The 134,477-nt window shown below is 53.4% G+C and overlaps 1 protein-coding gene across 1 annotated transcript; it reads right to left on the minus strand.

Annotated features, from left to right (window-relative positions):
• Positions 1–30,402: 30,402 nt before the first annotated feature.
• Positions 30,403–73,903, minus strand: KCNJ12 (potassium inwardly rectifying channel subfamily J member 12). The gene is made up of 3 exons (XM_034942236.3): positions 73,133–73,903; positions 41,632–41,753; positions 30,403–34,986 (listed from the first exon to the last, which is right to left on the minus strand). The coding sequence occupies exon 3, from the start codon at positions 34,928–34,930 to the stop codon at positions 33,629–33,631; it is 1,302 nt and encodes a 433-aa protein (XP_034798127.2). The 5' UTR covers positions 34,931–34,986; positions 41,632–41,753; positions 73,133–73,903; the 3' UTR covers positions 30,403–33,628.
• Positions 73,904–134,477: the final 60,574 nt, after the last annotated feature.

The following is a 134,477-nucleotide window of genomic DNA, read 5'->3' on the forward strand; positions in this document are numbered from 1 at the left end:
AGACTTTAGTAGGAATACTGACATTTAAAAACTTATCAGAGATGTGAAAAATCAACTACATGAAGTACGGCGGTATATTAAGGCTTTGTGAATAAAAACACAATAAAGGGTGGGTGTGTAAAGCTATTTTCCAATCATCCTTCCAAACCAAGGCTTTTGAGGGAACAAGGCCTCCCAGCAGATGGCAGGATGGGCCCAGCAGTGTCTTCAGCCCATTGCTGTCCTGAGTTAGGAAAGGCTGAATTCTATTTTACATGCAAAAGAAAACATTTATTTAATTAAAGATTCAAGCTACATACAGTTCTTCATAAAACACTAAAATATTTTTATTATCGATATTTTTCTGTTGCTTTTTCTCATGAAACACGATTTGCCTTTGTGAAACCTGAAGTCTCCTATTCTATCAATGAGAAGGTATATCAAATGGATAGTCCATCCAGTGTATCCAACATCAACTACAAAATGTCTCCCTTTTTCCTAATTTTGCCTTTTTTTCCCTTTGTCATTCTTGAGTCTCTGTTAGTGCACTGCAGAAGTGAAGACGTGCACTTAAAGAAATGCCAACATCTGCTGAAGATCAGATTAGATTCCATATTTTGTATTTTAGTTGATGTAATGATTTTAGTTATGATGACTTTAGTTGATGTAACGATTCTAATGAACAGGAAATATTTTGTTTCCTATTTTAAAAGATACCATTAAATCATGATGAATATTTTTCAATTTATTACGGATGTGTATTCAAGGGGTTGCCATTTCACCTGCTTCAGTCTTCCCTCTAAACCAATCCTAAGACATACCTAGGCTGAATTCATATCACATGAAAATTCATCACCTGATGTCCTACTAGGTCAAAAAGTATAAAAACTGACATTATGGAGAAAGACTTCATTGCAACCAGGACACAAAGACACTAAGGCACACAGTGCTCAGAGCGGCGTGCTGACAAGATCTCTGGTGGGAGGCCATTGTCTGGACACCTGCTGGGCTTTGTCCTGGACACTATTCATTCACTTGAGCATGTTTGGTACCCAGGGTTCCTTCAGGTACATCAGTATTCAGTGGCGTGCCCAGAAGTCAGATGATTCTCATGTCAGCGGTGCGAAGTCAGACTCAACTTGCTTTGGGAAGTCCACTGGGGTGCAGGCTGTGTCAGGAAGCTTCCTGGCAGGGAAAAATCAACAGCATCAGCTAGGATGGAAGTACATCAACTGATGATGACCCTGCACATGTGGCTTTATCAACGACGGATCTGCCAGTCTCCAAAACAGTGCAGATTCAATGCAGTCCAGGAGGAAATTCACTCACGTGACCAGGCAAAATGCAACTAACAATTCACGGTGCTTTTTGGTTGTGGAGACCTTTCTCTGGGCTACTGTTTCCCAAAGGAAAGCTGTGTCTTCAGAAACAAATAAACTGATCAAAAGATACTTTCAAATGTTTCATGTAGAATTGTTTCTAATCTTCTAGCTATAGGATACTTCGTTACCCAGAGAATGCGCCACTCTCCCGCCTGTGCATGGGGCTCATCCGCTCCCAAGACATCCAGGGCCTCTGGGTGCTATAATTCAGAGGGTCTCTGAAAGAGCACGAGGGAGACTGTTGACATGAATGGTTTTCTCTTTTGGCTACACCTGTCTTACACGGAGTTCTATGTGTCATTCAAATACCTTCATATATTAAACTTCAGGACATTCCAAGTCTCATGCAAATCTCGCAGAGGAAATTTTCCAAGGGTTTTAGGCCCTCCTCTCCCATTTGGGAGGTTTTGTTGATTTCTAACTGCAGAATGAGGTGCTGGAACATGCCAGGTTCTGGTTCCCATGGCCATAACGGAGCTGGACGACAGGGGTGACCACAGAGGCATAGTCCTGAAAGCATTGCACAGTAAAAATGCAGAGTATCTACTCAGGGTAGAGGATGGCTACAGAAACATGCTCAGCTTGTCATGGTGGGTACAGTGGGCATGGGAAGGGGGCACAGGAAGCTCAGGGGCACCCCCAACCTCCACCATGATACCAAAAGATGTAACTGACCACTGGGAGGAGGGCCCCACATGGTCCTGCTGTGTCCTCTTCGATCTGCTTGGCACTTTTGCTGTTGCAGAGCTCCTCTGAAGCAGGGTCCCATGCAGCAGCAGCACTGAGGACTGAGTCCACAGTAACAGCCTCTCAGATGTGTGTGAGGCATCTCGTGCAAGGTCAATGGCAGGCCCAGTGCTGTTACGTGAGCAACTACTTTTTACAATTATTTTAAAACAACATATGGCAACATTGGGAAGCTGCTTTCCTTTAAAATGGTTCAATGTTTTTAGTTTGGACAAGATATGACTAAATTAATTTTCACATCATTGTGCTCAGGCACAAGCTCATGCATGAGGCATGACCAAAAATAGTTCTGGAAAGATCAGGCCAGTCTACAAGCCAAGGGCACATGTATGATGGAGGGCACCTATAGACGGTGGGGACACAGGAGGAGCATGCCGAGAAACCCTGTGAACTGACCTTCCCGCTGCCAAGGTTGCAGCCTCCACCACTGCAGCTCTGACTCACAGTTTACATTGCTGAAGTCAAATAAAATATAGAGATGACTCTCTAAACTTAACACTGATTATTTAGGAGGCAAGAATGGCAAAGTGGGGCATACTCACAGATCGGGTGGTCTTCAGTATGTTCCAAGAACAAAGAGAAAGTTGAGAGTTTTTATTTTAAAATTCATATGGAACCAGAATAGCCCAGGGGCAATCCTAAGCAGAAAGAACAAAGCTGGAGGCATCACGCTACCTGACTTCAAACTGTATTACAGGGCTACAGTAATCAAAACAGCATGGTACCGGGACAAAAACAGGCATATAGACCAATGGAACAGAATAGAGAACCCAGAAATAAGGCTGCGTACTTACAAGTATCTGATCTTTGACAAACCTGACAAAAACAAGCACTGGGGAAAGGATTCTCTATTCAATAAATGGTGCTGGGATAGCTGGCTAGCCATATGCAGAAGATTGAAACTGGACCCCTTCCTCTCACCATATACAAAAATTAACTCAAGATGGATTAAAGCAGAGGTCCCCAACCCCTGGGCAATGGACTGGTACCAGTCTGTGGCTTGTTAGGGACCAGGCCGCACAGCAGGAGGTGAGTGGCTGGTAAGCAAGCATTACCACCTGAGCTCCACCTCCCATCAGATCAGCAGCAGCATTAGATTCTCATAAGAGCGCGAACCCTATCGTGAAATGCACGTGTGAGGGATCTAGGTTGTGCACTCCTTTTGAGAATCTAACTAATACCTGATGATCTGAAGTGGAACAGTTTCATCCCGAAACCATCCCCCTGCCTACTGCTCTCTGGGGGAACATTGTCTTCCACAGAGTCAGTCCCTGGTGCCAAAAAGGTTGTGGACTGCTGGATTAAAGACTAAAATGCAAAACCCAAAACTGTAAAAACCCTGGAAGACAACCTAGGCAATACCATCCTGGACATAGAAACGGACAAAAATTTCATGATGAAGACACCAAAAGCAATTGCAACAAAAGCAAAATTTGACAGATGGAATCTAATTAAACTTAAGAGCCTCTGCAGAGCAAAAGAAGCCATCAACAAAGTAAACAGAAAACCTACAGAATAGGAGAAAATATTTGCAAACTATGCATCTGACAAAGACATAATATTCAGCATCTCTACGGAACTTAAAGAAATTTACAAGAGAAAAACAACCCCATTAAAAACTGGGCAAAGGACATGAAGAGACACTTTTCAAAAGAAGACATACATATGACCAACAAGCATATGAAAAAAAAGCTCAATATCACTGATCATTAGAGAAACGCAAAACAAAACCACAATGAGATATCTTCTCACACAAGTCAGAATGGTTATTATTAAAAAGTCACAAAATGACAGATGCTGGAGGAAAGGGAACGCTTATACACTGTTGGTGGGAGTGCAAATTAGTTCAACCATCGAAGAAAGCAGTGTGGCAATTCCTCAAAGAGCTAAAAACAGAACTACCATTTGACTCAGCAATCCCATTTGGAATTTATATACCCAGAGGAATATAAATCATTGTACTGTAAAAACACATGCACACAAATATTCATTGCAGCACTGTTCACAATAGCAAAGACATGGAATCAACTTAAATGACCATCAATGACAGATTAGATAAAGAACATGTGGCATATATACACCATGGAACACTATGCAGCCATAAAAAATGAGATCATCTTTTTCAGGAACATGGATGGAGTGGGAGGCCATTATCCTTAGCAAACTAGGCAGAAACAGAAAACCAGATACTACATGTTCTCACTTATAAGTGGGAGCTAAATGGTCACAACACATGGACACATAGAGGGGAACAACACACAATGGGGCTTACTTGAGGGTGGAGGGTGGGAGGAGGGAGAGGAGCAGAAAAGATAACTAGTGGGTACTGGGGTTTAATACCTGGGTGATGAAAAAATTCTGTACAACAAATGCCCATGACACGAGTTCACCTACGTAAACTGATAACAAACCTGAACATGCACCTTCAAACCTAAAATAAAAGTTTTTTTTTTAAAAAAAGGTGAGAGTTTTATTAGAGAAATGTTAGGTATTGTTTGGAAAGAAAGCACATTGGCTCTGGAGAAGCTTCTGGGAGCTGGCGAGCTCTGACTGGTGAGTGACAGCTGGAGGTAAGGTTGGTCTTCGAGTCAGGGCAGTGTGTTTGAGAAAATATGAGCTTAAACTGGTCCTCAGGTTACAGCGGGCCTTTTCAGCAGCTAGGCTTGTGGAAAATTCAATTTTCAGAGCAGGTTCTCTTGGTATGACCAGTGCTCTTGTCCTGCAAGCCTGTCCCCATGCCACGATCACCCAGTAGACAGTCCCTCAGGGCCCGGGACCATGGGGCTTCTGCATCATGGGGAGCAAGGACTTCAAGCATCCTCTCCATTTCCAGGTCACCCCCAGAAGCAAGGCTGCTGTAGCTAATTTGTGTATCGGAGATGTAATCACAGCCATGGACTGGGGAAACACCAGCCATAGGGCACAGTGGGAAGCTCAGAACAAAATCAAAAACAGCGCAGATGACATGACTCCTATGGGAGCCAGATCTGAAGATAAAATCTGGTCTCTGGTGACGGAGGAAGAGGAACATCATCCATACAAGACGAAATTAGCCTCTGCACCCCAGGAAGTCCTGCACGTAGGAAGGGCCCATGTCCGAAGCGCCATGCCCTTCACCACCTCACCGGCCTCCAGCACTGCCACCAGGGTTATCACGAGTCAGTGCAACCACCCGGCTGGCCTCTGCTCCATCGAAAAATCTCCAGCTTTATCCACGCCTTGCAGTCAAAGACACTGCCAGGGGCAGGGTAGCTGCAGCCCCTCAGAGCAGGCTTAGCCTCCAAGCAGTCTCTCATTGACAAAGAACCTGAAGTTTACAAGACTATTCCAGAGAAACAGGAGTTAACGCAGATATTGTGCTTTCTACAAATTGAAGGTTTGTGGTAATCATGCATCAAGCAAATCTGTCGTTGTTTTTCCAACAGCATGTGCTCACTTCCTGCCTCTGTGTCACACTCTGGTAATTTTCACAATATTTAAAACTTTTTCATTATTGTTATTTCTGTTATGGCGATCTGTGATCAGTGATCTTTCATGTTCCTATTGTAACTGAGGCATGAACCAAGTCCATATAAGATGGCAAATGTAATCAATAAATGTTGTGTGTTGACTGCTCCATCAATCGCCATTCCCCATCTCTCTCCCTGTCCTCAGGCCTCCCTATTCCCTGAGATGCAGCAATATTGAAATTAGGCCAGTTAATAACCCTACAATGGCCTCTAAGCGATCAGGGGAAAGGAAGAGTCACACAGCTCTCACTTTAAATCAAAAGCTAGGAATGATTAAGCTTAGTGAGGAAGGCATGTTGGAAGCCAAGATAGGCCAAAAGTTTGACCTCTTGTGCTAAACATTTAGCCAAGTTGTGAATGCAAAAAAAAAAGTTTTTGAAAGAAATGAGAAGTGCTACTCAGTGAACACAAGAATGATAAGAAAGCAAAACAACCTTATTGCTGAGCTGGAGAAAGTTTTAGGGGTGTGGAACCAGCTGTGGGTCAAAGCCTCATCCAGAGCAAGACCCTAACTCTCTTCAATTCCATGAACCCTGAGAGATGAGGAAGCTGCAGAAGAGAAGTTGAAGTCTAACAGAGGTTGTTCATGAGACTGAAAGAAAGAAGCTGTCTCCATAACATAAAAGTGCCAGGTAAAGCAGCAAGTGCCGATGTAGAAGTTGCAGCAAGTTCTCCAGAAGATCTAGATAACATCATTGATAAAGGTGGCTACACTGAACAACACATTTTCAATTTAGATGAAGCAGCCTTCTACTGAAACAAGATGCTACCTAGGACTTTCATAGCTAGAAAGGACAAGTCAATGCCTGGCTTCCAAGTTTCAAAGGACAAGCTGACTCTCTTGTTAGGGGCTAATGCAGCTGGTGACCTTATGTTGAAGCCAGTGCTCATTTACCATTGTGAAAATCCTAGCGCCCTTAAGAATTAAGCTAAATTAACTCTGCCTGTGCTTTATGAATGCGTCAGGGCCTGGATGACAGCTCATCTGTTTACAGTATGGTTTACTGAACACTTTAAGCCTGTGATTGAGACCTATTGCTCAGAAAAAAAAGATTCTTTTCAAAATATTGCTGCTTATTGACAATGCACATAGTCACTCAGAAGCTCTGATGGAGATATACAAGGAGATTAATGTTGTTTTCATGCCTGCTAACACACATCCATTCTGCAGCCCGTGGATCAAGGGGTAGTTTTAGATTTTCAGGCCTTATCATTTAAGAAATATATTTCATAAGGCTATAGCTGCTATAGATAGTGATTCCTCTAATGGATCCGGGCAAAGTAAATTGAAAACCTACTGGAAAGGAGTCTCTGTTCTAGATTTTGTTAAAAACATTCATGATTCATGGAAGAAGGTCAAAATGTCAACATTAACAGGAGTTTGGAAGAAGTGGATTCCATCCCGCATGGATGACTTTGAAGGGTTCAAGACTTCAGTGGAGGTTACTTCTGATGTAGTGGAAATTGCAAGAGAACTTAGAATTAAAAGCGGAGCCTGAAGATAAGACTGAATTGCTGCAATCTCATGATTAACTGATGAAGAGTTGCTTCTGATGGATGAGCAAAGGCAGTGGTTTCTTGTGATAGAATCTGCTTCTGCTGAAGATGCTGTGAACATTTTGAAATGACAACAAAGGATTTGGAATATTACATAAACTTTGTTGATAAAGCAGCAGCAGGATTTAAGAGGATTGACTCAAATTTTGAAAGAAGATCTTCTGTGGGTCAAATGCTATCACACAGCATCGCATACTACAGAGAAATCTTTAGTGAGAGGAAGGGTCAATCAATGTGGCAAATTTCATCATTGTCTTATTTTAAGAAATTGCCACAGGCTGGGAACAGTGGCTACACCTGTAATCCCAGCACTTCAGGTAATGGGAGGATCATTTGAGGCCAGGAGTTCAAGACCAGCTTGGGCAACATAGAAGGATAGAAGGACCACATCTCTACAAAAAAAAAAAAAAAAAAATTTAAAAATTAGCCAGGACTGATGGCATGTACCTGTGGTCCCAGCTACTCGGGAGGCTAAGGCAGGAGGATCGCTTGAGCCTGGGAGTTTGAGGCTGCAGTGAGCTGTCATCGCACCACTGCACTCCAGCTGGGGTGACAGAGCCAGACCCTGTCTCTAAAAAAAAAAAAAAAAAAGAAAAGAAAAAAGAAATTGCCACAGCCACCCCAACCTTCAGAACCACCACCCTGATCAGTAAGTAGCCATCAACACTGAGGCAAGGCTCTGCAGCCAAAAGATTACAACTTGCTAATGGCTCAGAGGGTTGTTAGCATTTTTTAGCACTGAAGTATTTTTAACTAAGGTGTGTACACTGTTTTAGACATATGCTATTGCACACTTCATAGACTACCATATAATGTAAACATAATTTTATATGCACTGGGAGACCAAAAAATTTGTGTGACTCTCTTAATTGTGGTGGCCTGGAACCAAACCTGCAATATCTCCAAGATATGCCTATAGATTTTTGTTTGTTTGTTTTAGCTTTCTCATGGTGCTGAGTGTGTCTGTAGTTAAACAGCCCCTTGTCTTCATTCCCAGGAGCCAGCTGAGGAGGTGTGTCATGCAACTTGCTGCCCCAGCCCTCCCCTTCTAAGGAACCCCCACACCTGCTCTGTCTTCCTGCTACAGTCTCTGAGAAAAGCCCTTTCATCTGTCAAGAACTACAAAAGTCATTCTTTAAGGTAAGAAAATGTGAGGAAGCGATCCATATAGGAAGTTAGAAATACGTACATCAATCAATTCCTATAAGAAAAATGTATAAAATGCCATTTAGTAATGAAAATCTCCTACATTTGCTACCACAAAAGAGATAATTGTATCTTTTTAAAATGTGGGTGAAAATAAAATAGAAGTATTCGTTAGTGAATATTTTATCCCTGTGAAATATATGCTCCTAAATATAGATAACAACTGAGGAAGAAGACCAGGCAAAGTCAAAAACAACTAAGACAAACAAAACCAGGAAAACAAGTGTCTCAATGGTTGTGACAAATGGAGGAAGGGAGCTTGTCTTGGTCTGTTTCGTGTAGCTATAAAGGAACACCTGAGAGTGGGTAATTTATAAAGAAAAGAGGTCTGTTTGGTTCACGGTCTGCAGGCTGCACTGAAAGCATGATGCTGGCATCTGCTCTGCTTCTGGTGAGACCTCAAGTGGCTTCTTCTTGTGGTGGAAGGGGAAGGGAAGCTGGCCTGTGCAGTGTTTACATGCTGAGACAGGAGGCAAGAGAGACAGGGGATGTTCAGGCTCTTTTTAACAACCAGTTCTCCCTGAGATTAATAGAGCTCAAGAGCTCACTCACCCCTGAGGGAGGGCATTAAATCCATTCACGAAGGATCTGCCCCCGTTAGGCCCCACCTCCAACACTGAGGATAAATTTCAACATACGATTTGGAGGAAACAAATATCCAAACTATAATAGAACTACCCAGGAATGAACTTGGGCAGAAATAGGATTAAAGATTCCCCATTCTGGAAACATCTGCACAAGGTGGCCAGAAGTGAAAAAATTGAGAAAGTCCAAGCTGCCAGGGAAATGGAGTGAGGCTCTAAACGCATTAATATAAAGGGCAGGATAGGAGCTTTGCTATTGAGGAGACCTCCAGACAGATGCCTGCAAGCACCTTTGTAGTCGTAAGCACTGCTTTGCTGTGTAAACCATTCTTGGTCAACATCCTAACTTGATCTCACTCCCACCTGCCTTACCTGTGGAAAGCCCTTTTCTCCTTCAAGACTCAAAAAACTGTGCTTTCCTTGAAATGGTATTTGTAATCAATAAAGGGCAAAAATTAAATACTGCATAACTAGATTCATGAAAGCAGAATACATAGAACAAGAGCATATTAATACAGGCAAAGCATCTGTTCACAGATTTGCTACTGTGAATGGAGAAAAATGAAATATAATTTTTTAATTGGCAGTAAAATCAAAAGTTTATTATAATTAGTACTAGTACAAAAAAAATTCTTAACCTATGATTCTCAGAGTGAGCTTAGAGAAATAGAAAAGAACAGTAAGGGCTCATCTTTGGTGTCAAAGGGACAGCCCCAGAAAATCAAACTGCTTGGGGAGTGGACACTCTTTCCCTCCCAAAATGCCACCTTCCTCCCAGCTCACCCTCACCTACCACCAGCTGTCCCTGAAGAACACCAGTGAGGATCAATTGCTCTTCTGTGTTTGTACCAGCAGTGCTAAATAAACAATGAAATAGACACAAAGTTAAAGTTACCTGATCCAAAAAGGAGTGAAGCCTAGACCCCAGACCACTGACTCAGTCTCTAAGACCCCTCACTCAAATCTTCAATCAACAGTGGAGATGGCTGTGAGCTCTTCTGATTCCAGATGACAATACTCCTCCCTTTAATTCCTTGATATGTTTAATTATGTAAGTAAATTTAATATAAAAATCATTGCATTAGAGTTCATTGTTTTTATACAAGATTCAGTGTGAGATCAATGTTATACTTCCAATTTGTCACACTTAGAGAGAACTGAGAAGAATCACATTATTTAAAATCTTAGCAAATGTGCATAATTCCTTTTGATAATTTTAAAGTGATAGGATTGGATCACATATGATGCAATTGCCTGGGTCTGTTTTGTTTTTAGTTGTATTTGTCTCTCATATTGTGAATCTCATATTTATGTGACTAATTATCAGAAGATTTTATTTTTATTATGCATATTTAGTATAAAATGATCATACAGTGAAGAGTGTGTAAAATCAAAATAAAATGCCATTCATCACCTCTGGCTCTCATTCCAAGAGATAGTCATTGGCCATTTCTCATGCAAATTTCCTGAAGAGTTCTAAGTAAATAGAAGATCTATGTACACACACTTAACCTAAACAGGAGTTTGGTCCTCAGTCTTCGCTCATATCCTTTAATGAGATTTATAATTAGTCCCACTGTTTCCATGGAACAAACTCAACCATTATAATACCTGTGTGTCTTTCTATGGTCTTGTATGACCGTCATACCAAGAATACTTCTAGGAATCCTAAGTCCTTCCTGTAAGATTCTTCTGCTCTATGTGGTCTCCACCTGGGACGCATGATGGTTTTCAGTGGTGTCTGGGCTGGTTTCAGACCTGGATGGCCGCACTTGTGCCTTGGAAGGGTTGCTTCCAGAGAACCTGCACCTGGCCTCCAGCCTGCTGGTCTCAGGTGGTTGGACTTCTTCCATGGAGGCTCAGGGATCATGAAAAGAAAGTCCCAAGAGACAGGCAGGGAAAGGTGCCAGTGTCCTCAGTCCTGGGCCAGAAACCAGCAGGTGAATCTTTCCCCGCCCTTCAGTGGGCACAGCTGTCTCAGAGCCCGCCCTGTTTCCAGTTGAGGGGACGTGATCCCCACCCACCAGCAAGAGGATTGGACACTCAACTCATTCAGCCTTGACTCATCCTGGGTCACACTAACTCAGCCAAGGCTCCTGTTTGCCCAGCCTGGGCTCCAGTTTGCCACCTGCTGCTCCCCGACTGAGGCGAGGCCTCCCTGGCCTTGGTTGAATCACTGAGGGTAGTCATTTGCATCCTTGGACACAGGCCCAGGCAGAGTCATCCAAACACCCACCATGGTTTCCTCAGCCACCAAGTGCCTAGGTTGGGATCCCAGCCCTCAGGGTGGGCCACATCTGGTGGACTTGAATGTTCTGTGGACCCTCGCTGCCCCCTCCTGCCCTCGCCAGGCTTCTTCTACACACCTGGGGTGTGGGTTGGGTTTGAATCTGAACAGGCCATGTCCAAGGAGAACTGTAGGGGTCACCCCGCAGTCCTGAGCAGTCTCATTTTCGTTTCCTCCTGCAGGTGGCCAACAGCAGGATTCCCTAGGGTCTCTGCATCTGAGCTGCAAATATTCAAAGATGCTTTGAGGACCATTTGTATTCACATTTTTCTTTTTTCCTGTCAATTTCAAGACTTTTTAAATATTAGCTAGATTAACCTTCTATCTGCTGCAAACATTGTCTCCCAATTTTTTACTTGTATTTTGCTGTCATTTATGGTGTTTTTGGCCATGTAAAAAGGTTTCATTTAATATTTATGTATTAATTTGCTAGTTCATTCTGTGAGTGCATCAGATTCTTTGAAGCATAATGATAAAAGCCTTCTCTACACCCAGGTTTTCATAGAATTACTCATGTTCACTTCTGGTTCTTACATGGTTTCAGTTTCCACATTTAAATCTCCAGTCGATTGGAGTTTGATCTTGTGTGACATGTGAGATGTGTACCCAATCTCATTGTTTTCAGGATGGCCATCTAGTTTTCCCAGCACCATTTATTTAAAAGTCCATCTTTTCCTCAGTGATTTGACATGATGCCTTTATCATATATCAAATTCCCACACATAGCTGGGATATTTCCAGACTTTGTAGTCTTCATGGGTCAGCTGGTCTATTGCTGTGCTGTATATTATGGCTTTAGTAGAGGCACTTTGTAGTATATTTTAGATCTGGCAAAATGTGTGTGTGTGTGTGTGTGTGTGTGTGTGTGTGTAGATATAGATATATGTAATTGAGTCAGCTGCCTTCAACCCCAGTTCATTTTTTTCAAGGTGTTCCTAGCTCCAGTGGAAGGGAGCAACTTAGTCTTTTTGTATATACTAATTTGTTCTGGGGACCCTCACAGCCCTGTTGCTTTGTGATAGCTTTATGCCTAGCAATAGAAAGGCTTTCTTTGCACCCTCTGGAACCTTTGTACATGCTTTGCGCTTCTTTTCTTTGAATATTTGGCAAAAGGATCATTCCGATGACTGCTTTGTAGTCAGTGTGATGTTTGAAAGGTTTATGTGCTGTAGATCCAGGAAACCCTGATAGCGAGGCTGTGACAGAGTGTACTTAATTTGCATTCAACTTTCTTTTCTTTCCATTCCTTTGTGAGAAAGGGTCTAAAATGGATCTGTGATATCAAAGCCTGTGGGTGGGCCATTGGGTGCAATTGCAGCATATGCGGCGGACTGTGCCCAGAGGAAATGTTTCCTAGGAACTAGCACAGTATTCCCTGTTCGATGCTCTAATTATATGCTAAATTGTGTGCCTCTGAGCAGCGGGAACCCTTGGAAGGTCAAGCACCCTCTCCGGGGCAACAGCACCTCTGCCTAGAGACCCAGAGGCAGAATCTGAGGGCAGAGGCAGCAGCAGGAGCAGGGTTGAGGCCGAGGCTGCTTACCTAACCCCATCATGAGATTAGGAAGAAAACGCCCTAGGAATCTCTCAAACCCACTATTCATTATGACCCTCCCTCCCTCCCAAACCTGCAGTGGCTCCCTGCTGCCTGCAGAGACGAGTTATTCAGGGCCTCACCAGGAGTGGACTTGGAACCCCTGGGGTCCTGCTGAGCCAGGCCATTTAAACCACATACATTGAAACTTCCTGCTTTTCATCCTCTGCTCCCGGCTCCTCTCCATGACCCCACTTGTCCTGAGCCTCTCTCCATGGGCCACAGAGACTGGTTTACTCCCTCCCATCTATGAGTTCTCTTAGAATATTTTTGTGTAAACAAGGTCTCAGTAACTAAATCCTATTTCCATCTCCCTGCATCAGTGTTCTCTGGCTGAGTGGACGGCACTCCTTTGGATCGGTCCTGCTGATGTCCTTAAAGGCCTCAGCCCATGGAGTCAAAGCCTGGGGCCAGCGGCTGCAGGATTCTAAACACTGTGGGCGCTCAGTTTTGGGGCTGGCTGTGGGACTGTGTGAGGGCAAGAAGCATCCAGGGGTGGATGTGGCCAGGGATGGGAGGAGCCATCCGAGAGGTGGGCAGGACAGCCACCAGTTCCCCGGGAGAGGGGAGTCTTAGGAATTCAGAAATTCAGCCCCCATGACTGTGGTGAGTGACGAGGAAGAATGTGAAATTGAGAGATGGAAGCTGAGGAAGGAATTGGCCCCAGCCCTGGAAAGCCATCCCTCCTCTTGTCCTGAAAGCCCATTTCTCCCACCTGGACGTGCACCCCATCTCCCGGGGAGGCCCCGGAGCATGGCTGCACTCTGGCCTGCAACCTGCCCCATACAGCATGTCCCTCTTGTCCTTGCCATAGTCTCTCTGTTGTTGGGCAGTGGCTTGTGATGTGTCTTATGCAATAGATGCCCATTCCATTAGGACGAGTACAGTGTCTGTAAATTCCTGCCTGGGTTCCCCTTCCTGTCATACATGCAGGAAGGAAAGTCACTCCAGGGACCCCGAAAGATTCTCTAATTCCAAGAGGGCGCCCAGGAGCCTGGGAACTTCTAGGCAGGGAGGGGAGGCCAGGAGGCTGATCATGGCCCAATCAAGTTATTGAAGAGTTTTGAGGGTTCTTTATATGTTCTGGATGTGAGTCCTGGATCAGACTCCCAGTCTGTGTTTAGTCATTTCATCCTCTTACGAGGGTCTTTCATAGAGCATGAGTTATTTTGATGACTTCCAATTTATCCACTTCTCTTTACAGATCGTGTTTTTGCGGTCAAGCCTTCAAAGATCTTTACCTAGCCCTAGGTACCTAACTTTTCTCTTAGAATCCTTTTCCCTAAAGTTTTCCAGTTTTGCGTTTCACATTGAAGTGTGTGATCCACCTCGAGTGAATGTTTGTACACGGTGAGGCTTCAGAGTCTAGGTCAAGAGCTCTCTCTCTGCCTGCCTGCTTGCTGTGCCTGTGATGTGCGATTTCCCTACTTCCATGTGACAGAGCGGCCATCTTTCCCCCCATGAATTGCTTGAGCACATTTGTCAAAAATCACTTGGGCACTTTAATTTGGGTCTCCATTCTGTCCTGTTGATCGAAGTGTCTGTCCCTCTGCCTATGGGCACAGTCTTTATTCACTGTGTAATAAGTGTTGAAATAGGGGCAACTTTATTCTTGTTTTCTTTCTTTTTTTTCTTTTCTTTTTTTTTTTTTTTTTGAGTCAGAGTCACGCTCTGTTGCCCAGGCTGGAGCACATAATCTTGGCTCGCTGCAATCTCTGCCTCCTGGGGTCAAGCGATTCAGCCTCCCGGGTAGCTGTGATTACAGGTGTGTGCCACCAGGCCCAGCTAATTTTTGTGTTTTTAGTAGAGACAGGGCTTCGCCATGTTGGCCAGGCCAGTCTCCAATAGCTGGCCTCAAGTGATCTGTCCACCTCACCCTTCCAAAGTGCTGGGATTACAGGCATGAGCCACCTCCCCTGGCCTTGTTTTTCAAAATTGCATTAGCTTTGCCAGTTCCTTTGCCTGTCCATATGAGCTTTTTTTTTAAGGTAAGTATGCCTACTTTCAGGCAGGGCTGTCTTGTGGTGGGGGAAAGGTGGTGGGCTGTGAGTTAATTTCCATGTCTCTAGCATGGCACCAGCTCCTTCCAGTGGCTGGAGAGCAAGCGAGTGCTACTTGAAGACCTGTGGGGCTCCCTGTGCTCTTTGCCCTGCCTGGTAACAGCTTCTCCTTCCACTGCCAGGTGTGCCAGGGCTCTGTCCTTCCTGCCTGCCCCTCAGCCTCCCTCCCCACTGTCAAGACACAGGCTGGGCCAGGAGTGCTAGGTTCCCATACAGGGAGGGGCAGGGGAAGCTCGGGGTCAGCTGAGGCTAAGCTAAGAGTCAGGGAGCAGTGCTGGTGTCCCCAGCTTCCAACTGGGGTGGATGGGATCTCTGGGGACACATGAAAGCAATTCTCCTCCCAAGTATTCAGTCATGGCCATTGTTCCTCACCCTTCTGAACTTAGAGCCTCAAGACTCCCAAATCTTAGTTCCATGTTCAGGATATGTAAAGTTCTGGTCTCTTTTTGCCCTGGAGACTGAACAGTAGAACTGTGACTGTCTGGTTCCCGTGCAGCCCCGGCACCCTGGTGGCTATGCAGTTCAGTAGAACGAGGGCACGGAAGGACTGACAAGACCAGGTCCTGACGCTTGTTCTTTGATGAGTCTTCTCACTTTCTAAGTCCCTGAGTGCTTGGGTTTGTTTTTTGTTTTTTTGTTTGTTTGTTTGTTTTTTGTTTTTTGTATTGGTTTTCTAAAGGTAGTATTCACAGAAACAAGTGAAGAAACCTGGGATGACCATGGGTGTCCCACATGGCTTCAAACCTCCTGCCAGGTGCTGGTCAGTTTCCAGAAGTCCAAGCCGGCTCTCTGAAAGAGCTGAAGCCAACCTTTTCCCTCAGCTCCAGTTCCTGGGATATTCTAAACTTCCCCCAAACTCAGCACAGAGAGGAAAAAACACTGTCCTTCCTTGGTAAATAAATGTATCCATTCAGGAAGATTCAGCGTGGCTGGTAGTGAGAAGTAAGGCCATCATGTTGCTGGGATTGAGGATGGAGGAGGACTTTCTGGGTGACTCAAGGAAACTGCCATGTGTGAGCATGGCCCATGGCCCTGCTGCTCTGTTCCGGGCTGTCAGGATCTGGCTGGGAAAACATTCCCTAGAAGCCTGGGAGTGGGTTACTGCAAGGTTGCTTGGTTTCTCGGACGCCGCCTGTGACCTTCTTATTGTGTGGAGCTCTCTGACACTCAGGCGCACAGAGCTGCAGCCCTCCTCTCTCTGCTGTGCTCTCAGAAGTGGGTGCCTTGCAATCACAGGGTGGCTCTGCCTGGGCCTTGAGCACCCCCTTGGGTGGACTTCTTTTCCTTGTGTTGGCTCCAGGCACGAGCCTGCCATCCTCTGGAGGCTCCAGGCAATGGCTCACTTGTCTCTTGGTGTCCATATGCCCTTTACCCAAGAGATGGCTCTGCTGCTCAGTGTGCCTGGGCTCTGCCCAAGGCTTCATGCCATGGCTAGGTTTACCCTTCCCTCTCTTCAGAAGAAGAAATCACTGACACTAAGTTCCTCTTATTGGACCCCATGGCAGGAACTGGGGTGCAGGACCTGCTCATCTTCCTGGGCGAGGGGTCTTGAGTCCTGTACACCTATTTCTCCCCCCACTGCTAAGGGTCTCTGGCTGCTCTTGAGTCGAAGACAGATTCTTGTCCTGTTTGCTGCCCTCTGTAGCCTGTGAGCAGAACCAGAAGGGACACTCTCACAGCCTGTTCGCCACGGAATCCAGGAGGCAGGTCCATTTTGGTGAGTTTGAGATCCTGAGAGAGCGTGATTAAGAATCATGTGCTCAATAATCTTACATGGGTTTCATTGAGATCTGTCTCGTTTCCGTGTTATTCATTTTTAAAATTGATTGATCCTGTGTATAGTGTAGGTGCAAAACTAAGTAAAAAATAAATACATACTACATATATATACATTGATTTTAAAAACATGGTCTTCTGATCCTTCTCCACCAATCTCAAATAAAGAATTCTTTTCTACGTGGATTTCTAAATTGTGGGGCATGGAATCTCAGCTGTTCAGGCACATGCAGGCTGCATTCTGCAGGGTCCAGCCCCTGAGACAGCTCCTGTGGGTCCCACCAGTCTGCCAGAGGCTAGCAGCACTATCCAGCCCAGCCCACCAAAAGGGAATGGCATGGCCCAGAGACTCCTGCATTGGGCAGGTGGCAGGGGGCAGGGAAACTGGTCCACAACCTGCACTGCGGTGTGGGGCTTAGCCCTGGAAGCCTGCCCCATGCCTAGCAGGGGGTCCCTGCTCAACCTATTCTAGACTACTGATGTTTAAATCTCCCAAGAGTCCCAATCCCTAGGTCTTTCCATCCCAATAATAGATTTAGAAAAATGGGAGTTGGGAAGGGAAGATGAAAGCCTACTGCTTCAGTGGGCAGCCCTTGGGTTTCATTACCTGATTTGGGTACATGTTTTTTCCAAACTGGCAAATATGGACACCACCGAATGCAGTCAGATGGCAGAAAGATGATCCCAACTCCATACAAATGAAAAAATGGAACCAAAGTTCCAGGGCTCACTAAAATGCAGAAGAAACCAAACAAAATTCTTCATCATCTGAAGCTCACAGCCACCTCAAGCACCTGAGCAGAGAATGTGCTCTCCTGGCTAGAGTTTAGGCCCACATCACAAAGCATCCTGAGCTCTGGGAGGGGACGAAGGAGGCAGGTGAACCCTCCCCACCATCCAGCCCAGCGGATCGCCCAGCCCACTGGGCCACCAGATTCTCACATCATTTGTCACTGGGGAAATGAAACTCAAAACCATAATGAGATAGCACTTCACACCTACTAGGATGCCTGTAATGTTTTTAATGGAAAATAACAAGTGTTGGCAAGGATGTGGAGAAATTGGAATTCTTGTATATTGCTGGTGGGAATGGAAAATGGTGCAGCCACTGTGGCAAATGGCATGGAGTTTCCTCAAAAAGTTAAACATAGAATTACCATATGGCCCTGCATTTCCACGCCTAGGTATAATCCCGAAAGCATTGAAAATAGGGACTCAAACAGATACTTGCATGCCAGTGTTAATAGCAGTATTATTCATAACAGCCAAAAGGGGTAAACAACCCAAGTGTCCAGCAACAGATGAAGGAGTGCGGAGTGCATCAAATGTGTATACATACAATGGATTGTTATTCAGCCATAAAAAGAATGAAGTCCTGATACACACAACCACATGGATGAATGCTGAAAAAATGATGCTAAGTGAAACAAGCCAGTCACAAAAGGCCACATGTTGTGTGATTCCATTTATACAAAACAGCAAATGCCTTAGTCTGTTACGTGTTGCTATAAAGGAATCCCTGAGGCTAGGTAATTTATAAAGAAAAGAGATTTGTTTGGCTCACAGTTCTGCAGCCTGTATAGGAAGCATGACACCAACATCTGCTTCTGGTGAGGCCTCAAGGAGCGTCCACTCGTGGCAGAAGGGGAAGGGGAGCCAGTGTTCACAGAGGTCACAGGGCGAGACCGGAGGCAAGAGAGAGAGGGAGGAGGTGCCAGGCTCTTTTTAACAACCAGCTCTCCCAGGAACTAGTAGAACAAGAGCTCACTCACCCTGAGGAAAAGCATTAATCTATTCATGAGGAATCCACCCCCATAACCCAGATGCCTCCCATTAGGCCCCATCGCCAACATTGGGGATAAATTTCGATGTGAGATTTTTAAGGGGTCAAACATGCAAACTACAGCATTCTCCCCTATTGAATGCTACCAAACATTTAAAGAAGGATTAAAGCCTATCCATTCCCTGCCAGGTGGCTGTCTCCACAACATGGCTTTTTCCGCTTGAAGACCATCAGAAGAGCCTGTATCTCTGCATCTGCGGAAATCGTCTTTGCCATGTAATGTGCCATAATCAGAGGAGTGACATCGCATCACATCCCAGGGCCACTGCTAAGGAGGAGGGTGAGGATTTGGACCCTCATCTTAGAATTCTGCCCTGCCTGGCTTCCACTTGTCCTCTTCTAAATCTATCTTAACTCGTTCCTTTGGTGCCTGTTTTTACTGCCTTAATTTTGGCAATAAAGGGAGGAATAAAAACACATCTTTTTTTTCTTTTTTTGAATTCTCATTACATCCACACACAAGAAATGTGTCACATGAAGGAAGTGTATTTAGAATACCAGTTTTCCTATTTGGTTCATGATATTTTTCCAGGGTAAAATTGCCAACAGAATTTGGAAGCCCAAAGCAGGACATGATATAAATTAATGCTGGTGATCTGTAAATTATATTTTATTTCATAAAATGGTAAATTTTCCCCTTTAGTCTGGTCAATTTTATGCAATTTGGCATCACATTTTATAAACGTATTACCCTTTTGAACATTTACTGAACTGAATGCACAAAGAGAATTATAAAAGAAAATCTGGAAGCACTTGTTGGTTTTATTTTAAGGTTGGAAAAGAATATAAAATGGAATGCATGTATTAATTTTGGCATGGATATATTCATTTCCTGTGGCTGCTGTAACAAATTAGCACAAACTTGGTGGCTGAAGACAACAAATATTTATTCTGTCACAGTTCAGAGGCCAGGAGTCCTAAACCTGCCTCACTGGGCCGGAATCAAGGTGTCAGCAGGGCCGCGCTCCCTCCGCAGGCTCCGGGAGACCCCAATCCTCGCCTCCTCCAGTTTCTAGTGGCTGCTGGCCACCTCCACCCTCTGCCTCCGTGGTCACATGGCCACCTCCTCTTCTGTCTGTAGTAAAATCTCCCTCTGCCTCCCTCTGATAAAGACACATGTGATTGCATTTAGGACCACCTGGGTCATCTATCATAATCCCCCACTTCTCAAGACCTTAATTTAAATCACATCTGCAAAGAGCCTTTCTCTGTGTCAGGGAACTGTCCTAGGTTCCAGGGGTGAGGGCCTGGATAATTCAGGGGCCGTGATTCCACCCACTGCAATGTGTCTTCTCTGACCCTGCTTGAGTGTGCTGGCAAGGACTGCTGCCTTGTCATCCATTCGTATTAGTGTCTGCAGCATTTGGCAATATGGTGTTTCTATTGAGAGAAAGTCATAATCAAGTAAAGTTCTTTTTTTTTTCCTTTGCCTCAGAGAGAAAAATCTCCATTCCACTATTCTCCCAGATCAGCTGCTTTTGGAAGGCAGGGAACAAGGCAGCATCAGTGAATTCCACAAGCACTGACCCGTTGCCACATTCCTTTGATATAAAGTAGCTTCCTGAGTCAGAGCAATTCTGAGTGGGACACCATGATGGTGAAAAGGTCTGTGGTTAACAGATCATACTTCCATGGAAGGATTGTGGGCAGAGAAGATAAGCCCATATTCAGAGTAAGTGCCTCTTCCAGGGAGAACATCTTGCTGCCCTCTTCATCCTGGAAGTGATAAAATGCAATCTGTCTGCCACGGGGATCCTGGGAAACGGTGTCACCTCAGGCTCTTCCTTGGCTTGTAGACGGCGGTCTTCTCCCTGTGTCCTCACATGGTTGACCCTCTGTGCACACCTTCATCCTAATCTCTTCTTATAAGGACATCAGTCCGATTGAATTAGGACCACCCTCATCACCTCACTCCACTTTAATTACCTCTTTAAAGATCCCATCTTCAAATGCAGTCACATTCTGAGGCACCAGGGTTAGGGCTTCAACATATGAATTGCGGGGACACAGCCCATAGCATGAGGAAAACAGCTCCCTTGCATTTGGTGGGCGAGCACAGGAGGAGCCAGGGGTGGAAAAGTCGTTTGATAGGTGAGGGATGATTCGGATGAAAGGGACAGAAAATGCAATTTAGAAAGTGGAGTTTGGGTACAGCCTCATCACGGGAGCTGCTGTGCATTCTCGGGTCATGCAGGCTGGCATCTAATGCCAACTTTCCCCTGTCCACCAGCGCCTGTAGCCTCCACGTCCTCCTCACCCATGGTGGCCTCCACAGACCCCACTCAGCCCCTTCCATCAGCACCACCTGCTCCCCATCTATCACTTCTTCCTGGGAGAGCCCCACTCTTGGTCTTTTCTAAGCCTGCTTCATAGTAAGTGGCTGAAACCTGTGGGATAAGCTCCCATGAGGTTGTAGATTCTGCTGCCATAAATGTATGGTCTGACCATTGGTCAACTCCAACACTGTGTGGGAACTGTCCATCCATCCGTGCGTCCATCCGCCCATCTGTCTGTCCATTCATCCATTACAGATAATTTGAAAAGTGCCTTCCTTATGAGCTAGAATGTCTGTGCACAAAACAGACAAAGTTGGCTGCTTCTTGGAGCTTACATCAGAGATCTCCAAACTTTTTGTATAAATGGTGAGATATTAAATATTTTAGGCTTTGTAGGCCATATGGTCTCTGTCACAACTACTCAATTCTGCCATGGTTTTGTAAAAGCAGCCATCAACAGTTCATGAACACTTCATGAAATGAGTGTGGTTCTGTGCCAAAGGACATTGGGATTTCATTCCACGCTCACGCATCATGAATACTATGCTTCATTAATAGAGCACAAAGGAAGCCCTCCTTTGACCCTAAAGAACCATGTTATCTGCACAGTACAATTGCTTTGATTCCTCCTGTTTTTGTCTTCATGCTGCCATCGTGGGTACCTAGCACACTGTCAAATAAGGCTTTATTGCCTCTTAGCTCACGTAACAAAAATACTTCTGTTTTGTAAGTTCCCTCGTTTAAAGGGAAACATGCTTCATCTGATTTAGATATATCAGTCTATTCCAACTTAATTTGGAGTCTTAAAAATTAAGGATGGCCAGGCGTGGTGGCTCACGCCTATAATCCCAGCACTTTGGGAGGCCTAGGTGGGAGAATTGCTTGAGGCCAGGAGATCAAGACCTGCCTGGGCAACACAGCGAGACCCTGTCTCTAAAAAAAATTAAGGATGCATTGTTTGAACATATACCTCACTATTTTAGAGATGAAAGTTTTATTTTTGTATCTTAGATACTGATGAATAGATGTTTAATTGTTGCCAGAGTTCAATGAACAGCCCATGTTACTGGTGGTGGTTTCAGTTGTTGCAACTAGTTTAGACACTATTTAATCACTTATCTTCCAAATGTCATTCTCTTTGCTTAGCAAATGTATTTCTGTGAATGTACAATGAGTAAATAATGAAACACAAAGGAAAAAAGACAAGCTTAAAATTGGAATCTCATTAAAATATTCATTCTGTATTGTTATTTACTACCTAACCTGACCCCACTGGGACTTTCGATAAACATGATTTTAAGTGAATTTTTATGATTTTTCCACCCTAATTTGAATAACTTCACTGTGTCCTCTGATATCTCGTTGCTGGAAAGGATATTTGGCCAACTGAGTGCTGGTAAAAACAAGACTTCACTGTATTCATCAAGGATGTGTGGGCCTGCTACAGATCCTGGAGTCATGTCAATTTAGCAAACGCACAAAAGCCAGACACCAGTGCCTGGAGTTGAGTCCCTTACGGTGTTCCCCAGATGAAGCAATACATCCTGATGACTAGTGTTTTCCTGGCCTCCACGGGTTCCAGTTGGAATCCCTTGCCTAGACACATTCCAGGAAAATGGCTTCAGGGTACAATTATCTTGAAAGTTTCCCTTAAACCCAAAACAAGCAAGAATAAAGTAAATAAAAATATGGAAAGGTTGATGTATGTGCTTAGTCAAACAGTCAAAGAGCAGGAAGTATTCTATTCCCACATTAGTTTTGAGATTCACATTTTTGGCCCTTTATATCACTTGAACATCATGAAAATGGCAATATTGAGCCCAGAATCTAAGACTTACAATTAATAGTGGGATTCACTGGTGGCTCCTTTTGGGGGCATGACTTCCTGCCGCCATTTTCTGAGCAGAGTGCCTTCATTGCAAGCCCTCGCAGAAAATCCCTTTTCAAAGGCAGACAATGCAACATGTGCCACATCCCAACATAGGTCAGCTGACTTAGGACTCGAAAAGCTTTCATGGATTCTGTCCATGTCAGCACCAGGATTTTCACCGCTGAAACCAGTTCAGGCAAACACACACACACAAAGAGGCCACACAGGGAAAAACACATAGTGGAACACACATACACACACACACATACACACACACATACACACACGACACAGGATGGCTTCGGGGCCAGTTAACCCAAACTCTCCCGGGACTCACTTGTGGCTCCAAGTTTTCTGTTACCCCAGGAAACAATAAAAGTGGCTCTAGTTTCCCTTTTTCCAGTCACCCGCCCCATGTTCTCCAATGTGGACCCTGTTCCTCCCTTAGCATGAATGTTCTGGAAACAGATGTGACTCCACACCCCAGCTCGCCTGCATGTCCCTGCATCTTCATTTCCCAGGCATGACCATGGGAAAAAGTGCGGGCCACAGCTGGTTCAGAGCAAGGGGGATGGGACGCTGATGGGAGCTGCCCAGGCCTGGGACTGGGCTCTGATTTTTGTCCTTTTTAAATGTACAGTCCTGCTTCTTGTCCATAGCTCTTTGCTGGTCAATCTCCCCAACGCCCATTAGCAGAAAGGCAGGGGCTTTTGATTTGGGTCATTTCAGCCAAGGGCCAGCCAGTGTCTTCCAGGGGCTGGCGAGGGCGTGGGGTGCAGAATCACTACGGATGCGCCTGCTATGTAACTCAGGGTAAAGTATAACTTGGAAATGAAAATATTCTGTAAGTCAGGAGTTATTTCCGGTCAGTAAAAAAATTCAGTAATTAGTTTTGCACATTTGAATGAAAATACAGTCAATATGAGCCATCCTTCATAATCCATGTGGATGGTCTTCCTCAGGCAGGCTCAAAGTTTCCTGCTTTCTCTGTCCTCCTCCTCCCCGCTCCCCAGCACACACCCTACTCCAGATGATATGCACTGACAGGCCTCTTGAAACCCTTTACTGCCTTTACACGGCCCACACCACCTGGACAGCACCCTTTTCCCAACTCAGAAAATGGCCCGGGGTGCACAGCAGCCCAGCCTGCCTGCCTTAGTCCCTGCCAGGAGGGATTTCTGCAGCCACTTGTGCAGCAGTGGCCGACCCAGCAGCAGGGAAGTGTGGAGCAGGGCACTGAGCGAGAGGAGTCGTCTCTGACTCCAAAGAGGGCGTAAGTCAATGCCAACACCATAGATCCAAGATCTAGAAGAATGCCCCAAAAAATCAGGGCAGGCTGTTCATGCACTCGTAAGCCAAGACATCTGTCTGCATTTCTGTCTGTGTCCACTTGAGAGCTACCCTGAGCTCCATCCATCCACTTACACAACTTTCTATCTTTACAGCATCTTTCTGTCTACCTGTTGCTGTTAGTGGATATTTGTCTCTGTCTCCACTTTCTGCCTGTCTGTTAGTCCACGTCTGTCTCTCTGCCTGTCTTTCTGCCTCATCCAACCGTCTCTTTTTATCTGTGTGTCAATCTTCCTACCAATTTGCCTCTGTCATTCCCAATGCCTTCCACCCACGTGCCCTCTCCCAACCTCGCCTTGCCACATCCTCGGTGTCTAGGTGTCTGGTGTCTTTAATCTCTCAGTCACTTGACTCCATCCACAGCTGGTGACTCGCCAGTCTCAACCCACAGACCCGACCTCTCCTCCAATGTGTCTGAAATCCAGACAGGCTGGTGGCTCAACATACAAGGTTTTTGCGGCAACTTCTTTTTCTTTCCCCACTTTAAGAAAAATTTAAGGTGTAATGTACCTATACTCATCCTTTGCTGTGCACCGTCCTGTGAGTTTTGACAAAGTGCACATATCCGTGTAGCCATGATCAAGACACCAAGCCCCAAAACTGCCTCCTGTCCCTTGTGGTAACCACGCCTCCACCCTCAGCCCCTGGCAGCTACGGATGTGTTCTCCATCCCCTACTCTATTCACAGCTTCCATGGACACACGTGGGACCCACAGCAGGAAGTGGCAGGGCCTGGCTCCTTCCACTCAGCTGCTTCCTTTGGGACACATTTGTGGTGCCAGGTGTCAATATCCTCCTTTCTCCCTGCTCGGGACGCTTCCATCTCGGGGTGGGCCATGGCTTGCTTGTCCCCTCACCAGGTGAGGCACATGTGGGCCACTTCCTTGTTTGGGTGATTACTAGTAACACTGCTATAAACATCCACTTACCAGTTTTTGTGTGAACATGAGTCTCATTTCTCTTTAGTACCTAGTTGACAAAAGGTGGGATCGTCTGACAAGTGTACATTTAACTTTATCAAGAAACTGCAAACCAACCTCCAAAGTGGCTGTGCCTTTGTTTGCATTTTAAAGCACCCAGAGAGGCCATCACTCTCCGCAAGCTTCTCCTCCCTAGTCCTCCCCATCTGCCTGGCTGCTCCCACCCAAGTCCACAGACCAGCCTGGATGCCGCGATGTTTCCTCGGGCCCCTTTTTGGGCTGCACACTCAGCCCAATCCCAGGGCCCTCCTCCCTGGCCTGCTTCCTACATGGCAACAGGAATGATCCTGAAAAGTCAAACATGTCAGGGGTCTTTCTTGCTTCCATCACACTTGGAGTCAGCAGATCCCAGCCCCAGCCCCAGCCTATTCCTCCTCCCTGGCTCTAACTGGCCCAGCCCCACTGGCTTTCCCTTTCTCCTCCAGCCACAGAGCACCAGTCCAGGGTTGCCCCACCTGGGATGCTTGTACCCCAGATCATGGCAGCTAGAGAGGAAAGCTGGTGCTCAGGCAGTGCCCATGTGCCTGGTGCAGCCACAGGCGGTTGCCTACTTCTTACCCGCGGCTTTATGATCATCAGCCCCATTTTACAGAGGAGAGAACAGGCACAGAGAAGTTAGTGCAGCCAAGGTCTTCAGAGTCCTCAGATGTCCTCTCTGGTGGCTCCAGGACTGGCATAGGGTCATGCCTAAGAGGACCCCTAGCTTTCATTCCCTGCTATTCACTTGTCCATGGCATTCATAGTGTTTACGGCTTCTGGGCTAAGCGCAAAGGGAGTGCCCTCTAACAGCCATGAAGTGAAAGCCACGACCCACCATTGCAGCCTCCAAACAAGTGCAGGGCGAAGACCCTTGAACTGTCCTGGTGTTCCGTAGGGAGCACCCCATCCTCCCTCAGGTCGAGTAGACTTGGGGGCTGGGGTTTGGGGCGGGCAGGAGTGCTCTGACTCTGAGATTCAGCACTGGGTTCAAGAAATTACTCTGGCCCAGCCCAGCCCCTGTGGCCTGAACTCCCTCAGGGTCTGGGGATAAGCCTCAGGGCACGTGCACTGGGAAATGAGAAGTATTCAATCTCAATTTCATCTCACTCTCAGAGAAGTTTTGCAATTTCTTCCTTGACAGATAAGGGTGAGCAGTGCCCAGTGCCTACTATCCTGTCGCCCACAGATCAGGAGGCATTCCCATGCCCTGTGACATTGCTGGCCCCCTTGGGAGGGGCTGTGCTCACCAGCCAGGGAGGCAGAGGCCATTAGCAGGTCCGTGAGGAAATAGAGCCATTGGTATACCACCAATGTATCTGTTCATATTTTGATAACTGCATTTCAATAAAACAGATTTCCTTTGAAACTCAATGTGTTTTATTTGTTGCCTTTCGAAATGTTATTCTGACAGCACAGGGGATCCTGGTCGGTGGGTCCCTAATTTGAGGCTGGGGTTGCTTGTGTGGCCCACCTCCCAGCGCCTCTGGCATTAGCTGTGCAGAGGAGCCCCTGGGACCCCTTGTGGACCCTATCCCTTCCTGCTCCTGGTCACTGGTGGTTACCACCCTACCCTGCCCTGCAGCAGGGTCCCAGGCACCCCAGGGACAAGCCCACACTGCACCAACTCTGGCTTGAAGGTCCTTTTACATCTTGAAGCAGCTAAGGATTTACTGAGTGCCTACTGGATGCCGGTGCTTGCAGTTCTGGGGGCTGGGACCCAGCTATGAACAAAGCAGAACAAAAAGTCCTGCTCCCAAGGGCTGACATTCCAGGGTGGGCAATGCAGCCACGCTGTGGCTATGGTGGAGGCCGGGGAGGAGCTGGGAGCAAGACTGAGGCTGGGCCCTGCACAGGATCCTTGGGCTCTTGGTAACCCGCCCACCCCAGCCAAGCATCTTCCTTCTGCTGTCTCCCACTGCAAGGCCTTTGGTTGTGCCTGTCCCTCTCCCTGGGAAGCACTTCCCTGTGTGCCTGGCAAACACCCACTCATCCCGCAGATCCCAGAGGAAGTGTCACTTCCTTTGGGAAGTCCCTGGTCCCTCCAGCCAGGCCTCCGTGTCTCCGGACGCAGCCCCTGCATGTGTCCCACTGGATCCCGGGACCACGCTGCCCTGTAGCTCCTTGCTGCAGTGGACATGGTTGGGGCCACCCAGATCCGGTTCCTGGGAGGAGTGCCCATCTCCCCGCTACCCTCCTCTGGAGAATAGTCCTGGATCCATAGGAGCCACCTCCTCTCCCAGGGTGGCTGCAGGCAAGGACTGACCGATGAGCGCAACAGCCGCCACCGCCGCCCCGCTCCCCTCACCTAAGGAGGACAACCCCTTGCCCCTCTTCACACCCCTAGGAGTGCCAGACAGTGATGGGCTCCAGTGGCACCCACATCCCTCCTCAGCTCCTTCCTGCCTAGGCTGCTCCCCTCTCCCCTATCCTTCCCCTGCACCAGAATCCCCACTTGTAGAGGACTCAGGCCCAGACTCTTGTTCACCATCTGCTGGGCCTGGCTTCCTTCCCACCTGGCCCCTGATGCTCACAGTGGCAGCTCATAAACACTTGTTTGAAGGAATGAATGGAGCTCTTGTTCCATAGAAGGAAACTGAGGCCCAGAGTTGGCCAGTCATAAACACTTAAGGGCAGAGTCCAGAAGCCAGGCCATCCAGGTCCCAGTCCAGCTGTGGGTGAAAGGGGAGCCGCCTTCTGTGTTTTCTTGGCAGCACCGAGGAGGAAAGCGGGTGGAGTACCCAGAGCCTTCCTTGGGCTCAAATCGCCTTCAGCACAAAAGCCCTTGCCCACTCTGTTCCTGGTTCCCGGTTCCAGTTGCTCCAGGCTGGGCTGCTCTCCCCTGGGTGTGGCCGGTGGCTGGGCCCCATCCTGGCTGGGTCAGCAAAAAGGGGGCCTCAGGTGGCAAGACCTGTAGAGCCCTCTGTGTGGGAGAGACGCCTGCAGGGCCCACACCCCCCATCCAAGCACATATGGAGCTCCTCCATGCCCTGCTCCTGGCGCTGGGCACCAGCGGGGACCGAGACGGCAGTCCCTGCCCCGCAGAGCTTGCAGCCTGGTGAGGACAGCAGACTGCAAGCCTGGGGGTGATGACTGCCTCCAGAGGGAGCATCTGCCATCCCTCACACTGGGTCTGGGAAGGCCTAGACTCGAAAATTGAGGAGCTGGGTCTGCTAAGACCTGAGGGGAAAGTGTCAGGCAGAGGGAAGGCACACGCAAAGGTCCTGGGGTGGGGGGACATGTGGAATGTCAGGGAACCCAAGGGACAGGGTGCCTGCAGCAGAAGGGCAGGAGCAGGAGGGAGAGCAGGGAAGGTTGGGCTGCACAGGGCGGGCTTGCAGTGGTGAAGCGGGCAGGGAGCAGCTGGGGTTTTATTGCTAGTGTTAGGGAGAAGCCAGGGGGTGTTTCAGGCAGGGGGCTGCAAGGCCTGATTCTGGTTGTAAGAAGACCACTCTGGTGCTGGGTGGAGAGTGGGTTGAAGGGGGTCCGATGTGTCTCCTTGGGGGCCCCCACTGCTGTTGGGGAGCACACAGGCAGCTCTGATCTGGACTGTGATTCCTCCCGAGTTGTGGGGGTCCTCCCTGCAGACCGGTTTTAGGAAGGGCAAAGTGGAGATGAGTCCAGGGCAAGCCCCAGCTGGGGCATCCCTCCACTGGCAGAGACCGCAGCCCAGCCCTGGTCACCAGCAGGCAGAGGCCCTGAGGTGTCCAGTGACCAGCAGGGTGGCAGCATCTGGGTCAACTGACCGAAGGGTCCAGGGCCTGGCTTAGATCCCAGCTTGAGGAACTACCCTGTGGGGGCCTCGAGCAAGTCCCTTAGCTTCCCTCGACCAACCTCCTCTAAAATAGGTTAGCAGTGCCTCTGAGGCCTGCTGACACGGGCCAGCCCAAGATCAAGGGCGGGGCCTGACAGACCTCAAACTTCAAGCTCGCAGGCGCTCAGTGAACACTCACAAGCTCTCCACCCCCACCCCAGCTCTACCTGTTTTAAAGCAGATTCTGGGTTGGGCTCACATCATCCCTGGAGAGGCAGGGAAGTGCATGGAAGTCACGCAGACCTGGGGTTAGGCCTGGGGTATGTGTTCCTTGCTGTGACCTTGAGCCAGAGCAGCACCTCCGCGTGCCCCTCAGGAGGGCGGGCAGTGCCAGTGCAATCTAACTTAGCAGAAGGCAGGCACCGAGGAGCACTCACTATGTCAGGGTTCTTTCTCCTCCTTTCCAACAAACCTGTGAGCTGGCCATTCTTATGAACACTCCCTTTTTGCAGATCAGGAGACCGAGGCTGGAGGGGGAAAGGAATTCACAGGAGGTCCCCCAGCAAATGAGTGGCCTGGATTCTGACCCAGGGCCCTTTGCGGCATTAGTACAGCCAGGACAGCGCACCTGGAGACTCTACGATAAGCATTTGTTGAGCACCAACTGGGGCCAGGGCCTCATGCCTATCAGTCAGCGCCATGGGAATGGCCCGGAGGGCTTGAGTGGAGTGGAGACAGATGCCAGCGTGTTTTGGCCCCAGTTGGCCTTGATCCTGCTACTGGGGTCCCAGGAGGGCCCCAGAGTCAGAAAGGAGGTCCCCACCAAACCAAGCCACCTCCAGGGTCCCCCGGTCACCCCAAGTCCAACCCAAGGGAGCTCCCACTGGGAAGCCTTCATGACCCCCTAGGCCCTGGCACCCAAGCCCCTGCTCCACATTCTGCCATGCACGGCACCATCACCCAGGAATGACTCAGGCAGGGGATTCTTATCCGGGGTTGTCTGGAATCATCATCGAAATCCTGCAGAAAGAGGGTGCCCTAAGTCCTTTGCTGATGCAGAGGAGTGGAGAACTCTCCACTCACATAGTTTGGGAAGGGAAGGAATTCTCTCCCCACAAGTCCCTGCTGAAGACCTTGGAGATCTGGGGCTGAGCCTCAAGGTACAGATGAAAGTCTAGTTTCCCAAAACTGGGCCGTGTGTGTTCCCTCACCCCACTCCAGGCTTGTCTCGTCACCTCAGTGGAGACATTGGCACGCTCTGAAACTCCTCCTCAGCCCCTGCCTGCTACAAGCTGGAGCAGGGCTTCCCCTCCTGGGAAAGGAGTTGCCCGTCTCAGGTCAGCCTCCCCCAGCTGGGGAGGGCGCTGCTGCAACAGCAGGCACCCAGCACATCCTTGCAGAAGGAAGGGAAGGCAGGAGGCTCGGCCCTGCCACCTGGGAGAGGTGACATCATGGGACAAGCCCTGTGTGCTTGCTGGAGACCACTGGGAGCTGCAAGGAGGCTGAGTTCTGTTCCATCTCCCAACAGCTGCCGCCATGCCCCACCCTCACCCATGAGGAAGCCCCAGGAAACCCCCACCCAAGGCGGAGGCTGAGGAAGCTGGGCGGACGCCCAGCACGCTGTGGAGCCATGCAGGGGACCTTCAGAAAACACATCTCGACACAGGGGACCTCAAAGAGATCAAAATGCATTTAATGTGGTCTAGTCTCATCGCCTACGTCTTTAGATACTGCTATGTATTGAAAATAACATGAAAATTCTCCAGTTTCACCATTTAAAATAATTTGACATTCTATGACCTCACGCAGGGCAGACACCTCGTACAGGGGCCTCCCAACGGTGGCTCCTCCCCGCCCCCCAGGACCCTCTGGGTGGGGACCGCGCAGCACAGCACCAGCAGAGGCTCAGGGGGTGGCCACCGTGCTCTGAGCAGCAGGCATAGGCTGCACACAGACACACACTCAAGTACATGGTTTCACACGGGCACACACACAGCCTCCTACACACGAGCCGGACGCACACGCTCACCTCCAGATGCCTCATCCTGGAACACAAGCTCCGCTCAGGAGCAGACGTGCATAATCAGGGCAGAGGGTCGGGGACTGTGGGGTTCACCTGTGCCAGTGCCCAACCTGATGGGTGGGTGCCCACCCTCACAGCCCCCCTCATAGGAAACTTGCACACGGAAACACCTGGGGGTAGACAGACACATAACCACCTGCATACACACACACACACACACACACGTATAGATCACGTATCTGTATTACTAACCCAGTCATACACATGAAGAGCCGAGTGTGCATGTGTGCACCACACATGTATGCATGCAGGCTCACACAGGCACACGCCTCCACACACACACTCCCCAGGGGCCAAGTCTTCCTCGCTCCTGGCTCATCCCATCCGCCCTCCCGCTTCAAGTGCACTAAAGAGGGAGACTATTTTGGTCTTTAGCACAAGCAATAAATAAATAAATAAATACGAGGGAAGGAAGAAAGAGGACAGGAGAATCAAGCATCTGCCGCCTTTGGGGAGATGAGGCGCTGGGGCTGCTCTCCCGCAGGGTGGGGGCTGGGAGGTAAGAGCACAGACCTCCAAGAGGGCCAGGGGGTGGGCCTGGGGTCCTCGGACTCAGCTCTGGGTCGGGGGAGTAGAAGGCTGTCTCACTGGCCCTGGAAGGGCACAGGCCCCTACACCAGCACCAAGTGACCAGGGTCACCACTGTCCCTCAGCATGGCCATCAGGGAGGTGAAGTGTCAAGCTCTCCCCTGCCAACTTCACCCCAGTACCCAGGGCTAAGGCTGAGAAAGCCCCTAAGGCTTCGGGGCTAGGCCTGGGAGCAGGAATCAGCTGAGGCACCCTTGGCAGACCCCGAGAGGAAAGAGCTGCCTCGGCGGAATCTTCTATGCCAGAAATGAGTGTGGGGCTGAAGCTGGGGCAGGATGCTGAGTCGGGCCTACTCCAGGATGTAGGGGTCGGGTGTCTTGACTTCTATTGCCCCAGACCTCAGGGCTGAGTCTTCAGCTGCTAAGGAGGGGAGGAGGTGGAGGGAAGAGGCAGACACCCCCACCCCACGCCCCCAGCCCCTCTCTGTCTCCTGCACCCCACCCACTCACTGCATGACCCCCTCTGCTCTCTGCCTCAGCTTCCCCACTTGGGGCAGAGTCCTCGGTGCCTTCTGGCTCTGAGCTGTCTCGGGGTGCCTTCTGGCTCTGAGCTGTCTCGGGGTGCCTTCTGGCTCTGAGCTGTCTCGGGGGCAGAGTTGGAGCAGGAGACACATCCTTTCTGATTACCGGCTTCTGGAGAGGCCCGACTAGAGGAGAGCAGGTTTTCTCCGCAGCCCTGGGAAGGGCCTGGCTCTACCATGGACCTGACCCAACCAGCTGCCATGAACAAGATGGGGTGGCAGAGCCAGCAGTGACAACAAGGGGACCCCAAACCTCTTCCTGATGAGGGTGCCACAGTGCCTCAACCTGGGGGAGGGTGGTGGAGGAGCGGCCCTGGAAGCCTCGGCAGGAATTCTGTTCCATGGCTGGTTTCTGATTCAGCTTTGAATGAGCGTGGCCCTCCCCAGTCATCCCAGTTGGCAGGAGGGGGTGGCGATTCCTCTCCTTTCCTAAGATCTTTCCTCTGCCATTCAGCGCTGACCAGGGCCTGGCTGTGCCCTGCCTGAACTCCGCTGTGCTGCTCCAGGTGAGGGAGGGACAGGATGTGGTCCTATGTCAGGCAGACCTGGCCCCTGCCACCTTCACAAGGCAGACAGAGGGGCTGGAGGAACTTCAGCAGTGGAGGTATGGGAGGGGTGGGGTGGGACAGGGTTGGGGGAAAATGAGCAAGCCCAGAAAAAACAGGACAACCCGGAGTCTCTAAGGCACGACTCACACTGTGGGCCCAGTGGGGACGGGGCTGCCAGCTTCCTCCTAGCCTGGGATCCCGACTTCCCTTCCCAAGGAGCCATCCCGGCCTATAGCTCCTAACCACCCCTCACTGTGGAATTGGGCGGAGGCCTGGACAGAAATGGAGAGAGAAGCAAAACAGGAAAATCGAGGGTGGGTGGAGGAACCCTCGATGGCAGGTCCCATGCCTGGCCCTGAGACACATCTCTAAGGTACAAAGGCAAACTCTAAAAGCTCAAACCAGTTTCTTCCCAGCCCCACCCACCACCCCAACGACAGTAGAAAGCTTTTATTACGATCATTAACATGGTCTTGATTTTTCTATCACAAACAGAGCCTAGCCGGCTCGTGAGCTCGATGAAGTGCGGTCCCAGAGCACCCTGCTTGCCCAGGGACTGTGGTGCCCACACACACGGGGAGAGACCAGTCCCACCTCGGGGAACCCTCTGGAGCCTCCAGCCAGCTGCTGCATCCTGGCAGACCCATGGAATTCTAATTGTTCTTTTTGCCCCCTGTGAATTAAAAAAAAATTTTTTCAATTGCATGGTAATTTTTTTTTTTTGTAAACAGTCTCACCCAAGCTAAGGTCAAGAAAGCTGAAACCCGGTGTTTCTCCCCAAGTTAAAAACCAGCAAGGAGCACCGCAGCTAGCCAGCCTTGGACAGCAGAGGCTGGGCCCACCATCGAGCTGAGCTGCTTCCCCGCAGGCTGCAGCTCCATCTTCAGGCAGAAGCCCTGGCCCTCGTGGCCTGGCCCCCCAGGAGGCCACTTCTTTGCCCTGAGCCTGTGATAGCCTCTGAGGCCGGGGGCTGCCGCTCTGGCTGCCCCCTCTCCGGCCAACCTTCTGAGGCCGTTGCAAAGAAACATAAAACGACTAAAACGCTACTGAGTCTGCAACCCAGGGCACTGGGCCCGTTCTGCTCAAACCCAGGGCCCCTGAGCGACCGCGGGGCCTCTCCCCGGCCGGGGGTGGATGCTGCATGTCGGCCAAGGTTGGCTCAGATCTCTGACTCCCGTCTGTAGGGCCGCTGCTCCAGGACCCCGCCACCAGCCTGGAGTCTGTCAAAGTCATGCCTGGCCTGGGGGCTGAGGCCGTCCCGGCTTCGGCCGTCCTGGTCTCCGTCCGCCTCATCCTCCTCGTCACGGCTCAGGAAGGCCAGCTCGTTCTCGTAGCAGAAGGAGTTGGCGCTGGGCAGCAGGAACTTGTTCTCCACCAGATCCTTCGCGCTGCAGCGGGGCGTAGAGGGCACCTCATAGGTCTTGTGGAAGTGCGAGTAGTCAATCTTGTACTGGTTCTTCTCCTCGAAGAGCACGGGCTCAAAGCGGTGACCCCACAGGATCTCATTGGCCAGGTAGGAGCTGCGGGCCTGGGTGGTCATGGCTGTGGCCTCCACCATGCCTTCCAGGATGACCACGATCTCAAAGTCGTCCGTCTCCAGGTCCTGCCGGCTGATGCCGAAGAGCGGGCTGGCCTCGTCAATCTCGTGCAGGATGGTGATGGGCGACACCAGAAAGATGCGGTCCAGGCCCTTGTCGAAGCCCACATCGATGTCGATCTGGTCCAGCGGGATGTACTCGCCCTCCTCGGTGACCCGCGGCTTGATGAGCTGCGCGCGCACATGGGCCTCCACAATGTGGCTCTTGCGCAGGTTACCCACACGCCACATGAGGCAGAGCTTGCCGTCACGCAGGGCCACCACGGCGTTGTGGCTGAACAGCAGCGTCTGTGCCCGCTTCTTGGGCCTTGCCATCTTGGCCATGATGGCACCAATCATGAAGGAGTCGATGATGCAGCCCACGATGGACTGGGCCACCACCATGAAGACGGCCACCGGGCACTCCTCCGTCACACAGCGCAGCCCGTAGCCGATGGTGGTCTGCGTCTCGATGGAGAAGAGGAAGGCCGCCATGAAGCCGTGCACCTGCATCACACAGGGTGTGCGGCCGCGGCCCTCAGCCGGCTCCAGGTCACCGTGTGCCACCGCGATGACCCAGAAGATGACGCCGAACAGCAGCCAGGAGGCAAGGAAGGCCAGCGAGAAGATGAGCAGCATGTACCGCCAGCGGATGTCCACACAGGTGGTGAACATGTCAGCCAGGTAGCGCTGTGACTTCTCGTCCATGTTGGCGAACTCAATGTTGCACTGGCCATTCTTCTTGACGAAGCGGTTGCGGCACCTGCGCCGCGTGTGCACCTTGCCGTTGCCGAAGCCGTTGGCGCCCGACATGGTGACCAGGTGCAGCCCGTCCTCCTCCGATGACACGATGCTGTAGGGGTTGGCCCGGCTGGCCGCGGTCATCCCGGGGGTTGGGGGACCCTGGCTCGCCCCCAGGCTAGCTCCAGGCAGGGCGGCTCCTGCAACAGAGACGACAGCATGTCTGGCTGGGCTGGTGGCTCCGGGCTCCTCTACCCCCATCCCAGGGCCCCCAGATGTGACTGGAGGACGCTTCCACCCTGATTGACCCACGATCGTGCTCTGGTCTTGCCTAAGCCAGCTCCCCACTCTGCCTTCCCAGTGCGAGTGGCCACCCCCTTCGGGCCCCCAGCAGCTCCAGCCAAAAACCCCAGCTCCACACCTCACTCCCACACTGAGGGCTCTGAAGAGTCTATTTAGGATCCAACCCCTTCTCCCACCCTCAAGGCCTGAATCTAACAGTGCCTGCCCAGCCAGTTCGGGGCACAACTTGCCAGCCTCTCTGCCTCTGCCCATGGCCCCCCAGTCTCCATGGTAGCCACAGAGGGCCTGTGGAAGCTGAGTCGGTGCCTATCCCTCCCCTGCTCAATGCCAGAGGCCCCCCAGGACATGCAGGACCTGCACAGGGAAGCTCCTGACCCCTCGGACCTCACCTCCCAGCCTCCTCCAGCGGACTCCCCTTCCGGTCACAGCCCCTGGCCCCAGGCTGTCCCTCAAACCCACCCTGGACACCCTTCCGCAAGACATCCTGCCACTGCCTCACCAACTTGGCACCAGAGGCCTCCTTGTGCCCCAGGAAGACCCATGTCCCATCCCTGCTATATCCACAGCACTGCCCTTTCTAAGGGCACAATGGCGGCAGCAATAACAATAACGTAGCCAGGGGCACTCAACCATCAACCCCGCCCTGAGACCACCACTCCCTAAGGGTAGCACATTTTCTTTTTTTCTTTTCTTTTTTCTTTTTTTTTCTTTTTTAGACAGAATCTTCCTCTCGTCACCTCGGCTGGAATGCAATGGCGCGATTTCAGCTCACTGCCATCTCCGCCTCCTGGGTTCAAGCGATTCTCCTGCCTCAGCTTCCCGAGCAGCTGGGATTATAGGTGCCCGCCACCACATCCAGCTAACTTTTGTATTTTAAGTAGAGACGGGGTTTCACCATGTTGGCCAGGCTGGTCTCAAACTCTTGACCTCAGGTGATCCACCTGCCTCGGCCTCCTGAAGTGCTGGGATTACAGGCGTGAGACGTTTTCTCTTTTGCTTCTTGTTGTCCTTCCCAGGGCCTAGAATGCGGCCTGCCACCCCTGTCGCCACCCACTTCGAACACCCCAAGCTGGGTCCCACCACCCTCCTGACACCCACATGCCCCACTCTACAGTGTCCACCCACATGCCATGCTTGCAGCTTCTTGGTCACCAGCAGTGCCAAAGAGGGTAAGATCTGGCACCCAGACATGGGCTGCTCCCTGGCTGACCTCAGCCGAGGGCCCTCCCCAGCCCCTGCTTCCCGCATCTCTAAGGAAGATTGCAAGGCTGCTACCCTGGCACCTGGGCAGTGCTCAGGGGTGTCACCTGTTCCCAGCACCACCCTCAGCTCACTGCAGGCAGCACCTGGCTCCAGGCCAGCCTACTGCACATTCAGGCACCCCAAGACAGGCCCCGCAGCAGGGCATCCATGCCAGCCAGAACAAAGCCTGCTCTCAGCCACTGACGTGCCCACCCCCGGGACACACAGGCTGTGCTGCCCCCACTAAAGGCCCCACACTGGCCTGTCAGTGACAGGCTAGGGCATCTGCAAGCTAGGGGCTATGGCACCGCCTGGCCCACAGCCACATCTGGATGGCAGCCTGCCTTGGCTGGGCTAGGCTGGAAGCAGGGAGACCTGGGCCTTCCAGCATTAGCCCCGACGGAGGAGCTGGACAGGCCCACCCCTCCCCGCCCACAGGGACCCAGCACCCCCAGTCCCAGTCCAGTCACACCATAACCTCAGAGCTAGACAAAGCCTTGTCCCTTAGCACACCTGCAGCCACATTACTCAGTTACGAAGACACTGAGGCCCCAAGAGAACATCCTGGGGGGCTGGCACCACTGTGGACCAGGCGCTGCACACAGCCTTCTGCAGGCCTCTCAAGCCCTCCAGGGAGGGGTGGGCCACCCTGCTTTACAAACAAGGACCTGGAGGCCCAGAAGCCAGAATGGACTTGTCCCAGTCCCATAGGCAGGAGGCAGCAATGCCAGGATTCAGCCCTGGTCTGTGTGACCCAGCTTCTGGCCACGTCCACACTAGTCTGGGCCTCGGAGCGGGCGCGGCCTCTGAGCTCTGCTCCAAACACCTGAGCAACAGGTGATGGTGGAGCCGCCTGCCCGGCCAGGCTGTGGAACACTCCCAGGGGCTGCCCGGTTGCTCAGCCTCAAGCCGGCCAGTCCGAGCAGCACACAGCAACTGCCGCCTGAGAGACACAGGGAGAGCAGGCGGGGTCCTGGGCGCCTTGGGGGACAGATCCATCAACAGCTGCCCTCGGATCGTCCTCTCAACAACCCGGGGGTGCAGCCACCATCCAGGTTCAGAGAAGTTAAGTGACTCCCCCCAGGCCACACAGCCATTAAGCAGGAGAGTTGAGTTTTAAACCACCTCTAGCGCCGTCCCCCACCATGGACCCCCAAGCTCTGCAGGGATGCCTTTCCTTACTCTGCCGTCCCCCCTCAACACCGCTGCGGCTGACCACCTCACCATGACGCTGAGGAGCTGGGACGCAGGGCCGGAATGGTGGACACTGCTTCTGCCTGGGCCTGGAGGTAGGGAGCCGGCGGCAGGGGGTACCCCTGAGGCTGTGCTGGGAAGGGGGCTCAGCCCCAGATTCCTGGACCCTCCAGAAGGAGGCAGCCAGGGCCGGGGCACTCAGACGCCGGCGTGAGGCCACCAGCTGACAGGGGCTGGATTTGTGTGGCCCAGGGGCTTTGAGGGACTTCCAGCGGGTCATGGCTGCTCCAGCCCCTGCTCCGAGCAGCTCAAAGCCTGCAAGGAACAGAATCACAAGAATTAAAGGCCAGAGAGCCCGGTCTGCATGTGCTCCCAGCAGCTGGCGGCCTCAAAACTGGCCAACTACCAGACTGGTGAGGGTGCTGCCACAGCTCCTGGCATCTCTGCCAGGGCTGGGCACCCCAGACCTGCCCAGATGGTGTCATACAGGCTTGGAAACCCCCACTTCTGTTGACGTTCCTCTCTGCGTGGTTTTACCACCCAGAGAGCATCAACAAGGTCAAGTTCATGCCCCACTCCCTCATTTCTCAGAGCCAAAAACTGACAAAGACACCTGTCCCAGGACCCCTGGAAACTGAGCAGAAGAGAGAGTTGGAGCCCAGAATGTCAGTCCTCAGCCTCACACAGTCCTGCTCTGCCGTGTGTGCATGTGTGTGTGAGAGAGAGAGAGAGAGACCCTCCCCAGGGGTGCTGGAAGCCCCCTCACTGGGCACTTGGTGAATACAGCACCACAAAGACAGACCTAGAAGGGGACCCTGGCATAGAAACCCTAGCACCACAAGCTAGACAATGTCTCAAGAACACTCCTGCATAAACACAGGTGTGGCAAGATGTTACACAACCATGCGGCCTTCAAGGTCGCAATTTAAGAAATATAGGACAATATCCTCCACCAGGGACACACAGGCCTTTTTGGCTCTTGCTCAATGGGGTGCATACAGTGAAATCAGACAAGACATGAAATCAGAGAAACTGTTTTGCTGGAAGAGGCCTTAGCAAGCAAGAAGGCTGGCTCCCCATTTCACAGATGGGAGAACCAAGTCCAAAAGAGAAAAAGAGACTTGTCCCAGGTCACAAAGCAATTCAAGGGCCAAGACAAGGTGCTCACTACTAAAGTTAGGACCGTTTTCCGCAGACACCCAGGTTGGCCTGCCAGGGTCCCAGGGTCGCCAGGAGGGGAATGGGAGAGGGGCGCTGGGGTACACTACCTGAGCTAGACAAGGCGGTTTCAACACCAAGGGGCAGTGAAGCAAACCCAGCAGGGAGAGAGCAGGCAGTGGGGAGAGAGCGCGGGCCCGGCAGACCCCCGGAGATCCCTGCTTTCCTGCTGGCCACAGTGCCTACAGACGCAGCCTCCCAGCGACCAGTCCACTTGAAGAACAGACCAGGGCCTGGGCTGGGAGCTTTTAGAGAGGATGCCAGACGGCAGCTGCCACGTGACCTAAGGGTGGGGTCCAGGAGTCACCGGGAGGTGCTTCCGGATGGAACTGGATGCCCCATGCCCACTGCCCTGAGGCCCTGGGCTTCTCAGGTTTCGGTGACATCCGGGAGGAGCCCAGGGCAAGGCCTGGACCCACATTCCCAGACACCAAGAAAGCACTGACCGGAAGGGAGAGTGCAGGGGCCTGCATCACCCAGGGTAAGACATAGGGACTCGGAGGGGGAGGCGCCAACAGCCCCCATCCCCCAGGCAGAGACTGTTCAGCTAGCTGGGGCGCCTCACGAGGCACGAACACAGCACTCAGTATCTATCAAGTGCTTACTACCTGCCACGTGCTCTTCTAAGAGCTTTAATAAACTGATTCATTTAATCCCTTCCATCACACTGTGATTATTATCCCCATTTTCCAGATGAGCAGACGGAAGCCTAGGAAGATTGAGTCACTGTGAGGGTTACACAGCCTTTCAGGAGTGAAGTTTCCAGGCTGGGCTGTAGGGGTGAAACCAGTGCCCCACAACACCAAGACCTGAGGCCTGACTGTGTGCGTGGCACTGCAATCCTTTTGATCCCAAGCCCCTGCAATCCCAGGTGGTGATGAGATGTAGACTGCCGCAAATCGGCACTCAAAAGCACAGGTTCAAGGGCCCTCACCAGCACTCCAACCCACGGCCACTCACCCTCATTCGGAGATGGGGCACTCTACCTCATGATCAAGCCTCACCATTGGAAGACCCCTCAGAGATCACTCAATGCAGGGAAGGCTGGTGCACGCCTCCCCGCCCAAGGTGGCTGCTCCAGCCTCGCCCAGGCAAGCACCATTCCTCAGCCACAGAGCTTCATCCACTGCATCCAGGGCAGCTCAGAATCTTTCCTAATCCAGGCACCATTCATCAGATGCAGCACTGGGGTCTGGAAAGCCCAGCCCTTCCTTTGCAGATGGGGAGACTGAGGCTCTGAGCCGGTGCCCTTGCTCCGTCACATAGGGTGTGAGAGGCAGGGCTGGCTGCAGGGTTAGGGGCTCTCCCTCATGGCAGGCCCTGCCCAGGGTATAGGACCACATCAAGGCTAGGCTGGGCACAGGCAGCCAGGAGGGGCACTCCTGGGGGACACTGCCAGAGCCAGGAGTGGGAGGCAAAGACGTGCTGGGCACCCTGGGGGCAGTGAGGAAGCTTGGCTGGATGGGGGAGAACCCAGGCTGGTATGGAGGGGAGAGGGAGAGTGGGGGGGTGGCATTCCTATGTCTCATAATCTGGGAAGAAGATGATGACCTCTTACACCAATCCCCTTTCCAGGCCAAACTTCCCCACCAGAGACTCAGCTGACCTCTGTACACCAAGCTAACCCATGGCCCTCAAACATTTGGGTCCAATGCCATGATGGCTTCCTATGCCAAATGCAGGCTAGGCCCGAGGAGAGAGGCAGCAGCAACACATCACTGTGTGCAGGGCATGGGGTGGTGGGTGCCCCACTGATATCCTAGGCCCTTACCACCTCAGGCCCACCTGTCTCAATTCCTACACCAACCACAGTGTCTCTCTGCCCAAAAGCTCTCTCTAGCCATGGGCACGCTCTGCCATTCAGAGGGCAGGCTGAGGAGCTGATGCTGCCAGGACAGCTTTCAGTCAGTGACTGATGGGCGCAGGTGGCTGGGCCCCAGCAAGCTGCCCCTGGGAGGGGCACTGCTTCCCTGGCCTCCCCAGCGGGAGTCGGCTCCAGTGCCCCAGCAGTAACTGTATCAATGACATGCCCTTTATCACTTCCTTCTCTTTCTCACCTCATTTCCTTATTTCCTGGGATCACCTCCCAGGAAACTACTTGCGCTGGAACCTTTGTCTCCTGGGCCTTCCTCATAGGGTCTCCAGTAGCCTCTCCACGGCAAAGGCTCTTGAACCCTGGCCTCCCCTCCTGGATGCCCCACACCAAGTCTCCTCCTGCTTTTCCTCCTCCTCCTTCTGCCCCACAATACTGAGCCACCTTCTCCTCCGCCTCCTCCACCTCCTCCTCTTCCCCTGGCCCCCTTTAGGATCCTCTAGCACTGGGCTTTTCCCGTTCAGGCCAGAAGCTACTTCCCACCTTGTGTGAGAGTTGATCTTGCCCAGGCCCCATCTCTGACCAAGCTCAGAGGCCTAGAGAGGCTGATGCAGGTACTAGCAAAGAGGGGCACCCAGGAAATGTGCTCCAGCCAGATGAAGGGTGAAGGACTAAGCAGCTGAATGGGATGGATGAGGAGATGGGTGGAACAGTGATTGAATCAACAGTTGGGTGGTCGGGCAGATGGGTGGATAAATCGGGTTGACGGATGGGTGGGTGGATGATAGGGGTGACCAGATAGATGGACTGGCTAGGTGGGTGGAAGGATGGGTGGATGGATGGTTGAGCAGATGAATGCGTGGGGGAATGGGTGAGGAACGGATGGCATGGGCGAGGGGATGGATGGAGGGGTGGAGGCATGGGTGGGTGGATGGAAGGCTGAGCAGATTAATGGGTGGGGGAATGGGTGATGAAAGGATGGCATGGTGGGTGGAGGGGTGAAGGATGTACAGATGACAGTCTGGTGGAAGGAATGCCTAGATGCACAAGAGCATGTCAATGACTTCACTCTTACCTCTTGAGTTCTATCTTCTACGTAATGGTGCTGAGTGGGCACAGTACTGTCTTCAAGGCTGAATTAGTAGTGGCTGCCATTTCCCAGGCACCAGCTGGAAAGGATCCAGTCACTAGAACATCCTAAAGTTAAAAGAGTAAAGCCAAGTTACTGCAGGCGGTGCTGCTCTTCTCAGAGGGGCTCACAAGTAAGACATAACCACATGAACCCACATTTCTGCTCACTTCCCCAGGGCCCCACAGGAGATGGAAGGGCCTCTGGCCTGCACCTTTGATGCCCCACACCTTCACAGCATAGCAACCATCCAGAACCAGAGAAGAGCAGAACAAGATGGGGTGTCAGAGAAAAATGACAGCTGACAATTATTGAGTGCCTATTGCATGCCAGACACTATAGTAGGCATTTTACATACATCATCTCACACAATCCTCACAATTCCACAAGGTTGGAACTATTGTTGTTACTATTCCAGAGAAGTAGTTAATGTGGTAATTCTCCCACTGTCACAAAGGAATTCAGGCCCTCAGCCTGTACTCCCAGCCACCACCTGCAGAGCCTTCCCAACGCCAACTTTGGAGCCAGTTGTGAATAGCTGAGTGGGTGGATGAATGAATGGGTGGGTGGATGGATGGATGGATGGATGGATGGATGATGGATGGGTGGGTGGATAAATGAATGCAGGGATGAATGGGTAGGTGGATGGATAAATGGATGAGTGGGTAGATGGATGAATGAATACATGGGTGGGTGGATGGATGGATGGGTGAATGAGTGGTTGGGTGTGAGGGTGGATGGCTGTATGGAGGAAGGATGGATGAGTGGATGAATGGGTGAATGGATGAGTGGATGAATGGATAATAGGATGGAAAGATGGATGGATGGATGGATGAATGGATGGATGGGTGGATGGTTGGATAGATGGATGGATAAGTGTGAAAGTAGATGATTGGATGGATGGATGAACAGAAGGGTAGATGGGTGGGTGACTGAGTGGATGGGTAGATGAATGAATGGAGGGATAGATGGGTGAATGGAGGGATAGATGGGTGAATGGGTGGATGGATGGATGGATGGGTGGATGGATGGGTAATGGGTGGGTGGATGGATGGACAGACGAATGGGATGGATGGATGGGCAGATGATTGGGTGGATGGATGGGTGAGTGAATGAGTGGATGGGTGAGTGAAGAAGTGAATGGATAGAGGGATGGCTGGGTGGATGGGTGGGTATATGGTTGAGTGGGTGGATGAACAGATTAATGGATGAATGGGTGATGGGTGCATGGATGGATGGATGGATGGATGGAATGTTGGGTGATGGATGGGTGGAGTGAATGAGTGGATGAGTGGATGGGTGGATAGATGGACAGGTGGATGAGTGTATGGGTGGGTAAGGAAATGAATGGATAGAGGGATGGAAGGGTGGATGGATGGACAGATGAGTGAATGGATGGGTGGGTGGATGGGTGGGTAGATGGATAGATGGATGGGTGGATGGGTGGGTGGATGGGTGGATGGATGGGTGGGTGGATGGGTGGGTAGATGGATAGATGGATGGGTGGATGGGTGTTCGGTTGGGTGATGAGTGGGTAGATGGATGGATAGGGTGTTTGGGCAAGTAGGATAGATGACTAGATGGATGAGCAGGTGGGCACATGGCTAACTACATGGATGGGCACACATCAGTAATTTGCCAGAGATTTGCCTTGGGTACACATACATCCTACATGGTCCCTGCAATCCCAAAGATGCAATTTCCCCACCTGTCAAAGGGGTCCCCCTGTCTTCCTATCCAGTGTGCTGTGAGAATCAGAGAAGAGGTTGGTGGGAAGGGGCTCTGAGGATCTCCACGGTGAGCCACCTGACATGCTTCTCACCTCCGCACCTCCCAGCCAGGGAGTTCATGGGGCCTGCCCTTTCCAAGGTTACAGCCAAGGCTGGTTTGTCACACTGGTTTTTCTGGCTGGAATTAAGGCAACTGTTGGTGAGTCACCCCCACCTCATCAGCCTCCTGGGACAGGTGACAGTGGTTTAGAGGCACACAGACCTAGATTCAAATCCCAGCTCTGCCCCTCATAAGCTGTGTGACCTTGAGTAAGTCACTTCCCCTCTCTCAGCTTGTTCTGAAATGGGATGGCCTGCCTGGTCTCTAGTGGCCCTTCAGTCCCTCTTCACCCTCCAAGTCCCCCAATCCCCAGCCCCTTCTTCCCCATCCCTCATCATTCTGGGAGCAGAAGCCACAGGCCTACACTTTGCCTCTCTCAGCCATTCCACCCTCAAAACTGATGGGGACACAGAGGTTCAGAGATGGATGGGTGGATGGATGGACAGGTGGATGAGCTGCAGAGGTTCAGAGAGGTTCTGTCACAAGCCAACATCACACAGCTGGGGACCTCCACGGCAGGGACTTAGGTCCACGCCCTTCCCCGAGTGAGCCAACACTGTGCTTGGCCCTGCATGCTTGGCAGCTGGCTGCAGTCATCCCGATGCTCACAGCCCTGCCTTGGAGAAGGGACAATTCTCCCCTCTGGACAGATAGGAAAACTGAGGCTGAGAGAAGCTAAGTCACCTGCCCAGTCACCTGGAGCTGGAACTCTGAGCAGCGAAGGTCGGATATTGCCACAGGGCCATGGGAAGCCAAGCAGGGGTGGGGGCCAGAAGTGTGGGCGGCAGCCTCTATCCACGTCCTGCTGGTCACCTGGCTTGCACCAGGCTCTCCCAACCTCGTCCCTCACTCCCTACTACCTGGAAGGGGCATTCCCCAGACCACAAATCCAGCTGGATTTGTTCTTATCTAGGAGGAAGGCAAAATTAGCTCTATTCTACACAGGGGTACTGAGACGTGGAGCAGAGAAGCGACTTGCCTGAAGTCACAGGGCAGGGCAGCACCCTGCAAACAGGAGCCAGCCTTCCGGATGCCCTGGCCAGAGCTCCCGCCACCTGCAGGGGCCACAGCAGTCGCCATGTGAGCTCACCCCGCCAAGTCCCACAAATGCTTCCCGGGGTTATGGTCACAATCCTGGATGGGGAGGTGGGCTGCAGGGGCAGTGCTTCCCCATGACCATGACTGAGGGCCAATAGGCCGGGCTGGCCCACAGCGTCCCGCAGGGGAGGGCAGGGCCTGGGCTGAGGCTGGGGCTGAAATCCCCCACGGAACAGGGCAAGGCACTTCCCCTTCCTGAGGCTCAGCTTCCCCTGAAAAACGAGGCTGGTGACGCCTGCCAGGCCTCTCAGAGGATGTGCCATGAAATTGAAGGTGGTGACGAAGCTACAGTCCGGGCACTGGGCCTCGCCCCAGCGGGTCTCTGGGAGGTGGCAGCTGTCACCCTCCCTGGAGAGGCCTGGCAGCCCCCCAGCTCACTGGGGCCTGAAACTCCCCATCTGCAAAATGAGGAGACCCCACACACCTCGGGACACTGTCACGAGGGTAAGCCAAGCCCTGGCTTCAGTATCTGTCCCACAGAGACTATGCAGCAGTGTGGGTCCTGCAGGCGTTCACTGTGACCGGCGTTCCTGACACCACGTGGGCACTGAAAGCAGAAACAGGCTTCCCAACAGGATGGAAAGCTGGCTGTGCCCAAGCCTCCCTGTGGCCTGCTGGATGTCCTCAGAAGCCCCCCTAGCCCGCAAGGAGCCACAAAACGCACAAGGGCAGGATCTGCCTCGCTGTTCCATGCTCGGGATGCGCCCGGCCCACAGAGGATGCTCAGAAAGTGGAAGCTGCAGGAACCTTGAGTGACACTGACCCCTCACATTCTGTGGCGTAAAGATGGGGGCTGGACATATGGACCCCAGGAAGAGGCTGCACCAAGCGGCCAGAAAAGGCAAATGTCCACCCTTAAGCCCTGAGGTGAGGCCAGGTCAGAAGGTTCTGGCCCCACAGGGTGGACAACAGTCACACCAAACACCAGGGAATGTTTCTGACGGTATTTTTATCTTGAGAACATCCTTCTTCACAGAGGGTGGGGGCAGGAGGGAGAGAGGGTGTCCTTGGCCCCAGGCCCCTGGGAGAAGCAGAGAACAGAGGCCCTGCAGTAGTGCCCTCTGCTGGGGTGGCCATCGCAGACACTGCCCCATCCCTGGGCTCCGTTAAGTCCTAGGAACAGGGGAGACCTGGAGGGTCTTGGGGCCCTTCTAGGACTCCTGGCTCTGCCCCAACTTGCTGTGTGACCTGGGGCAGGGCTCTGTCCCTCTCTGGGTCTCCCTCTTCAAGTCCTCACTGGGCACCGAGGACTTGAAGAGGAAGCATTGGGCGCCTGCCTTCATGGGGCACCCTGCCTCACAGGGCAGACGGTGAGAAGTCAGCAGTCATAAGTCGCTGGGCCCTCGGGAGCCCAGGGGAGGTGTCTAACCCAGTGGCAGGAGGGGTGCTTCCTAGAGGAGTATCTGCCAGTGGGGAGGCAGCAGCGAGCAGCAGGGGAGACAACCCCGCCTGAGACCAACCATAGCACAGTGACACAGCTAAGAGCACCAGAGTCCTGCAGTCTTGGTGCAGATTCCAGCTTCACTCTCCAGGCACTGGGCCTTGGGCAAGACCCACCCTGACTGTGTGCAAACCAGGGGGCTGGCCCAGCTACTCCACAGAAGCCCTGCCAGCCCTCCATTCCAGGATCTAAACTATTCGGGGTTTGTGGGGAAGGTGTGAAGAGATGGGCACAGCCTTGCCACCATCATATCAGGGAAGCTCAGCATGTGCAGGCACAGAGGCCGAGGCATCATCCCAGGAGGCCTCGGATGTCATATTAATGAGCCTAGACTTGATCCCAAAGGCAATGGGGAGCCCAAGGGCCATAAGAGCTTGAAACTATAAGAGTTCTGGGGCAACAAGGCATGAATTCAAATCCTGTCTCCATCCCTTCCTGTGTGGCCTTGGGCAAGCCACATAACCTCTCTGAACCGCAGTTTTCTCACCTATAAAATGGAACTAATCATAGCACCTATCTCATGAGGTTGCAATGGGGTTTCCATGAGTGAACACATGGAGACTGGCCAGCTGGGAACTCCCTGTCCCCCCACCCTCTCCCTTCATCACAGCTATGAGCCTCTGCCTCACCCTGCAGAGAGTCACAGGCCCCTTTAGGGCCTCAGCTGGACCCCACTCCAAGCAAGAAGGAATGATGGGCAGGAACCCCAGCGGGAGGCACAGGTCAGCAAAGGCACCCTGGCTTCTGATTTTCATACAGCTGTAAATTTTCCAGCTTCAACTTAATTTGAGTCTCAGACATGTCCTGAGCAGCCAGCATGTGCACAGGAGAGCAAGGACCCAAAGTAAGGACACAAGAAGCATCCTGGGACCAGAAAGACCACCAAAGGAAAGGCTGGGAAATTTGCCAACATAAAAATATGTATGATGTTGTCAAAACCAATCGTAAGTAAAATAAAAGAAAAATAATGTGTTTGTTTAAATCGGACCCATGTGCTTAATATATAAAGAGTTCTTCTGAATCAATAAGAAAAAAAGGACACAGTAGGAATGAGCAGAGAGCTAGGGTTGGGCTTCCAATGTCTCTGGAATGTCCCACACCTCAGAGCCTCAGCCAGAGCTGGCCCCTCACCATGAAATGCCTTTCTCTGCCTCTCAGAATGCAATGCATCCTCCAAGCTCAAAGGATGCCTCCTCCATGAAGCTTTCCAAGATTTCCCCAAGTCCCTTGCTCCTCCGTGAGTACTCCTAGCATGTTTCTTGAGCCCCTAGGACCCAGTACTTGGCTTCTGCTCACTGCATCACAGAAGTCCCAGGTGGGGTGGCCCAAGCTTCTTTGAGAGGAGGAAATGAGGCACAGAGAGGAGCCATGCCCAAGGTCACCAGTCTGAGCCAGAGCTGGGCCTAGCACCCAGGTGTCCTGCCTCAGTCCCTCTGTAATCCAGCCACCAACCCCTCAGTGAGCCCTCCAGGCCTGCCTTGCTCCCAGCAAGGAAGTCCCCAGCTTGAGGGGTGCATTTATTTCTTCACAAAGGGCCAGCCAGGATTAGGGCCTCAGCCCCCCATAACCTGTCTGCTCTCTGTAGGGGAGCATGTTACAGTTGCTTTCTTAGCTTCCTTCTTTTATTTTGTAAATCTGGCCTTATTTCAGATACAGAAGATTCCCTGGGAGGGCCTGACAGACTCTCAGGGCTCTGGGGTTCACCCTACCATGGGCAGGAGGCTGACCTCAGAGATGTGGAGTCCAGGAAAATAGGGTAGGCCTTCCAGAAAGCCTATCGCTCTGCCCCAGGCCCCATTTACAGTTCAGATCTGTGAGCGCGCCACGGCCTGGCACTGCTGCCAGAATCACACTCAGCATTGACTCACACGCTCAGCGGCGTCTGCCCAGCCTCTACTATGCGCTGACATCATGCCTGGGGGCCCACATGCTGCTGGGGCAAGACAGACCAAAAAAAACAGGCTGAGGAAAAAAAAAGAACTTGAGTAAATCCAGAGACGGGTGGAGACTATTCCAGAGGTCAGGGAAGACTGCCTGAGTAGGTGACATCTGGAGAGCTAGTGAGAACAGAATGAGGGAAGAGGGTACTCCTTCAAGTGGGAACTGTAGCCACAAAGGCCTTGAGGCTGAGGCCAGGGGAGGGCAGCGGGGCTGAAGTGAGTGTGCCAGGGAGGTGGGGGAAAGGGAAGCAGGGACAGCAGATGGATGGCGAGACAGAAGCACACAGCTCAGAAAGGGAGGGGACTTGGCCGAGGACGCACAGCACGCTGGGCAGATGGGAGCACCTCTTCATCGACGGCGCTCAGAGGAAAGGCTTCCCATCCCTTGCCTTGCCGCATGCCAGACACTACCCAAGGCCCTCTCTTCCCCATTCTCCCTCAAACTCCTATGCATCCTTCAACACCCCTTTCCAAGCCCCACCCCTTGTGCTTCCCTCTGTCCTGGACCAGACCATGCTGGGTGCAGCCGGTCTTTCTGAGTCCACCAGGCCAAGGGTCTCCTGAGGGTAGAACCTGGGTCTGACTGCGTTGAGGGGCCTCAGCACAGAACCAGGTCCCTGGGGGGAAGTTAAGGGATTGGGAACTAGGATTATGTCCCTGTGCCCCAAGAGTGCTCTAGAGTCCTTAAAGTCTGAATCACAAGACGGCAGGCAGCACCGCAGCCCACCCAAGGCCACTCCAGCTTCAGCTCACCATGGGACCGCCCCTTCCCTGTCCCCTCTGGGCCTCAGTTTCCCCATTTGTCAAATGAGAGGCCCCATAGCTTGGGAACAGGGCATCTCCACCTTCCTCCCTTATGAACTGCTCACAGCAGGGTGGCCCCTGCAGAAAGAAAGCATGGCTGTCACTCTCTGACCCCTGCTGAGCTCTGAGTTTGGCCCACAGGGCAGGAAATGTCAGCTTTCTGCCAGGCTGGCAGGAGAGTTCCAGCTGAGCCTGGGGGTGATGGGAGATCCTCTCTGCTCTATGGCCTTGCTTGGGGACTCACAATGCCTGGCCTGGGCATTTCACCCACAACAGCCAGGTGTGGGGGCCTGGGGATGCAGCTGACCCCGACCACTTCTCCCCTACCATGGCTGGGAAACTAAAGCTCAGGTCACAGTCGGGATGCCTTCCTTGGTCCCCAGACCCCCAGGAGGGCTGCCCAAGGACCCTGGGGGCAAGGCAAGGGGGCCGGGCAAAGCAGGGGCAGGCTTTGCAGTCCCCGAGACAGTGGAGCAGGTTCCCGGAGGTCCTGCCGCAGAGCCCAAGGACAGAAGCTAGGGCTTTGTGAACTTGATGGGGGAATAATCATCAACTTCCCCGCCTTCAACCTCTCTGTGAAATGTATGCTGGACACACCGAGCCTGGGCTCACCCCAGGCCCTATAGCAATGCAGACCGCTGGAGCTGCACAGCTCTCCTCCCTGCTCTCATGGAGTCGGTAGGACGGCTGCCACCAGGTCTTGCTAGTTAGGGCACCCATAAGCAACAGCATGCTAATTACTAGATCACACATTTTAAAAGAATGTTATGATAAGTACTGCAACACTTACTTCTGGTTTCCTCTGTAGCCCTATATGGGTTCTCTCTTGCATTCAAAAGTGTTATTCTGAGAAGGAGGATGTCAAAGGCATCCCTAGCACACGAACAGCTCAGCACGCTGGATCAGAGGGAGAAGGGCTGAGCACCTGCCAGCTTAGGGCCAGGGCCTTGTCGGGAAAGGACAGGGCAGCCTGGCCCCTCGCCCACCCATCCAGCCACTTGTTCATTCCCCGTTCATTCCATAAACAAGTCTTTCCTGAGCACCAAACCCGTTTGAGGCTCTGTGCGGGGTGTAGCATGAAAAGGGTGGTCAGCCCTGTGCCCGGCTCCTCACAGATGGGGGGAGACAGACATTCCAGGAGAAACCGGAGAAACACAGGAGATTCCGGCTACAGGAGGGACTGTGTGACCACCCGGGAGGAGGGACTCGAGGCCAGCTGGGGGGCAACAGGTCTGGAAACAGGAGCAGGGTCCCCGGCCCAGGACACAAGGCAGGGTGTGAGGAGACAGGAGGGAGGGGCGGGGAAATGAGCTCTGAGAGGGGACAGGGTGGGGCAGGCCGCTCAAAGGCCAGGAGCTTGCTCCCCACCCCCAGGTGGCCTTTGCATGTGCAGCCCACCCAGGTGGGGTGGGGAGCCCTTCAGGCCACAGGGAAGGGTCTGGAAGCACTGGCTGCACTTTTTCCTGCACTCCCTCTAGTACTAGGTAGCAGGTGGCTCTGCATGGCCTGATTTCACAGTGAGGAGACTCAGGCACCCCACAGCTAGACGGTAGCGAGCGGGGCCCCACAGAGGCTGTTCTGACCCCATACCGCTTTGCACGGACCTCTTACTGCCACACACGCTTTCCAACCCCAGTAAACTGGGACTGCGCAACTGCTGTGCGTCAGGAACACTCGTCACTGTGACACATGCCACTTCCATTCACACCAGTTTCTTTTGATAGAGGCAAGAAACTGGGGCTCGGATAGGATGAGTGCCGTGCCTAGGGACACGCAGCCAGTCCATGGCAAAGCTGGGATAGAAATTCAGGACTTCCAGGGCTGTGGAAATAGAGACCTAGGATTTGACCACGCACGTTGGCCCTGGTGTCTCTAGGAGACACCACAGTCACTCCAAGTCTGGCTTGGACCACCTCCTCCAGGAAGCCTTCCCTGACTATGTGGCTCTTGCCTGCCTCTCTCCCATTCCTTTGGTGGCAGCTAATTGGTGCTGTGAGGAGGCAGGGGCTATGGGACCCAGGAGTGGTGGGGTAGGGCCCTGGTGTCTGGCCCCTGTTTGGCCCCTGCTGTGCTGTACTGACCTGGAGCTATGGTCTTTCTCTGAGCTGGGATCTAGCAGGACATTTGTCCCAGAGCAGAGGTGTGACCAGCAATGTCTGCTCAGAAAGCAGGTGGGTGGCCACTGAGATGGCCAGGAAATGCTTTCTCATGCCTGGAGCAGGAAGAAAGGACCTATTTTGTGCATCTCTTGACAACCCCAGGAGACACGCTGGGGACTATCCTTGCCCCAAGACGAAGAAATAAGCTCAGAGAGGGAATCCAGAGCCCAAAGGCCACATGATCGTCCAGCATCTGGGGGCCAGGCATCCTGGGAAGGGCGCATGCACCCAGTCACTGGGGTGCAGGGCCAGAAGCAGGCATGGGGGACGGCAGCTTCGCTCCATGGGGTCTGAAGATGAATGCAGCCACTTCCACCTCCAGCCTCCTGCCAGCATCTGCAGGGCTTGGGGTGGGTAGTGCAGCAATGCTGAGGGGGTGCACAAATTCTCACCTCCTAGGGTGGGTCCCAGCTCCTGCCAGGGCTCCACCCCTAAGGCACACCTTTATGGATTCATCCTTGCCTCAGTTTCCACATCTGTGGAATGGGCCTAATCATTCTGCCTCCCTGGTCCAGCAGATGTTAGTCTATGCACAGTACCCAGAACAGGTCCAGCACACAGTGCTATGTGCTATGCACACCACACACATGATACATGCTAGCACATGCCTGCTCTCGCCACCACGGCTCTGTAAACGCATCTTTGCTGGCAACATGTCACATGTGTACACCGATACACGACCTAGGATAAGGGTGTGTTCTATTCTAGTCCTTTCCCCAGAAACAGATCTTGAGTCAAGGATTTGGGAGTAGGGAGTTTACTTTGCAGGTGACAGCAGGAAGCATCAGGAAGGGAGTGGGGACATGAGATGGGGACAGGACGGCAGCCAAAAATGACTGCATAGATGAGCAGGTCACCGCTGAGGATACCTGGGCTCCAGCCTCCTGGGCATAGAACACGCCTCAGAGTTATCCCCAGCAAGGAAGCCCATTGGAGGGATGGCCCAGCATGCTGTGGGCAGTGGGGGCGTAGAGGTCTGGCCTCGCCTCGGGATGCTGCTGGCCACGGGGGCTGCCAGGCAGGGGAGGATGCATTCATTCCCTCGGCTGCACATGCAGAAGGCTCCAGTGGCCAGAGGAGGCACTGGGCAGGGCCTCGGGTACCAGAGAAGTGTGGGGTATGACCAGGGAGCTCCTGCATGGGCACACATGGGTGTGTGCAGTCCACCTGCGTGTGCCTCCAGCATGCACACAGACTCGGGCCTGCGTTCTTCCTCAAACGATGAATCCATGCCCACATTTGTGTGGGGCTATAGACCTGGGGATCTCTGTGTGTCTGCTCTTGTACACATATGTACACAGGCATGGACACACACACACACACACACACACACACACACACGTCCAGGGCTATGTCCCTCACCCAGCCCTGGCAGTGGCTGCAGGGTGGCAGGGATGGTCTGGTCACCTTGGCAACGGGGCAGGAGAAGCTAAGTCTGGGACAGCCTTGGTTCAAAGGCAAAAAACAAAACCAAACCACTGAGCACAAAGAGGCTGAAAGAAGAAAAGGAGAAGGGAGGGGTGAGAGGGGGCAAGTCTCGGCCCCCAGGCTCTGCTCCTGGTCCACTTGCTAATCCCTGCTGTGCGCTGTCAGCCCCAGCTGAGGGCTGCCAGGGGAGCTGGAGGGGGCGGGGCAGAGTATGCGGCCCTGAGTCAGGCCGCACTGGCTGATTCTCCGGCTTGGGGTCCTTTCCCAGAGTCGTGGGGGCAGGCATCCCAGACATCAGGCACTCTGCAAACCAGTGGACTCTGGGCCACACCCTCACAAAGTCATCCTCTCTGGACAATTAACACACTAATTGCACACGCTGCCCGTGGCCAGTGCATTAGCCCAGCTCCCACGAGGATTTATTCAGGAGCTCCCATCTCCTTCCCGTCCCCAGGCCAGCTCATCAGCCTCTGCCGGGCGGGGAGGACGGCCCACAGACGCTTCCCTAGCCTTGCTCGAAAACATCGCGTGCTATTTATATTTCATCAGACAAGAGTGCACGGGGATGAAACCGCCGGTGATCCGCTCCCCACAGGCAGCCGGGCGCTGAAGCCCCACACGGCAGCGATCTCAGGCAGGAGAAGCTGAGGCCTCCTGCGTTCTTCGGGGTGGCCCTTGCTCGAGAGCCTGCAGCAGGAGCTGTGATCGCAGCTACAGGGATGTTACCTTGACTGCCTCACTGCGCCCTGAGAAAGCTCTGCAGGGAAGAGTCTGCTATTATCCCCATTAGGCAGATGAGGAAACTAAGCTTCAGAGAAATGAAGTTTCTTACCCAAGGCCAAACAGCCTATAAGAGGCAGAGCTGGGGAACAAGCCCATGCCTTTACTGCCAAGCATCTGCCCTCCCAAATTCAGTCCCCAAGCATCCCTATGAGGATCTCTGTTTCACATATGAGGAAACTGAGGCCCAGAGAGCTAAACACACTTGCCCAGGGTCACACAGCTAGGAATGGAGGCCAGGCAGATGACCTTGATGGACAGTGTGCTCCAATCTGTGCCCTGGGAGACCCCCTTGAACGATGACCCCCGGCCAGAGCCTCCCAAACACCTGCGTGCATCCAGGAAGCCTCCCTGGGAGGCTCTGCACAGTCCGTCCCCACGGCTACCTGAGGCCATAGCCACGGTGGGCCCCAAACCTGATGCCTTAGCCCCACCCCTGGATGCTGGGTGGAGGCCCAGCTTGGCCGGCTCTGGTGACTCCAGGGGTCCAGTGGTTAGGACAGTGACCACTGTGAAGAGCCCTTGAATCACATCCTCTTGTCGTCATCCTCACAGAGGAGGGGCCCCTCACCCCAACCAAGACGGCCCTCCCCATCAACACGGGGCTGATACCCACCCCGGGCATCCCATAACCACTGGCTCCTGAAACCGGTGCGAACCAAGCTGGCTAGAACCCCGGCCAGGCACGGGGATGTCTCTCTGAGCCTCGGTGTCCTCATTTGTCAGATGGGCACTGACAGCCCCTTGGAGGACTGGGATGGGCATGCCAGGGCTTGCTGCCTGGCAGGACCTGTGCACAGCAAAGCACCAGGCAAGTAGAAGCTGTGGTCGTCATCAACGTCGTCTGCAAAGTGGGAAGCAGGGCTTTGCAGCGAGCTGGCTCGGTGACTTCCTGGCTGTGTCATCTCAGATTCCCGGCTGCCCTTCTCTGAGCCTCAGTTTCCCTGCCTGTTAGCTGAGGATTTCTCAAGGTTGTAGGAAAAGCAAGGAGCCCAGGTGCATGTAGCACTCAGCTCTAGCCTCAGCAAGTTCTCGAGAGCCCAGCCAGCCCCTCACCCCCATGCCAACCCCAAGGCCAGGGCAGCTGGCACCTTGGAATGACCCCTGGCCCCTGCCTGCGCCCAGGGGCCCAGGGCAGCCACCATAACAAGCCTGGCAGGGACCCAGGTACAGCAGGGCTGTGGCCCAGCCGAGAAGCCCGAGGACATCCTGGGCTGGCTGCAGAGGCTCAGAGCCCAGAGAGGGCAGGCCATGCCTGAGCCACACAGCAGGGCAGGCAGGGCACAGCAGGACATGCTCTGGAAATGGCCCTGCCCACCAAGTAGAGGGGCTCCAGCCACTCCTCTGCCTCAGCTGAACCCCAAATACTCTTCCCCTCTCCCCAGGCCAGTGCACAACCTCTACCTGACCTCTGCCACTCAGTCGTGGTAAGACCTTGGGCAGGTCATTTCACCTCTCTGGCATCAGTTTCCCTATCTGTAACATGGGGGCAATATGATGTGATTGTCATGAGGATTAATGACTTCATAAAGAGCTTAGAGCCATGCTTGGCATAGAGAAATATTATATCACTATCCCTGTTATCATCACGTCCATTATTTCCTTTTTTTCTGTTTTCTTTTTTTTTTTTTTTTTTTTTGAGAAGAAGTCTCGCTCTGGAGTGTAGTGGTGCGATCTCGGCTCACTGCAACCTCCGCATCCCGGGTGCAAGCAACTCTCCTGCCTCAGCCTCCCAGAGGTGGGTGTCACCATGCCCGGCTAATTTTTGTATTTTTAGTAGAGACGAGGTTTTGCCATGTCAGCCAGGTTGCTCTCGAACTCCTGGCCTCGAGTGATCCACCTGCTTTGGCCTCCCAAAATGCTGGGATTACAGGCATGAGTCACTGTGCGCCGTCTTTTTTTTTTTTTTTTTTCTTTAGGATCTTGCTCTGTCGCCTAGGCTGGAGTGCAGTGGCTTGATCAGAGCTCACTGTAGCCTTGAACTCCTGGGCTCAGGTGATCCTCCCTCCTCAGCCTCCCAGGTAGCTAGGACTACAGGCATGCTCCAGCAAACCCAGCTAAGGTTTCATTTTTGTAGAGATGGGTCTTACTGTATTGCCCCGGCTGGTCTTGAACTTCCAGCCTCAAGTAATCCTCCTGCCTCAGCCTCCCAAAGTGCTGGGATTACAGGTGTGAGCCACCTTGCCCAGGCATCATCAACACTTCTGTGCTAGGCACTGGGTTAAAGAAGGAAGCAGCCCATGGATCCCATGTGGTCATGGTCTGTGTCCAGGCCTGCCACCCTCAGGGGTCCCTCAGCACTTCCAGGGACCCGTTTGCTGTGGCCCCAGCAGGGCCTGGAAAGAATTTCTGGAACTAAGATGAACAATTTCTAATGGTTTACCCCTGGCAACACTGAACTCCCAGCAGCTCCCACCTCCAACGCCTTATGCCAGGCCGGTCCCCTCCCAGGGTGCCTATGCCAGGGTTTCTCTCTGCCACAGCCCTGACCACACCAGGCAGTCTCTGTCTTCACCTTCCCCACCCTCAGCCTCGAGTTGAGCCTCCAGTCCTGATTCCTCTCCAGAATCAGTGCATCACCCAGCACAGGGCAGGCACAGAGCAGGGGCCCTGTGTCTGTTTCCAGAACAGCAACAGTAATCTATAATGAGAGCTTAGGTTTATTGAGCACTTACTATGTGTCAGACTTAGCCCCTGAGTACCATACAGTCATGCCTCGATTAACGATGGAATACATGCTGAGAAATGTGTCATCAGGCAGTTTCATCACTGAGCAAACATCATAGAGAGACTTACACAAAGCTAGATGGTACAGCCTACTGCACACCCAGGCTGTGTGATGGAGCCTGTTGCTCCTAGGCAGCAAACCTGTACAGCAAGTACTGTACTGAACACTGTAGGCAGCTGAAACACAATGGTAAGCATTTGTGTGTCTATACATAGTTAAACATTGAAAAAGTACAGCAAAAATACAGTATAAAAGATAAAAAGTGGTACACCTGTATAGGGCAGCCCCTTGATGATCTTATGGGACCACTGTCATACACACCCTCCATCACTGACTGAAATGTCATTAGTTGACACGCGACGAGATCCCCATGAGATAGATATTATAATTTTACAGATGAGTACACTGAGGCCCAGGGAGGTAGCCTTCACTGGAGACTTCAGGTAGACCACAGCCTAGACCAAACCCCTTGTTACTCCAACCTGTCCTCCTTTGCCTGGGTCCTATGGGTGGGGCATAAGAGGCCAGCACTAGAGACCAGCAGTGCCCTCAGTGGCACCCTTGGCCCCAACTTAGACAGGCCACACACTCCATGGGCTCAAATGAGTGGCCCTGGGAGGATGCACTCAGCCTCAGGCCACTGGCCAGGTGTTTGCCCTACTGCTCAGGGTGGAGGCGGGCGGTGAAGGCCTGGGGGCATGGGGCTGGTGTCAAACACATGGGATTGAATGGTGCCTTCCAGGCCCCTGTGGTTTCATCTGTAAAGCGGGCCATGAGGGGACTAAGTGAGACAATTCCAGCGCCTGGCATGGAACAGATGCTCAGCAACTGTGGAACCATGAGGTGGAGCCCCAGGACTCAGGGCCTGCCAGGTGTGCTGCCCTCAGGCCTCCACCATCTGCTGGCAGCTCAACCCGCATGGGGGGGTCTGAGGCTCCCAGAGGGGCATTACAGGGTTAGCTGGATAAATGGCCAGCAGGCAGTGCTGGCTTCGTAAGCAAGAGTGGAAACATACCAGAGGCAGAGGGGAGGGTGCACGCAGAAGCCAGGGGCTGTAGAGGCTCTAGCAGTGGGGCAGGGTGTGCAGGTCAGCCCCAGGGTGCAGCCAGCCCCAGGGATAAACTCAGACTGTTTGAGGGCCTGAAGCAGGGCCTCTGAGAGCTGCCCCATCAGCCAGAGCCAGACCCCTCTACTGTGGCTCAAAAAAGCACCATGGGTCCCAGAAAATTGCCTCCACCTCTGAGCCTCAGCGTCCCCATCTGTAAAATGGGGACAAGCACAGAAAGCGATGAGGCAGCACCCAAAACTCCTAAGCAGCACGAGCTTCTGACAAACGTCCTTTCCAGTAGGGGAGGGCAGGGGAGGGCAAGGGAGAGCTGGTACGGCCGTGCAGGGAGGCACATGGACTTAAAATTCCAGCACTGGCCTGGGAACAGCCTCGGCCCCTCCCCAGAGAGTAGGGGACTCCGAAAGAAGGGGCAGAAGTTAGGGGCCCATCCTGTTCCCAGACCCAGGGACACTATCCACATCTTCCTGCCCTAGCCTCCCTAACCCCCACCATCTGTGCATCTCCACACACACCCCACCTGCCCTGCCTATGAAATTCAGACACAGCTATATGGCCTATGCCTGCAGGCACACCATCAAGGTTGCCCCGACCGTGCTGCCCACACCCACCTTCAGGCCTTCCACCTGTCTCCACCATCCACCTCCCTGTCTATACTGCCCAAATGCTGTGGCCACCATCATGGACCACAGATGTCTGCCATTTAGACAACCCATCTACACAGCCAGTCTCAGGCCTCATTCTCTGAACCCACTTGAGGAGGATGGGGGTCCATGAAATCCCCCCACTACAGAACCAACACTCCCAGGCCAAGGGAGCCAGGTGGCTTGGAGCCCCTCCAAGGCCAGTGCCGGGTGCAGCCCTGGTGGGGCTCCTGCTGGTCCTAAGTGCCAACAAGATGATTAAGTAGTGGGGACCAGCTGGGCCCCTGCCCCCTGCCTTGAGCAGCTGCAGCCTCATGGGGCCAGAGGCAGAGGGCCCCTGTTGGGGGGCGTGTCCTTGTCTGCCTTTGCTCCTTGCTGCAGTGGCCAGACTCGTCCTTCCCTCGGGGCCCAGCCCACTGAACTGGGTTCTCTGAGCAAACACAGCCAGCTTCCATGACCCAGAAGTGAGCACACACTGAGCGCCTACTATGTGCCTGGACCTCTGGAAGCCCTTCACACAGCACCTCCGGTAGGTCCAGTGGTCCAGTGGTCCAGTGGTGCTGTGTGCAGAGGGTAGGGCAGCTTCTTATTCCCACTCACACCTGGGGACACGAAGGCTCAGGAAGGCTCTGCCTATGTGACCACCTCCCTCGAAGTCACTGCAGCTCAGGAGAGAGGGAAGGAAGTTGTCCAGGAGCCCACAGTCCCCACCACCACACTCAGCATAAGTCAGCCGGTTCTACCTCAACCACAGCCCTAGGAGGCAAGACGGATTCCTGTAGCCACTTTCAGATGAGGAGCCCCGGCCTGCAGCCTGAAGCCATGCAACGCCCCACAGCTGGGAGACCACCTTGCCAGACATGACCCCACACTTGGCCCTCCCACCCACTGGCCAAGGTAGGCCTGGTGGCAGGGGAGGTCCTCAGCCTGTCCCCCTTCTAGTGACGAGGAGACTGGGGTGGGGGGACCACAGGCTCGAGGTAGATGGGAGCCCAGTTCTGGCCATGTAGGATCCAGGTGCCCACAGACCCCAGGGGAGATGTCACCTGGGCAGACGGGGGAAGAAAGGCCTGGGCTAGACATGAACCTGGGGCTGCAGGAGGCCAGATGTGCAGGGGAGCGAGTGTGCAGGGGAAGATGCCTGCCCTCCAAAGAAGAAGCGGAGGAGGAGGAGGAGGAAGAGGGCTGGGCGGAGCGCCGCAAGGCAGTTGTTCCCAGAAAGCACAGGTTCAGACAAACCAGGGGACTGGTAACACTGTCCTAAACGTTTCCAAAGCATCACAGGGGATGGCCATGAGGAGAAGCTGGGGAGCAGCAGGACAGTCTTGTGAGGAGGTCTGTGGTCCGGGGGTACAGCAAGAACGCAGGCTGGAGGGGTACAGGAAGGGTGCCCTGGAGTCAGAGCCTCTTCCAAAGGTAACAGCCCCTCCAGAGTTTGGCGGGGCTGCCGCAGGCCCAGCCATTTCACCTCTAGGTACATGGAGAGATCTGGAAACCGGCATCCAAGGGAACCTGTGTTCCATGTCCACGGCAGCACCGTTCACAGGTGCCAAAGGCTGAGCAGCCCAGCATCCACCAATGACAAACGGGCAGGCAGAGTGTGTCCATCCATACCCAGGCATCCCTCAGCCCTGGCAAGGAAGGCGGTGCTGATGCACAGCACACCAGGGCCGAGCCTGGAGGACATGACGGAGATGGGGAAGCCAGCCACAGAAGGCTACCCGTGCAGGGCCCCACGCACACACGACATCCAGATTAGGAAGATCCACAGCTACAGCAAGCGGTTTAGTGGCTGCCAGGGGATGGAGCAGGGACTGGCAGTGACTACCAATGGGACAGGGCTTCCTTTCTGCATGGTGGAAGGCTTTGGAACTAGACAGAGGTGATGGCTGCACGACATTGTGAATGCACTAAATACCACTGAATTGTTCATTTTTAAATGGTTAATTTCATCTTATGTGAATTTCACCTTCAAGAAAAAAAAACCGTATTTCACCTCCAAGGAAAAAACATTGGGAGGAGACACACAAAGGAGATTTGAAACCAACCTCGGCCTGACAGATCCAACCCCAACTCCTCCCAGCAGCTCAGAGCCACAACCAAACTCTGGACCAGGGAGCGGGAAAAAATGCTTATTGTTACAAGAAAGGAGGGAAGGAAAGAAAGAAAACCAGAAATGCTGCTGCAGCCTCCAGACCCTGCAATTGCTCCCCCTCCCCATCCCTGTGCCCCTGCCCCTTGGTCAGGCTCCGTCCACCTCTGGCCACTGGCCCCGCTTCCCTTGGACGTCCTCCCAGCTCCTGCCCTGACTCCACGCAGGTCTGGGCCCCTTCTCCAGAAGCGAGTCCCTCTCCCATGGAGTCTATGGTCAGTGGTCCACTGGCACAGAAGCTCTGTGGGGCAGGACTTTGTTTTGTGCCTTGGAGCGTCCTGGGGCCTGGGGAGCAGTGCCCATCCCAGTGGGCCCTCCATCGCCACCTTTGGAGGGATTCACTCCCAACCAGGGTGCAGTGCAGGGTCCAGCAGAGGGAGGGAGCCTCAAGACAGTGATAGCCTTGGGTGGGCAAGAGGGGTGGGCCCTGTGGGTGAGGGGTGACAGTCCATCATGGGGAGGGGAGCTGTGAGGGGCAAGAGTTGAAATTCTCTTCGATTTTCTCAGTGAAAGAGGGGGTTACCCTGCTGGTGGGGAGTCAGGGACCCTTGAGGGAGAAAGCCAGGAATGGGGCAGGAGTGGGGGCCTAGGAGCTGGGCCCAAGAAAGAGAGAGAGGGCTCTGGAATGAGGCAGGAGGAGGAGGGTCTGGGACCAGCACCCCAGCTCAGAAGCAGGACGTGCAGTGAGAGGCAGGGCAAGGCTGATGGGCAGCCCTGAGCAGCAAGGCCACAGCTGGACTCAGGGTTCATGCCCTTTAAGTCTTGCTCCCTGCATGTCACAGGGAGGGCTAGGAAGCAGGTGGCTGGGGACCTCCCTGCCTAGGGCCCAGGGATGGTTTTGAAAGGCTCTGTAAGAGCTCCCCTGAGCTGAACACTGGTGCTGGGGGACACAGGTGCCACAGCAGCCCCCAACCCCCACGTGGGGCCAGGATCCAGGGCCTCTTCCCCAGGAAACCGTCCCTGCCCCACCACACCCCCACCCTCTGCAGAGACCTCCACTCAGCCATGGGGCTCTGAGGGCACAGCTGCTTCCCCCTCAGGACTGGGGATCCCCAAAGTTAAGTGAATGAGTGAGTGAGTAAGTAAGTCATCGACTTACTCCCCAAGCAGCGAAGCTGCCGCCACCACAACCTGCGGTATCACACAGGGCCCACAGATTCGTGGGAAGCCTGAGCACAGCCAGGGGGCCAGGGCTCCGGGATGTGGTGCACATGGAGAGAGGCCATTTCACCTCTAGGGAACGGGTGAAGGGGCAGGCCTCGCCTTGAGAGCAGGGTCTCTCCCTGCCCATGCCCCCAGCACACGACAGTGCTCAAGCAATGGCTTGTCCTCTTAGCTTGGTCTAGGGGCAAGAAAGAGGTGCCTGAACCAGCCATGCTCTGTGGCTGAGGTCACAGGTGGGAGGCAAGACTCTGGGCAGTCCCTCCCCTTCTCCCGGCCTCCATTTCTCCACCTGTGAATAGCAGGACTCAGACCCTGTCCTCTGGAATTCTGAAACAGCCTAACACCTGGCCAGGCAAGCTCCCCGCACAACTGCAGTTTAAATGGGGTAAATTTGGCTCCATTTCTCACAGTAGGGAAATGAGGTTCAGAGAGGTGATGCAGCTTACCTCAAGTCACACAGCAGATGGGGGTGGGAGAGCAGCCCGTGTCAATCCAGGCCCCAAGTTCATGCCCAGCGCTGCCATTCCAAGCCAGAGACATCTCAGTGACAAGACGCCTCCTGGATCCCAGGCCCAGGATGTCTCTACCTTCCCTCGGGGGGGGCCCAGCAGGACCTTCTTCAGAGAACCGAGGCTTCCCGATTGGGGTTCAAATCTGGCTTGGCCACCGCCTCCCCCAGTGGCCCCATCTCTCAAGCCCCACTCCTTGCCTGGCTGGGACATTTTGAGAATTAAGTGAGATAATGTTCGGGAAAGCACTGAGCACAGCGCCTGGCACCAGCCGCCGCTGGGTAAGCAGTCGTTTTCATTATTGTTTTGGGGTGCCAAGCCTCAGCATGACGTCACACTGCTTCCTGAGAAATAAAGGCACCCGGTGACACCACAGGCTGCTGGATTCACCACCGGGCCATTTGTATTGCTGGGGATCCCAAATTTCCTGGCGGCAGTTGGGAGCCACAGGAGGGGGCCCAGGACACCCAAGCTCCCTTGGCCAAGGGGCATTATAGCAATCCCACCTACACCCACCTCCAGAGGGACTAGGGTGTGCCAAGGGGGTCACAGGTGTGAGCCCAACCCCTCCCTCCGGGCAGTGAGGAGCCACACTCTCGGGCTCCACGCGCAGGCAAGAACGCTGGCACGGGATGGGGTATGGCAGGTCCTCCCAACGCCCCGCTCAGGTGTCTGAAGCGAGGCCGCTGCTCCCCATCCCTGGGTGAGCCATAGAGACCCAGGAGGATGACAGAGGGCTGGCATGTGGCCAGGGCATCCCACCCACTCCCTGAGGGCTTCTCTGCCGGGAAGGATAAGGTCAGGAAAACACCCTCCCTGCAGGAGCCGGCAGCTGCCAGAAATGGAACTACAACAAGAGGTTTTAACTTGAAAAGCCACTACACCTCTAAAACAAAGGAGACGCCAAGCAGAACGATGACAGCGGGGCTGCCATCTTCACGGCCAGAACTGGTGGCCTCAGCAGTGAGGGAGGAGTGGAAGGAAGGGACCCAGTGCACACAGACTCTGTCAAGGGGGCTACCAACCAGCACGACCCTCAGGGGGCACAGCGGTGACACCTCAAAACCACAAAGACACAGCCCCTCAAGCAAACAGGCCATTTCCAGAACTTTCTCTTGGACAGGTGGGGCAGGAGGACCTCCGTGTCCAGGTATTACAGCAGCATTACATCACTGACAGCTGAGGATTGGAGGGAAACCTAAAAGTGAGCGCTTCAGTGAGGCCAGTTAACTAAACAGAAATCCAGCCTCCTGTGGGAAATACCAGTTAGATGTTCACACCAGTTGCTGACAGACATAATAATAAAAGGTGTCATCTCCCACACCCTCCGACAGGGGAAGGACCATTCATAGCTCCACTTCCCAGGTGAGGAAACTGAGACACAGGGCAGCTGGGAAACCCACCCGAGGATGCACTGCTGGTAGCTGATGCCAAAACACCTCACCCCAGCGCTCGATGTCTCCAAAGTATGGTTCTAAAAAAGAGCACGTTTCTTTTTTTTTTTTTTTTTTTTTTTGAGACGGAGTCTCACTCTGTCGCCAGGCTGGAGTGCTATGGCGCGATCTCGGCTCACTGCAAGCTCCGCCTCCCAGGTTCACGCCATTCTCCTGCCTCAGCCTCCCGAGTAGCTGGGACTACAGGGAGAGCACGTTTCTTAAAAGAGAAAAAGGATGCAGGGTGGCATATCTGGGTTGGCCATGAGTAGTGGCTGAATGGTGCCCTCCCCAAAGAGATGTCCACACAGAACCTGTGAATATGACTTTATTCGGATGAAAAGAGCCTTTGCAAATATAGAGTTTGGATATGAGATCATCCTGTATTAGGGTGGGCCCTGAATCCAATGACAAGCATCCTTAGAAGTAGAGGTCCTGGCGTGGTGGTTCACACCTGTAATCCTAGCACTTTGGGAGGCCAAGGCAGACGGATCACAAGGTCAAGAGATCGAGACTATCCTGGCCAACATGGTGAAACCCCATCTCTACTAAAAATATAAATATTAGCTGGGCATGGTGGCACACGCCTGTAGTCCTAGCTACTCAGGAGACTGAGGCAGGAGAATCTCTTGAACCTGGCAGGCGGAGGTTGCAGTGAGCCGAGATCACGCCACTGCACTCCAGCCTGGTGACAGAGCGAGACTCCATATCAAAAAAATATATAGTTAAAAAAAATACAATAAAATTAAAAATGTGCCAGGCATAGTGGTGCACATCTGTAGTCCCAGCTACTTGGGAGATTAAGGCAGGAGGATCACTTGAGCCTGTGAGTTCCAGGTTGCAGTGAGCCATGCTTGACAGAGTGAGACTGTCTCATAACAGAAAGAGTGAGAGAGAGGAGAGGGAGAGGCAGCACAGGGAGAGGAGACCATGTGAAGACAAGAGGCAGAGACTGGAGATGCCCACAAGCCAAGGAATGCCAGGACTGCCAGAAGCCCCAGAAGTTGGGGGAGAGCCCCAGAATGGCTTCTCCCTCAGAGGCTCCGCGAGGAACCAGCCCTGCAGACACCGGTTTCAGACGTCTGGCCTCCAGAACGGATGCTGCATTTGTACTGTTTTAGGCCACCCAGTCTGTTATGGTGGCAGCAGCAGGAAACCAACACAGGGTCTCACTGGCTTGCCGCCCTCTGATCCCTGCCTCGGCTTTCTTTACTGGACCTGGTTGGTGGTGCTGCCAGACTCCTGCCCCAGTGCTCCTTCCACACCCCAGATGCAATGGTAGGCGTGTGGGTTTGCCCAACCCACTTTCTCTAGTGTTCCCATTTCACAGGGGAGGACACTGAGGCTCCCAGGGTTCCTGCTCCCCACCCACTGTCCTCCCAGTCTCCTCTCTATTACCTGCCTTTGATCTGGGGCATCCCCACCCAGCAGCAGCTGGTCCTAAGGCCACCAAGAGCCTGGTCATGAGCCCTGGTGCTGCAGAGTCAGGGCATCTACCGTGAGATGGAGGCCAGGACCCATGGGTGGCCTGGAGGCTGTGCTGGCAGGGCCCAGGCCAGCCTCCACCCTGCAGAGGAAAAGAGGAGGGCAGCGGGGTCTCCTCTGTTACACAACCCCCAGGGAGGGCCGGGGCCACTCCACGGCTGCCTCCTGGGGCACTGCCTCCAGTGGTCTTCAAGGCTCCCAGGGCCTGGGGAGGGACCTGGCTGCTCCGGCTGGGCAGGTGCTGCTGACAGCTTGCAGCCCAGCAGGCCGGGGTGATGGCAGGGCTGAGCCTCCGGCCACACAGCAGAATAGGGATCAAGGAGGCCAGGAAGCTGCCCTGTCTTGCCTGCAGTGCCCAAGCCCAGAGGGGAGGAGAGAACAGATGCCCAGACACGAGAATGGACTGCCTCCCCATTTCACAAACATGGAAAGTGAGGCTCATAAAAGAAGGGCACCAGGTATATCTGATCCCCGCAGACACTGAGACAGATACTGAGAGTGACCACAGACTGGTCACTCTCCCAATCAGTGTAGCAGATCCTTTCTAATAAGGGGCCCTGGTGGAGTAAGGTGGGACCACCCTGATGCATCTCAGGCCAGGTTCCAAGGAATGACAAGGAGGGGACAGGCACTGAGATGCGGAAGCTTGGAGACAGGTCAAAGTGACATTCCTGGGTCGGGCGCGGTGGCTCACGCCTGTAATCCCAGCACTTTGGGAGGCTGAGGCGGGCGGATCACGAGGTCAGGAGATCGAGACCATCCTGGCTAACACGGTGAAACCCCGTCTCTACTAAAAATACAAAAAAAAATTAGCCGGGCGCGGTGGTGGGTGCCTATAGTCCCAGCTACTCGGGAGGCTGAGGCAGGAGAATGGCGTAAACCCGGGAGGCGGAGATTGCAGTGAGCTGAGATCGCGCCATTGCACTCCAGCCTGGGCGACAGAGTGAGACTCCATCTCAAACAAAAAAAAAACAAAAAAACAAACAACAACAACAACAAAAAAAACAAAGTGACATTCCCCACACAGAGGCCTGCCCCAGCCTGAAGACAGTGAAGGAACAAGTGATCCTGTTTCTAGGAGGTCAGGGCTAAGGGAAGAAGCGAGGCTAAAGGAAGAAGGACCCCAGTGGGAGTAGCAATGAGTGCCTCCCCTCTGAGCTCCAGCGTGTCTACTCTGCCCTGAGTGGGAGCCAGGTTCACCCAGAGGTCCCAAAGCCCTAGGCTGCGACTCTGAAGCCCCCCAGACCCTCTGAGCTCTGGGGATGGAGGCAGGGGATCTGGATTATCCCAACTCCCAGAGGGATCTGACGAAGGAGGCACCCAGGCGAGGACTCAGTACCTCTCCTGGTACTTAAACCAAATCCTGCAATCCAGGATCTCTGTCTCAACGCAGCTAAAATGACAACGAAAAGAACCCATGACTCACGGACTTCGGTGGCTCTGTGCATTCAGATGCCACAAAGATCCTACAGTCCCAAAACTCAGCCCTCAATCCATGCCCAGGATGACAGGATGAGACCCCTGGGTGCAGTGGGCACGGGCACCACACAGCAGTGCGCATGGTGCAGGGGACGCCATGACATGTATACAATGGTCCCATACGAATTTTAAAAAAGGCAACTTAGATATTAGCACGTTTCTACGCCTCCATTTACTTATTCACGTCTGCATAAGCACTGAGAAACCCAGAAGCCTCTCTAATGATGGTCACCCCAAGGACAAGAAACTCTGGGGGTGGGGGAGGCAGGGGGTGAGGAGGAGAAATTCACTTTTCCCCTTACAACTGTTTATCACTTTACTGTGAGCACATAACACTCTTATAATTAAAAACTGTTGTATTCAACAAAATATGACAACGTCCGTGATGGCTCAAGTGTTTTTTGTCTATTTCATCCTGCCCCACCCACTGAGATGTCAGCCCCCCAGGGCAGGGGTCTTGTGCAGGCCACATCCCCAGCCACCTGCTGAGCTCAGGAATGAGGCCAAAATCCTGCATCCTCAAAGCTCACCACGCAAATACCTGACCTCTAGGACCTCTAGGATTCTCTGAGAAGGGAAGGGAGGGGATGGAAAGAAAGGGACACCCAGGGGACAGGCTGGGGGTGGCTTGTGATTGGGGATCCCCAGGGCCAAACAGGTGGCTGTGACCCCTGAGTTTGCCCCTCCCAGGCCCTATTTCCACAAGACCCAAGACTGTCAGAAGCCCTACTTTTGAGCATCCCCAACCTGCCCCAGATCCCAGCACCCCTGGAAGCCCCAGGTCTCCATCTGCCTCTGCCCTCCCTGTGATCATGCCAGCACCCGCCCCCTCCGGCCACGCCAAGCTCCCCTGGACCCTCCCTGGCCTCGGCGCCCCCCAGCCCTGAATGGAAGCCTGGCTTGGCCTGGAACCAGGAGCACCGAGGCAGAGGGTCGGGGCGGGGTTGGCTCGGCTGCTGCCACACAGAACGCCAGCTGCTGGCAGCGATTTATTTTTGCTTTAAGTGCTGGAGAATTGCAGGCCTGGAGCCGCCAGCTCGGGCCCGGCTGCAGCTGGAGCAAGTGGGGCGGGCAGGGGCAAGGGCACACCTCCGGCCACCAGGCCACTCCATCCCCCTTGACCTCTCCTGCCCCCAGCCTTTCATCCTCTCTATCATACACATCTCAGTCTCCACATGCTCCCTTCTCCCCGGCCCCTCCCCTGCCAAGTCCCCAAACAGCTGCCTGGAGGCATCAGGGACAGAAGGTCTGTGGCCTCAAGGCTGCGTCCCAGCCTTCCTCTGGGAACTGTGTGATCTCCGGCTGTGGGGACCCTCTCTGGCCTCAGGCTGCCCGCTCCCACGGTGGAGGTGTCATGTCGCACCCTCCTGTACACCCTTGGGGTGGAGGCAGGGAGGGCTGAGAAGTATCCCTGCTGCCAGTCCTCATGTTACCTGGTTTCCTTTTCTGCCCCCACTCCCCAGGTGAGCCTCAGGAGACAATCTCCCATCCTGGCACACCTGGCCGCACACCTGGCCAACCGGGCACACCTGGCTGAGGCCCAGGACCAGAACATATCTGCTCCCCACAAAAGGGGCCACCAGCCCTGTCTTTTCTGAGGCAACATGGACATCCGGGGGAGGAGGGACGGGCGGTGCTCAGGCAGGCAGAAAGCATTCCAGTCTCTATAGTTGCAGAGGTGATCATTGCTGGCCACTAAAGCCGCTGGAGTTGATCATTGCAAATCATAAACATTTTTAAACATTTTATAACGTGGGTGTCATGTTCCAAAAAAAAGACTGGAAAGGAGAGGTGAAATGCATTGACATTAAACTCAATGACCGTTGGGAGTCTGGAATGCTTAACTGGGCAAGAAACAGAAACACTGTCCCCTCCCTGCCAGCCCCATCCCCTCAGCCGCCCTCCAAACATGTATGCTGAAGGCAGGAGAAAGGATTCAGCCATCAGCTGAGATATGAGAGGCCCCACGCCCCAGGCCTCAGTTTGCTGGAATCTGCAATGGGAACGGCTTGTGATCCTCGGAAGGAATCGGATGGGGACATCCTGAGCTGAAGCAGGCCAAGTGCTAGAGGACACAACAGGGCTTGGAGCTTGAAGCAGTGAGGGTACAGATATAAAGCACTCCACCCAGAGCGGGGGCCTGAAGGAAGCCCCAACTCCCTCCCACTCAGCCAGACAGACAGATGGCAGGCCAAAGGCTCAGAGAAAAGGTCAGAATCCAGCTCTGTCCACCAACAAGCGCCACAGTTCTTGGACAGTGACCTCTCTGAGGCTCAGTTTTCTCATCTGCAGAATGGGCTGACAATGCTGGCTACCATTGCTACCAAGCACTCACTGCATGTCAGGCACCAGGCCTGGCTGAAGCAGCCCATTCACTCTCTGTGTTTACTGGGCGCCTGCCATCTCCTGCCTACCGCTTAGGCACTGGGGACACAGCTGTGGTAGAATAGGTCCAAAAAGAGGAGATCCTATTCCAAGGGAAAGATAGACAGTAAACAAGATCAGCAAATAAAATATACTGTGGCAGATAGCATTAAGTTCTACAGAGAAAAATAAAGCAGAAAAAGGAACATGGGGGAAAGGGAGGCTGCAGTGTCCCACAGGGGAATCAGGGGAGGTCTTGGAGAGAGGGTGGCATCTGGGCAAGACATGAAGGCAGTAAGGGAGGGGCCGTGCAGAGATCTGGGAAAGAACATTCCAGGCAGAGACAGCAGCATGTGCAAAGGCCCTGAGGTAGGAGTGGGCCTGATCTGTTGGAAGCACAGCAAGGCAGGCAGGAGGGTGGCCCCGGGGAGGGAGCAAGAGTCCTGGAAGTGAGGCCAGACTGTGCAGGGCCCTGAGGGTCCCAGGGAGGAGTGTGGTGGGAATCGACAGAAGGCCCTGACACCCAGAGTGCACCAGGCACATAGTAAGTGCTCAAGGAACAATGGCCCAGAGTGGCTCTGGTAGAAGCCTCCACTCCATAAGCTTTATTGTTTGTTCCCTGGCCCCTCTCCAAGCCTGAGTCCTTCAAAGAGGCCTGGGCTGCAGGTGAGGGCAGGAGAGGGAGGCTTTGGCTGCCCAAGCAGGAGGGAGGGCTCAGTCCAGGTGGGCGGGGGGAGTCAGGCAGGATCCAGGAGGCTGTGCCCACTGACCCTAGGACAGCATTAACGCACAGCCAAGGTGGAACTGCTCCCTGGGGCAGCTGAGAAAGGGGTTCCCACTCCTATCTGGCCAAGCAAATGGAACCATATCCAATGATGCATGGCTGAAGGCTAATTAGAGGGCTGGGCAGGGGTCCCCAAGGTCTCCACAGCCTCATGCTGCCACTTCAGCAGCCAGGCAGGAAGGAGTGAGCTGTGGAGCACCAGCGGTGGTGATTGGGGTTAGGGGACACTGACGACACACCAGGAAACAGGAGGCCTGCATTGGGGCCCACTGCCATCTGGGGCCCACTGCTGCAGCAAATCACTGCCCTGCCCTGGGCCTGCTTCCCTACATGTCCAAGGGAAGGTTGGATGGGGAAATGACGAGTTCCCCAGGCTCTGGCTCCACAAGTGCTCACACCCCCTCCTTCCCAGATCCCCCTCTCCACACGTCCATTTCTACTGAGACCAGCCCCTCCCCACCCCCAACTCCCAGAGGCACGCTCCAAGTCTCACATTCCTACTACCCCATCCTGAGCACTCTCCGGAGCCAGTCCCACTTCACAGATGATGAACTGAGGCCAGGAAGAGTGACCCCATCTTGGTTGCAACACCTGCCTCTCTTGCCCCCCTGAGTCTGTCCAAGAGTCTCCTCTGAGATAGTGAGATCCCTGAGGGCAGGGGCTGGGTCTCCCCGTATGCAATGCCCATTGATTAAGCACTTCTGTATGCCTACCCAGCACAGGGGCCACAGCTAGGCAACAGGGCCTGGGGTCTCCAGCCCCAGAACTCAGCCCCCACAGCTCTCACCAGCACAGTAAGGCCTCTGTGGCTGGAAGAAGCAGTCCAGACATGGAATCATCGAGCATTTACTGAGCACCTACTCTGTGCCAGGGCTTCACTAAGTCCTAGGAATACAGCTCCCGGGAGCTGGGATGGCATGCAGGCCTCAGGCCCTGTGTGGGACCTGCCTGGTGGTAAGGCAGGGAGAAAGCTAGCCTGGCAGTCAAATGCCCCTGAGGGGTGTGTCTGTGGAATGGGGGAAGGTGCAGTTCTGTCCCTGGGAAAGCACCAGGGCTCTGGGTCTGAGCCCCACAGGCTGGTGCCTCCAGTGCCTCCCTGGGCCTCCAATCCCTGTCTGCACAATAGAGCTAATGCCACCCTCTGCACTGGCAGGCCATTAGGAAATTAAGTCAGCTGACCCAGGGCTGGGTCCTTGGCCAGTGCCCAGCGGGGGCTCTGGTCCTGCCCCGAGCCCAGCACCTCAGAAAACCCACCTGCCTCTGCCAGGTGCCCCCCCCCTCCAACCCCAACCCCATGGTGCCTCTGAAGCTCTGGCCAACCTGCACACGGCCCAGTTTCAGGCCAGCTCTCTTTCATCTTCAGCCTTTCCCTGCTGCCGTGTCCCCATCATGCTGCCAGTTCCCGGCACAGCCATCCCGTGGGGCTGAGCCCCCACCCACCACACCTTCCATGTGGCCAGCCAAGCCTCCACCCCTCCTGCCGCCTGTGAGCTGCCCCCTCCCTGACTCTCCTCCATGCTAGCCGGTGGCAGGGCTCCAAGGGCAGGCCCAGGGGAGGGGCAGGTGTACCCATGTGTCGCTCACAGTAAAGCCCTGGCCAGGGCCCAGCCACAGGCACCAGCTGCACCTGTTGGAGGAAGGGCCCAGCCCAGAGCTGGGCCTGGGAGCAGGGGGGGTAGGGTGGCCACTGGGTGGGCACCGTGTGTACCAGTAGCCTTCTGCCTGGGGACCTGGCGAGGGCCACAGAGGTTGATGACAGTAATGACGCAGTCACTTCCGCCCCAGCCGTATGCCAAGGCCTCCGGGTGCCACGCTTGGTACTGCCAACCGTGGCCCAGGGTACCAGAGGCCTGGCTAGGCAGAGAAAACTGCCCATAGGCAGAACCGGCCCCAGTGCTGCAGAGCTGCAGGTGCTGCTGCTGCTGTTACTCCTGTTATCACTGCTGTCATTATTATTTTGCTGTTGCAGGGCCACTCAGTGTTACCTTGTCCTGCTTCAAGGAGACCCAGGGATGGGGACACCATGGCCCTGGGGCAGGAAGGCTGGTGGGGTAAGCGCCTGGCCTGGAAAGAGCTAGGTGAAGGCATCTGTCCAAACCCAACCCACTGCATGGCTTTAGGCAATACCCCTCCACCACTTCCCAGGCACCTCTTCCTTCCAGCACAGTTGAGGCACATTCCTGGAGGGGTCCCCTCTGGGCCTGGAAACCTTATGGGGTTTTGACGGGGTAGCTGCAGGGGGAGTGTCCAGAGATGGACTGACAGCTCAGGTCCTGCCCCTCCCAGAGAAGGCTCCACCCCCTTCAGTGCTGGGGATGAGGGGTGTCAGCCATGCCCTCCCCTGGGAGGGGAAAAAGGAGGTGATAGAGGACTTGGAGCCCCTACCTGCCAGCTCTGGGTCAACAGCCAGCATTTACAGACTGCCTACTGTATGCCTACAGCGGCCCTCCAGTGGAGAAGAGGGGTGTCCCTGTGGCCCAGCACACTGGAGCCACCCTCCTCGTCTCCAGGGTGCTCGAGTGAGTGCTCTCCGCCCTCACTCCCTGCTCTCTCTCAGGCGGCTTGGCCCCACCAAATGGCAGGCCCCCAGGGTCCCCCTCCTAGAGCTGCCAACCTCGGGTCCCCTGTCTGGTTGGAGGTGCCACCAGAGAACTGAGGGGAAGACTTCGCTGTGAAGTCTTTTGTTGGGGTGGGGCGGTCCCAGCAGACACTGAGGGGCTCTTCTCAGAATACAGAAGGGAGTACCCCTCAAAAAGAGCGCAAGCCTCTGGTGGCGCCCAGGGCTGAGATGGACCTCCCCTCTCTGACCTCGCCCGCCACAGGGCGGCGGTCCAGGGCGGAGCTGCGCGAGGAGAGGCCGCGGAGGTGCAGCGCAGCGTGAGGGAGGCTGGGGTCCAGCCGCGCGGCCAGGGACCGGCCCTCCTCTGGCATCTCAGAGGGGGCGAAGGCTAGGCCCAAGGCTAACGCCTTCCGGGTTCGCACCTTCCAAAGGCGGCTGCCGATTTCAGTGGCGTGTGGGCGCCTCGGCGCTCTCGGAGACGGAGCCTGTGAACCTGGGTTTGGGGCGCAGATGTGGGAGCCAGGAGGTCCCCAGCGCTTTATTGCAGGGCTCGAACCTGGGTATAGGGGAGCAAAAAAGAAACTAGAAATGACCACAGGCAGCGCGGTACTCTAAGATGGGAACGCCCCCTGGGAAATGGGGAGGGGGAGGTCCCAGGTGCGGGCAAGTCCAGGCTGTGAGGAGGCAGGAAAACCTCCCAGAACAAGACCGTCCCCAAAGAAACACTTTGACCCCCATTCCGATCACAGGTTTTAAAATATTCACATGACATGGGCACGCTGGATCAAAACCGAGGCACAGACACTCGCTTGGGCCTCAACTCCCATCTGAACCCCCCAAGGAGCGCCCCACCCCAGCTGTCTCTGCCCATGAGCCCCTGATTCCCGCCCCGCTCCCCCAGGGCACCCGGAGAGGCCGTGCGCGCGCAGGGTGGACCCTGGCCCTGAAACCCTGGGAGCTTCTCAGCCAGCGGCCATCCCCTCGGAGATCAAGGCCGACTTCTAAAAGCAAAAGGGAGCCTCTGGACTTGGCTGACTTGCTGGCATGGAATCATTTCCAGAATATTTTTACTCCATTACAGCACGGGAGGTGAGAAAGAGACACGACTCCAAGAACCCGCAGGTCTCTGACGGGAGGCATTCTCGGGGCGGCTCATATAGCCCGGGCGCCCACCTCCGAACCCCACCTCGATCGCGGGGTCTCCGGGAAGGTCACGCGTAGGACCCGTGCCGCGCGCCAGAGTGCTTCCGCACGCTCCCTCCCGAGCCCCCTAGTGCAAACCAGCCAGAGGGGGGCCGAGGGCTCCTCAAAGTTTCCCGGAGCGCCCCCCAGGACGAAGGTTAGCCAGGAGCAAAGTTCCTTGTGGTGGTAGCCGGAGACATGGCAGGAAAATAAAAGCTCGCAGTCAGCATTTCCTCCGATGTCTCACCAAGGGAGAAAAAAAAATAAAACGAGAGGAAGAAAACACCCTCCCGCTCCACCTTCCCTGTTGCTGCACAACCTCGTGCTCGCTCCGGGCCGGGCTAGTGGCGAGGCGCGGCCTGCGGGGAACTGGGGCCGGGCCCGGGAGGGACCATGCGCCCGCGGCCGCGCACTTACCTCGGTCAGTGGCCCGGGCGCGGCGCGCTCGGCGTCCTCCCAGCTCCGGGCGGCCGTTCCTGGCCCCGGCAGCTGCCGCGCTGGCTGCATCGCCGCCGCTGCCGCCACCGCCTCAGGGCAGCTCCCGGGGGCGCTCCATGCCGAGGGGCGCGTCTCTCCGCAAAGCGGATCGCCCTGGTCCAGCCACGGGTCGGGGGCGCGCGCCTGGACGGCGCCCCCGGCCGCTGGGCGCTAGCTTGGGCCGGGGCGGCTGGCGTCGGTCCCTCGGTCCGGCTGTGAGCACGGCGGGCCCACCCCCTCCCCCGCCGGCTGTTATCTGATCTCGGGCAGGGCCCGGCGCGCTCCCCTACGCCCCGGCGCCCCGCACCTCCTCGCAGGCTCTGACCGCGCCAGTCCCCCTCCCCCGGCTACTGTTCCCAGGGAGGCGGCAGCAGTGGCGGTGTGGCCGGGAGAAGACGGGGAGCGAGGAATGGAGGGCGAGGAGGCGGCGGGAGGCAGAGGCTCGGCGCGCACCCAGCTCCGCGCCTCGCTCCACCGGAGCTCAGCTCGGCAACTCCTCTAACTCTCCGCGGAGAGCACGCCCGCCCCGCGCCGCGCCGCGCCACGCAGCCGCTGCACCCGCCTACCACGGCTCCGGCCTGGCCCCGAGCCCCTCCTAGTCCCGGGCCACCCCCTACACACACACCGCCAGCCACTTGCGCACTGGGACGCGCGCGCGCACACACATATACACACACACACACACACACACACAGGCACGACTTCCCGGGGACATGCGCGCACACACACATACACACACATGCAGGCACGTCCTCCGGGGGACACGCGCGCACGCACAGGTGCATGGCGAGCACACACACAGGCATAAACATGCAGGATACATGCCCCCACATGCATGATGTTCGCAGGTGCACATGTGCACACTCGCTCATATGTGCACATGCAGGATGGCATCTGCACGTGTGCATACGCACACACAGGTCTAAGCTTGTGCATTCCCACAGAGCCCTTTTCCCCTGCACACCAGGCACGCACCCTCTACACACACCATCCCACCCTAATAGCATTTTTCTCCTCTCCATCTTGAGCTGCTTGGCTTCTCCCATCTCCTGCCTTCTCTGTGCTCCTCCCTAGACCTCTCTCTGCCGACCGGATCCCGATGTGACCCCCTTCTCTTTCGAGCCCCTGTCTCTGGAGGCTCAGGCTTTCTTCCCAACCTGTCCCCAAATGCCCTGCCCTCCCAGCCTTCTGAGGCCTACTGTCTGGGCCTCATATCTCTGAGCCTCCCGCAGGGGCCAAGTCTTTCATCCTGGCAGACAGACCTGCTCGCCTGGACACTGACCCAGGGGAACTCCATTTTGTCACCAGTCTGACCCCCAGCTCGGCCCTAGGGCCTCAGAATTGGGCCAAGGAGGCCAGTCTGTGCCCAGAGCATGAGCCTCAAAGGGCTCCTTGGCCCCCTTGGCCTCCAGCTTCCCCTTTAATGTGAAATATAATTATGTGTCTGCACAGCAGGGAGACTGGCTGCAGGATTCTAACCGAGGAGGACGGCTCTCTGGCCCGCGCCCAGATTGCTGGCGGCTCAGAGCAGAGTGATCTGCAGGCCCCACCAGCCCTAGGATCCTGGCCCCAGGCAGCTGGTGGGTGAAATCCAGCCCAGCACTCACCGACATCAGTCTGCCCTGGGTTTGAATCCCACCTCAACTGACTAGCTGTGGGACAGGTCACTTCACCACTCAGTGCCTCCGTTTCCCTGTTGTCAGTAGAAATCACTACACTCATGGGGCTGTAGCAAGGATTAAATGAGATGAGTCTACCTAAAGTGCTTAGCACTTGACTTGGCTGGTAAAACAGCCAGGCGGAGCACTCAATATATTCTGAGCTCTGTGCTATGGACCCAGCTAGAATTATTTCATTACCACTGCGGCCATCTGGGGTGGATAAGCTCATTGGCTCCATTTTACAGATGAAGGAACTGAGGCACAGAGGGGTGGTCACTTGCTTGATTACAGAGCTACCAGATGGTGGAGCCAGTACACAGAATCAGGTGTGTCCTCAACTTAGGGCTGCAGTGGAGAAAGAAGGGGCATCGCAGGAGTCTGCAGCCCCCACCCTGCCCTGCTTGGCACACTGTGTCCTGGTTTCCTCCTCCTCCTGGGAGAAACAGCCTCCCAGGGGACCAAAAGCTCTCAGGAAACTTCCTTCTTCTCCCTCCGAGTGACCAAGGAGGGAAATGACTCAGCTCCCCACCTGCCCCTGCTCCATTTCCCAGATGGGGAAGCCCAAGCCAGCTGCAGAAGAAGCCTCAAACCAGCTCCCACCCTCAGAGACCACTCAGCTGTCCCAAGAGGAATGGGGCCTGAGACATCCCTCCCTCGAGGCCTTACGCTGGTGGCCCAGAAAGGGGCAAGGGAATGGACGGGAACACCTCAGGGCTCCTCTGGGTCTAAGATTCTGACAGCTCCTGGGACAAGTGGCTGTGCCCAGGGCATCCTCAAGCCTGGAACACCACCCCCCCTTCCCACACACACACACACACACACAGGGCCCCTGCCCAGGGGCTCGACACCCAAGATGGCTACTGTGAGTCAGGCCAGGTCTCCGCCCCTCCCTATCCGCACTCCCAGAGCCATTATCAGACCCATTTCACAAAGAGGGCAAGCGTCTTGCCCAAGGTCACCCAGCAGAGACGCAAGCCTGACTCCCTGGGCCACTCCCTTGGGCTCCACGTCCCACCCTCCCAACCCACCTGCAGGGTCAGAGTTCAATTCTTAATTGTAATTGCAACCCATGAGCAGCCATTAAGGGCCCCTCAAAGCAAATCCCCTCTGCCACGCCACTGGGCACCAGCCTCCCTCCAGGAGGGGCTGGAACACAAAGAGGCAGGGATGTGGGCAGATCTCTCCCTAAGCAGCTCACACATCTGCCCCAGGGATCCCCACGTGGGCAGAGGGGCTCACGGCCCTCCCGGGGTGCTGTGTGAAGCCTGAGCAGAGGACGTCCTGCCCCTAGAGTGTGGAGGGGGCAGTGTCGAGAGTGGCTGGGTGAGGCCAAATGGACTGAGCCCAGTACCAATGCTGCCCAGCAGGAGACCTGGGACACGTCCCCTGCTAAGGCCCCACTTCCCTCTCTGTAAAATGGGGGTGATCGTGACAGCCGAGGCCATGAGAGTAGTAACTTTCCTGGCACAGCCATGGGAGAAGCCAGGGAGATGAACAGCAGTCAGCTGTCCCACCACGCACACACCTTCCCAACACCCTGAATTTTGTGCCCTGCACCTGGCTTTCCCTTGATCCCAGATTCTTTCTTCCCCTCCAGGATGGGAGCTTCTCCAAGACAGGGGTGAAACTGAGGCTTGTTTGCAGCCCAGTCTCTCCCAGCTTTGGGTGGGCGTGTTGGCTGTTCAAGACGCCTTTGCATATCTGAGTGTCCCTGGAGCCACAGGCCCAGGAGACAGAAGAGCTCCTCGGCTCATTTGGAATCATGCCTTTGTTTTGAGGAAAGCAAGGCCCAGAGAGGGAAGGTTGCTACTATGACCACTAAGCTGTCCAGGGCAGGTGTCCCGAAGGCTGGTTTTGCTGCCCTGTGTGTAGGAGCCCCAGAGCTGCAGCCTCTCGACAGCAGCTGCCAGCTCTTGTGGTAATCACATCTTGATGCCACAATGCCGATGCGCTTGTGGGAGGCATAAGTCCATCACCGAGTGAGATGTGAAACCAGACGGCCCTTCCCCAGCGGCTTTGCTCGCCCTGCAGGCAGCTGCACCCAGTGCTCCACAGAGTCCCAGCATCTCCTCCCCTCCAAAATGCCTCCTCCCAAGAGCCCACTGAGACTTCCCCTGCCCACCCTAGACCTTGGCCCGGCTTTGGCCCTCACGTCTTCCCACCATCAAAATGTAAAATGAGCTCTCAGCATGCCCAGTTTAACCTTTCTAGGAGTGATAGCCAAAGTCCCTGAGGCCCCAGACACCCTCCCCCTCTCAGCCACTCTTTTCTGAATACACTGGCCATTCAGGCCCTTGGGCACCAGTAGCCTGATTCTGTCGTTGGACCTTGGGGCCTGCCTCCCCCTCAGTAAGGAACGCTGTCTCTCTGAACTGCCCCACGTGCAAGGGTAGCTGTGACGGCACATCTGTGAGAGGCCTGCCGACCACCAGGACTCACCTGCTGTGCTCAGCTTGCTTTCTTCCCGAGCTGGCCACTCTCTGAGGTGTCTGGCTCACTGTGGTCCCCCCACCAGCATGGCACCTCCATGAGGGCAGAAGCATGTCCTTCAGGCGTGTCTGCAGCCCAGGACCTCACATGCTGAGGGCATGCAGTGAGTGCAAAACGAGTGCTCACAGACCCAACTCAGGAACGTCTCATCCATGAGGGATTCTCTCACCCTGCTCTGCGCAGCTTGGCTCTCACAGCCACTCCCAACTCCACCTGCACCATCACCGAGCCCCACTGGCCCCTGCAATCACAGGCTGTCTATCAGCACAAGCCTTGCCCCCTCCTCCAGGCAGGCGGCCAGGGTCTGGGTCTCACCTGGCCTCCCACCCCCACCCACCATAAGGCCAGCAGGAGGACCTGTGCTGGTCGGTTCCAGGATATGCTCTTCTGGTGGGGTTGCTTTCCACCTGGGCCAGATCCACACCCTGGCTGGACAAGGTGGAAAGAGGCTCTGTCCCTCAGGCAGTGAGCCACAGAGCAGAGACCAGTTCCAGCAGCCCTGCCCTCAGCCCAGTCTCTTCCCTAAACACCTTTTGTCACTAGACACTTTGATGATACTAACAACAGCAAAAGTGACAAGGGCAATGCCCACCACGCACTTGCCATGCACTAGGCTCCAGGCTAAATGCCAACCTGCGCCACAGGCCACAGGCAGATGGACGGAGAAATGACGCCCGGGTGGGTGGAAGCACTTGCCCAAGAGGACGTGGCTGCCCCCAGGAGCATTGTGGGGACATGGCCCAGACCCAGGACACAGTCACACCCACACGCGCACGTGCATGCACACACGCCCCTCCCCCTGCCCAGGTGCCCATGGGCCCCTGGCTGACCCTGCAGCATTGATCTGAGGCACACAGAACTTCAGGAACGGTTGGCGGCCCTGGAAACAGGACACTGAGTCCCTCCTGCCCCATCAGGAGGCAGGCATTGATCAGCTGGGCCTGGAGCTGACCGGTTGACTTATTTCCCGTGTGCAGGCTCCGGCACTCCCGTGGCCCCACCCTCTGCTGAAGGAGCAGCTGGGAGGAGGATGCACTAACTGTGGCCAGGAGGGCAGCCACCAGGGCCAAGGTTGAGGCCAGGACGTTTAGCCATGCTCCATCTGGCATCTCCTGGGCAGACCTAGGTGTCAGGGTTTCTGTCTGGCTGAGAGACTTAGAGGCATGCTGGACGCTGGTCCAAGTCCTCCCATGTCCAAGCTGCTCTTCTGAAAGCCTTGTTCTTGGGGTCTCCCTACTCCTATACCATACCCTCCACCATATGTTTCCTGTGGGCCTGGGGCACCCCCAGGGCCCAGGGGTGAGTGAGTGACCCAGGTCTGGCTGTGAGCATCACAGCAATGGTACAGAGATGGACACATGATTAAAGCCAGCCAATGAGAATCAGCCCTAGGACTTTTGCTGGGTCTGCAGGAAAGCAGGAGCTGTATTTCCCAGGGCTTTGGGGCTGGCCAGGGGCCCCGGGGACACCTTTGCCCCCAGGTAGGGTGAGCCTGCACGAAATGAGACCCACGCAGAGAAAGCAAAGCTGAGATATTGAGAGAAACAAGGTTCTGGGCTGGTCTTTTGAGCCCCTAAGATCCACCCATGGGCTTTTTATTGTAAGCCAAAACCATCCCTTTTTTAATTTAGGAAATTTCTAACAGCCTCAAGGGGCTGCTGGGGGAGGCAATAGACGTAAAAAGACCAGCAAGTCCTCCAAAATGCCCCTCAAGCTTTCTGAAGCTCTCTCTCCATCTCTAAAAAGGGGCGCATGAGAACCCTGCCAGAACCATGTGGGGACCACACTCTATGGTATGTGAGGGGAGCGTTTCATCCCTCCCTGCCTCTAAAGGGACAGAGCTTCCAGGAAGGCGGGCAAAGCCTGCAGGCCCCAGGAATAAAGGGCAATAAAGAGAGGGAGGGAAGTGGCTGCAGCATCTCTCAGAGTTAAAAATAGCTTCCCCAAGGAGGCCTCCCCGCCGGGATAATCCAGCCAATTATCAGCCCCTCTCCACCCTGGTGGGCACTGCCTGCCTCCTCCCTGTCCCCACGTGGGGCCATCACTCCACAGATAGGGCCTCTGCCCCAGCGCCAGCCCCATGACCCTCCTTCCTCATGGGGGCAGGGCTCCAGTCCTTGGCCCGGGGCCCCTCTGAGTTGGGCCTGACTGAAATAGAAAGGTCGATCTGCCAGTTCTGACAGCAGTGTGAACTGTCCAAAACACACTGTCCCCCCAACACACACAGAGAAAAAAAGAATCAAGAGGCAGCGTGGGGCCTGTTGCACGACTCTGTTTATGTTAAGAAAAACGACAGATATATTTGCATTAGCAAAGAGAAAAATCTGGAAGTTTGGAGGCAAATTGTTGGTGGTTGTGTCCTCCTGGGACCTTTTCCTCATTCACTGTGGCACGCAGGAAAGTGTCTAAACCTGTTTCCCCAGGGCTCTGGGCTCGGACCCACCTGGTGGGATCCCATGACTCCCATCGCAGGCGGGAGACGTGGGCAAGCGCTCAGCCCAGCCTCGCTGGGCCCTGAGGAAGGAGAGTCGCTTGCACTCTGGGTACGTGGGCACATTGTACGCTTTCAGGGCTGTTTGTTTGCATTTTGTACAGCAAGCATTTATTGTTTCAGCAATTTTTTTTAAGTCAAGTTATTTGTAAATGGAATAAAGCCTGATGACCGGGCATTGGGGCCGGGAAAGGCTTCCGAGAGCTGGGAAGGCTAGAAGCCAGCCTCGAGGACCTGCCCCACAGCAAAGCCCCTGGCTCTGGGGTCTCTCGAGGCCTCCGTTTCCCCACTGTCCCCTACCCTTGTGGTCAGGCTGAACTCAGAGAGCCTGAGCCCCTTCTAGCTGGACCCCCGGTGTGTCTGGTCTAGGCTTCCCGGGAAGTTTGCAGTTCTGTGCCTGGAGCTGAGCAGACCCTGGGAGTGACTCTCTCGGGGCCTCTGTCTGTGAAACAGGCTTGCACTTCTGAGGGCTCAAGCCAGTCCTGTGCCCTGGACCTCAGTGTGCCAGGTTCTGGTCTTCCATGTGGGTGGTGCCGGGGGCCCAGTGTGGGCTGAGGATGAGCCAGGGCCAAACTGGAGCAACCACCCAAGTCACCTTGGTCCTAGGAGGCCAGAGTCACAGGAGCAGGGTTGGAAGGCTTGTCAGGCCAGGACAGCTTCCATGGGTGTCTGGCAGCTGGCCTCTGGCCCTCTGGGGCAGGGCTAGAGGGCTGGCTTGGCCTGGCCACCTGGGGTTCATTCTCAGGAACCAGCTGGGGCCAGAACTGCTCTTTATAGGAGAACCCACAGTCTAAGCAGCTCTCAGGGACAAGGACCAGGAAGGAAGGAGATGATTCATAGGACCCAAGCCTTTGCCTTCTCCCTCAAAGCCTCAGTTTCCTCAGCTGTAGGATGGGCGTGATGTCCCGCTGAGAGGCTCCTGCTTCACACCCAGTGCTATTTACAGTGCCCAGCGCCAGGTAGGTACTCAGATTATCCACTGGAGGAGTGAATCAGTGATGCAACCCTCCCAGGAAATGACACATGGGAGGCGACCCAGCACAGGGCTGGCGCACACTGGGTGCTCCGTGGAGAGGCCTCCTCCCAGCCTCCCTGGATGCCCCACCCTCCCAAGCCAGCCACTCGCCTCCTCTGGGCACCCACAGCCTCCTGGGCTTCCCCACCACAGCTCCCTGGGGATGCTCTTCCTCTCCGCTTCTGCTCCTTCCTCACAATGGGGGCTCCTCAAGGGCAGAGGGAGGCTCTTCCCAGCCACATCCCACCTCTGGCCCCTGCACCTTCTTTTCCACCCATGCCAGCACCATCTTCAGCCTCCGTACCAGCCTGGGGGAACCTCCCTGCCCACAACCTAAACCCTGACGTTTCAACCGCAATCTGGGAACAGCTGGTCAAGCTAAGAAGAGTCATCGCCTTTTTTTAATCCTAGGAGTTCCACATCTAGGAATTTATCCCACGACACCTGGGGACTCATCTTTGAAACAGCAGCCACCTGCCCAGCATCCCCAAGAAGGCAACCATGACAGGGCACATGGGTGCATGGGAGCAACCCCCAGCTGTGAAGGAGCCATGCCTAGGCTCCATGGGCCAGGGCAGCTGCCTCTGGCCTCGAGAAAGCAGCACCCAGCCCTTGGTAGGTGCTCAAGAAATATTTGTTGAGTGACTCTAATAGGAAAAGTGCTCTAAGACAAAGTAAAAGGCGCAGTACAGAAGAGAGAGTATAGTTCACTGAATGCTTAAAAGGTGGCATATGTATACACACACGCATGCGCACACACACACACGTGTGTGTTGGTAGAATATTCTGGAAAGAGATGCCAGAAACTGGCCACCAGGAGGGCAACTGGGAGGTTAGAGGGAGGACGAGGGGCCAAGCTATTCTCTGTAGGGCCACTGTATCTCTAGACCATCTTCAAGGATTTCATGTCCCCTCAAATTAATTAAAAAGCTGAGAGAAGAGGGAGGCTCCCCCTCCTGTGGGAGGCTGGACCGGACATCCCACCCTTCACACCTGTCCTGAACTCCTTTCTCGCAGGGTTCCTTCCCACTCCCAACTCCCCTTGGAGCTGCTGAGCAGGCCCAACTCCATCCTGTCTGTGGTGATTAATAAACACGCCATGATGGCCTGAATCTTGCAGAAGCTCCAGGGAGCCGGGTGCCTCTCCTGGGACAGCCTAGCCCTGTGTCCCTAGACCAGGAGGACTTGCTGCTGGTATGAGGGACACGTGCAAGGCTTCTCAGCAGGTCCCTAGGACCCACCTCCACACTCTCGCCCGTGCTGTCCCCTGGTTCCCGAGTGCCCACGCTACTCCCGTCTTGGCCCATTTAAATCCTCACCCTGGGTTTGGTGCAGGTCCGTGCTAAGGAATTCAGTCCCAGGGCTGGAGCAAGCCCTCTCCCAGGCTGGCCCATCCACAGTACAGGGGCAATTAGTATCTACTCCATTTAAAATCCATTAACCTACCTAGAAATGGGGATGATAAATATAGAACCCATTGTAAATCTGCAGAGCCCAGCTCAGCCCCAGGGAATGTCCCTCTGTGAACACAGAAATTGAGCAATGACCCTTTAAATGGGTCAAACATCCATTAAACCCCACTTGCGGGCCAGGCATTCTAAGGGGAACAGCACAGCCTCTGGAGTCAGACCAGCTTGGGTTCAAATCCTGACACCATCGCTCACGAGCTGTGTCACTTTGGGCAAGTCACTTAGCCTCTCTCTGCCTCAGCTTCTTCCTCTGCAAAATGAGGACCACAACAGTGGCTGCCTTGCAGGGCTGGGTGAAGGTTGCATGAGGGATGCCCTCAGCCCAGTGTCCGGTGGCTGTTGCTCATCGCTGTCATTTACTGTGTGTGGCGCTGCTGAGGCTGCTGCTGCCACTGTTCCCGGCAGAAAGCTCTAGAGCTGGGGAACGCCAGGACGGAATCAGGGGTCCGTGCGTGGGAACGGGGAAGAAGTGTGGGTCAGCATCCAGCTGAAATGTGGCCTTTTCTTCCACTGTGGACTGAGATGGCAAACCCCAGCAGCATCAGCACACCTGAGGCTGTCACCAGCAGAGGCCACAGATATGTCCGCATCCCACTCTGGACTGGCAGACGCCTCCAGAGGTCTTTCACATTTGTCTCTGGGTCAAAGTTACAGGTGGGCTTAAACCTGCCATGCAATCCTATCATCAGCGCATCCGTAAGGGAAGGGAGCACACAGTTCACCCTATCGCAATCGTGCTATTTAACCATTCTAATAACTGGCTTCCTTTGGAATCTTGGGTGTTGTTGGATGCATTAAGACTCGGATTCTGCAGAGGGGTCAGGAAAGGGCCAGACCCCTCAGAAGGATGGCAGCAGGGGGCGCTGGCCACTGACCCTCTGCTCGCTCCAGCCAGTCCTGACCCTGTCACCATGGGCAGTGGGGCTTCCTCTCTCACAGCCTTGCACATCCTTCTGCACAAACTCCAGCATCTCTACCACCCTTCTAGGAGGTCAGACCAAGAAGAGGATGTCTGAGCCCTAAGCCGGGAGCCAAGTCATTGTTGGGGGTACCTCTGTCCACCTCATGTCCTTGGGAGGCCTCATGCTTTCACCACCAGAACCTCGATTTCCAAGTCTACCTTAAGAGCCCTCCCACCCCCGGCTGCAGGGGTCACTCCCTGCCCAGCCTCCTGGCTGGGTCTTGGAAGCCCTTGGCCACCCCAAAATCTCCTCCAAGCCCACCATCTCCAGCCCCCTGGAGCTGGTGTTCAGAAGTTGAGGAAGGCAAGAAGTGAAAACAAGAGCTGGGGTGGGGCCAGCCCCTCCCAGCCAGGCTCCCCAGGCCTGAGTAGAGGGAGGCAAGAGGGTAAAGAGGGCAGGGGTTGTCCACAGGCAAGGGGGTCTCGAATGCCGGAGGTGGGGGGCATGGAGAAAGCAACTCCTCCTCCCATCCCCAAATTTGGCAGCTCAGCTGAATGCAGGTTCCAACACCCCCTGCCTCTTAGGGAGGCCCCCAAATCTTAGGTGTTTCAGCTCATCCCTGGGACCAGCACGCTCCATTCTCCAGGCAGCCTTTCCACCCAGATCCCCATTCCCCCAATTAGAGCACTTTTTGTCAATTTACAAATGAGGGAAACCAAGGCACGGAGCCATTAAGTCCAAGGTCACATAACTGTGAAGTGGCCAGCTACAGAGAAGATGCCCAGAGTGCCTCACTGCATTCCCTGCTGGAGGAAAGCACTTCAGGGTCCAAGTTCCCCAGCTCTCTCATGTCTAAAAGGCCCAGCAGCACAGCCGGAATGGGAGCACAGAGTCCTGGGGAGGAGAGAACAGCGAGAACAGAGAGATAGTGGCAGGAGCCAGGGAGCTGTGCTCAGTGGAACCAAGGCCTCTTGGAGGCCAAAGCTCAGCCTCTTTTCAGCACTGGTGCAGAAGAAAGAACAATCGTCCTACAATCCCAGCAGGTCAGAGTGAGACACACTGCAGAAGAGGCCTGGCCCACATGTGCTCCTGGGCTTCTAATGCCAACTCTTGTCTAGATCTGGCGGAGGCAGCCATCAGCTCCCTGAAGCCTCCACAGGGGGAATCCAGGGGTGGATGGAAGTGGGGAGGCAGGGCTGAGTCCCCAAAGCACCCAGGAGAGGGGCTGCTATTTCCTTGCACATGGCAGCCTTGGGGAGCCAGTTAAAACTGGATCCCACAAAACGAGGAAGGTAGTGAGCACTCCATCACAGGAGGTGTACAAGTAGCCAGGACCCTCTGTCCCTGAGCAGCAGCCTTGGGTGTCTGGGTGGGGTGCTCTGGTCAGCTTGCCCTGTGTGGGCTGGGGTAGGGCGTTGGACAGCAGAGATCAGGCCCATCTAGGCGCGGCCACGAGGTCAGTCCCAGAGTTGGGCACCATTGTCCTGGGATCTCTCCTGGGCCTTCGGCCGAGCCAGGGCTTAGAGAGAAAATGGGTGCAGTGAGGGAAGCAAGATGGGGAATTTGGGGCTTTGTGTCAGCACATAGCTCCCACTGGGAGAGGCAGGCTCCCCCTCCCCCAGGCCCCCATTCCTAGGCAGGGCCCTTGCAGCCTCCCCAGTCATAGCCCCCACCCCAGCATTGTCTGGGGAGGGCATTGGCAGCTTGAGAAAAGATTTTTATCGTTTTGCTTTTGAAACAATTTCAGTTTCCACCTGGCTGTGCCATGCAAACCCTAGGGATTCCTGCCTAGAGAAAAACTTGGATCAACAAACTGTTTCCAAATGGAAAGACAAAGTTTCAAAAGGCAGCCTGGACAGTGGCACAAGCTGGGCGGAGCCTCTGAGTGCAGCCCCTTCCGGGCTCATGCCTCTGTGTCCATCCTAGTCTCCTTGCATTTTGGAGCCTGAAGCTCAAGTCTGGGTGCTCAGGGCCCAAACGGGCCCTATCTTGTCTGCCTGGGCCGTATGTGCTCCTGGGCACCTAATGCCAGCCTTTGTCTAGATCTGATTGAGGCAGCCACCAGCTCCCTGAAGCCTCCACAGGGGGAAACCAGGGATGGATGGAAGTGGGAAGGCAGGGCTGAGTCCCCAAAGCACCCAGGAGAGGGGCTGCTGCTTGCTTGCACATGACACCCTTGGGGAGCCAGTTAAAACCCTCTGCGCTAACCCTCCCATGACCCCAGCTCAGCCACAGTCTCCAGGCTGCCATTACCTTGAGATCTTATCTCCTGTCCGTCTTCCTCTCATACCTCCTTGTTATTCCTGAACACATCAAGTCCTGCCTACCCCAGGGCCTTTGCACTTGCTGCTCCCTCTGCCAAATACTCTGCCCCCAGATCTCTGCATGGCTCACTCTTCCACCACCCTCAGGTCTCTGTTCAAATGTCTCTTCTCAGGGAGATGCCTTTTCTGGAAATCTTATTTAAAACTTGCCCTCCCCACCCTCTCATCCCTTCCCCAGCACCTACCCTGTGGCTAGCACTTTCCATCCACTATCTCACCATGTGGCCCCAGCTTCCTGTGAGCCAGTTCAGATTAGGTCACCAGTTTTACCTGCAGGCCCCAGGCTGAGGCAGCAAGGCCTGTGTCTGCAGGGCTGGCCTCTGTGCCACTGCCCTTGTCTGGAGCACAGGCCCTGGGAACCATGGGGCCAGCTGGAAAGGGCTCCCCTCGTCTCTGGTGAATCATGCCAGCTGCCCTCCTGCCCACATTGTCTTCCCTGTGGATGGTGCCACCAGCTGCCAGTGTAGTATGAAGGACTGTGGGCGCGTGGCTCCCCCATCTCATTCCTCTGGGGCCAAACGTAGCTGTAAACATTATATTGAAGCCCAGAGATCTTCCCAGAGGCCTCCTCCCCAAAAGGCAAGCCAGTGGGTGCTTCACAGATGCCCACACAGGGTGCCTGTCCTCAGGATATGCCTATCTATGTGGGGGAGACCCCATACTGAACAGCAAGACAGCTAAGGGCTAAGCTCACCTGAGTACAAATCTAGCCTCAACCTCTCATAAGCTATGAAACTTTGTTAAGCCATTTCATCACATTAAGACTCAGTTTTTCCATCTGTAAAATGAGAAAAGAAATATCTCCCTCAAAATGTTGTAATGAGAATTTTAAATGAGATTGATTACATAAAGCACAGACAAGGACCACAGAAAGTACTCAATAAATGATTTATTAGTATTATTATCATAATAATCCTAACCATCTGTACACCCATCCAATCATTGATTGATCCTTCCATCCATTCTTTCACCCATACACACATCCACTCATCTAGCAATGCATTTGTCCATCCATCCGCTCATCCAATCATTCATCCACTCATTCATCCATCTGCACATCCATCTATCTACTTATCCATTCATTCATCCAATCATCCATCCATCCACCCATCTATTTATTCATCCATTCATCCAACCATCTGTCCACCCATCCATCTATCCATCCACTCATTCATCTGTCCACTCATCCTTTCATCTATCCATCCATTGAACCACTCCTCCATCTGTTCACTCATCTATCAACCCATTCACTCATCCATCCATCTGTCCACTCATCCATCCATCCACTCGTCCATTCATCAATCCACTTTTATCCATTCATTCATTTATACAACCACCTCTCCACTCATGCATTCATTCACTCATCCATCCACCCACCCATCCATTTATCTATCTATCCATCCACTCATTCATCTGTTCACCCATTAATCCACCTACTTTTTTAGCCATTCATCTATCACCCATCCATCCCTCTAACTAACCATTCATTCACTCATCCATCCACCCACTGATCTATTCATCCATCCACCCATCTATCCATTCATCCACTCATTCATCCATCCACCCATCCATCCATTCATCCTCTGTTCATCCACTCCTCCATCCATCTGCACATCCATCCATCCACTCATTCATTCATTCATCCAGCCATCTAATAATTCTTCCATCTATCCGTTCATCTATTCATCCATCCACCCATCTATCCATTCATCATCCATCAGTCCACTCACCCATCTACTCATCCACCTACCCATCTATCTATTCATCCATTCATCTCACCATCTGTTCACTCATCCATCTATCCATCCATTCATCCATCCACTGATTCATCTGTCCTCTCACCTTTCATCCATCCATTCACTCATACATCCATCCATCCATCCATCCATCCATCCATTTATCCATCCACCCATCCATCCATCCATGCATCTTTTCATGCATTTGTCCACTCATCCATCCATCTTCTCCTTTATCTGTCCACTAATCTATCCATCCACTCATTCATCTGTTCACCCATTCATCCATCCACTCGTTTATTCATTCATCCATCATCCATCCATCCATTCATCCATTCATCCACCTATTGATCCATCCACCCATTTCTCCATCACCCACTTATCCATTTATCCACTCATCCATCCATCCATCTCTTTATTCATCTATCTACTCATGTACCTCTCCACTCATCCATCTGTCTGCTCATCCATCTGCCTATAAGTTTCCTTTCTTCATCATTTACAGCATGGGCTTTCTCACTCATCTCTCACTTCCAGAGACTTTTCTAGCATCTGATCCCAACCCTTCTAGTACAGCTCCCCTCTCTGTCCCCCATTGCTGACACAGTCAAACTAAACGTCAAACTTAGCTGGATATTCACCTTCTACACTGGACCCAGAAGAGGCCTCAAGGCTCACACGGTAGAAGAAGAAAGAGGAGGGAGTAGGGCAGCCACCCACCCCTCAGCCCTTACTCTCCACTCCAGGCTAGCAACCTTGTAGCAGGCAGCCTGCCCTGCAGTTAATTAATCAATAAGTCAATCACTGAAGTGATATTTGTTAGGCACTCACTGGATGCCAGGCACTGTGCCCACTACTGGGGACAAGACAGTGAACAAAACAGAATCCCCACCCTTGTGCAGGTGGAGTTCTAGTTCATGAGAGAGAGAACAAACAAGCTGAGTGAGGAATTAGAGCATAATGTGTTATGGAGAAAAACAGGGGGAGGGGTTGCACTGTTAAGTTGAACCAGTTGTTTCACTGAGAAAGACCTGAAGGAGGTAGGGAGGAGCATGGGGGAACAGCACCAGGTAGAGGAAACAGCATGTGCGAAGGCCCTGAGATGGGACTGGTGTGGGGAGCTCCAGGGAAAGCCTATGTGGCTGAACAGAGGGAGCGGGGGCCAGGGGGGTGGGAGCTAGGGTGGGGTTCGGGGGGCCTCAAGGCCTTGGGGAGCCATTGCTTTTGTTTCTGGAGAGAGTGGATCCATGGGAAAGTTTGACAGAAGGGTGACCTGAGCCGATTTGGGTGTCAAAAGGCAGAGGAGAGGCCTCTGGAGCCCCCTTGGCTCCCCTGCAAGCCCTCAGGGTAGCTGGTGCTGCACTTGCACTTTTGGATGGTTCCTGGAACATGTCTGCCTCTCCCAACAACTGGAGGTGCCTAAGGCCAGAGACTGTGTCTGCATCCCCAGCACTCAGCAGGGGCTTGGCTATGAAAGGCGATGGGAAACATTTGCTGAGATGAAGGTGGGGGAGGAACAGATGATAAGAACAAGAGAATCAGTGAGCAAAGAAAAGAAAGGCTAGTGAGTGACTGAGGTCACAGGCCGGGGGCTCCCTCCTTATCCTCTTCCCAGGCCTCTGGGAGCCCCACTCTCCAGCTTGTTAAATTGTATAATGCTCCCCACCCAGAGCTCTGAGGCCCCGACAGCCTCAAGCTGCAGCCCCCAGCCTCTACGGGCCTCGGGTGACAGCGCTGGAGACCTCCGCTCCTGCTGGAGGTCAGGAAGTCCTTCCATCCACTCCAGCAGCTGCATCTAGATACCTGGTCCCTAAGGCTGGGGAGGGCAGTGGGAAGGACTCCAAGGGGCCCCCACCCCTGTCTGGAGACACTGAGCTGCTGCCCCTGCCACCCCCGCAATGCCATTACAGCCACTCTCAGGAACTGCTGAGCCTCAGTAATGAGAGCTTCTCCCTCCCTGGAGGCCTCATCTTGGCCTGGGGACCAGGAAGACAATCATCATTAGAGTCTCCATTTCACAGATGGGGAAGTGGAGGACCCTGGGACCAGCTCCCAAGCCCCTTTCAGCAATGCTTCTCTGTCCACTTCCCATTTCCCAGCCACTGTTTCATTCCTATCTGTAGCAGTGAAGACAAAAATCATGTTTTCAAAAGTTAGTTTGAAATTTAACATTTTCAATGTGAAATAGAAACACTAATGTCCTGTTCTGCTTTGCCTCAGCTCAGGGTCACTATGTTGGGGGAGCTGAGCTCTCCCCAAAGCACCTAGGGGAAAGAGTCTGATCTCTACCCCACTGCTGTGGAAACCTTCATTTCAGAATTCCTCAAGTTTAGCCCAGCCTCCGTTAACGAGATGCGCTGACCAAGTGGCCTGGCAGGAGCTGATTTACGCAGGGACGTGCTGGGGACTCCCTGCTGGGGTGAGGTTAAACACAAGGGCTTTGCTAAAGAGGAAGAAGCAGTTGAACCAGGCCACGAAGGAAGAGACAGAAGGCTTTTCAGCCCTGAACAGAGACAAGGTGGTGGCAAAGCATAGGCAAAGGCCTGGAGGCAGGAATCTGGCTGGATGAGCATGGGGCAGGGTCATCATGGGGCAGCAGGCAGGTCACAGAAGTTCCCCCGGTGAGCTGGGGCCTCATCAGGAGGGCTATGGGGAACTGTGGCAGGGTGGTCAGCTGGGTCCTGGCCCCGATGGAGCTGAGTGTGGGTCCTTCCTTCCCAGCGCAGCCCTCTCCCTGTGCTCAGCATGATGCTCACAACCAGTCCCCTTTCTACTCAGCAAAGAGAAAGGTCTTGAAGCTTAGTGGAAATTCCCCAAGGTGTCCCCTTCCTGGAGGGCCTGTTGAGGCTCCAGCATCCTCCTGCCCAGCAAAACCTGAAATTCTCTCACTGGTGGCTCATTGTGGGAGCGACTTGGTGGGCGGGGGCACCACAAGAGGCTTGAGGGGCAGAAGGCAGCACAAGTGAGGGGCCCACTGCTCAAAATCAGGAGAAAGAGCCCGTCCCACCCTGCCACAGTCCCGCGTCAGCACCATACACCTGTGGGCACATGCACGTGCACACACACGCACACACATGCATGCACACACACACATATGCACACACAGACACACACACATGCAGGCGCACACTTCAGCTTCGAAAATGTCTGTGGCTCTCCCTGCACACCGCAGGCTCATTATAAAATAATTGAGCGCTTGTAACACCGTTTCTCCTTGAGGATCCCAATTAAGACATCACTTCATGCTCTTCCTGCCCTGAAAGCCATCTCTAATTCCCCTCCCCTCGCACGCAGGGCAGGCAGCGCTAAAAATACTGTTCCAGGCACACTCTCTTTCTGCCACGCCTTCCCCCTTCCCACGCTGACCCCACCCAGAGGTCAGGCGCCCCTGGGGAAAGAGGACCCTATCCCTCCCTTAGTGACCTGGAACAAGTGACTTCATCTAGGAAATGGGGAGAAGAATGGCATCTGTCTCATCAGGTCCTCATGAGGAACGAATAGTACATGTGTGAAGCACTTAGCACGAGTCAGGCTGGATCCAGCCCTTCACAGCCTGGAATGTTTTCCGGGTGAGATAGCTGGCTTTAGGGTGTGGCTCAGCCCAGATTGTGCGGTCCCCACTGAGCTTCCCGCCAGCCTCAAATGTCAGGGCTAAGAGCTCCTAACTCTAATTCTAATGCTGAGAGTCTGATTCTGAGGTTCACAAGATTCTGACTCCTGGCTGCTCAGATCTCAGCAGATGCAAGTCCCTCCTTTGCTACCTCCACCAGGTCGGAGCCCCCATGGTTGCTCACCAGGACTCAGGCAGTGGCCACCCCCTGCGGGCCTCCCTGCTGCCCCTGTGAGCCCCATGCACAGCCAAGGAAGTTCTGGGAGACTGGAATCAGACCTGAGCCCTCAAGGCTTGGCATAGCAGTGAGAATCTATGACCTCCCTCTGCCACCTCCCACCTCCCTCCCCCTCCCCCAGCCTCCAGGGCTTGCTAGCTTCTGTCCCCATCTCGGGGACCCTTGAACTTGCTGTCCCACTGCCTGTGACCTTCAGTCCTTGCCCTCCACTTGGTAGGCTCCTTCTCACCACCCAGGCTCAGCTCAAAGGTCTCCTGTAAGAGGCCTCCCCAAACCCTCAGACTACAACAGCCACCCCATGCCTGTCTCATGATGCCTGCTTCATCTCCTGCACAGCCCTTTCCTTCCAGAAATCGTCCCACTGATTGTTTTCTGTGTTTACTGTCCTCTCCTCTACTGGAGTGTCTCTTGCTGCTGTGCTCCAGGGCCTGGCATACAGTGAGCACTCACTGAATATCTGCTAGTGAATGAATGGATTATGTAACCAGGAGAGCCTAAGGTCTTGGCTCTCCCTCTCGAGGTCCAATACTTTGTTAGCTCAGCAAGCAAAAGTGTGTTGATTGATTGACTGAGGGGGCACAGCTCCTCCGTAAAAAGCAACTCACATACACTAGGGGAGTCAGAAATCAGCAATGCAACCCCTTCTTGGCAAAGACGACTGAGGCACCTGACTCGCTGGCCCCATGGCTTACACACCTCTCCACTAGCCATTACCACCTGCCTCAGAGATGGGTGAAGCCCTTTCAGAGGGTCCAGCCACTTACACCTGCAGGGGTTCCCTTTCCTTTGTCCTCCCCAGCTCTGCAAGGGTCAGCTGCAGCCCTGCCCAGGCTGACCGGAACTTGACACGTTGACCTCGGAGGGGGCCTCTGAGGCCTGCAGGGGTTGGTGAAGGGGCAGAAGCTCTGCCGTGAAGGGCAGGTCCTGAATGGAGCCAGAGTGGGGACTGGGAAGGAGGGGCAGGGCTAATGGGCTGCTAATGGCCCTGCAGCTGGGCTCTGGTGACCCCTGGCTCCCTAGGGGCCAGAAACAGTGCTAACGGGGCTGCCCCTCCCGCAGCAGGCCCTTCCCTTCTGTTCCAGGTTGGCTGGGCTGTTAAGGGGTAAGTGGCAGGAGAGAGGGAAGAGTGATCAGCCCCCTCCATTATCCCCACCACCTTGGCCCTCAAGGCAGCTCAGTGAGCCCAGAAACCAGCCTAGAATGTGGGGGAGGACATCAGCACTCCATCCCCTCATTACAGGCGGGGAGCTGAGGCTGGTGCATTAATCTGGTCCTGTTCACCTTTTCCCCTCTTGTTCCCATGTTCATGGTTCACTTCTCCTCTCTGGACTCAAGCCCATAGGCACAGGCCGCAGCTGGCAGGGAAAGCCAGGGAGGGTACAGTAGGCACAGTGCCCAGGGCCCACACAACTTCCAGGATCCATGGTGGGAGCAGTGAGAGGAGAGACAAAATAGTTTCAGGGCCTTGAAAGCCAGCTAAGTCTGAAGTTTGGATTTGTATCTGTGAGCAATGGGAAGTGAAGAGAGGGCTTATGATGGGAAGGTCGGGATCAGATGCTAGAGAAATCTCCAGAGAAAAGAGATGACTGCAGAGGCTGATATAGTAAATAATGGAGAATGGAAACAGAGGGAATATGAGTAGATGGATGAGTGGGCAGACGGGTGAGTATATTTACAGGGAAACAGACAATTGAATGGGGTGAGCAGGACTGCTAAGAGGGATGTACAGATGGATGGATGGATGAGTGGATGGGTGGGTGTATAGATAGATGGATGAATTGATGGATGAATGGATGGGTGGGGGATTGGTGAGAAGGTGCATGGTTGAGTGGATGGGTAGATGAATGGTGGGTGGATGAATGAATGGATAGATAGATGAATGGATAAGTGGATGGGTGGGTGGGTAAGATGGATGGATGTGTGAGTGAGTGGACAGATAGATGAATGGGTGAATGGATGGGTGGGTGGGTAGATGGATAAATTGATGGATGAATAAATGAGTGGGTGAATGGATGGATTGGTGAATTGGTGAAAGGGTGGGTGGATGAATGAATGGGTGGATGCATGGGTGGGTAAGTGGCTGGATGAATGGATGAATGGATGGATGGATGGATGAATGGATGAATGGATGGATGGATTGATGAATGGAGGGATGGATGGATGGATAAGTGGGTGAGTGGGTAAATGAATAAATGGAACGTGGCTGAATAGATGGATGGATGGATGGATGGGTGGGTGGTTGGCGAGGTGAGTGAATGGATTCAAAGGGATAGATAGATGGGCAGGGCATGAATGGGTGAGTGGATGACTAACGAAAAGATGGACAGGGGATGAATGGGTGAGTGGATGACTAACGAATTATATTTCTCTCTTCCAGTGAAGACGTAGAATATATTTTTTAGTGTTTTTGTTTTGTTTTGTTTTGTTTTGTTGTGTTGTGTTTTGTTTTGTTTTGTTTGAGATGGAGTCTCACTCTGTCGCCCAAGCTGGAGTGCAGTGGCGCAATCTCAGCTCACTGCAAGCTCCGCCCCCCGGGTTCACACCATTCTCCTGCCTCAGCCTCCCGAGTAGCTGGGACTACAGGTGCCCGCCACCACGCCCGGCTAATTTTTTGTATTTAGTGTTTTTATTTTTTATGGATAAATGGACTCATTTAGGCCAAAGTGCCCTGGGTGCTTGAAAGTCATAATGTGGCCCTGGGGAAGGCCTAGCTGCCCTCACCTGATGGCCGGTTAAGGCCCTTTGTTCTCCTCCCTCCCTCCAGCCTTCCTCAGCCTCCAGGAGGTCTCAATTTCCCCACCTCCAGGCTTTTGCCCAGGCTGTTTCTTCTGCCTTGGATACTCTTGTCAAAACTCTTCTTCCCCAGGAAGCCCTCTGGAGCTGGCTTAGGGTCTGGTCTGGATTCCCGCAGAAGCTTGGTCTTCTGTTTGAAACAGCCTCTACCCAGACTGTGAGCCCGGGGGGCGGGAGACGTGGGTGGGCAGGGGTGTGGGGGAGGTGGCAGTGGTGGGGAGCCATCATCTCTCCACACAGGCAGGAGCCCTGAGAAAAGGAAAGGACGGCCTGTTACGGCTGTTTCCCAGATCCCGTCCACGTGTCAGGTCCCTCATTACCGCCTCTCACCATCCCGCTTTCCAGATGAGGACCAGCCCCAGGTCAGTAAATGGCTAGACCCTTATTCAGCAAGAGTGGCCTGAGGCTCTGGAGGGGTGGGAGGGGCCGAGGGGAAAGGCTCCTGGAGATGGAGCCCAGGACCCAGCAGCAGCAACAGGAATAATAAGGCTATTACCATAAGGGAAGTGCAGCAGCCATTGCAGCTCGTCCCTTCCCTGCTCTGTGACCTTGGAGCACAATCTTAACTTTCCTGAGCCTCAATTTTTTCATCTGAAAAATAAGGTCAGTTATCACCCAACCAGGGGTCAAGAGGGATAATAGTGAAGGACATGCAGGTCCTCGTGGCAACATCCATGACTGCGGTTGTCATGCCTCCCAAGCTGGCTTCTTGGCTCCCCTCAAATCCTGCCAGCAAGGTCAGTCTCACCACATGCCTCACAGTGGCCTCAGGTAGGCACAGGGCCTGGAAGTGGGACCTGTCTGTGGTGGGCGCAAGCACCGGCATTGGTGATGGGGGTTGAGGGTGGTGGGAATTGACAGCTGGGCCGGCTGGGGAAGGGAAAGAACTGGGAAACCAGGCCAGACACTGCAGCATTAACGCAAGGGCAACAGGACACGGCCATACCTTCACCAAATGCCTGCGAGGGGCCCTGGGCTCGGCTTGGGGGTGGGAATCCACTGTGAGAAGAGGAACCACAGTCTCGCTGGAGGTGTTGGAGGCAGGGCTGGAAAGATGGGAGCCAACTTCCATTCATTCATTCATTCATTCATTCATTCATTCATTCATTCCTTTGCTGAACACCTGCTCTGGGCCAGTCCCTGATCTGGGCATTGGAGACATAACAGGGGACAAAAGAGACAAAAGCCCCTGTTCTTGTGCAGCTGATCTTCTTGTGCAGGAGACAGATAACAAAAATGGAGATGCGTAAACTTCAGAGGAGGCAGTTTCAGGCAGAGGTCAAGGTATGAAGGTCAGGGTAGCAGGGTGGCGAATGAGGCACGAGTGGCTACTTAGCCAGGGAGGTCAGTGAGGGCCTCTCCAAAGAGGGATGTTTGACAGGAGACGTGAAAACTGGTGCAGAGATGGAAAAAGAGTGTTCCATTCTGAGTGGGGGTGGTCAGCAGGCGCAAGGCTTGGAAGCAGGACAGAGCATGGCCACTCACACAGAGAGCCCAGAGAAACAGAGCGCTGGCCCCGAGTCAGGGAGAGGCTAAGCCAGATCACGGGACCCTGAGAGCCACAGCACAAGACTTGAACTTTATATTTTTGTTCTATGGGGAACAGCTGGAAGGTTTTAAGTAGGGGCAAGATGGTCTCTCTGATGGGTTTATTTTTGTTGTTGTTTTGTTTGTTTGTTTGTTTTTGAGATGGAGTCTCGCTCTGTCGCCAGGCTGGAGTGCAGTGGTGCAATCTTGGCTCACTGCAGCCTCTGCCTACCGAGTTCAAGCGATTCTTCTGCCTCAGCCTCCCAAGTAGCTGGGACTACAGGCGTGTGCCACCACAACCAACTAATTTTTGTATTTTCAGTAGAGACAGGGTTTCACCATATTGGCTAGGCTGATCTCGAACTCCAGACCTTGTGATCTGCCCACCTCAGCCTCCCAAAGTGCTGGGATTACAGGCGTGAGCCACCGTGCCGGGCAGGTTTATTTTTTTTAATTAAGGTATTATTTATATAATGTAAAATTAACCATTTCAAAGTGAACAGGCCAGATGCAGTGGCTCATGCCTATAATCTCAGTACTTTAGGAGGCCGAGGCAGGAGGATTGCTTGAAGCCAGGAGTTCGGGACCAGCCTAAGCAACATAACAGTATTCTGTCTCTATTTTTAAAATGTATTTTTTAAAATGAATCATTTAGTGGAATTTATTATACTCATAATGTTGTGCAACCACCACCTTTATCTAGTTCCAACACATTTTCATCATCGCAAGAGAAAACCCTGTCCCCATTTCCCCTCCCTTCAGCCCCAGGCAACCACCAATCTGCTTTCTGTCTCTGTGGATTTCTCTGCGAACACGCTGGCACTTTTGCCTTTGTCTTCTCCACTAGAATGTTGCTCCCCTGGGACAGGGATGTTCTGGGACCTGCTCACCCCCAGTGCCCAGCACAGTGCCTGGCACACGGTAGGCACTCAGTGAACTGGTGGAATGAATGAATTTGAGAATAGTTGTCCACTGGCGTTTCCTGTGAATGAAATCCTGCATGCACGCTCTTGCGCCTGGCTGCTTTCACTCAACATGATGCCGTGAGGCTCATCCGTGTTGCAGCATAGACCAGCATGTCCTTCCTTGTGATGATTGCATGATGCTCTGCTGTGTGGACAGACCGTGTTTCACTTTGCGTCCATCAGGTGACGGATGTTAGGATATCTCCACCTTTGGCGACAGTGAGCAGCCCTGTGTGAACATGGCTGTGGTGGTGCTTGTTTAGATGCCTGTCTTCATTTCTCTTGGGTGTACACACCTGAGAATGCGATCGCTGGGCCATGCGGTGACACAAATGTGCCAGTGCGTATGTGGAAAATGGTATGGAGGGAAATCAAATTGGATGCAGGGCTGAGGTGACCACACAAGCCGGGCATGCTCTTCCCACACCAGCTCTAGGATGTGTTTCTCACAGCGGGGAGACTCGGGGCTGGAGTCTGATGCCAGGAACGGCTTGCTGGAGAGCCCCAGAGTTTGGAGCATGGTGGGCGCTCAGCCACCCCAGGAGCCAGAGAAACCCCGCTTTGAGAAGCCTGCAGGCCCCAGAAACGGATGGCTGTGTGGACTCCTGCTGCCCTCAGGTTTGTCTCACCCCCTGCAGAGGCCAAACAGGGAGAGGGATGCTGGGCGGCAGAGCTGGTGGGCTTGTCCTTGGCGAGAATGAGCCAGGCCCAGCAACTCAGCAGCCCAGATGTCACAAGCACAGTCACAATAAATCAACTTTGGTCATCCCACCGCCTCTCTCCTCCCCGCCAGGGCCATGCTGTGAGCCTCAGGTGAATTTCCTCCCCCTCTGTGAGGACCCCTGAGGTTCTGGGGTTCGAGGTAGCTCACCCTGCCGGAAATCCAGGAGGGCTGCCACCATTTCCCAGAGGCTGCTCTGTGGGCACAAAGATCTGGGGCCCGTCCTCTGACACCTGAGGTCCTCCACATCCCCTTCTGTGAAATGGGAACAAGAATCTTCCCCCGACCACCGGCCTAGGGGCTGCACTGGGGGAAATGAAAGCCCAATTCCCCGAAACCGTGGGAGCCTGCCACATCATTGCACCTCGCTGAGCCTCAGTTTACCCAAATACTCAGTGAGATTGGACCCGTGGCTTCTCTGCCCCTCTGGCCTGTCACCCTGAGCCAGGATGAGCGCACCCCGCCCAGGCAGGGAGAAGGCCTGGATGACAGGGAAGGCGAGGCCCAGCCCAAGCCCAAAATAGCGCAGGATGGCAGGATGATGGAGGCAGTGCCGGGCAGCGGCTGGGTGGGTAATTGATTGCCCTGTGCCGGCCATGAATAAAACATCGGCCTCTGCTCCATCCGGGTTCATTATTTGCTGGGGGGACAGGCCTCGTTTATTAGGGTTGCCTCTGCTTGTCTCTTCCTCCCCCGGATGAAGAAGACCCTGCCCTTGGCCCTCCCTCCTCCCTCTCCTGACTTGGCTCCCCAGTGCCCAGAAGACAAACTGAGGCTCTGGGCAAGATGGCCTGTCCATGTCCCCTCCCACCAAGTTGGCAACCCTCTGCTCCCTAAACCCGCCCTGACTTTCATAGCTCCCTGCCTTTGCCTGTGCTGTTCCATTGCCTGGAACCCTCTCTCTCTTCCTCCCCTGAGGAAATCCTTCACCCGCCCCATGGCCCAGTGAAGAAGCTCTTTCAGGAAGCTTTGCCTGTCCTCAACACCAACCTGGGGGGCAAGGGGCCCCACCCACCCTGGGCGTGGTTAGTGCTGTCCCACCCCCTGCAACAACTGACCACTGGCCTGGGGGCCCTGCTCTCCACCCCCCAAAACCATACTGCTCACTCTTAAAAGTGTAAACCAAATTCAATCTAACTGGAGGTGCCATTTTTCACCCATCAGGTTGTCAAAGACCCCAGAGTGGCATGGGGAGTGTCCCCAGACCTACTGATGACTTTGACTCACAGATAACCAGGTCCCCGAGCAAGGGTGCTGACTGCAGCCTCTCTGCATAACCAGGATGCCACCATGGGGTGGGGTGCATAATGTGTGGGGACATCCACACTGTTGAAGGGGAGACAGCCAGGAAAAAAGAAGCGGCAGCTCCATTGTCACCACATGAGACACTTCCCCAATGCATCAGGTTTGCAAAACCCTGGGGGCAGAGCAGTGTCCACACAGGCTACCTTTTCTGTTCAAAATAAGAACCACAAAAAAGGGCCCAGTCACAGAGGCTCACGCCTGTAATCCCAGCACTACAGGAGGCCAAGGCAGGAGGATTGAATGAGCCCAGGAGTTCGAGATCAGCATGGGTAATATAGGAAGACCCTGTCTATACAAAAAAAAAAAAAAAATTTAATTAGCTGGGCATGGTGGCTCATGCTTGTAGTCCTAGCAACTTAGGAGGCTGAGTCGGGAGGATCCCTTGAGCCCTGGAGTTTGAGGCTGCAGTGAGCTGTGATGGCACCACTGCACTCCAGCCTGGGTATCAAAGTGAGACTCTGTCTCAAAAAAACCAAAACCAAAAAACCAACAAAACAAAAAAGAACCACAAAAAAGATGTCATAGCAATGCTGTGTGTACGGGAGTCTCCAGCAGGACACACAAACAATCCAGCGCTGACCTCTGGAGAGAACTGAGAGGCTGGGGATGCAGCAGGGAGGGGACGTCCACTCCATGCCTGGATTCCTGTGAACATGGGGCCATGCACAGTGCCCACGAAAATGAAAATGAAACCTGCCAGCCTGCTGGCCAGGGACTTGTAGTGAAGCACAAACACCACGGACGTGACTGTTGCTGGTGGAGGTCGCAGCCTCTGGATGCCTCAGTGGCGCTGTTCTCGTAGCTGAGTGGAAATGCCCACAGCGTCTGCATCTGGCACGTGCCTGGGGGCCTGCAGCCTCAACAGCCTCAACCCAGAGATACTGATGGTGCGGAAAGGCAGAGACACTGATGGTGCGAAAAGGAAAAGGCATCTGGGAGGGCCTGTGAGCAGGAGGGCAGCCATCGGGGAGGTGGAGGAGAACCCTGAGGCGTGTTTCTCCGTATGACAGATGTCACCTGAAACCACCCGGATGCTGGCCAAGGCTTTGGCCTCTTCTTGCTGCCTCTGTATTTCTGAAAATGCATCGCTAATGGGGTGAAGGGACTCACCCTCAGGCCTGCCGCCCCACCAGGCTGGGCCAGGACACCAGGCACCCGGCATTACCCCATCACAGCCCCAGGCTGCGTGTGTGTGTCTGGGCGTATCTGTATTTTCATGTCTGTGTCTCTGTATCTATGCAGGTATAGATATGTATGTCTCTATTATCTATATTTGTGTGTCCATGTATATGTGTGTGTGCCTATGCAGATGTGTCTGTATGTGTGTGCCTGTGTGTCCATGTGTGTCTGTGTGTACTGATGTGTGATTGTATGTCCCTGTGTGTCTGTATGTGATCATGTGTGTCCATGTGTGCACATGTGTCCGCATCTGTGCGTACTCATGTGTGACTGTATGTGTCCCTGTGTGTCTGTGTTGTGCATACCCATGTGTGTCTGTGAGCACATGTACATATCTGTGTGTAGTTGTGTCTGTGTCCCTGTGCACCCTTGTGTAGCTGGGTCTGTGTCCAGCTGTGTAAGAGGCTTCAGCAGGGGAAGCTGGGCTCTGCCACAGGCCCTGATGAGAGTCAAGGCCATAAAACAAACCCTCTGAGCCCCAAACACCTGGTCCTAGGTACGGGCTGGACTTGGGAGTAAGTCAGCCCAGAGCGACTGTGAGGGCCCCAAGCCTGTGGGAACAAGAATGAAGAGGAGTCCTGGGTCTGGGGTCCAGGCCCCTCCCCAGCCAGTACTGAGAGGGCAAGAGAGAGATCACAGCAGGCCCTGCTGACTGGGCTGATTCTCTGCCCTGGAGACTGCAGGCCAGGGGTCTCCCTCTTGGCATCCCCTGCCACTAGGTGATGCTCAGGGCTGGGGGTAGGGACTGACCCTTCATGCCCTGGAGCTGCCTGACTGGCCCTGGCTGTGCCTGCTGCAGAAGTGATATCAGCTGACATCATGAGGTGTGATGTCACTGAGGCCTCCTTGAAGCTGAGTCTGTTACCGTGGAAGAAGCCCATCAGTCCTCGTCCTCAGGAAGCTCATGATTCAGGCAAGGAAAGAGGCCCACAGCCAGACCACTCTGATCTGTGCAGTCAGGACATGGCCATGGAATCAGGCAGGATCCAGCCAGGAAAAAGAAGCCCTCCAGTTCTCTCCAACAGAGAGAACTGTGTCTAGGGAGCTGGTCACACTGTGATAAAGGCTCTGAGAGCTAAACGGGATGAGGAGGAATCCAGGATTGAAATTAGCAGGAAGCCGCCATCCCAGGCTGGAGGCAGGGAAGAAAGCAACAGGGTCACCAGTCCCAGGGGCTGTGTTCATGCGAAGGGAGCTGGAGCCTCGGCAGGGGTGTCTGGAGCCATGGGGCTGGTGGGGGCAGGTGGCCGCTGCTAGGAGGCCATCCGAGGAGAGACATAAGGAGAGACGTGCCCCCTTCCCCCACCACCACCAAGCGCAGAAGCCTGAGGGCAAAGGATACTGGGAAATGACCTGAGAGTCAGAGCAGGGGCCCATGGGGGTGGGATGGGGCCCACCTGACAGGCTAGGATGGGAGCACAGCTAGGCCTGCAGGGGCCCCATCCCCAGGGGCCTGCTCAAACCACAGCCTGCCACTCATCCTAGCAGGGGCCTGGTCTACAACAGGTGCTCAAAAGCATGAGTCGCACAGTGAGTGGGTGCAGAGTGGGAGATAAAGCCAGGTGGCTGGGGCCCCAGATGGGAAGGAGAAGGAAGGGATGGACACTGGGTGTGTCCATGCCGAGACCTCAGAGGCTCTGAATGCCAGCTTGGGTTTGGCTGAAATCTGAGGGCTGGCACGTCCCCAAACATTCTCTCTCTTACCATAACTTGAAAATGAGTAAGATGTTTAGCCCTAAAGCATCAAAGCCCCTGACTGCTCTTGTTTCTGTTCTAAGCTAGACAGCCCAGTGTTCATTTCCCCCATTCTCCAGACAAGGAAACTGAGGCACAGAAACATGGAGGACCTTGACCAAGTGATGAAGTGACCTGCCCGAGATTTCAGTTAGGGGTGGCACAGCTACAGCAAGGGGCGGTGGACACCCACCCACCCCCGACTTTCCAAAGGTGGAGAGATTGCTACAAACTGCCAGCAACTGGTGACAACCAGGAGAATGTGGTCAAGACCGTTCAGTGACCTTTCAGTTCTGCCTCGTTGGGTGGCAGCCGTGCTTCAATCACCAGTGTTTTTCTCCAGACAGAATATAAAGAAGCAGAAACCTGTGATAACGCATGTGCCATCTGTGCCCCAACCACATCCTCTTGCCAGGGCCACAAGCCCTTGCAGGACTCAAGCAAGAGGGTGGATAAGGCAGGCCAAAGGAGTGGACACTACTGACTCTAGGTTTCAATTTCTTAAGAAAGGCTGGAAATCAGGACTTTTTATAGAAACAAATCTTAGATTTGAAAATGCTGGCCCCTAGTTGGAATGTTTAAAGTATGTGGAATGAATCCATGGAGGCCAGGCTGAGTGTCTACAGTAGGGGCCAGGCCTGTGAGCTCTGCCAGCTCTGAAGCAACTTTCTCAAGTGCCAAGCACACGCCGACCACAGGGCATTTGCACTGCTGCTCCCTGCCTGGAAAGCTCTTCCTGCTGGCATCTCGTGGCTCATCCCGCACTATCTTCAGGCATCTGCTCAAATGTTGTCTCCTCCAGGAGGTCTTCCCTGACCTTTTCCTTCCCATTTCACTGGTTTATTTTTCTTTACAGTGCTCACTTCCACCTGACATCTCAGTGTTGTCCCGCTCCCGATGAGAACATCAGCTCCCTCATGAGGGCAGGGTCCTTGTCTTAGGCATCCCTGGATGCACAGGGCCTGCCCAACCCAGAGCAGACACTCAGTCAACATTTGATGAATTCATGGTTTAGCACTTCAGGACCCCTGAGGCATGGCCACGGGGACACAGGGCACCCAGGACCATATGCATCACAGACGTGATGTCTGAAAGAGGAGCCAGCTGTGCAGGTTCCAGCCCTTCCCACCCCACAGACTTGCTGGGAACTTTGGGAATGCCTGACCCTCTGGAGGCCTCAATTTCCCCACCTGTGCAGTGAGGAGGTGATACATGCCACAGTCTCAGGAGCACTCATGGGGTCCCAAGGTGGCCATCATTGCTGGCTTCCTCAGCCAAGCAGAGGGACAGATAGATTGATCAGCTCCATATTGATTGCAGGGCCGCAGCTGCTCTGGAGGGGGCAGGAGGAGTGGGAAGCTGAGTGGAGCCAGGACCCCTGGAGGAAGGAAAAGCAAATGCCACAGCCCCATCAATGCCTGGGACCAGGGGGCGGGAAGGGCTGTGATCACCCATCTGAGGGTTTCTTCCCCTGTCACCTAGGGGTTCAGAGAAGCTCAAGGGAGCTCCAGGGGAGCCCAGGCCAGGGCAAGTTCTGAACATGGCAAAGAGACCTCCCCAGCGCACCCTGAGGAGGCCATCTCTAAGCTTCCCCGCTTCTAAGTCATGGAGCAGCTGAGGCCGGGGGCTGGGCCAAGGGAGTCCCAGGGGGTCCCTGCCCATTCAAGCCATGACATTTCTTGGATGCCGTTCACTGAGGCTGGAAGTGTATGCAAGGCTGGCATTCTGCTGCAGAGTCCACTTGAGGCTTGTTTTCATACAAGAGCCTCACGTCCTGCCCTGGATCTTCCAGGAAAGCCAACGCCCAACAGATGAGATGCTGGGAATGTGGCCAGCTCTCTCTGGGAGTGATATCCCTGTGTGGGACATGCAGCTACAGCACAAAGAACCAGGACCTAGGGGTCCGGGGTGGGGGGAGGGGGCCTAAGGTTAAATCCCAGCTCCACTCCAACTTGTGGGGTGAAACCCTTTTCCCCTGAGAACCTTGATTTCCTCATCTGGAGCCTGTCCCTTGGGGTCCTGGGTCCCTGGCTGGAGCTCCTGGTTTTTAGGGAGGGAGGAGTAAAAAGCAGCCTTGGATTGGACCGATGGGCAGGTAGGGAGCCCAGAGGGAAGACACAGACAGGATGAGACCATGAGGACTGTTGTTAAGGCCTTGGACAGCAAGAAAACAAACCATTAAACACCAGGGACAGCAACTCAGCCATTCCGCTTCTGGGCCTCTACCCAAAAGCATCAAAACAGGTGTTCAGACAAAGCTTGTACATGAATGCTGATAACAATGCTGTTCACAGTAGCCAAGAGGTGGAAACAGCCCTGAGTCCACCCACAGATGAATGAACACACCACGTGTGTCCACACAATGGAATGTCTTTCATCCATGACATGAAGAGGGTGGCATTCCGGCACTGGTACAACATGCACAGACTTTGAGGGCACAGAAGGACAAATGCTTAGGGTTCCATTCATATGAAATGCCCAGAACTGGCAAACCCATACAGACAGAAAGCAGCTCAGAGGCTTCCAGGGGCTCGGGGGAGGGCACACAGGGAGTGAGTGCACCGCATTTTCACGGGATCTTCTTTTGGAGCCATGGAAACGTTGTGGAACTGGAGAGTTATGATGACGGCAAAACATCGTGAGCAGAATGCCACTTAATTTGTACACTTTAAGAAGCGCAATTTCTGGCTGGGCGCGGTGGCTCACGCCTGTAATCCCAGCACTTTGGGAGGCCGAGGCAGGTGGATCACCTGAGGTCAGGAGTTCAAGACTAGCCTAGGCAACATGGTGAAACCCTGTCTCTACTAAAAATACAAAAATTAGCCGGGGGTGGTGGAGCTTGCCTGTAATCCCAGCTACTCGGGAGGCTGAGGCAGGAGAATCGCTTGAGCCCAGGAGGCAGAGTTGCAGACAGCTGAGACTGCGCCACTGCACTCCAGCTTGTGCAACAGAGCAAGACTCTGTCTCAAAAAAAAAAAAAAAAAAAAAAGGAGGGCCATTTTACCTTACGTGAATTTTACCTCAATAAAAACGGGGGAATCCCCAACCAGGGACACAGGAGAAACAGCAGCCCACGCAGAGACAAGGCTGAGAGGCGGGGCTCTGGATCCGGACCTGCTGGGGAGGAGAAGGACACCCACACCCCCGGGGCTGCTGTGAGGGAGGAGCGCTGAGCACGGGGGCCCAGAAGCAGAGCAAGTGAAACATTTGCTGCGTTCATTACCATCCCCAGACCATGCTTCTGCAGGGCGGCCCATGCGGCTCAGGCTGGCTGCCCTGCCAGGGGAGGTGCCGGGCCAACCCAGGCCACGCCTGTGGCCACAGCCCCAGCAGTGGCCAAGAGCAGAGCCAGAGTGGGGAGTCAGGTGGGGTCGGCCCTCCCTCCCTGGCTAGTTCATGTCTCTTCCCTGGTCCTCACCTACCTCTGGGAAGGGGATAGAGACCAGTCCTCTAGGAAGCTTCCAGCACCAGAATCTTTCTGCACCTGGAGTCTCTGGGGAAGACGATCAATCAATCAATCTATGGATCTACCCACAGGACCAATGGAGAGGGAGGCAGAATGGTGCATTGGGTAAGCAGTGGTGATTAAGCTTACAGACAGGGGTTCAAATCCCAGCTCCTCCACCTCCCAGCCCTCCACCCTCAGACCCCAGCTGCCCTAGCCAGCCTTTCTGTGCCTCAGTTTACCCACTTGTAAAATTCAGGTAGTAATCGCCACTACCCCGTAGGGTATTGTGAAGATGGAATGAGTCTGTGAGAACAACGCCTGGCTCATGGTGTGGGCTCCGGAGGTATGGACCATTGTTGTGTCTAATTCTCACTGTTGAGAATTAGAACAACAAACTGTTATCCAGGTAAGGGGAGAAAGAAGCCCTGCCCAGAACTGGCCAGAATGTGAAGAGTACATGGGCTAATGCCACCAGCTCTGCTCCCTCCTAAGAAGCTGTGCTGAGCTCGGTCCCCAGAGTGGAGACCCAGAGGAGAGGCCAGGAGAGAGGCAGCTCGGGAGAGGACCGAGGAGGTGCCCCCACACTCGCTCGCACACTCACAAACTCACTCACACACACTGAGAGTCACACACTCACACAGAGACACAGAATCACACACAGAGTCACACATACTCATAGTTACACAATCACAGTTACACACTCACACACACTCACACTCTCAGAGTCACACATACTCATAGTTACACAATCACAGTTACACACTTACTCACACACACTCACATTCTCACAAAGAGTCACACACTCACTCGCACCTGCAGAGGAAGAGTGCTGAGTGGTCGGGGTGTGCTGGCCACGCACAGGGGCAGCCTCGGCCCCAGCAGCCACACTTGATTTTGCATCACCTTGGCTATGAATAGCTTCCTCCTCGGCAGCGAGACAGATAGTTCAAAGGGAGGAAAAGGGCCCGAGGAGGGAGAGGGAGGGCAGAATGCACCCCGAATCCCTAACTCAGCTCGGGAGGACAGCAGGGCGAGGCGAGGACGCAGAGGGTGGGCAGGGCCTCCCACTCCCACAGGGCTGCGTGCATTTCCAGAGGTGGCAGGTGAGGCTGCAAGGGGCCTCCCGCAGGGCCCTGGCAGCCCCGTTATGCTTCCAAGATCAGGCCCAGAAGGATGCAGCTGAGACAGGAGGGCATCAGGGAGCCCAGGCAGCACGTGGGCCACCTGCAGACCCCCATTCCCCAAGACTGGGGCTTCAAGGCCATTTCTTAGATGGGCACCCTGAGGCCTGGGAAGATCATTGTCCCATCAGAGACTGCACACAGCAGCCTGGGCCTGGGGTGAATGCTGAAGGACCAGGTGAGCCGACAGGCAGGGCCGCAGGGGGGTCTGGGGGCATGGCTAGGCTGAGGGTGGCAAGGGGACCTCTGCAGCCTCTGGCTGGGGAACCTGGCTTCCAACCCCAGCTCCACCCCTTCCCATCTGAGCGGCCCTGGGCAAGACACTTCACCTCTCTGTGCCTGTTTCCCCAGTAATTAACTCATAATAATGAAAGTACCCCACTTACTACGTGGTGGTCAAGGTGCAGCCTCTGGGTCCCTGCGGCTCATCAGCTGTGGAACTTTGCCTCTCAGCTCAGTTTTCCCATCTGCAGAATGGGCTGCTGCTGTTCCCTGCCCTGTCAGTTAGGCATAAAGCATTGAGAACGAGCCCTGCACAGCATGAGGACCACATGAGATTTGTCAGCACTGCCAGCTTCTTGGCCAGTGACACCCATAAACAGAGAGTCCCTTCTGGGCAGGCCCTCCCGGCCACCAAGGGGGCATCCCCAAGGGTTCGAGCCACATGCCTCGTCCTGCCAGGCTGGCCAGCCTTGGCTGAGGCCCACGCAATGAGCAACCAGGCCAGGGAGCTCAGTGAGGGGACACCAGGTGGGTGTGTGGGTAGATGCCGAGCAGTCAGTCATGTAAGCCTGGCTGTCCTCTCTGCCGGAATTGGGTGAGCGGGTCCTACCTCAAGGCTATCTCTTGTAAACTGTGGGGATGTCCCAGCTGCCCACTGCCTTGCCAGAGACCCAGTGCCGGCACTACAGCCCCAGGGCCCCAGCAGAGTGGTGACAGCGGCTGCACCAGGCACCTACTGCATGCTGGCTGTCTCCTAAGTGCTTTGTGTGCATTAACAATTAATCTTCAAACCCATTATCTGGGGCAGGTGCCGTTAGCATCTCTGTTTTACAGACAGAGAAACAGAGGCCCAGGGAGCTAAGGGAACATGCACGGGACGTGGGACCCCACCTTCATTCCTCTGTCCTCAGTGGCACCTGGCATTTCTGATCCTGGCTCTTCTATTCCAGTGCTGGGGCATCACGGTGGGCCCTTTCCTCTCTCTGGCCTTGGTTTCCCTAGCAGTGAAGGGTCCAGGTGCATAGAGTCTAATCCCTGGCCCTTCTACTTGCTGGCCTAGAAAGTGAGTCTTTCACCCTCTCTGTGCTTCTTTTTTCTCCCCTGTAAAATGGAAATGGGAACGGCCCCTGCCTCCCAGGAGTAAGCTCCTAGGGCAGTGCCTGGCACTTAGTAAGTGCTCAGGAAGTGGCAGCCACGCTGTTATTATTGCTATTGCTGTTGCTGCTGTAAAGTGAGTACTCCCTAAGACCCCTGACCAGAGGATGGGGGTGTCCAAACATCCAGGTTCCCAGAGAGGCCCAGGAGGTGGCCTGTGCCCAGAGCCCAAGGCAGCTGCAGGAGCTCACGGCCTCCCAGAGTGGAGAGAGCTGCATCCCGGTCAGCCTCCCTCTGTTCCTCCCCACAGCCTTCCACCTGCCGAGCCTACCTCCATGGCGTCTCTGCTCTTCCTTCTGGCCACATCAGAAGGGACCACAAGGAAGCAAAGATTCAGAGAGTGAACTTTCTCACAGGGACCATCCCAAAGATGCCCACACTGGCCTCTTGCAGCCCTGCTCTCCCGGCAGGGCCTGGAGCCCAGAGGGTTCCCAGCCCAGCAGCTAAGAACGAGGACTCTTCAGAGTCCCAACTGCTGTGACCCATTCCTGGCTCTGCTGCCTACCTGCTATGTGACCTTGGGCAGGTTACTTTGCCTCTGTGCCCTAGTTTCCCCATCTCCAAGACCTTAGGTGATAGCAGCCCTAGGTGGGGTGGTTGTGGAGATTCAGGGCCATGACATAGACAAAGCAGTTAGCCTGGTACCCACTGGGCTCCTGAGCCTGGTACCCACTGGCTCCTGAGGCTGCCAACTTGCTGAAGACAGCAGGGCTGCTGGCATCGGACATTCCCAGGGCTGCATCTTTACTCATTGTGTGATCTGGGCAATCCACTTCACCTTTCTATGCCTTGATTTCCTCATCTGCGAAACAGGCTTAATAACACCTATTTGGGGACATGATGAGGATTCAAAGAGGCAAGGCCAGGACAGTGCCTGGCAAACGTTGCTGTCCCTGTGACTGCTGCTGCCGCCATTGTCACTCCTGCCATCCAGAAGACACCCACAGTGTCTGTGGCTTCCTCTGGGGCAGGCCCCACCCTGGAAGACATTGGAGGCTTCCTCTCCAGGTGACAAGGAAAAGCTGAAGGCTGCATCTCCTTTGTTTTCTTCCCAGCAAGACTGACATGCGACAAACACATCAGAAGGGAAAGAAAGGTCGTGAGCCCTGGGTGGCAAAGCCAGGGCAGAGCAGGGGCTAGGGAACAAGTGGTTCCCACAAAGTAGGTCCTGACTCTGGATCCCAGAATGTATCCCCTGGAAACCTTTAGGCATTTGTGTTTGGTCCAGCCTCCGTGCCCAAGCCTCAGCCACCTGCCTCCCCAAGCTCACCTGCACACACACACCTCCGTGTTGGGGCCTGAGCCTCATTGGCTCACCTGGGAGTGTCTCACTTATTGAGTCCATCAGGGTCAAAGCCAGTTGGCTCAAGACAGATGCCAAAGGCCAGGCATACTTGGATCCCAATCTGAGAGCTTGTTAGGCCGCATAACCTCACCCACTCTGAGCCTTAGCAAACAACACAAAGCTGACAAGACCATCATGAACACCACTGGGAAAGAATCAGTGCAGAATCAAGGGTAGCTCCAGTCCCCTGCAGCCACAGGACACTTCACAACCCCTTTAGAGTTTCTTCCCCACATACATACCACCCCGTGACCCCCATGACCTCTTTTTTTTTTTTTTTTGGAGATGAAGTCTCACTCTTGTCTCCCAGGCTGGAGTGCAGTGGCGCGATCTTGGCTCACTGCAATCTCTGCCTTCTGTGTTCAGCGATTCTCCTGCCTCAGCCTCTTAAGTAGCTGGGATTACAGGCAGCCACCACCACACCCGGCTAATTTTTGTATTTTTAGTAAAGACAGTGTTTTACCATCTTGGCCAGGCTGGTCTGGAACTCCTGACCTCAGGTGATCTGCCCATTTTGGCCTCTCAAAGTGCTGGGATTACAGGCATGAGCCACTGCGCCCGGCCGACCCTTTTGTCTGTTAAGCCAAACTTTCCATTGGCTTCTAGCACCTTGTATGTGCTCCTGTCTGACTGTGTCTGCGTCCTCCATCAGAGCTCCTGGGAAGGAGAAACCAAGTCAGATTTCTCCCTGTGGTCCCAGCACTACCCAGCATAAGGCCTGCATATCGGGGCCAGGGGAGGGGGCAGTGCTCAGAAAACGTTTATTGATATAACTCAAGATTGCTTTCACTACATCTAAATTGCAAATACGGCTGCAAGTTATTTGCAGCAACTTCCACGAAGAAAGGACTCTGTCTCCCCTCCCTCAAGTCATGTGATTGCCATGCCAGTAGAAGGCAGAGCAATGCTGTGCCAGTTCTGAGACTAGGTGTCAAGGGGCCTTGCCCCTTCCACTCTTGTGCTGGGGACTCCTCTGCCACCAGTGACCCAGCCAGGGCTAGCCCAATGGGGAGTGAGAGGCCCCCTAAAGCACCAGGCCCACATGTCCCAGCTGAAGCCCCAGACAGTGACCAAGTGGCTGAGAGAAGCTGAGCCCAACAAAGAACCGTGAGCTAATTAAAATTGTTGTTGTTTTCTACCCCTGAGTTTAGGAGATGTTTATTATGGCACAGTACCTAACTGATACACACCATAACCCCATTTCACAGGGAGGAGATTGAGCTTTCAAGGGGGCAGAACTCAAGGCCTCATCTCCATCAGGGGCTGCAGCAGTGAATTAAAAGTACACACCCAGCCGGGTGCAGTGGCTCACGCCTGTAGTCCCAGCACTTTGGGAGGCTGAGGCGGGCAGATCACGAGGTCAGAAGTTCAAGACCATCCTGGCCAACATGGTGAAACCCCATCTCTACTGAAAATACAAAAATTAGCTGGGCGTGGTGATGGGTGCCTATAATCCCAGCTACTCGGGAGGCTGAGGGAGGAGAATGGCTTGAATCCGGGAGGCGGAGGTGGCAGTGAGCCGAGATCATGCTACTGCACTCCAGCCTGGTAACAGAGCAAGACATTGCCCCCACCCCACACACACACACAAAAAAAGTACATGCCCAGGCTGGGCACAGCGGCTCACGCCTGTAACCCCAGCACTTTGGGAGACCAATGTGGGTGGATCACCTGAAGTCAGGAGTTTGAGACCAGCCTGGCCAACATGGTGAAAACCCGTCTCTACTAAAAACACAAAAATATTAGCTTGGTGTGGTGGCGCATGCCTGTAATCCCAGCTACTCAGGAGGCTGAGGCAGGAGAATCACTTGAACATGGGAGGCGGGGGTTGCAGTGAGCTGAGATTGCGCCACTGCACTCCAGCCTGGGCAACAGAGGGAGACTCCGTCTCAAAAAAAAAAAAAAGCGCAACCCCAGAGGATGCGTAGCTGTGACCGTTTCTGCCAGCACTCTTGGTTGCATCATTAAAAGCATCATTAATAAAGACGTATTGTTGCAGATAAAGCTCAGACCACGGGTACCTTCTAATTGCTCCTGACATTTTTGCACTGGCTGTTCGTTGATCCAGCTGGCAGCCTGGCCCCCACCAGAAAGTGTAAAAGGGCCAGCCAGCGTCAGCCTCTTCCCCGAGACGGAGCCACAGGGAGGGAGGCTTCTCCTTTGCCCAGGAAGCCAGCTGTGCCCTGGATGGTGGCAGAGGGGAGGGAGCAGAGGGGAGGTTGGAGCTAGCTTGGCTTCCCCTGTGCACCCTGCAGCCCCAGCCACACCAGGCTCGGCATTTTCCACTCATGCCTCTACAACTGCTATTCTTTCCGCCTGGTGCACCATTCCCTCTTTCCTTGCTAGACCAGGTCCAACTCACATGCAGCCTCAAGGCCCCTCCAAGTTAATTGCTTTGTTGTCCCCACTGTCTGTCCCCTAGTTCCAGAAAAAACCCACCTCCTCTGCAAGGCTTCCCAAACCACTCAGCCCAAGACTGAAAGCTCCCCATTTCTCTCCACGAGTGCCCCTTGACTGTCATTGTGGCTGCTTGTTTCTTTGATGTCTGTTGGCTCCACCAGACTGAGTTTGGTGAGGGCGGGCTGTGGGCACGGTGGCATCTACAGAGCAGAGTCCGCCCACCAAGGGGCTCTGTGGACACGGGTGGGATGAGTGCGTGAGTAAATGAATAAACAGCCGAACAAGCGAACTCACTCACCCTCCTGAGGCTCACAAGCAGGAGTGGAGGCAGAGATCAGTAGATAAGCGACGAGGGGCCTGGGGCCCCCACAGGCAGTGGGACCCAGCATCCCAGGAACACGGAAGCCAATGACCCAGCCGTGGTGCCAGAGGCCAGCCTTGCTGGAAGAGGGCTCCTGGGCTCAGATCTGTGCTCCCTGCCAGCCCCACGTGTGAGCCTCGCACTGGTTACTTTCCTCTCTGTGCCTTGGTTTCCCAACCACAAGGTGAAGGTGATGGTAGCTGCTTAGGCAATAATTGTGGAGCTCATTGTGGGTTGGTATAGAAAGTTGGTGGACCGGAGCTGGCTGTGCCAATGTTGGTCATTGTTTTTGAGTATTTGCCATGAGCAGATGCTGGGCTCACACCGGCCCCAGGAGACAGTGCTAGGATGCCCATTTTGTAGGTGAGGAAACTGAGGCACAGAGAAGTAAAGTAACTGGCCCAAGGTTACACAGCTGGTAAGAGGCAGAGCCAAGGTTCGAACTGAACCCTCTCTCCACAGCCCAGGTGCTGGAGGGAGAGACAGGAGGGGCATTGGCAGGAGGGGTACTGGCTTCCTGCCCATTGCCCCTCTCCCCCTCCCATACGAACCATCAGTGACAAGGGGGATGGTGGGCAGGAGGCCTGCTCAACCGGGATGCTGAACACTGCTGCCCAGCAGCCCAGCCATTCATCTTCACTGACCACACAGATGCCAGAGCCAGCCTCTTAGCTCACAGCCAGCAAGGTTAAAAATACACCCAAACCATGTTTCCATTGACTTGGCCCTGAGTTACGGCCTAGGGCCTGTGGCTGCCTCCAGCTCAGATTCCGGAGGCTGGGCGTGCCAGGCTGGCCGAGGCCACCTCCCGGCCAGAGGGACCAGCTCACCTTCCTCGCCTATGAAAGGGGCTGACCCGCCCCTCCCTGCAGGCTCATGGGAGCATTTCCCAGACACCAGGCCTGCAAGAGGCTCCTCCAGCCCTGACCCTGTGGCCAGCGGGGAGCTGGCCAGGCCGAGTGTGATTCAGGAGAGGAAGAACGGACTTTGGAATTTGCTGTCGTGTCAGTTCCTCCTCCTCAGCTGGGAAGACCTAAAGAGGGGCCCGGATGCGGAGACAAAATCAGAGCCAGAGGGGCCCAGGAGACCCTGGAGAGGGCGCCGAGCTTTCTGAAGCCCTCAGGGTGGGACTGAAGAGCCCGCGTGCTGGTGGATGCATGGGGTGAGTTCTCTCCAATTCCCCCTCCCGGTGAAGAAAGTGGAGGCGCTGCGGTCACCCAGGCCTCCTCTAATGCCTCTCCCCCTCCACACACACACACACACACACACACACACACACACACACACACACACACACACACACTGGTTCCTTATCTACTTGCAGGTGCTGCCCTGGGCTGATGCCTTTGTCACCTCCTCAACTGACATCTCCCTTCTCCCCATTAACAGAAGCCAGACCTCATCCAGCCAGGGGCCAGTGGCGCAACCTCCAGAACTGGGCTGTCCTCTGCAGCAGCCTCTCACCACACATTCACACTTAAACAAATGAAAATGACCTTTAGTAACAATTCCACTCCTCCATCAAATGAGTCACATTCTGGGTGCTCAATGGCCACCTGTGGCTGGTGGCTGTCATTTGGACAGCACAGATCTGGAACATTCCCATCAACACAGAGAGTTCTGTTGCACAGCTCAGCTCTGGAGGATGAATCCTGACTGGGCCAAACCAGTCAGGGAATCCCACTCCCCATGGCAAGTGGGGGGTCTGTGGCTGCCTCCTGATGTACTTCTGAACAACAATGAAACATAAGGGAAGGCTGGGAGAGATGGACCTCCTGGTATAAAGAGATAGACGTGAGAGGAGCAGACTCTTAACACATTGGCTGGCCCCCTTGCCTCCAGCCTTTGAAGGCTGTGAGATGATGCAATGACTGGAGCTGAGGCAGCCATTTGCAACTATGAGGCAAAAAGCCTAAGAACAAAAACCAACACACACAGGATGGAAGGAACCTGGAGCTCCACCAAGCTATGGAACTAACTCCTTCTGCAGTTTTCTTTCTATGAATCCAATGTCTTTATTACTAAGCCACTGTAGTTGAGGAATTCTGTCACCTGCAGCTGAATACTCTCTGATAAAACTACAAACCAATACCCACATTTGGCTCTTAGGCCTTTAGGTGAACTTTTCCCTCTTAGTGAAATTCTCCCCTTCTCATTTCTGTTCAGTCTATCCATGTGTTAGGGCCCAGATCAAAGGCTGCCTCCCCCAGGAAGCCTTCCTTGAACATCTCCCACAAATCTGGAAGCAATCACTCCCTCCTCTGCCTTAGAATTGGTCTCTGTCTTCCAACCCGCAGCACCAGTGAGGGCAGGGTTTACACCTGTCTTCACGGAGAGTGCCCCAGGCCCTTAGAAACATGCACACCAAGTAACAGGGGCTCAACTGATATTTGGCGAATAAAAGAATAGCTTTATTTCAGCCTCCTCACCATGCCCTGTACGATAGGGTTTATACAAAAGCTTGTGAAATGGAGCAAGTTTCTCATGGCTCTCAGAAGTGGGGAAATCAAAGTAGACCACCTGCCCAGACCTCACACCACACACCCATGTACCTTCCTGGACAATTGAGGAGTCAAATGGAGATGCAAGGGGGAAAATTTTAATTCTATGCAAAGCCCATTGACAGATGAATGAATAAGATGTGGTTGATACCCACGGTGGAATAAGATTCAGCCTTAAAAAGGAAGAACACTCTGATACGTGCTGCCACATGGTGAATCTTGAGGACATTACGCTAAGGCATGAAAGGACAAACATGACTCCACTTATATGAGGTCCTCAACTTGTCAAATTCGGAGAGACAGAGAGTAGAATGGTGGTTGCCCGGGGATGGGGGAGAGATGAGAAGTTGTTTAATGAGGACAGAGTTTCAGTTTTGCAAGATGAAAAGAATTCTGGAGATGGATGGTGGTGATGACTGCATGCACAACAATGTGAACGCACTTAATGCCATTGAACTGTGCACTTAAAAATGGTTAAGATGGTAGATTTTATATTATGTGAATCTTACCACAATTAAAAATTTGCTTAAATGCTATGTGGAACTGTGATATTGTTAAATATACGTTTGGTCTTCTTCCCTTTTCCTGGCATACAACTCCTGAAATCCTTGGAATCTCCAAAGTGATGTCTTCTTGCATGTGAATGATTCACTGAGGGCTGGCAGCCCCTAAGTAGCTTCAGGATAGGGCTGGTCAGAGGAAAGACCAAGGCAGGATCAGTCCTGGGAAGAGGAGAGAGAACTGACGGTTAAGTTGATCACCAGTGACATTGCAATCATATCACATTACAATCAATCGTATCTCCATAATGAAGCCTCCGTAGCAACATAAAGGGACAGATTCAGGGAGCTGAACACATGAAGGTTCCTAGAGGGTGGTGCTTCCCAGGGAGGGCATGGAAGTTCCACACCCCTTCCCCATAACTTACCCTACGCATCCCTTCAGCTGTCTCCTTTGCCATATCTCTTGTGATAAACCCGTAAATATATGTAAGTGTCTCCCTAAGTTCCATGAGCCACTCTAGCAAGTTAAACCCAAGGATGTGGCCATGGGAACCCCAATTTCTAGCTGGTTGGCCAGAAGCAGAGGTGAAACAACCTGGGGCTTTTGATTGACATTGGAAGTTGGGGAGCAGTCTTGGGGACTGAGCCCTTGCTACCACACTGGACTGGGGTCTGCTTGCCAAGTGCAGTAAAGCCAAACATCCACACTGAGGTTTTGCAGCAGGAGAAGAGAGGGCATTTATTTGCAAGGCACCAAGCAAGGAGAATGGGGACAGCTCATACTTGAGACCCAACCTCCCCAGTGGCTTACAAACAAGGCCTCTTAAAGACAGGGGTACATTTCAGGAAAGCAGAAGTTTCGAGTACAATCATAAATCAATACACAGGGGCTACACATTGGTTTGGCCTAAAAACGTGGGATGTCTTGAAGTGGGTGCACTTCTGGGTCATAGGTAGATTCAAAGACTCTCTGATTTGCCATTGATTAAGGAATCTAGGCTTTGTCTAAAAACTTGGGGTCAGCGGAAAGGAATGTTAAGGTCTGGCCTGTGGGTGTGGCTTCTTCCAGGCCCCTCAGGAAGAAATGTAGATCAAAGAACAGCAAGAGGTCAGAGTTCAGTGCTCAGCTCCCCGTTCTCTGGAGTCTATGTGCCAGCAGACTCCATGTGGTGGGGGTCCAGGTTTTTGAAAAGGTCAGGGTCGGTGGCCGGTTAGCTTAGTTGGTTAGAGTGTGGTGCTGAAAAACAACTCAAGGACATATGTGAAGATCTTATCTTCAGTTTCTATAGGGAACCAAACATCTGACTCTAACTTCCTTGGCTATTGTTTTATGTTACTATTACCTTCTTGCTTATCAAGTTGCTCATTTACTTCTCAGGCCTAGCTGGGTACCTGGAAGTTCCCCTGAAAGGACTCAAGATTTTCCTTTATCTCCTTGTGTGGGGTAGGGTGGCAGTGCTGGTGTCCCCTTAAGAGGGAGGGGTCTCTGCTCTGTCTCCTCCTCAGCCTGTGGTCCGATGTTGTCTTCAGATCGATGGTGTCAGAACCCAGCTGGTGTCTGCTGCAGAAGTGCTTGCTTGCTGGTGGGGAACAATCCCCCGACATTTGGTCAGAGTGTTCTTTCTGTGTTGATTGTTGAGTGATAGGATAGAAAAAACACTTTGGTTTGGGTTTTTCTATACCCACAGAGAAAGATACATATTCAAAGAGTTTGTAAAATGACGGGATACAGTTTAGACCAGAATGACTCCAATAGGCCCACGACCCGCCTGAAGAAACAGCATTCCAGTCCCGTGGAGGCCCCGAGTGTCCCCACCCAGCTTCATCTCCCTCTCCTCTCAAAAAAACTCCCTTGCTTTTTACAGTTCTGAAGGTATATTCTTAAACAATATACAGTTCAATTTTACTTGGTTTTAACCTGTACATAAATGTAACAGAGAAAACACTAAATCTCTTCTGTGGCTTCCTCTTCTGCCTGGGTATCTTGGGGTGAGCATTTTTATTATTATCTGTTAAACTTGCATGCGTGCCATGTTCTCTTTGGCGTGTCTCATACACTTAACAGTTACAAATAAATACATACAGTGCCAAATGTAAAGTTCAAAGTCTTAAAAAATATAAAGCAGCTTAGGCCAGGCGCGGTGGCTTATGCCTGTAATCCCAGCACTTTGGGAGGCCGAGGCGGGTGGATCACGAGGTCAGGAGATCGAGACCATCCGGACTAACACGGTGAAACCCCGCCTCTACTAAAAATACAAAAAATTAGCTGGGTGCGGTGGCGGGTGCCTGTAGTCCCAGCAACTTCACAGGCTGAGGCAGGAGAATGGCGTGAACCCGGGAGGCAGAGCTTGCAGTGAGCCGACATCGCGCCACTGCACCCCAGCCTGGGCGACAGAGCGAGACCCCATCTCAAAATAAATAAATAAATAAATAAATAAATAAAATAAAGCAGTTTAAGTGACTGTTTTCATGCTCTTCAGATGAGGAAGCCCTGTCCAAGCATATCACCAAAGACAAGCCGCAAAAGAATAGACTGACACGTTTGATGACAAAATAGCTTAAAAAGCCTGTGGATTAAAAAATACCTGAAGCAGAGTAGGATGGGCAAAACAAAAACTGTGAAAATAAGGCCCTGGAAAGATGAATATCCTTACTACGTGATGAGGCCCTTTCCAAATCAGACAGGAAAGGGGAGACAAGCCCCTCACTCTGGTTCTAATGGAAGTTGGTTCAACAGTTTAAGAGGGCAATGTATATCAAAAGGTGAAAGAAAAGCTCACCCTTTAACCTAGTAACCGCATTTTTAGGAATTTTGCTTCAGGAAATAGCCCGAGATGTGCACTAAAATTCCTTTACAAGATGCCCTTCACAGTCACACCTCAAACCAGGGAACAAAATGGAAGTGACCTAAATGTGAAACAGTACGGCATGGTTTAAACTATCCAAACTATTGAAATCATGTTGCAAAAAAAATCTTTCTGGCCTGGAGCAGTGGCTCACGCCTATAATCCCAGCATTTTGGGAGGCCAAGGAGGGTGGATCACAAGGTCAGGAGATTGAGACCATCCCGGCTAACACGGTGAAACCCCGTCTCTACTAAAAATACAAAAAATTAGCCGGGCGTGGTGGCGGGCGCCTGTAGTCCCAGCTACTGGGGAGGCTGAGGCAGGAGAATGGCTGAACCCAGGAAGCGGAGGTTGCAGTGAGCCGAGACTGCGCCACTGCACTCCAGCCTGGGTGACAGAGCGAGACTCCGTCTCAAAGAAAAAAGAAAAAAAAGGAAAAAAAAAGTCTTTCCTTAAGTTGCAAAATAATGATGTTATCGTAGCTTCCTGAAGAAGAAGGTGGTACTCCGATAGATTGCTGATTAGAATAAAACATGGTACAGCCACTCTGGAAAACATTTTGGCAGCCTTTCCTAAAGTCGACTCTACATTTATCACAGAACCCAGAAATTCTATTCTCAGCTATTTACCCAAGAGAAATGAAAACATGTGATCACACAAAACCTGTACACAAATGTTCATAGCGTCTTAATCCACAATAGCCCAAAACTGGAAACAACCCAAGCGTCCCTCAACTGCTGAATGGGCAATAAACAAACCATGGCACATCCATACCATGAAATACGACTCAGCAATAAAAAGGAATGGACTTTTGGCTCAATCTCAAAAGCATTATGTTCCATTTATACGGCATTCTGGAAAAGGTAAAACTCTAGTGACAGAAAACAAATCCATGTTTAGTGAGGGGGTGGGAGGGGTGGGGTGGGAATGGAAGTCAACCACAAATGTGCAGGTGAGGTCTCTGGGTTGTGAAGGAAGAGTCCTAGGCAGGGGTTACACAGCTGTCTCCATTTATCAAACTGACACTTCTAGTTGGTGAATTTTAAAGTCTATAAATTATGCCTCAATTAAGCTGATTCTTTAACAGTTTTTTAAAGCATGTTATAAAATAACATGGTTGGGCCGGGCACAGTGGCTCACACCTGTAATCCCAGCACTTTGGGAGGCCAAGGCAGGTGGATCACCTGAGGTCAGGAGTTCGAGACCAGGCTGGCCAACATGGTGAAACCCCGTCTCTACTAAAAATATAAAAATTAGCCAGACATGGTGGCAGGCGCCTGTAATCCCAGCTACTGGGGAGGCTGAAGCAGAAGAATCGCTTGAACCCGGGAGGCGGAAGTTGCAGTGAGCCAAGATGGCGCCACTGCACTCCAGCCTGGGGGACAAGAGTGAGACTTCATCTCAAAAATAAAATAAAATAAATAAAATAACGTGATTGGTTCGGTCTCAATTTTGTGTAAAAAAGAAGTATACACCTGTGTTAGGACAGATTAAGACAAGCTGTGGTAACAAAACCCCTCAATCTTGATGGCTTAAGCAAACTAAGGTTCATTTCCTCATCATGTCCCAGTCTAAGATAAATTGGGTAATGTCCAAGGCAGCTCTGCTCCACACAGTGACACTGGCATCCAAGCAGCATCCATCCTGCGGTTCCATCCTCTCAATATGACTTCCACAGTTACTGCCAACAAGAGAGGAGGATGTGAGAAGGCCCCAACTCTTAACTGTCTCCACTGCGGTTGGTGCAGGTCCCCGCTGCGTCCGCCATCTGCCAGGATGAGTCATGTGGCCTCAACTCAACAGGCAGGGAGGCTGGGAAAGGAAGGAGACCATGGATATGTAGCGAGCGCTGGTTGTCTCTGCTGTAATATTTCCTTACAGTCACCAGATAACTCTTGCTCCATTTTTCCTATACAGAGAACACACCCCTCTTCCCTAAGGGGAAGAAACCTGTCCCACCTAGCACAGCCTCCAGCTCAGGGTGATGTGCAGGTCTATGTCTGTGAGGGTCTTCTTGTCCAGGGCCTTCTCAACTAAAATGACAAGTTACTTACCCTTCTCCACACCCCCCAGTATACTCCGGTGGATACCACGGGCATCCTTCCCACCTAGAGCCTGTGCAGACATGTCAAGATTCATAGTGACTTTGAGAGCCCACCGGTCAGTCTGTGGGCAGCCCCTACCTTGAGGATGAGGATGGGCCTTTCATCAGGCCCTGATGCTTCTCAGGGGAGAAACTCCCTTGTCTAGTGTCCTCCAGGGCCCCTCATTCTGTCTTTTGGGTTGTTCTCTTTCTGCCTGTTTCCTTTTTCTTCTTATCCCTATCTGGGTGAGATTTCCCACTTTCTCAGTCCACTGCCTCTCTCCTAGAAGGGCAAAGGTCCTAATGTCATTTAATCCCTTTTTAAGTTTCAAGTCATCAAAGGCTTTTGTAAGCCAGGCATGGGATTTCCCTGGAATCACATTCCTTTTAAACATCTAGTAGGATTCTGATCTAGTTGCCTCCAGTCTGTTCTGTGTGCCTTATAGGGATGATGGAGGATCAAGGCTCCCTCTACCTTAGATGCCACTGTGTCTTTGGAGATCACCACAGCAGTAAAAGAAAAAGAGGGAGGAGGCACACCAGGTCTTAATTGCTTCCAACTGGAAGTGACAGTCATTGCTGAGACTGGGAGGTCTTGCTACACGCCCCACTCATGGTGATTACAAGGGGTTCATAGAAAGGTCAGAGGGGCCGGAATAGTGCTAATAAATTAGAACTCCCTTCCAGGGCAGGGTCCACACTGAGAACTGGCTAAGAGTAGGCAGGGTATGGTGGCTCACGCCTGTAATCCCAGAACTTTGGGAGGCCAAGGTGGCCAGATTGCTTGAGCTCAGGAGTTCGAGACCAGCATGGCAAAACCTTGTCTCTACAGAAAACACAAAAATTAACTGGGCATGGTGGCACACACCTGTAATCCCAGCTATTTGGGAGGCTGATGCAGGAGGATCACTTGAGCCCAAGAGGTCAAGGCTGCAGTGAGCTGTGATCATGCCACTGCATTCAAGCCTGGGCGACAGAGTGAGACACTGTCAAAAAAAAAAAAGAAAGAAAAAGAACTGAGAGTAGAATCTAAAATGGGCAGAACAGAGACAACAAGAACCAAAAACTAGAAATGAAAGAAAGAAAGAGCAAGAGAGGGAGGGAGGGAGGAAGGGAGAAAAGGTTTAGGTAGAAAGGAAAAGGGGTATAAAATAAAATACAAGATCCTATTTTTTAACACTTCACAAAAACAACAGAAGAGGAAACTATAGAGCAGTGAAGTTAGAAAAGTGTTTCTGACCCACCCTCTTCTTCAGAGTTTAGAAAACTCATTTCATTAAAAAATGAGCAACACAAAATGATTGTGGTTAAACCCCATACAAAATTATTGTAAGAAAAATGAGAATGATGAATGATGCCCCCACAGATAATGAAGGCATTCCAGAAACACATGCCCCAAAATACATGCCCCAAAGTGTAGAAACTCATTTAAAAATGAGCCAACAGAAGTTAAGAAAGTAACAAAAGTTATAAAAAAATAACAAAATTTGGAAGACTTCAGGAAAGATGTGCTAGAACTGAAGAAATAATTAGAAATAAAAGAAAAACTCTATTTCAGAATGACGACTAAACTAGAAGGAACACAAGACCAAATGAACACAAAGAAGATAAAATGATGAACATTTCTAAAACAAAAAAATGGAAGACAGAGAACTAGGATTGAGAGAAAGTGACTATGTAGATGACAGGCAAATGATCTAACATATGTATAATAGTAGCTGCTGAAAAAGAAAACCAAAGCTAGATAATCAAAGAAAGAGTAAACACTACAATTTAAAAACACTTTCCTGAGATAGATAAAAACTTGAAACAACATTGTGTACCTAAAAAAAAAGTGACCCGGCACATCCAACAGAGAATCATATTCTATGACATATTCTATGGATGCCATTGAGAATCTGGGAAAAGATCAAGTCACTCTTAGACAAGACGGCATGACAAAAAGAAAAAAGAGAAAGAAAAAGATTAAGTCACTTATCAGGAAAATCAGATTGTCATCAGACTTACCTACAACAATACTTCATGCCAGAAGACAAGGGACTAGTATGGCCACATTATTAAAGGGGTAAAGTACAATCCAAGAAAGGTATGTCTCCAGCCAAACTGATGTTCAAGTATAAGGGCCATAAACAATTATCAACATGCAAGAACTCCAAGAGTATTATTCCTGGGAGCACCTACTGAGGACCCTACTAGAAAACAAGCATCAGGCAACCAAAGTGACTAGAGAAACATAAACATAAGGTCTGATGGTGAGTATTCAACATATACAGCATATACTTACTTGTACGATTAGGAGTAAACAATGGTTGTAAGGAATAAAGTACAGCTGTTACAGTACAATTATGAGATATTTGAGGGAAAATGGGAAGAGCATATGAAGTAGAATAAGCTTGTTGACTGCCTTATAGTTAATAACTAGGAGTAAAAGGATATTAATTCAAATCAGGTGCCGTGGGAAAGGAAAGGGAAGAGGATACTAGCAAATTTCAATATTGTTCATAGTAGGAAACCAACAGACAAAAAAGAGGGAACTGAAAGCATTATGTGCAGATATTAGTATAAAGGTAATCATTTCAGCAAAAATATGATCCTTCCTTAGTACCAAAAAAAAAACCAATAAGAGATAGAGAAAAATAAAAGCCACACTGAAAAACAATTTGTTTAAAAGATTTACGTAAGTATAAATGTAACATAAAACAATATGACAGAACTGAGGTTAAACATACTGATTATATGGTCTTAATTCACCTATTAGCAGAAAAAAGATTTCTATATTGGCTAACAAAACAAAATTCAAACCTGTCCTTTAAAATTTCTCTGGAGGCTGAGATGGAGGCTCACACCTGTAATCCCAACGCTTTGGGGGGCCAAGGCCGGAGGATTGCTTGAGCCCAGGAGTTTGAGACCAGCCTGGGCAACATAGGAAAGCTCTATATCAAAAAAAAAAAAAAAAAAATTAGCCCAGTGCAATGGTGCACACCTGTGGTCCCAGCTACTCAGGAGGCTCAGGAGGGATTGTTTGAGCCCAGGGGGTTGAGGCTGCAGTAAGCTATGATCACACCACTATACTCCAGCCTGGGTGACAGAGCAAGACCTTGTCTCAGATAAAAAATAAATAAAATAAGATAAAATAAAATCTCTCTGGAGTGATGGCCAGAACATACTGTCTAGTGAAAAGTGTGAGGTAGGGAAGTGACTCTAATATGCTACCATTTATCTAATACAGAGACAGGATACACACATATATGAACCAGCTTATATTAAAAATGGAAAAGGAAGGGTGTTCTAATTACCTGAAGCAGCATAACAAACTACCTTTTTGGTGGGTCTGAACAATCATTTTATTGAATAAATGATTATTTGGGTCAGGAGTTCAGGCAGGGCTGGCTGGGTGGTTTTTCTTTCCCATGCGGCGTTGATGGAGATCACTCACTGACAGCCGGTTGGAAGATGGGCTGATCTGGAGGCTCCATGATGGCTTCACTCACACAGCAGTGTTTGGTGGGACATCTGGAAGTCTGGGCTCAGCGGATGGACCCAGGTGCCCACACACGGCCTCTCCAAAAAGGGGTCTTGGAGTGACTGGACTTCTTCACGTGATGGCTCAGGCAGCTCCAAGCATGAATGCCCCAGGTGAGCTGGGTGGAGGCTCTAAGGCATTTTACAACCCACCTCAGAAGTCTCTGAGCATCATTTCTGCCACACTGTTAGCTAAAGCAGTCACAAATCCTCCAGATGCAAGCAGAGGGACATAGACCACATCTCTTAATGGGATGACTATCCAAGGATTTGTGGCCATGTTTTACAAATGCCATGAAGGATAAACTGTATATTGCGTATAATGGTTACATATGGGGAAGAGTGGGGACAAGGTGGGGCAGAAAGGAATAGAAGTTAGGCTTCTCTGAATATAATTCATTCTGTAGATCTGATTTTAGAAACATGTAAGTATGTCATATAATTATAAAAGTTTTACAAATCCCCTAAACATTGAAAGCAAAAGGGAACAAATGAACCTCTGTATACATTTTATTTTTTTTTTGAGACAGAGTCTTGCTCTGTCACCCAGGCTGGAGTACAGTGGCACCATCTCAGCTCACTGCAACCTCCACCTCCTAGGTTCAAGCAATTCTTCTGCCTCAGTCTCCTGAATAGCTGGGACTACAGGCACGAGCTACCACGCCCAGCTAATTTTTGTATTTTTGGTAGAGACGGGGTGTCACCATATTGGCCAAGTTGGTCTCGAACTCCTGACCTCGTGATCCGTCTGCCTCAGCCTCCCAAAGTGCTGGGATTACAGGTGTGAGCCACCGTGCCCGGCCTGTGTATACACGTTTTACAACCACATTGAGAGGAAGTATTCCAAGGAACTTTAAAATACCATAATTTGACTATACATTTCTAGTGCAATATGCCCTAAAGACAAAAAGAAAAAATCATTTTAAACTGTTTCAATCATTGCATTATGCTGATGATGGTGCTGGTATTATTCTGATATCATTGTGTGTGTACGGTGGCTTCATGCAAATGGTTTTCTTACTGTATTAATGTGTGTCATTGAGAACCAGATTCTTTCCTAGAGAAAATGAATACAAATAAATGATAGAAGTTAAGTGAAAGCCCTGCGGTCCTAAATTTGAATAGGAAGTATCATTATGATTTAATGATGTAGAAATACTGACCACAGGTTGGGCATGGTGGCTCAATCCTGTAATCCCAACACTTTGAGAGGCCGAGGTGGGCAGATCACTTGAGGTCAGGAATTCAAGACCAGCCAGGCCAACATGGTAAAACTCCATCTCTACTAACAAAACAAAACTTAGCCAGGTGTGGTACTGCACACCTGTAATCCCAGCTACTCGGGAGGTTGAGGACAGAGAATCGTTGGAACCCGAGAGGCAGAGGTTGCAGTAAGCGGAGATCGTGCCACTGCACTCCAACCTGGACAACAGAGGGAGACTGTCTCAAAAAAGAAGAAGAGGAAGAGGAAGAGGAGGACGAGGAAGTACTGACCACAGCAGCACTGTGCACCCCTGGTACCCAAGTTGTGTTTTTTTTTTTAATTCTATTTTCCTTTTTTTATATTTTGTTTTACATGCTATTTTGACAAAGGTTGTGGAGCCATTTCTCACTAAAAGGAACTAGGGCTCCTGGGAGAAATGGCTGACTCCAGGTCTAGAGCAGTAAATGCACACAATAAACCTGCAGCATCTTGCCAAACCAGAGAGCAAGTACATTCTCAAAGACCAATGGGGTCATGTCCAAAGTACTCAAGAGCCAGCTTGAAAGATGGGACAATTTGAACTTCAATAAGGGCAATTAATGCAGTCAATTAAAACACAGAAAATGTCTTTGAACTCACAAGTTTGTACTTATTTTTTTATCCCTACTTGATCACCGTTGGAAGAACAATTTAATTTAGAAAACTGTTAGAGGAACCAGATCAAGCATATATCACTTTACAAACTGTACCACCAGGTAGCCAAATAGCAGAAGTTTTGTTGAGGGGAAGTTTCTCTCTATAGAAACATTTCAGCGAATACATGAAGGAATGACAGAATATCACCGTTATGCAACCACTAATTTGTTTTAAATTTATTTGCAACCACTAATAAATTAATGAGTCCAGGCACTGAGCATCAGCAGCTGCTAATACCACAAAGAGAAGACAGAACACTGCCTCCCAACAGAAGAGCAGAGAACTCTGCACCAAGTGTTCTTGCCAAAAAAAAAAAAAAAAAGTCCAATCTGATCTGGTCAAGTCACTAGACCAGCTACCGATTTACTGGAAATACAGACTACGGGAAACTCTACAATCTAACAACCCAGTTTCTTCAACAAATAAATTATGAGGAAGAAAACAGGGAGGGGCAACCACTAAATGAAAGACACCAAGGCAATCCATCAGCCAGTGGAGACGCGGGGTCTTATTCAGATACCAAATCAAACCATTCTTTTGTTAATTCTATTATTCATGAGACATTTGGAAATCTGAACAGAGACTGAATGGTTGCTGATATTAAGGGATGGTTGTTACTTGTGCAAATACTAAAGACTGTTATTGTCATTTTTTAAGATCCTAATCATCCAGAGCTATGCTCTGAAATATTTGTGAATTAAATTATACTGTGTCTGGGATGAATGGAATGAATGTTTAGATAATTTGGGAGGGGAAGTAGCTGAGGGTAGAGATGAGACAGGACTGTGTGGGGGCATCACTGCTGCAGCTGGTGCTGGCTTCCTGAAGGTTCCTTATGTGACTCTCTGTTTCTGTGTATGTCTTAACTTTTCATAATAAAAGGCTCGTGTATGTAAATTTTCACACAATAAAAAATTTATATTTAGAAAAAAGGCTAGAAGGAATAAATCAACATGCTAGCAGACGGGATTATAGGTAAAATTACTTTTTAAATTGCTTAGTATCTTCAACAGTACTTTAAAAATCTGGGAAAGAGATGAAACCAAACTATCCCACCCTTCCCCGAGGAAGGTTTTGCCTGTGCTCTGCAGGTGGTCGGGTACATTGGCACCACTGGACCAGGCAGACATTTGGCTGTATCAACCACGGCCCTTACAGGCAAATGCACTTCCCCTACCCGACTTCTCTTCTGGAATCATGCCCGAGGAAATCATCTCAAATCTGAAATGCCAGCAAAGCTGCCTGCGAAAGGTGTCCACGTCGGGACTATTTACTGGAGTGGACGCTGGAGTCAGAGGCTGCGTCCAGGGCAAGGAGTGTCTCGGGGAAGCCACGGAAAACGGTAACCACGGGGCAGAAGGCCGCAGACTATGCTGGGGCGCCTTGGATGCGCATCTGCACATCTGACACATTCGTTTTGCAAACACGTGTGGGAAATGGACGGAAGCCAGTTATCAGCCTCCCGGGACACCCCGCTAATATTTAAAATGGAAACGCCCCAACCCCTCCTGGGGGAACCTGGCTTTCTCAAACTGCCCCGGAAGTTCCCAGGAGGCCTAGGGTCCCTCACCCCACTGCTGCCATGTTCCGTGTCGTTACACTCGCGACCTAGCTTTGTCGTTTTCTACTTGTCCCTGCCCGCCTGGAGGGCTCCGTTTACACCCGCTCCTTTTCCCCACCTCCGACGCCCCTCCCAGGCTGCTGCCTGTGTCCACTTTCCCTGAAGATGGAAGAAGGTCGGATTTCCCTAGGAGGGTCCTCATAGGACCTGCCTGGCCACTCCTTGCCCCAGGACGCCCTGGGCCGGGCACCTCCAGAAACATCTTCCCGCATCCCCGGCAAGAGCTCCCTTTCCACAGACACAGAATCCTCTGCATATTTTCTTACACGAAGACCATTCTTTCTAAAAGAATCTTGTCCCCGCTTTAAAGTTTGTGCTCCCTCCCTGCAGACGGAATGACAGTCCCCACCTCTATTCCCCTCCCGCAGCCGTGGACCCCACTGTCCCGGGAGCGACTGGCTCCCTTATGAAGACTACATTTCCCAACGTCCTTTGCGGCCACGGCTGGCCATGTGACCCAATACTGCCAATGGGGTGCGAGCGGCGCGAGGAAGTGGATGAACCCACACCCGGCAGGGCAGAAAAGAGATAGAACCCAGTCCGCTGTCGCCACCGTGAACCACTGACTGCTACAGGAGCGAATAATCGTCTACCTTGTTTAAACCATCATTAACTTGGATTTTGGTGTTTGTTTGTTTGTGTGTTTTTCGAGACGGAGTCTCGCTGGGTCGCCCAGGCTGGAGTGCAGTGGCGCGATCTGGGCTCACTGCAACCTCCGCCTCCGGGTTCAAGCAATTCTCCCTGCCTCAGGCTCCCGAGTAGCTGGGATTACAGGCGCCGGCCACCACGCTTGGCTAATTTTTGCATTTTTTAGTAGAGACGGGGTTTCGTCATGTTGGCCAGGCTGGTCTCGTACTCCTGACCTCAAGTGATCCGCCCACCTCAGCCTCCCAAAGTGCTGGGATTACAGGCGTGAAACACTGCGCCCGGCCGGTTTTGTTTTTTAATAAGTAACCGAGCCTGCATTCTAACCAATAAACTCATTCTATTAAAACCCGCCTGTGGTGCCCAGGGCCAGCAGGTTGTCTCATGTCAGGTTCTCCCAGAAGCCGAGCCTGAGAGCAGGATTCAGGTGCAAATGTTTCCCTAGGGAGTTTCTTCCAGCTGAAACCAGCGAGGGAGCCAGGGAAAAAGAAGGAGAAGACAAGCAAGGGTTTCTTCAATTTCCATCCCTGCCGTGGCCTGAACCCAAGGGAGCTCTGCAGCACAAATTATGCCTCTGAGTTTGTCCTGCCTTAAGGCAAAGGGCTAGGCTTTCCTGCTGCATACTTCCCTGAAGCAGGTTTGAGATGCAAGGATTAGCAGCACAGCACAGAGCAGGCGGGGAGCTGGCTTGTCCCAGTAAGGAGGTCTGTAGGCTCTGGTCAAGGCACCAACATTACTCTATGCCCAGGAGTCCCAGACTCTTCGCAGCAGCTTTCCAGGCCCTCAGTGATTTCCACAACTGTCAACCTCCCCCACCCACCTCGGCCCACCTCCTCACACCTTGGCCTAACAAGATGAATGAGTGACAGCCCCACAAACACTTCCCCAGGACCTTCAACCGGGAGTGCAATACCCCCACCCCAGCAGCCTTCGTCCCCAGGCAACCAGGCACACTAACGCCCAGGCCTTCATCCTCTGCCTCCCGGAGATTTCTGGCAGACACCACAAGACCTGGGATAGGACTGCTTAGCAAAGCATGCTGGCATTTGCCCAGAGAGGGTGTCAGGTCCCCGCCACGGGACTGAGAACGTGGAGAATCAGAGAGGTGCAGTGACTTGCCCAGGGCCACACAGCTAACAGGAGGGAGGAGCTGAGATGGTGAGGAGAGGAGAAAGCAGTGCCACAGAGAAGTCTAAAGGTGCGAGAGAAGCTGGGGGAAGTAGACCTCAGACTGTGGGGAAACCACCAGCGCTGGTGTGGAGGGCGTGGTCCAGTGGGGCAGCAAGGATCCCTGTAACATCAGGCGTCATTTGCCGAGCACTTCGTCGTCAGGTCCTGTTCTCTCCACCGTGATTCCCAGAGGCACTGTCTCCTTGGGTTCTCCCAGTACACTCTCAGACACTGAGAAGCTTTGGACTCAAGTAAATCCTAGGAAATACCCATAGGGAAGTGGAGAAGTGAGACAGGGAAGAGCCAACCAAGGCCATGTCGTCAACAGAGCTACCGCTGGGTGCAACTGGAGCTCCATCCCTTGGAGATGGCGCAGGATATACACTTCCAGGTCTCCTCTCTCGGCTGGACGGATGCTCCTGAGGAACACCAGCCTCAGCTGGCTGGCTTTGCACTCATGCAAGCAACTTTGACCCCTCCGCTCCACTTCACAGCAACCAAACCGTGAGGGACGTGGTGACTCACTGAAAGTCATCCACAGACAGAAGGGACCAAGTGGGCCCCAGGAGGGGGTCTGGGTACCTGGCCAGGCTCTGCCCTAGCTCCAATCAGGGCTCCAGGACTCCAAGATGGCAGATCTGTGCCCACTTACAAGCACAGCCTGTGAAATCTCAGAGTCCCAGGACAGATGCCTCCAGCCTCCTAGCCCAAGGTTTAAGGGCAAGCCCAGCTCTGCCATGGATGTGCATCCTGAGGGACCCCACAGGGACAGATTGTAGTTGAAGGCAACTATAGGAAGCAGAATAAACTTGGGTTTGGCCCAAGAGGAGGCAGTGGAGGCAGGGACCAGGGGGACAGCATTATTCATGGAGTACCTACTGTGTGCCAGCCTGTTCCATGCTGCAGGGTTCTGTTGAAACCACCTGCAATCCTGCCAGATCCTGCCCCAATTTGCAGATGAGGAAACTGAGTCTCTGAGAGGTGCAGTGACATCTTCAAGGTCATACAACCTGGGGTGAAAGTGTCAAATTCAAGGTTGTCTGACCCAAGGGCTGGGGACAGTGGGGGCTGAAGAGGCACGGAGTAGGGCTTTGAGGGCAAACAGGTGTGATCTTGCTGCTGCTGTTGTTCTTAATGCAATCAGATGACATCTCTCCCCGGCTCACAGCCCTCCAGTGACTTTTGCCCTGAATATGAAGTTCAGCCTCTCTGCCATGGCCTGCAGGGCCCGTGCCATCTGTCCTTCAACCCCTTGGTCTCTTGGGTGGCACAAAATCCCTGTCTGCCCCAGGGGCTTTTAAATTCAAATGTAAAAAATTTAATTAATTAAATGTAATCATTTAATGGTAATTAAGCTTAACTAGTTTAAATGACTTTGCTAATTAACTTAGAGTTCACTGCTTCTCCTTAGGGAGTGATCATGGGGTGATGCTGGAAGAATGGGGGGAGCACAGCTTTCCGTGAAGGTGAGTGCCTCCTCCCTGCCTGACACCCTGGCTGAGCAGGTCCAGGTCTGTCTGAGCCCTGCTACAGCTCTGGTTCTAGAACACAACGTGGCACATAGAAGGTGCTCAGATAACACGTGCCATGGGCCAAGCCCTGTGGAGAACAACCCAGATAAGACCCTGCTGTCAAGTTCATGCTGTGCCTCCTTTTCCTTGGATGTTGTGGGAATAGGGAGCCATGGAGGGTTTGGGAGGCAGACAAGGAAAGAATTTCCTAGGCTAGTTCACAGAGCAACTCCCCCATCCCCAACCAGAGCTTGCAGCTGCTGCTGCCTCCCCAGGCCTCCCCAACTCAAGTCCCCAATAAGGCTGGCCCAGAACAGGAATAGAGCAGCCCACGGCTTCTGCGAGGACAGAGGGGGTGGCTGCAGCTAAACCTGGCTTGGCAGGTGGCTCACTGGGGCTGGGCAGAGCCTCAGCTGGGGGTAGGGACTAGGGGCAGGACGCCTGGGTTTCTGGGCTTCCCTGGCTCTGCCTCACTCTCTGGTGGCCTCAGGAGGGGTCAGAGCCTCACTGAGCCTCTGTAACCTCCAGGAGAAGCCGGCTGCCCTGGGCGTGAAGATACACAAGCTCTGATAAACATAGTACAGCCAATGTATATATAGACCCTCCCACCTGGTTTCCAAAAGGATTTGCAACAGCTTTCACAAGAGGTGAAGAAATGAGCATTGAGAGTGAGCCAGGGTTTACACATGGGCCCCTCACGTCACAGGCCTGGGGAACTAGAACAGGGAAAAGAAGATGGAGCCCAGATCCCTCCAGGAATCGCATCTGTATGGGAGTGAGCTCCCCATCGGGGCAGGTATGCAAGCAGAGGCCAGCAGGCCTTGGTGGGGGTGTGGTCAAGGGGATTGGTGCATCAGGGAGAGGTGTGGTCAGATGCGAAGCCCCTGTTGGAAGATGAGGTGACGGGTCCTGCCTGCCCACCACAGCCCCTGCCCACAGGGAAACCAGGATGAGATAATGCTGGTGTTGGGGGCCTGTATTCATCTGTTTCATTGTTGCTATAACAAAATACCACAAACTGGATGATTTCTTCTTCTTTATTCTTTTTTTAAATTGAGACAGGGTCTCAATCTGTCACCCAGGCTGGAGTGCAGTGGCAATCACCGCTCATTGCAGCCTCGAACTCCTGGACTCAGGCAATCCTCCCACTTCAGCTCCTGGAGTAGCTGGGACTACAGACATGCACCACCACACCTGGCTTTTTTGTACAGATGAGGTGTTGCTATGTTGCCCCAGCTGGTCGTGAGCTCCTGGCCTCAAGCGATCCGCCCGCCTTGGCCTCCCAAAGTGCTAGGATTACAAGTGTGAGCCATGTGCCCAGCCCAGACTGGGTACTTTCTAAACAACACAAATTTCTCAGGGTTCTGGAGGCTGGGAAATCAAGATCCAGGCCGGCATCTGACAAGGCCTCCCTGCTGTGTCCTCCCATGGCAGAAGGAAGGCCGAAAGGCAAGAGAGTGCTGGAGGCAGCAGGGGAGGGCAAAACGCCCTTTTATTACAACCAACCCCCTCGGTAACTAACCCACTGGGAGATGGCTGGCAGCATTCATCCATTCAGGAGGGCAGGCCCCCAGGACCTAATCCTGCTGTGAGGCCCCACCTCCCAACACAGCAGCTTGGGGGACATATTCAATCCTTGTGGCCCCTGCCGATTCCCTGGGGGAAGAGGGACTTGACCACAGTTTTGGGGCTGCTGCAGCCTGAGCCGCCAGGTGGGCAGCACGGGCCTCCTTGGGCTCCGCCCTCAGAAGCAGAGCTCGGCCCCGAGGGAGGGCATGGGAACGGGAGCGCAGCCGGGACGCTAACCCCCGGCATGGGTGCTGCCTGCTGTTTGACTTGGAGCTCCTGGGTTCCCTTCTCTGAGGTGCAGAGTCCTCAGCCAGCACAACGTGCCTATCGGCTCAGTATCGGCTCGCTCCTGGAAAGCCTTCCCAGAGCAGACCCCCGGAATAAATGGAATGGCAGCACCGTCCCCAGACCACCTCCCGCACAGCCCTGCTGCCTGCTGCCTGCGCTGGGCCTTGCGGCAGCCTTCCTGCACCTGCCCTGTCTCCTGTGAGCAAGGCCGGCTCCTCCTGGTCTTGCTGGGGAGGCGGCCAGTGGGCAAGAATGAAAATAAATAAATGTGAAGAAAGTGCGGCAGGACAAGGGTGGTCAGGGAGGCATCTGAGCAGACCCCTAAGAGGGAGCACATCCGGGGAAGAGCGTTCCGGAAGGAGAACAAGACAGCTTGTGCAGAGGCCCTGCACCGCCAGGCTCGGGGTGAAGCGCAGGGAGCCAGGCACAGGGTACAGGGGAGGCAGGGGTGGGCGCCCGGGGTGGGGCACTGTGGACCATGAGGAGGCCCCCACCGAAGACGGGAGCTGCAGCAGGGATCTGGAGGAGAGGCTTCCCGCCCTGGCCTCTAGAAGGGAATTCACCAAATCCTCCCTCCGCAGCCTCCCTGCTCCTGAGCAGGCCTGTCTGCTGCATTTTTTTCTTTTTTCTTTTCTTTCTTTTTTTTTTTTTTTGAGACGGAGTGTCACTCTGCCCCCCAGGCTGGAGTGTAGCACCTCGATCTCAGCTCACTGCAACCTCTGCCTCCCAGGTTCAAGCGATTCTCTTGCCTCAGCCTCCCAGATAGCTTGGATTACAGACGTGCGCCACCATGCCCGTCTAATTTTTGTATTTTTTTAAGTAGAGACGCAGTTTCACCATCTTGGCCAGGCTGGTCTCGAACTCCTGACCTCAGGTGATCCACCTACCTCGGCCTCCCAAAGTGCTGGGATTACAGGCGTAAGCCAACACGCCCGGCCTGTCTGCTGCAGTTTTAATGCTGCCTGATGAGGAGGCTCTCACGGCTGTAATTGAACAAAGTCTACATGCCCCTGCCATCTCCCAGTCCAGAGACTCATTAATCCCGGGCCTGGAAGAGGCGCCTGCCCGGACCCTGCTGCCTGACAGGAAATGCGGGCGTCCGGCCTCGGGGGAGGGGGGGCGGCCGCTCCCCATCCTCATTCCCCCACCTCAGGGACAGGGAACAGGGGAGAGGGGCCCTGCCGCTTGAGACCTCCACTGGTAGTATAAACTGTCAAGGGCCTGGGCTTTGTAAATGTTAGTGATCTGTACTGGCTTCCCCACTCTGATGGCTGGACACGCTCTGTAAAAGCCAAAGGATCCCATAAATGGCAAGGGAACTGCAAACGACTGGGGCTGCAGTCGTGCGCGGAGAAGCCTGCTCTCTGTGAAGGGCTGCGGCATCCAGCCAGGCCTGCGGCGTCCAGCCAGGCCTGCGAGCCGCGAGGGGCGCGGTGGGCTGCGCGGCGCTGGGTAACTAAAGGAACGCGCACGGTAAATCTCTAGGCGTTGGGTCTGCTGCTGTCTGCAGGCTGCAGAGTCCCCGGAAGCCCCGAGGGCCGGGCCAGGGGGTGCACACGGGCGGGACAGCCGCAGAGGCCGAGAACTGGGCTGACGCGTGGCAAGCCCGCGGCCTCCAGCTGCGCCGAGGACGCACGAGGACGCGGACGGGCGCTCGGGGCCGGGCGGGGCTCCAGGACACGCGGTTGAAGCCGAGCTCTACCGCCCCCTGGCGGCTACAGGAAACAGAGCCTGGGGCCGCGCCCCGGCAAGGGATTCATTCCCTTCCTCCCCGCTTCCCTCCCTCCCTCATTCATTCTTTCATGTGTTCATTCAGCAGAAGCCGAGCGCTCCCTCGGTGTCGGCAGCATTCTCAGCGCTGACGACACAACAGTGACAAGTCAGGTCTCGGCCAGGATAACCCAGGATAATAAGCTAGATTGGCTGGGCCTAGTGGGCGGAGGCTATTTGAGCCAGAGTGGTCCTGGAAGACCTCGCTGAGGAGGTGACATGGGAGACCGGGATGGGGTTGGGGGGAGCCAGCCACAGGAAGACGGGGGAGGGGGTGTTCTACGCAGAGGGGACAGCCAGTGCAAAAGCCCTGGGGTGAAAACAAATCTTCATGATTGAAGGATGGAGAGAGGGAGACAACAGCTCCCAGGAACTGTTAGCCCCTGTGCCAGGGAAGGGTTAGTGGGCAGAGACCTGTCCCAGACTGGGGCTGGAGGACAGGAGGAGTGCAGACAGACCCCATGGGGACCCTCCTCCTGGGAACACACCCTAAGCTTCCTCAGAGGACCACAGAGACCCTGCTCTCAGACCTTGAGCTGTAGTGGGCAGAGTCCCCTCATGCCTGACCTGACCTGAGCTGTCACACCCACCCTCCTGGCCTGGGGATGAATTCGACTCCTTCCCAGCTGGTAAGAGCCAGTCCTGGGACTTCAGGAGTACCCTGGGCATGGTGTGCCGAGCTCTTGGAGTCCCTGGGTCCTGACTGGTCCCCATGAGGGGGTGAACCTGAGAACGATGAACAGCCAAGGTGGATGCAAGTCCTTCAGGCCATCAGCTGAACTTTGAACCTAACGGTACCTGAAGCTGAGCACACCCGGCTTACGTGAGCAAATTCCCTGCTGCCCCAGCCATGCTGCCAGCGTCACAGGGCCAGACTGCAGGGCGCCTTCATCAGGCTGCCCCTACTCCCCTCGGAGCCTTCTCTGGAGCCCACCACCTGTCCCCAAGTCTGTTTTTCTGTCTTATAAGCTGTGTGGCTTTGGGTAAGTGATGTCAGCTCTCAGGGTCTGTTGTTCCCATCTGTAAACTGGAGGTCATGTAACCTCCATGAGGTTACCGTGTCCAGCCCAGGCACAGTGTGCGG

The sequence above is a fragment of the Pan paniscus genome, chromosome 19 (assembly GCF_029289425.2).
Source record: "Pan paniscus chromosome 19, NHGRI_mPanPan1-v2.0_pri, whole genome shotgun sequence".
Lineage (NCBI taxonomy): Eukaryota > Metazoa > Chordata > Mammalia > Primates > Hominidae > Pan > Pan paniscus.

What these genes read in the sequence shown, in the direction of transcription:
- KCNJ12 (XM_034942236.3), bottom strand. Translation starts at nt 34,930, where the DNA reads ATGACCGCGGCCAGCCGGGCCAACCCCTACAGCATCGTGTCATCGGAG.